We start from the raw sequence: 144,179 nt of genomic DNA, 5'->3' as shown, positions 1-144,179 counted from the left end.
ATAAATATGGTTAAGCAAATTATTCTGAGGGGAGAGGGAATACTGATAAGATCATTACACCCAGAGACAGAGGTTTTCAGGAGAAAATGAAACACTTTAAATGGGAATCTTAGTCTTCGCTCCTCCGCACCCTTACCCTCAGGCCAGAGTGCAGGAGGAAAGAGAAGGGGGAGGGAGTAAACCTATCACCCTCAGGGAAGGAGAGATAAAGAGCCACACCTAGAAAAGCAGAAGGTATATCAGATACTTTAAAAAATGGCTTCATGTCGGTAAGGTACTCGGGATCAAGTCCCGCGAGGGAGTGGTTGGCTGAGCTTGGTGACACACAAGCCCATACAACTGCTGTATGGAGCAGAGTGAGGAAGGATCTGATGTAAGGAGGCTCCAGCGAGCTCACTGGCTTCCCTAGTGGTAAAGGAGGCTCTGAATTTACAATCCCCCCAAGCCACACAAAGCAGGGGAGTGGCAATTCCTCAACAGGAGATCAGTGTTATCTTAAAAAAGGGGAAATGGATTGCTGGGCAATCAATCCAAAAGGATCAAGGTCCAGTAAGGGTGGCAGAGGCAAGAACAGCAACCAACAGTACCTCACCCGACACTTAGTGAGTGTCTGTTATCTGCCAGGCACTGTTTGAAGTACTTTTACCTTACATTTGTTCATCTTCACAACCTCCCTATGAAGATGGGGTACTAATTTATAACTGTAATTTTAATAAATGAGTTGCCAAAGACACTCAGATGATCAGGGATAGTTCTAGGATTCAAACCCGACCTCTGGACTCATGTTCTTAATCCCTACGGACACCTTCAATAGCTGTTTTAAAATAGATGCAGAAACTGCTTTCATACAGCTTCTTCTCACAAAAATAAACGCAAAATCAGAGCTCCTTGAAAGCACTAAGTGTATAATCAAATATACTCAGAAAAATGTATGTCAAATATATTATTTAAAAACCCCCTCTAGGACACGGGTTTGAACCCTGGTCCGGGAAGATCCCACATGCCACGGAGCAACTAAGGCCGTGCGCCACAACTATTGAGCCTGCGCTCTAGAGCCTGCGAGCCACAACTACTGAGCCCATGTGCCACAACTACTGAAGCCTGCGTGCCTAGAGCCCGTGCTCCACAACAAGAGAAGCCACCGCAATGAGAAGCCCACGCACTGCTATGAACAGTAGCCCCAGCTTGCCGCAACTAGAGAAAGCCCGCGCGCAGCAACAAAGACCCAACACAGCCAAAAAAAAATAAAAATTAAATTAAAAAAAATAAACAAATAATTAATTTAAAAAAAAACAAAACCCCTCTAGTATCAAGTTCATACCAAAAATAAGGCTAAATAAATGAGGCCATAGGTGAAGGTCAATATTATTTTAGAAAAAATAAGAAGTTTTTTCTTTCCTAATGGTACAGAATTTAAAATTGCTTTCTCTGAAAACGTATCTGTCTATTCTAGACAAGGTATTTTAATTTCTTTTTCTACTTGCATAGTTTAAAAAACAAAAACAGTAAGGAATATGTTGCCAATAATTTTATAAAAATTCAGATATTCTCCAACTTCAAAGGAAAATTCCTTGTCACTGATGCCCATATCCTCTGCCAGTCCCATTCCCTAGATGAAAACAGTGTGAGGTGTCATTTTTTAAAACACCCCTGTTCACAAAAAACAGGCAGACTCCTTGACGGCTGTGGGATATTTCTATCAGAATTAGAGCCAAATAATAGAGAAAGCTATTAACTGAAATTTTATGTCACCAAATCTTATATGTCTCATATTTCTCTCCAAGAAAATGATAATCAAATTATTTGAGTGGCAAGGTAAGAAATTGAAGAAATATATATTCTACTATATCCCAACTTCTGTCACTGCTCTATAGTCTTAGTTTCAAAAAAAAGGAGTGGGGCTTCCCTGGTGGTGCAGTGGTTGAGAGTCTGCCTGCCGATGCAGGGGACACGGGTTCGTGCCCCGGTCCGGGAAGATCCTACATGCCACGGAGCGGCTGGGCCCGTGAGCCATGGCCGCTGAGCCTGCGCGTCCAGAGCCTGTGCTCTGCAACGGGAGAGGCCACAACAGTGAGAGGCCCGCGTATAGAAAAAAAAAAAAAAAAGGGAGTGATTTTTTTTAACTTTGTCAATGTTAAGATCCATGGGAGAATTTGATAACTGAATCTACTCCATCTCCTTCTTTTAGGAAAAAAAAAAAAAAAAAAATATATATATATATATACATGTTTATGTATGTATATATATACACACACCCATACAGACATATGTACTTCCCACAACACAAGTCTATAAATGATTTGGAGGGGGTTCATTGCACAATAAAGTCATTCAAGTGATAACAGTTTTATGGTAAGACCTCTCATTTTAATTTAGTATTCTTTCATTTGAGAATCGACTTATGGAAATGTGTACTAAGAGATTAAACCAGGAAATATGACTTTTATATGCAATGATGTCCATATATATTATACATGATATAATATGCTATAATATAGATTATAAATATATACTATATATGTTATATATGATATAAATAATAAAAGTTATATATTATTTTGCTACAAATTTAAATTGTGTTTCTATCACATAGATTGACATGGTACAGTGAATTTCCATTATTTTGAGTATATTCTGAGAAATATTATTGACTACTACAAAATTTCACTTTTGGGGTATTTTTCAAATTTTAAAATTAGCAACACTTTGAATATGAAATGGGTGAGAATAAGACAGGTTAAAATGAAACTTGAGTTTACTAATTTTTCTCAGCATTCCCAGGCTTTTCTGAACATTTCTAACCCTCCTCAATGCACCAGCTCTTTCTATAATTAAAAATATGCAGGATGAGGCACCACATATGTGTGTATGGGACACACAGGGTTTAACATTTTCTCATGTCCACAGTAAACATTAAAGAATCTTACCGTGAAGTTCCCTCAGTATCTTCTATACCTAAACCAACTTTCTTATAAAGAGGCTCCTTTAGTTACTCAAACAGCATTTCTTCCATTAAATCAACCTTATCATTTTCTATTGCTTAACTCTTGAAATGAGTCATTTGTTAGATGTTTGATGATAAGATTATGAGATCATCATAGAAGGTGGATTTTTCTAGGAAAATAATTTATATAGATGTATTCTGCTACATGTGGGGAGGATAAAGAGGGGTCTGTTTTCATTTGTATCTTGGAGTGACCCTAACTTGAAAGGTGATTGTATCAGTATTACATTTAATTAGAAATTTGTTCCATGAAGAAATTGAATGTCCCAAGAACAAGCTTTAAGTCCCTGCAGGAAGGGGAAGGCTCCTTGTCTGAGCAACTTAAGGCAAAGCCCTGTCTGTATACACAGAAAACCCAAGAGCATTTTTAATCACCTCACCTTAAAAAATGCATAGGCAGCCAAAGATGACTAAAGAGTTGTAGAAAAGAAGCAGAATGAGGCAAACAATGAGAAGAATAAAGAGAAGAAGAAAAAGCAGACTTAGGACCTGGGACAGCCATATAATTTGTGGTGCCCAGTGAAAAACAGTTGGGTCCCTTGTTCAAAAATTATTAAATATTCCAAGATGGCTACAGCAGAGCATGAAGCCAAGAGAGACGTTCTAAGCAGAGGGCCTTGTGAGACTGCACGATTGCACACCCATGAAGCAGGCCTTCCCCGTTTAGAACACAGAGCAAACTTGAATAAATCTTTATGGGTTACCCTCAGAGAGACTTGAAATGATAATCATTTCCACAAACCAAGAATAAGACAAAATAAAGAAAAAAACAAATAGAAAACAAGAAATAACTCATGAAGTTTAAATACATTTAAAGCTGCACCAAAGTTTTCCTTCAGCCTTTAAATTTGGCATAAATCTGCTAATTGGCTTTGGCTTCAACCTCGGCCTTTGGAAAGTCAAAAAGGTGAATGCTTCCATGTCATTTCTGGCATTTCTGAGCTTGTATATGAAAAGTAACTGGGTTCCCATGAACTCTAATTGCCTTATCAATGCCAGTAAAAGAAATAGACCATGCCATTCAGATTTATTTTTCATATCTGAATATTTACTTCCTTTGGAGTAAAAGATTCTTGGGTGTTTCATATGTTGAATCCTATTAGTAATTGAAGTATAAATATGTATGTATTATTACAAGTGTAAAATTCTGTATTATTTATATGATGACTCTATAAATTTGCATTTTTGTGAGAAAAGCAGTTATTTTCAAAGAGTTAAACTGAGAAATAAACCAGCAATCAATTTGAATATTGAACAAAAACTCAACGTGAATCTGTGGAAATTAGTGTCATAGTACAGAATGCGAATGTTATAAATATTACAAGCACTTTTATATATTTACCTTATTGGAAGCTCAAAACAGTTCTTTGAGATAAGTAGAGATCATCATGTACATTAGGTATTTCAGAACATGGAGGCTCAGAGAAGTTAGATTTGGCCAAGGTCACCCAGGTTGATAATGGAGGCAAGCAGAACCAAACCAGATTTTGTTGCTCAAAACCCACTGTTATTTACTTCATACCATTATGTCTTTTCAGAAGAACTGTGGATGACTCATGTCAAATATTTTTATAAATAAATGGAAGAGATAATTATTTTTCTTTGAATAATCAAAAAGGGAGATATATTCTTAAGGAATGTGTAGTCATTGTTCTTAATGAACCATTGGACCAAACGTTTTTTTTTAACTGTCAAAAGACTCCTGAAAAGATTGTTTCAAACTGCGCATGGTGCACTAAGATGGTAAGATGGTTGGGACGAGGGTATGTAGGCCACTCTGGAAGCTGGAAGAATGCCAGGGTACCATCTCTGCTTCAGTCAGAGAAGATGGAGTTTTATCTGTCTTAAATAGGAGGCATATGAGTAAGCTATCTTTTGAAGTAAGGATTTCATGACTAAACAAAAAAATTTTTAAATAAATAGAATAAAATTATAAAAAGCCAGTGACACACTGACCTAGCTTATTGTTAATAAAACAATGTGCCCAGTGTTTTAACTATGGTCCCACAGATAGCAAATGAATAACTGAAATTTTATCTCTTGCTTAATGATCCCCTCCATATAGATCTTTATGGACAGCACACTGCCTATGATTTAATCTTGAACTTCTTTTCGGTATTATTTTCTACAAAGTAAACCATGACCATGGGCTTGGGTATAATGGCATTTAAAAGAATTATTTTCTAGTATTTCAATCTTTTCCTGAAAGAAAAGTCATCATTTCCATAATTCCTATTGTTATGGGTTCTCAGTAATTTCACTTTCTTCTATGCACGAATACCATGATAACAAATCCCCTGGAAAAAAAGCCCCATTTTACACAGTCAACCATGTGTAAAGCCAGATTTACTTATAAGTGCATAAATCATGCATTTGCACCTGCATAAAAAATGCTGCATTGTACAAATTATTTGCTCTTGCCAAGATGATGTTTAATAGAGCCAAGCCTAGCAAAACTGGCGTTTTCTATTCCTTTCCTCTGTCTGAAGTTTCTCCCATGCTTTGCTGAACCTATGTCCTCCAATCACATCAGTAACACTGGCTATCATTTATTAAACTCCTCTTCTGCACCAGGCATTTTACATGTGTTATTTGTGAAACTCAGCACAACTCTGCAAGACATTTATTAGTTTCCATATTTTTCAGATGAGAAAAGTGTGGTTCAGGAAACTAAAGCGAGTCACACCAATAATCTCTACAGTTTCATAGCTACTTTATCACTTCACCTTCTGGAAGACTTTCTTTCCAGTCTTTGAAAGGAAACTCAAGATAAAATTTGATATATTCTCTTAATGGTGACTTTGTACCAAAAATAAAAGTAGCCTAGACCTATTCTGGAAATTAATTCGATCATACTTAGAGGAGTTGCTGAATATTGTTTTTATTCATGTTTGATATCTTTCCTGACTTTCTGATACTTTTCAAGATCAAATCTCCAGGAGTAAAATTTGTCAAGAGTGTGTCACAATTTCATGATCAGAAGGTAACATTTTCTAACATTTTTACTTTGTAAAATAATGTTTATTTTTCCTTTTTATTTCACTCTGTAAAAATATCAACTGTAGGTATTGCTGAGTTTGTTTGTATTATTAACCTTATTATCAGTGACATTGTTTCAAGTCTTTCAAATGCTCATTTCCTTCCCCATGTTGAAGATCTGCACTTCAGCCAAATTGTTGACATTTTTAGTGTCAATTTTGTTGTTCAATTTTGTATATTTTGAATAGATTATAAAAAACAAGAATGATTTTAGTGCAACGGTATTTAAAGTTTTAGGATTTAATGGTGTTATGACTTATGTTTCAGTATTTAATATTCACATGGAGGAAATAAATGAATGATCCACTTTGCCATACATAAACCAGCCAAGGAAAAAGAGAGCTGGAGGGCATGAGAGGGTGGTCACTGGGAAGAGGGTACTGCCGGGCTACAGGGAAAATGTAAATGACTAAAATAATCAATAACTTACTTATTCTCAGGATGACTATATAGTAATTTCTATTGTTTTATAGATGAATCTATTTTGTCATATAAATTAATATTCTGTGTCCATTTCAATTTTTATTTTATTTTGCTTTTTTTTTAGCTTGGTGTGTAGTTCTGTAACATGCTTTCTTAAGCAACAGAAGTAAAAAAGAAAATAACACAGGGATTTCTACTGATCTTATTACAAAGTAAGATGTGGATGGATAGCATCCTAATTCACAGGAAACACAGTAATATGTTCCTCCCTATTTCAGTTTATGGACTTTGTTCCAATTAGTCAGCATGAATCTAAAATAATTCTTTAAACTACAGGTAAGTCTTAAATGTTTCATGATCAAATTCTTTTATTTAAAAAGGATCAAATAAATAATTTATTCCCTTTTATTAGAAAATTCATGCTCTTGACCCACTTTACTAAAAAAAAATCTCTAAAATGGACTTTTATTTTTTTTATTATTTTTTTTTGCGGTACGCGGGCCTCTCACTGTTGTGGCCTCTCCCGTTGCGGAGCACAGGCTCCGGACGCGCAGGCTCAGCGGCCATGGCTCACGGGCCCAGCCGCTCTGCGGCATGTGGGATCTTCCCAGACCGGGCACGAACCCAAGTCCCCTGCATCGGCAGGCGGACTCTCAACCAACCACTGTGCCACCAGGGAAGCCCTAAAATGGAAACTTTTTATACAGGAATTTATTTAAATTTGTCACCTAGTTTTATATGCTTCCATTTAAACCTCTAGTTAAGTATGCCCACATTTTGTGAGTTACAGAGATACATGCAGAATATTTTATGAGAGACACTATGGAACTGTAAAAAAGTGTTCTGGACTTTGAATCAGGAAAACAGATCTCTAGCTCGTGTTTGCGAGTAACTGTCTGTGCGCACTGCAGCAAGTCACTTCAGTGATCTGGGCTTTAGTCTCCTAATCCCTGAAGTGCAGTGGTTAAATTACATAATTTCTAACTCTTTATGCTCCAATATTCTAATGAGTCTATTCTTTCTCCCCACCTCAGTGGAAAATCACAATGATGGAGAATGATGAGAAAGACTTTATAAAGTTTTATTTATTTCCTTTAAACATGTTTAAACACAAATAAAACAGATGTCATGGTCTTCAGAAGAAATCTCTCTCTCAGAGCTATCTATAAATTTTAGGCATTGAATAAATTCACTGTGTGTGTGTTCTTTGGTAGACTGGCAACTATTAACTTAATGTGACATTTCCTTCTTATTTTTCTTTTCAGAGAAAAGAAATCAAATTTAAAATTAAGCATTATAACCCTTATTATTTCATTCTCTGTAACTGCATAAAATGGTCTACAAATGAGATTAGTATGTATTTGAGAGAGAAATTTGCAGGTTAACCTTCTTGATATTAGTTAATTGCAACCTTCTGTGAGTCTATGGTAACCTTATTTCCAGGGTTAGAGCCAGTTTTTTGCATTAGTTCTTCCAAAGGGACCACATGTCAAATATCCTTGGAACAGGGCACAATTTAAATTACTGGTGGTCTACTAGTTATTTTCAGTCTAGGAGAACAAACACCAGATGTATTATAGACAGACTTTAAAGGGCATTATAAAGAAAAGCGGGTGGCGGTAGGGGGAATGGTCTATATCTCAAATTGTGGGATCCACCCATTGCTGCTCTGTGTAATAATCTCATTCCAGAAGAATTCAATTCATATTCGTCACCGTGTTCTTTGAAATGATTCCATGAATGAAGACTCTGTGCATAAAGCAACCTCATATAAGCAAGACAGAATTCACTACTGATCCCTAGCAAGTGACTTGGAATTTGCATGCCTGATTTAAAGAGACGAATTGATGATGTACAGTGTGTCAAATCTTAAGGTTACCTGATAGTGTCCTGTGGTTTTGTTTGACAATCAAAATGTTTACTAATTCAAGAAACTGTTTCAAACAAAAGCCTACAAAATGAAGCTGCTTATTAAAGGTGAAATAAGTGTTAAAGCCCAAATCATTTTTCTTCTCTGCAGGGCAAGGCTTTCCTGGGAATTTTCCCGATATTTCTCTTATAACCCCATCTCCATTTTCCTTCTCTGATCTCCAACCATACACTGCTTTCAGGGTGACACTGACACTCAGCATAGCTATTAAACATGACTTTGTTAACTGCTCAATGAGGCCTGGTGTGAACTGAGTGGCCACCGTTGCCAGCTGTGCAAAGCCTTTGATCTTTATTTACATTTTGATTTCATGTTTTGGTGCTGGTGGTGGAGATTTTCTAACCAGCACTGGTTAAATGGATTTAACATTCTATACAAATGTTTTTAGCCACTATCTAATTAGTTATAGTCTGTTAGTAACATTTTCAACATAGGGTTATAACACAGTGAAGAAAATAACGACCACTTACTTTTCCCAAACATAGAGAAATATACACACTATGTTTTAAGGTAAGCATATTTCCTATTGAGCCTTGACTATTTTCTACCCTACATCTACATTTACATCAGGAGTAATTTAAATAAAAGTTCTTATCATTTATACCATCTCATGAACTTCACTGAACAATGTGCATTATACAGTTCACCTGAAAATATTTGCATTTTATGTAACAAAGAAACACAATTCCTTAAGGTATTATTTAGAGAGATCAAGATCAATCAGGGAATTCTATTAAAGTATCTATGTATTTGTCAATACGTATACTTTAAAGTTCTTTTAAATCAGAAGTAGGGGTTATAGAAAGAATCTCTCAGGCGTGACTAAATATGTCAGCATTTAAATCTGGAAATTTTACATGTTCTCATGCGTTTTGATTTAGTAAAGCATATATATACTTGCAATCAATATTTATAGAACAATTTGTATTTCTATCTCTATCTTATATGGGATCAAACAATTATACGAAGCCAAAGAATATTTAGAAGCTAATGATATCATTCTCTTAGACATTTCAGAACACATAATCTATAATGTTTAACCTGTTTCTTAATGAAAAGATATTATTTTAGAAGATGAGGTATTTAATCTAGAATTATTTACTATAAATCTAGAACCAGCCAAATCTATAATAACCCTGTTGGTCACCTAAAGGGATATCTTGAATGATTAATCTGATGTAATTATTAGCCCGTAAAGATTCTGGAGGTATAAGTATTCCTTTTTGTCCTTTGAAAGAGTATCATATGGCATCTCCATTAGCATTTTAAGTAGATCACATTGTGTACTGAAATTTGGACTTAAAGCTTTCCCCAAAAAGAATGTTGTTCAAAGATAATTGACAAATCTTTCCTCCTGGGAATGGCTTTCCAATGGTCTCAACGGTCATTGCTTCTTCTTCCTTTTTTTTCTTTTTTTAAATTGTTTTTTTTTAATTTAATTTTTTTTTCATTGAGCAGTCTCAGCAATCTCAATGGTCATTACTTCTTCCTTTTTTTCAAATTTAATTAATTAATTAACTTATGGCTGCGTTGGGTCTTCATTGCTGTGTGCAGGCTTTTCTCTCGGTGTGGTGAGCGGGGGCTACTCTTCGTTGCGGTGTGCGGGATTCTCATTGCAGTGGCTTCTCTTGTTGCAGAGCACGGGCTCTAGGCACGCGGGCTTCAGTAGTTCTGACTCTCGGGGTCTAGAGCGCAGGCTCAGTAGTTGTGGAGCACGGGCTTTGTTGCTCCGCGGCATGTGGCATCTTCCCGGACCAGGGATCAAACCTGTGTCCCCTGCATTGGCAGGCGGATTCTTAACCACTGCGCCACCAGGGAAGTCCCTGGTCATTGTGTCTCTTGCTGTTACTCTTTAGTGCCAACAGTAACATCAGAATTTGTAAAAGCTGAGTAATGCCCTGAGTTTTTGTTGTTTGTTTTACATATTATATGTGAGATAGATATAATTATCCCCATTTGCAAACAAGGAAATGAAACCCAAAATATTGTGTCCAAGCCGATTGTGGATGAACCATTCATATTAGGGACGTTGGTTAATGGGCTTCCTGGAATTGGGATGGGGGTTGAACAAACTTCTGAATTCAAAAAAGTAACCTAGCAGTTCTATCAATCTACACTTCAGAATTAGTAGAAAACTTTTAAAAAATATATTCTTCTTTAGTCACAAAATATTTAGCATTTGTTTTTTCAACATTCACGTTTCGTTCCTCTAGTATGTGCCTCAAACTGAAAATACACGACATTAATAAAGTCCTTGCCCTCAAGGAGCTAAGAGCCTAAAGTGAGAGAGACAGCCACATGACAAATATTGTAACCAGTTCATTGTACAAATGAGGAGGGAGGAACTACTTTTGTCTGGTGAAGACAGAGAAGATAATTCAGTGAAGGTGTTGGATTATAAGATAGAATGATGAAGAAAGAGCCAGAAGGTAGATAACTGGGAAAAGTGTGTTCCAGGTGGAGGGGACACTCCATGGACACTTCTGAGTTAAGTGCATGGGACATTATAAAGTTTCCCAGTAGTTCTGATGAGCATTTCCTTGAGTGGAGGAATTTCCTTGAGTGGAGATGAAACTGGAGATTTTGATTAGAACTGGGTTGGGTTCACCACCAAGCTGTGTACATGTGGATCTAACAGCCGACTAGACTTTGAGAACTGAATTAAGAGACAGACCACCACCAAGATTGCAGACTGGCCCAGACTTTGAGAACTGAATTAAGAGACAGACCACCACCAAGATTGCAGACTGGCTCCTGGTGATACACACATGGGGCTGATACAAGTATCACCGGTAAAGTCTTTGAAAAAAAGAAACATTGAAGGCTGATCAGAACTTGTGGTCTGAACCAAACCAAGTTTTACCTGCTAAAACTAAAATATCAACATTCACATCAGTTCCTCAGGCAAAGAAATAACATGATCATATTTTGAGATCATTCTGGTGTAGAATAAATTTGAAGACAGATAATGGAGACAATGGAGAAATGCAGAACATTATTAGAGTAGTACAAGAAAGAAGTGATGAGAATGTAAGCTAAGTAGTAAAGAAGAGTAACAGAGGTTATTTGAAAAAAAATGCATGAACAGGTAGATATTGGGGATAGATTTAACATAAAAAGGTAAAAAAAGAAGAAAAAGTTAAAATGACTGCTGTTTCTTCCTTATAAAATTCCCACTAACAGAGATAAGGAGGAAAGGCAGTGAGGGTGTATGGAGAAGATACAGTCACTTTTGGATTTTAGGACTTTCAAAATATCCACATAGATGGTGCTCAGTAGTTAGCAACTCAAATCTAGATCTCAGGAAGAGGTAGAGATGTTATGTAATAGTATTGTAGTCATGGGACTGTACAGAAAGCAAAAAATTAATTATTATAACAATAATATTATTAATATTAATAAACAAATACCATCTGTCTTAGATTAAGTTCCAGAGAGGCAAACTCTGAGACAAGGATACAGCTATGAGTGATTTATTAAGGAGGAACCCCAGATAAAGTGGGAAAGGAGGGGAGAAGCAGGACAAGGTAGGGGAATAAGCCAAACCAAGGAGCATCTCAGGCAAAATCCTCCAGAGTGTAGCTTCAGCCTGATGCTGTAGAGGGACTCAGAAGTTTAGGATGTGCCTCAGGGTTACTGCCCCAGGCAAAAGGGAGCTTGAAAACCCTCAGGACTGCTTACCATTTAGAGATAAAATTCCTAAGCCCTTGCAGTCACCCTCAGAGGAAGAGGCACAGGTGCTGGATTTTGAAAGTGAAATCACACAGTGGATGGGTGGATGGGAAGGGCACACACTGGGGGGAAGGACAACAGCATCCACCACTATCTAAACACAGTGGTTAATTATAATTTGTTTTTAGAATATTAGGCACTCTTTGATGTGGCAAGGAAGCATGAAGTGGCTGGAAAATTGGAGTAGGAATGAAGAGATTTGGCCTTTAGACTATCTCAGTCCAATGTAGTGGGAAGTGGTTAGTTCCTTGACCTCTTTATACTACAGTTTTCTGATCTGTTAAATGGGCAAAATAACATTTGCCTTGCTGCTTGGGAAGTAATTTGGTGTAATTAAAAAAAAAAAAGGAAAGTAAAATTTCAAACTGGAGCTGAAGAATCTGTTTCAAAAGTTTCTTTTTTGGAATGTTACAACCATTAAATAATCTTTAATAAACTACATATAAATGCCAAGTGTTATGATCAAGACCTCTCTCTACTGTACTACCAATGCAAGAATGATTTAAGGACTGGGGAGAAATCAGCTTTATCAGTAATGATTAAAATGTTTCTCTTGAACATTAACTCCTATTGTTCAAATTCAGAAGAAAGGGAATTGTTGCCATCAACAGCTAAGAACTTTGAAAAAACAAATATTCTTCTTTTCCTGGTTAAAAGTTCTGTTCATGGTTAATATTCTCGTATTCATCCATCTTCTGTGGAGAGAGATGACCTAGATTTATAACCACTAATAGCTGTATGAGTATAGGACATTTGTTTAACATCTCTGTGTCTCAGTTTACTCATCTACAAAATGGGAGATAATACATATTTCATCAGTTGTTGGAAATATTAAATAGGTAAAGTGCTTTGAGCAATTTCCAGCACGTAAAAAGATTTCTGTAGTTGCCGGCTGATATATATATTTATTATATATCATATACATTTATTATATATAAATATCATATCCTATAGATCATATATGCATACATCTACTATATAGATATATATAATAAAACATAAATAATTTTTTGCATACCAGAGGATTATAACTGCTAAGGCCATAGAGAGAATTCAAAAAATATATGTTAAATGAGTGGCTGAATTCTGTCCTATGATTCTTCGGCTTCTAAAAATAGGGATAATAACTGAAATTATTAAAAATAAAAATTAAAAATATTCTCTCTTCTATTCTGCCCCCAATAATGTCCATGATACATTGAGCCTGGGGAAATTTACTTACTTTTGTGATCACAAATGTATTTAGTGGATTATGCAATTTATACAGTTTATATTCTTAAAAAGGGGGTTTAGTATTTTGCTTTTTATCTTGTATGTCACATATGGGATGAAATAGTTAAAATTTCAGTTATTTGTAAAGTAGCTTTTTTTTTTTTTTTTTTTTTTTGCGGTACGCGGGATTCTCACTGTCGTGGCCTCTGGCTCCGGACGCGCAGGCTCAGCGGCCATGGCTCACGGGCCCAGCTGCTCCGCGGCATGTGTGATCCTCCCGGACCGGGGCACGAATCCGTGTTCCCTGCATCGGCAGGCAGACCCTCAACCACTGCGCCACCAGGGAAGCCCTAAAACAGCTTCTTTTTACACATAAGATGGTGTTGGACTAATAGCCAAGATATTTACTTAACAAGATTGCTGAGAGAATGTCAACCAAATTAGAAAAATGTACAAGATTAAATAATTTACTTAAACATGATTAAAAAGAGAAATCCTTTTAAAGTGTTTCATTGTATATGCTATTTATGGAATATTTCATTTTGTAAATGTCATAATGTTTTCTGTTTGGTAGAATCTAAAGTTTTGCTCAGCATTAATGGTTCACAACTCTCTTACAGTTAAAAAGCACACAGCAGAACTGGTGGACCAGCTCCTATACCAAGAGTAGTTGGTTATCTGTGTCTCTAGAAACATCCAAGTTCCACATTTGTTTCTAGACCAATTAAATTCTGCCACCTATAATTAATTTACAAAATCCACAAAGGACCTTAGAGAATGATTAATCATTAAATGGAATGGAATACCTAGAGGTAGGATTAAATACTGTTGATATTATATCTATCATAAGAAAATGCTTGCAACATGGACAAAGCCATGGTGAGGAAGGCAGCTGGGCTGCATCACTTTCTACTCATCCAACTTGACCATGGGTTACCAGGGTTTTCAAAGCCAATGCTCTTTTTATTAATGCCTTATTCCCCTACATCACCAGGCTCGTTGTTTAGTCTAATATACTTTCTGCTTAGCCAGTTCCATTCAGGATTTTCTAGTTCCTTCCCATTTGGCTGTGGCAATGCATTCTTGTGAATGGGTGACATTCTGAAAAGTTTCCATTTTTCTCTTTGGGAAAGAGTGTGGAACATAGAGCTATTCTAATTTTTATTCAACAGAATTCCATTTAGTATGATTTTCCTGAGAAAATAATTATAGTACTGACAATAACAATAATAGCTGAAATGTACTGAGTATGTAATACATGCCAGGCGCTGTGCTAAACACTGTACATTTATTATTTTATTTAACACTTAAAACAACCGTAAAAAGTAAATGCTAGTATTGTCACCATTTTATAGATGAAGAGAATGAAGTGTAGGGATGGTAAGCAGCTTACTTCTAGGCCCTGGCAAAAAGTGGTAGAGCCAGGATTCTAGTCTTCACAAGCTGACTCCAAAGACTGGGCACTCATGATAAGTTTTTTAAAAGATGTAGATAATTATCTCATGAGCTTCTTGGGACTTATGAGAAACTCATACATTGAGTAAGTAATAAAAATGTATACAATTAAATACTGTACTTATAGTAGTTACCACAGACAACCGAGAGAAATCAAAAGATAAATGTGAATCTGGGAATCTTCAGGGAAGATGGTCAGGTTTTTGCTTTTTTAGAAAAAAAAAAAAAAAAGAAGAGAAGAAAAAATCAAGAATTGAAGGTAGGAGCATTGGAGTGTAAAAACAAGTTAGAGGGTAAAAAGGAGGAAGCATTTCAAAGACATCAAGAAAACAGCCTGGCTCCTTCTGAAAGGCCAAAGCACCAACAGCAGACAAAGATGCATGAATACTCCTCAAGCCCAGTGGCTTCCAAGGGCTCTCCTGAACTCTAAAATTCTTGGAGTCAAGTGACACCATGCCTGCTTCAACTGAAATTGCTCTGCATCTATCTGCACATATGTGGATACAGATGTACATTCTGGCAGACACACAGCAAGCTTAATCCAGCCTCATGGCTTGTTTCTTTGCCCTAATCACTTTTCTTGAAAAGTTAATATCCACAATGACAGCTTATGTCTTTTTTTAGGTTTACAGTTCACATGAATGTGTTTCATGACATGATATCCTTTAATCTTTCTTACAATCTGGAGCATAGTAGGTGTTCAGTAAATTAATTAAAAAGAAAAAAGGAAAAGGAAATCTGTCAAAGATATATCAGGGACTCCTACTTTCTTGTTCCCCAAGAACAAGATTTTAAACTTTCGAAAGTTTATTTTCCACTATTGTCTCTCTTCTGCCAGATTAGATCTGAAAATAAAGAAATGTAGAGTACTGGGTCTCTTTCTCCCTGCTTGTAATTATTTCCTCCAATCCGGATGTAGTTTCAAGGGTGGCCAACACTGTCAATCACCTCTACCCTCCTTTGAAACTCCTTGATTATGGGAAAGTGCTTTGCATGTAATCACTTCAGTTACTCAGTAAAACTTCTCGTGTTCCTTCTGCTGTTTTTTGAATTTGGGTATTTAAAGAGGCTTTGCTACCTTTTCCTTACATTCTTTAAAAAATATATTTGGAAGGAATACAACAAGATGGCTTTTAAGTATGATCACACATCTAGTTGTCCAAATTAGCTTACCCAGCCTGGAGGGTCCCTAGGATTAGAGCAGACTATTGGGATGGCAGAGGCATCAGAATGAGGGGCTTTTAGCTGAGGGTTAATCTGAAACTGCAGATTCCAGGGAGATCACAAGCTGGGAACTTGGTAGCAAGCTGTTGCATTTGAAACCATTCATTTTGTCAGAAATTCCCTGGCATGAAGTTCTGGGGTAACTTTATGGGCGATACACTTCTCTGGCCTTGAATTTGTTTTTTTTTTTTTTAAAAAAAAGCAAAAACAAAACAAAACCAAAAACAAATAAAGCGACCACAGCAAAAGACCCTCTTTGCTGGACCACCCAGTGCAGGGAATGATAGCTTCAGAAAGAGATTCTCTCTTGATCTTTGAGGGCTATGACCTGCTCTATGATATTATAGTCACTCTGCTGGCAAAATCTGCAGAGGAAGCTGCCAGGCTCCTGATCACAGGGGGTGTTGTGGGGTTTACAGGACTGGGCGAGGACTCCCTTCCCAATTGGCTCAGTGACTACAGTCCCTTCAGAATAACCAGTCACTCAAACCAAACGGTGCCAGGGTCACAGATTTCCCCAAGTGAACCTCTGCACCCTTAGAAACTCAATCATGGGAAGTATGATGAACTTTCAGATTCAGTAATACATCCTCCTCTTATTTGAAAACTTACTCAAGACTGTATCAGCATCACTTGAAAATAAATACATTTGTTAAGCACCTACAATGTTCTAGGAACTATGCTAGGCACTGGTGATACTGAGGTGAATGAGATGTGGCTTTGACCTTCAGGAGATCACAGTTAAATGGAGAAGTTTCTCCTTCTAATGGAGATTGGAATCCTCCTTCTAACTTGCACTGGGCTTAGGCCTTCATTCCCAAGGGATTATTTCTGGTGGAGCAAAATCAAATGATACTTGAACTGCCACAACTCTTCTCAATGACAGTTTCTGTCCCCTATAACCAATTCCAGTCAAAATCTCCAGGCTGTATGCTCCTGTGTCCCAATTTCCATTTGCTTGATGTAAGAGAGCTAAAGGCAGAAGGATTCTGAATTTTTCACTTAACAGCCAAAAATTAGAGAAAAATTCAAGTAAGAAGAGATGAGGATTTGAATCAGATGGTGACATTGGGGAGATAAGAGCAAAACAAAACAAAACAAAACAAAAAAGCCTGACAAAATATTTTACATCAACAGGAAAGTAGTTTCTATATTAATTCCTTCAGTTCCACAAGCAAAAGGACAAGGAAGGTTGCTTAACACTCATTAACTGTTTGTCAGGGTTTTTGGTGTAATATCTTCCCCTTATTCTTTTTTTTTTTTTTTGCAGTACACGGGCCTTTCCCTGTTGTGGCCTCCCCCGTTGCGGAGCACAGCCTCCAGACGCGCAGGCCCAGAGGCCATGGCCCACGGGCCCAGCCGCTCCGCTGCATGTGGGATCCTCCCGGACCAGGGCACGAACCCGCGTCTCCCGCATCGGCAGGCGGACTCCCAACCACTGCGCCACCAGGGAAGCCCCTCCCCTTATTCTTTATAAAACTCTTGTGAAGCAAGTACACCATTTCTATTTTATGAATTCTCTTTTTATAAGATAAGGAAACTGAGATTAAACTAAGTTGTCACATAGAGACGGTGTGGAGAAAAGGGAACCTTCCTACACTGTTGGTGGGAATGTAAACTGGTACAGCCACTATGGAGAACAGTATGGAGGATCCTTAAAAAAACTATTAAAAATAGAGCTACCATATGACCCAGCAATCCCACTCCTGGGCATATATTCAGAGAAAACCATAATTAGAAAAAATACATGCACCCCAATGTTCATTGCAGCACTATTTACAAGAGCCAGGACATGGAAGCAACCTAAATGTCCATCAACAGAGGAATGGATAAAGAAGATGTGGTACAGGGCTTCCCTGGTGGCGCAGTGGTTGAGAGTCCACCTGCCGATGCAGGGGACACGGGTTCGTGCCCCGGTCCGGGAAGATCCCACATGCCGCAGAGCAGCTGGGCCTGTGAGCCATGGCCGCTGAGCCTGCGCGTCCGGATCCTGAGCCTGTGCTCCGCAGTGGGAGAGGCCACAACAGTGAGAGGCCCGTGTACCGCAAAAAAAAAAAAAAAAAGAAGAAGATGTGGTATACACATACAATGGAATATTACTCAGCCATAAAAACGGATAAAATAATGCCATTTGCAGCAACATGGATGAACCTAGAGATTGTCCTACCGAGTGAAGTAAGTCAGATGGAAAAAGACAAATATGATATTGCTTATATGTGGAACTTTAAAAAAAGGCTACAAATGAACTTATCTACAAAACAGAAATAGAGTTACAGATGTAGAAAATAAACTTATGGTTACGGGGTGGGGGTTAAATTGAAAGATTGTGATTGACACATACACACTACTATATATATAAGAGATAACTAATAAGGACCTACTGTATAGAACAAGGAAATCTCCTCAGTACTCTGTAATAGCCTATATGTGAAAAGAATCTAAAAAAGAGTGGATATGTGTATATGTATAACAGATTCACTTTTCTGTATACCTGAAACTAACACAACATTGTAAATCAACTATACCCCAATTAAAAAAAAAAAAAAGGAAAACAGACTTGTAGTTGCCAAGGGGGATAGGGGGAGGGAGAGGGATGGATTGGGAGTTTGGGATTAGCAGATGCAAACTATTATATATAAAATGGATAAATAGCAAGGTCCTACTGTATAACACAGGGAACTATATTCAATATCTTATGATAATCCATAATGGAAAAGAATATGAAAAAGAATATATGTATATTCTATATATATCTCAATCACTTTGCTGTACACCAGAAACTAACATAACATTGTAAATCAACTATACTTCAGTAGGGGCTTCCCTGGTGGCACAGTGGTTAAGAATCCGCCTGCCAATGCAGGGGACACAGGTTCGAACCCTGGTCCAGGAAGATCCCACATGCCACAAAGCAACTAAGCCCGTGTGCCACAACGACTGAGCCTGCTCCCTAGAGCCCCTGAGCCACAACTACTGAAGCCCATGCACCTAGAGCCCATGCTTCGCAACAAGAGAAGCCACCGCAATGAGAAGCCCGCACACCACAACGAAGAGTAGCCCCCGCTCACTGCAATTAGAGAAAGCGGGCGCACAGCAACGACGACCCAACTCAGCCATAAATAAATAAATAAATTTATTTAAAAAAACCTATACTTCAATTAAAAATTTTTAAGAAGTAAAATAAGTTGGCACAAAAAAAAGCCAAAAAAAAAAAAGTAAAAACAAGTTGTCACATTTCTGAGGCCATAGCTAATAAGTGGTGAGCTACATATTAAATTTGTTTACTTCTTTCCAAAAGCCTTGTTATTTCCTCTAGAAGTGTATACAATCATTACTTCTGTTTTACAGATGAAAAATTGTTTTAAGGAAGTCATGGAACTGGTCTAGGCTGACATATTCAGGGAAGTTAGAAGAGAGATAGGAGAGCATGGCAAAAGAATAGTGGCTGATGCTTCCTGAAAAGAAAGGATGTGGGTGTCAGCTAATTCAAGATTCTGAACCTGATATGAAAAATGGTAAAGTCACCAAAAACGTTTTAAAGGTAGAAGGGTTAGTAAGTTTAAAGAGGAAGTTAATATGGTGATTTGTTAAACTGACTCTGAGTTGATATACAAATATTTTATTGAGATGACCAGAAGGTAACTAAAGATAATTGAGAGGGTAGGTTATGTGACAGGCTTATTCTGGACATACAGCTTTGAAATTATACCTGCTATTTCCTTTTGATATTCTGGTCTTAACTCTCTTGTTAGCTCTTCCACTTAGTCTTCCCTAGTCCAATCTAAATTTTCCATTCCTACCTACCCATCACCATCTTTTTATGTTCTCATAGCACTTATTATTTCTGAAATAACCTTAATCATTATTTATTTACTTGTATGCTGTCTTTTCCCACTAAAATATAATCTCCAGGTGACCAGGGGCCTTTGCTTATCTTGTTTACCAGTGTATCTTCAGAGCCTAGAACTAAGAAAGGCACTCAATAAATTTTTATAGAAAAAATAAGTGAAAGAAAGAAGGAATAAATGTAAATAATTAAACCAAAATATATGTGCGTCTCTGAATTAAATACTGAGGATTCATAATTTAGTGAAGCTTATTACTTGGTGTTAAGGAGTTAAGGCATGACTATAAAGCAGTTTTCTATGAGAAGGTATTTAGGTATAAGAAAAAAATGAAAGACTAAACTCTGGGGAGCAGCCAAAGACATGGTGTGTGGGACAAAACTAATGCAATGAAAAAGAAAAAGAAAAGTATGATAGAATAATATAAAAACTAAGTGAGAAAATTGCATTGTGGTGAACATTTGTGATACAGGATAAAAAATTAAATTGCATTCACTGATTAATTTCAGAGATAACAAAATTATGTAGGGCCTAGTTAGATGCTAAGTTATTAACTCTATCTTCAGACTTTCTTATTCAAAAATAAGTAATACGTTAAAAATTTATAGTAATTTGTTTTTGGTCCCTAACATTCCTGAAATGTTTCAATGGTAATGTGTGAAATACAAATTTGCATGTGCTTTTTGGATATTTACATAGTATAATAAATATATAATAACAATAGAAAAAATATAATAATCTATGCTACATCTGAACAGTTAAATGGAATTATCCTTTTCTACAGCAGAACACATTATTTGGCCTGTTACATATTATCATTTTCCTCTGAAATCAGTGGCCCTATGTGGAGATATGTGTAACATTAGTGGTAGTTCAATAGCTGGAAAAGATTAGCAAGAATGAAAACAATATTTCTCTTGGCAGAAAATTAAAATTACATTTTAATTACTACCACTAAAATTTTATTTTAGTGAAAGTTATACTCAGTTTGTAACTCATGGGGCCACTGTGTACTTTATAGTTAGTTTAGTCTCCAAATTTGTTTGAGTTTTGACTATTTTATCTTGAATGTCTTTGTTGTTATGATATATTCAATGGGAGGTAAAAAACTGACTTCTCTGTTTTTATTTCAAGAATTAAAATAAAGAACTTACAATTCTATTTCTTTCAGAAGTCATTTTCCTTTCTGTCATTAACAACAATAACTTTAAATTATAGATCCATCTAGAAAATTCATATCCTCTTTTTACATGACTAGATCCTATGCACATTTTTAACCATAGTAGCAGAAAATTAGGTTAATCATGAACACAATTAATGTACCACATTAGTAAGGCCTTGGGTAATTTTTATTCTATTGAAAACAATTATTTTTCATTCTTAAATATATTGAGTCATTAAATTTTAAAATGGACTTATCTTTTTAAAATATTACACTTCCAGAAATCTTTAATGAATAGTTATCAAAATCTTGGTAAATAAAAGCAACACAGTAATTTCTCTGCACACATTCTGAGTAAATATTTATACATGTGCATTCATTTTTCATTAATATTTTCTTAATTTATTAATAAAGAATGGTGATTTAAATGCATTTTATTTCTATAAATGTTACAAAAGACTTCTTATCCATTGCTTTATTGTTTATTTTGAAACAGCTGCAGTCTAACGTTCCATGCCTAAGGTCCAGTAATACAGGCGTGATTCACCAAGTTCTATATAGATTCAAGTTTTAGGTGAAAACAAATTTTAAGAATCAGTGTAGGTGACAGAATCATCTAGTTAAGATGCTTATCTTCATCTTTCTCCCTCATTTTCATGACACAGATTTACTTCAGTAAGATTTTGATTACATCTGCCAGAATGAACAGAACTCAGGTTGCAGTAAATCTGCTTTAGAACTTTGTTTCAAAAAAAAAAAAAAAAAAGAATGGTAAGCACATGATAGATAAATACTAAAGGAACTCATTATTTCACCAGTTAGCTGCAACCTGCTTTGCTCTGCTGCTCGACTTTCAAGAGGTTATTTTTCTTACTCATTTTAAACTTTATTCTGAAATATGATTTTTTCTCCCACAGGCATTTTGCCAAACCTTAATAAATTTAGTGAGGTCTGACAAGTCTGTTTATATTTTTGTGAACTATGAAGATCAGGGGTTCCTGGAGTAGATGTGAAAGAGTGTAAGGTGTCATTTTGTTAATTTAAAACACATTACTGGACAGTTATTCCTGATCCTAACGGTATCATAATTAAATTTTATTCCAGTTAAAAAACAGGATCTTTAGTTTTAGATGTGGGTGAATATTTCAAAGGCTTTTCTTTGTGATTTATGAATGCTTTTTGCATAGTTGTTTTAATTTTTGTGTTCCAAACAGCATTTACTTAATGATATGCATTTTCCCTAATTATGGTGGATTTCAATTTTGAACAAAAGATAAAAATTCTAACACCAAATATTTATCTGTAAATATTACATAAATCATATGTAAATATACGAGCTGATATAACCTTAGAAGCATGAGTTAAAGCATGGATTACATGGGAAAATAACCGTTTAAAATTACTGCATTTATGAGGATTTATTATGTGGGAATAGTTTTACTACGTCGTTTTAATACTCCTATAAAATATATTTATGTACATTTTATATTTTATTGTCCCTAAATATCCATGAAGTATGTGAATATTCACAAGGCTGCTTGAAGAAGTGATACTGAGTGGGCACTGAGAGAACACAGTGAACAAAACGTGGAGAAGGAAAATTTGCATCTGGATAGAATTGGTATGCTTTGATCCCCACAGTATCCATCTCCTGGGGTTGTTAGGAGGGTTAAATGGTACGGTGTTATACAAAATTCTTTCCCAGTTCTGGGCACATAATAGTTTGTCAATAGATGGCAGAGGCTACATTATAAGAATTGAATCCAATTGACATCTCTTTAGTTTTTAATTCGTGAATAGAGTTAATCTGAGTTTCACTCTGTGTGGATTGGTTCATGTTTATGGCATTCCCTTCTCCTCTGGACTTGGTGATTTACGAGGGCAGCTGAACTTAAGAAAAAGCTGAAGTGAGTGTTTGAAAGGATTGGAATAAGGTGCACTGCTTAAAGAAGCAGTACACATCTTTATGTGTTTGAATGGGAGTAGTTTTAATTTTCTGGCTCCGGGAGGCAGAATCAGGACCAAATACATGAAAGTTATAAATGGTAGACTTCAGATCAAGATGAAAGAGAATAATCTAATGGTATAAATGCTCAACAACAGAAAGAGCTACCTAAAATGATGGTGGAGTTCTTGTCTTTGAAGAAATAAGAGGGGATGAATGACTACTAGTTGAAGGTGTCGCTTGCAACAATGGGTAATTGGGATTTTGGAATCAATATTTTATTTCAATATCGAAGAAGCCTGTAACCACTAATAGGGTTCAGAAAAAATGGAAAGTTATATAGACGTACACAGGAATGGGGCAGTCCTGAGTAATGATTACGAGAAATGACTAATCCCACTGCCACCCACCAGATGGAGAAATCAGTTATATTAATGGACAGGTTTCTCCCCATTTTCCACATTTAATTCAAGTTCAAATTAGAGGAAACCCTTTATCCCTTGTCCTTAGACAACCGTGCAGTATATTACTCTTTTTGTTTTGTTTTGCTTTGTTTTGATAGAGGCTAGTAATGTAGCCTTCAGAAGCAGAATGCTTGGGTACCAATCCTATATCTGCCATATACTAGATGTACGTAGTAAAACTCAGACCCTCATCTGTAAAGTGGAGATAATAATAGTACCTATCCAGATGTCTGTTGTGATTTTTTAAAAAATATCTTCTATAGTTTTCATACTATTTCACATAACTCTGTGCCTTATACTTTTTTTTAAAAAATTAATTAATTTACTTTGGCTGCCTTGGGTCTTCGTTGCTGCAGGCAGGCGTTCTCTAGGTTTGGCGAGCGGGGGCTACTCTTCGTTGTAGTGCGCAGGCTTCTCATTGTGGTGGCTTCCCTTGTTGCTGAGCACGGGCTCTAAGCACGCGGGCTTCAGTAGTTGTGGCTCGCGGGCTCTAGAGCGCAGGCTCAGTAGTTGTGGCGCCCCGGCTTGGTTGCTCCGTGGCATGTGGGATCTTCCCATACCAGGGCTCGAACCCGTGTCCCCTGGATTGGCAGGCAGATCCTAAACCACTGCGCCACCAGGGAAGTCCCTGTTGTGGTGATTTTTAAAATTATTTTGTCTCATATTATTTTTTCCACATCTTTATTTGAGTATAATTGCTTTACAATGTTGTGTTAGTTTCTGCTGTACAACAAAGTGAATCAGCTGTGTTTTGAATAGTGCTCCCATAAATGCTTATTATTATTTATGATCTGGAGTTAATGCGTTTAACTTACGGCAAAATTAATAAGGGAGATAACCTGGTGATTTCCCATGCACATTTCTTAAATTAATGAAAATGGCATGTCTAGTTATTTTTAAATTAGAAAATACAGTGAAAATATTAAGGCTGCAGAAACTGGAAATGGATGGATAGTACTGACTAGCCATCATCATGACCAAAAACTATGATAAGTGAGGAAGAAAGGAAGAGAATAAACCCAGTTCTACTTGCTTACTCAACAGTTTAAAAATCACAGGAAATATAATACAAAGAATGGAAACACAAAATGAAATGTAAAAATACATGAAATAATGTAATATATCTCTAGTGGCTCTCTAAGGTTATCATTGTTAGGCTTATTGGTAGAAGATAATTCATCCTTTGGATGGGGATCATATCTCCTTTCCTTTGTATGGTCTCATATCTATTAGCACATTGGGCAGTCAAAGATTATTAACGTTATTTCCCAGCAGGTGCAAGAATTGGAGTAGGTTTTGACATATGATTTTATGTTTGTAATAAGATGTGTAAATACAACAGTCATCCAAGAAACTGTAAATGGGTTGGAGGGGATAAAAATACTTTCAATTACCCACTTTACACCCATAGGTCCTAGAGTATGTGGCCAGGCTTTTTAGCAAAATCCATCTGTGTTTGACAGACTTTGTGTAATTCCTAGAACTATTTTTCTGCTCCTTTTTAATAAATTATTTGGCTTTTTCTTTGCACTGCTAAGTCAATTTTTCAGTTACTTTTGCACAAGAACTTTGGATTTACATCCCAGAGGAGGCTATGGGAAGTTTTAGGGTATCAGATAAACTTGGACTGGAGGAGTGCCAGACATATAAAAGAATCTCCAACAAGGATAATACTAGTTGTAAAATCCTCCTTCCTTAGGAATCTGAATAGATAAAGGAAAAGATAGTTTTGCAACTTCCCCTTTCAAACATACAGATCTCTGTCTTTCAAAACAGCAGTATTGTTTGCTAATCTTCCTGCACTGTCAAGTGTGATTTTTTGGGGCTTTCTCCTGATTACTTGAATAGACAGCACATTGCAAAACGTCTCTCTCAGAGAGTAGTTAGTGCATTATTGCACAGGGCAAGGCAGAAACCACTATGAGGTTAAGATTGCCATCACAGACTGGTTAGTACAGACGTTTTTTTTTTTTTTTTAAAACTTCCATATTATATCATTCAATCAAGACTTCTTGAATACTTACTAAGTGAAAATACATATGAAGTGAAAGCATCTTTCCAAATTACCTTTCCAAAACTAATTTGGAAAGATACAAGGAAACATAAGGCTTAACTCCTACCTTTAAAGAGTTTACAAACTACTCAGGGAGGTTAGACATACACATATGTATTAGTTTTTATTGTTGTTGTAACCACTTACTACAAACCTGGTGGCTTAAACAATAAAATTAATTACCTTAGTTGGTGTAAGTCTGAAGTCTGACATGGGTTTCGCTAGGATAAAATCAAGATAACAACAGGGTAATGTTCTTTCTGGGGGTTCTAGGGGAGAATCTGTTTCCTTGCCTTTTTCAGCTTCAAGAGGCTACCCCAATTCCTTAGCTTGTGTCCCCTTTCCTTCATCTTCAAAGTCAGCAATTTGCACTTCTCTGACTCTTTATCAGTCATCATGGCTCTCTCTCTGAAATAGCTGGGAAAGTTTTTCTGATTTAAAGGACATTTGTGATGAGATAGCACCCACTTTGATAACCAAACATAATCTCCCATCAAAAGATCCTTAACCTTAATCACATATGCAAAGTTTCTTTTTCTCTTTTGCTATGTATATTCATTGGGTTGATGGGTTAGGACACAGACATCTTTGGGAGCAATTCTTCTGCCTACCACAACATGTGTAATCACTGTGGCATCTTTAGCACCTAGCAGAGTGCTCCATAAATGTTTTGAATCAATGAATGGAAAGATTTATAAAGCAATATATTAAAGATACAAGGAAAGTGTGTTTTGGGTTTTGGAAACAGATATCACTTGTACGTAAATTTACAAGACCTGGCTATGGCTACAGAAATATATAGTTGTGTGAAGGAAAGGATTTCAAGTCAAAAGATTCAAAGATATCTATTTAGAATTTATTATAAGTACATGCTTATAGATATGTCACTGGATGTTGTTAAATTATCAAAAATAAATCTAATTTGATGCATGTAAATAGTTCCTAAGTTTTGCTATTACAAATCATGTACTATTAAGGTAGTATTTATTAGAGCTGAAATCAATCTCAATAGAGCATCAATGGACATAGACCTTGGGTTTTGCCTTAAATCAATGTCTAAAGATGTATGTCAGAGAACAGGGGATATTTGAGTGTTCTACAAAAGTAGAACTTTGCTTTCACTTTAAATTTCTTTTTTGTAAAGAGCAGACTTTGGGTCACTTAAAAATCTAGCGGTCTACTAAACGGTAAACTGGCTTTCCTTAGAGGAGTTTATGGTAGTTTTGACCAATAGATTTTATTTATGCACTCATGTGTGTATCTGTAAGCCTATGTGCATAAAATTAAATGGTGAATTTACTACTATTTTGTCATGCTGTTTGAAGACAAACATCAAAAATTTTGGATACGTTACGTGAAAATTCATAAAGCTTATTCAGAATCTAAATAGTTTTTGGTAGTCACTAAGATGTTCCAGACAGTGCTGTAGGCTCTAACTGGCAAGGTGGACAATATCTATTCAACCATTGCCTCTGCAGACTTGAATGTAAAATGAGTGGGTAGCTTGAGTTACTTGGAAATAGGAAAAAAGCAGTGAACGTTTTAGCATTGAGAAAGGGAGTTGATAAGAATCTTTTGGATAAAACATGCTGGCATTTAATACCTTTTTTACTGATTTAATGGAACAGAACACAAATACTGTTAGTTTCTTGATGCTGTATTTCCTTTAAGTAACTTCAAGGAATTTATTTTAATGACATTTATCCAAGCAAGATGCCAATGCAAAGCTGAGCATGCCCAAAACTTTTTACATTTTAAATTACCAAATTATTTTACTTATATTTAATTTTCACTCACATTACTTTATAATATGGAATTCTGAGGCTCTTTCTACTTCCCTAGATTAGTTAATACATGGATACATATGGAAAACTTAAATTCATATTTAGTGCCACTTAAAATTTATCACAAAATATTAACAGACACTTCGGATTAAATAACTGTTAAATACTAGGGGTTTTCCTAACATCATCATGCCAAGAACATGTCTTACCGCTGAATTTTAATTTAGGTATTTTCTGTTTGAAATATTAAATGACAAGAGCGTCTAAAAGGACAATAATAATTAAAATTGTATTTCATTCCTAAATATTTCCCATGTGCTTTGTATGACTATTCGCTAATCACTATGTTACCAAGGCTACTGCCCCAGCATCATACCCCTGCCTCTCCCTTGAATGGAAACCAATCACTCTTACCTAAATTTCAAGAGGAAGCTGCAAAGAGAAAACAACAAGAACTGGTTAGAACCAACTAGGCCCAAGATGGTGGAAGACTTGACTTCCAGCAGTCCTTGAGCCTCATACACTCATTGTAACACATTAGCATGCTAAATGACACATCCGCCAGTGCCATGACAGTTGACAATTGCTATGACAACAACCAGAAAAGCCCAAGCAAGGACTGAAAAGGAGGGTTGCATCAGTTCCGGGTCCAAACCACACCCATGTGAATAAATCATGACTATTCCTTCCAATTTTTCCTTTTCCCCACCCTTTACCTCAACCCTCCTATAAATTTGGTGTCTCTGCCCAAATTGGGTTGAGAAGTTGATTTGTGAACTAAGTTCTTGCTTTTCAATTCTTTGGGCATCGAATAAAGCTTGTGCTGTTTTAGTCTCAGCATCAGTTTCATTATTGGCTATGCAAATCCAATTGGAAAAAGAACCTCCCTGGCTGAGACAAGGAGGTCTAGGCTGGGGCTAGGGCCCCGGGCGTGGGGGCCAGTCAACCAATTCAGCAACAATTACTATAATTAATAATTATAAAATAAATATAATTATAAATAATTGTTACAAGAAGCTGTCCTCTCCCTGGACCCACAGATCAGGCATCGAGAGATTTTTACTCTCTGACAGGCAGAGTCGATGTTCCTACTCAGCCCTAAAACAGCTACAGAAGACAGACCGTTGCCCCTCTGCTTCCCATAAGATTATGGGAGTAAAATCTCTGAGCTGGGAATGAGACAGGAGGGAAGGGGGCAGGGCACAACTATTAGCCATTGAGGATAAGACAAAAACTGGTTAGAACAAACTAGGCCCAAGATGGCAGAAGATATGACTTCCAGTAGACCTTGAGCATCATTATATGCTCATTGTAATATATTAGCATGCTAAATGACACACCAACAGGCGCCAGGACAGTTCTGAGGCCGACCATAAAAGGCGAAAAATTGAGGGGACTTCCCTGGTGGTCCAGTGGGTAAGACTCCGCGTTGCCAATGCAGAGGGCCCGGGTTCCATCCCCGGTCAGGGAACTAGATCCCACACACATGCCGCAACTAAAGATCCCACATGCTGCAAATGAGACCTGGCACAGCCTAAATACATAAATAAATATTTAAAAAATTAAAAAAAAAAAAAAAAAAGGAGGTGGAGAGGAACATGGGTTAAAGGCCTATGAAGCACCTCAGGGTCTTGTAAAACTGAGCAATGACCCAATTCCTGGAAATCTCCTCCCCTTCCCCAAAATGGCTGGAATAATCCTCTCTCTCATTAGCCTATGAAATTACCCAGCCTGTAAAAACTAACCACCCCATATTTCGGGGACTCTTGCCTTCTGAGATGGCCCACCCACTATCTATGAAGTGTGTATCTCCTTGAATAAACTTGCTTTCACTTAAAAAAATTATTACAACCCTAATTTTAATCAGTTTGCCAATGAATACAGTGAGTTAATTTTTCCAGGTTTGCTCAGTAAGTGAAATAATTAGGACTTGAACCAGCTAGTCTTGACTTTGCACTCTTTGCATACATTAAGAAAGAATTAAATAAATCCATAATAAGGAATGTTAAATTGTAGGGCCTTAAGGTTATATATTGTATAGAAATCCTGAACTAAAAATTAAGCAAGACACTGTTTTTTTTCTGATAATTAACTTGTCAGATGACGCAGAGTAACCATAACATGAAATAGCACTTCGGAGAGTTAGGAAGTTGTTTCTGAACAAAAAGTTAGGGAGAAAAAAACCAAAACAAAACCTAAAACCTGGAAAAAATATTAGTATACCTTTAAACACAAGAAATGTTACAATAAATATATTGTTTTGGGGTTGGATAGAACAGCTAAAGAAATTATTTTATTTACTTTTAAAAGGAGGTTATAACCTCTCTTATTCATAAAAATAAAAAATAAAAGTTTAAGATAGCTATAATCGAGTGTTCTCCATTGTGGGTGTCCTGCTAAATGTCATCACCTATTCAATAAATGAGGTGGAATTCTGTTTTAGAGTTTCAGGGTGAGAACACTTGGTTCATTCTAGAGTTATTTTTCTCCCATCATTCAGGATTATATTAAAGCATCCAGCAACATACTTCATCTGTCCTTTAAGGCTGGCATTTTACATAAGTTTGTTATTTTCCCCTAATATTGTGAATTGAAATAGCATATAAATTTAGCAATTAAAAAAAAAAGTTTCAGGAACCATGAATTTGCCCCCTCATATTCAATGCTTCATTGCCAGTAAAAAGTGATGTTTCTGATGCATTTGGCTCTATAAAGTCTCCAGGGGTCCAGTGAGTACAAATACTACCAAACTTGAAAGGGGCAAGAAGTCAGCCAAGGACCCTACCATTTAGAGTAAGGAGTCCCAGACTCACAGATTAGGAATTTAAGGGTAAGCTTGCTTAACAACCTAAACCCCATTGCCTTACGAACAAACTAGATAGAAATTCAGTCATTTAAAAAAATTACCAAGGTTATTATGTTATATGGGACCATGCTATCATAGCATTAGTTAAATAGCTCTTTAAGTAACTCATAAGTAGGGCCAATAGACCAGATGAGCTATGTACAGTATAGAATATTATAAGGAAAAAACACACATACGTCCACATTCATGTGAAAGCAGTAGTCAACCAGGTGAAGCCTTTTTCTCTCAAGTTTGAAATATAATTCCTGGTATTGAGTGCCATCTGGTAAACGGAGTTGCCCTCAGATATCCCCAAGACCACAATAAACATGCAACATGTATGTATAATAAAAAGGTAACCTCAATTTTATTGTGTGGCTTTTTAGATGTAAAAAATAAATGGATCAAACAGTCGCTTTGAAAAATTCCTTATTGTGAATATTTGTTTTCTTACACTAATGATTTTATCACTGTGGGATTCTAAACTCAGAAAAAAGACATGATTCCCTAAATTCATACATTTTACTAATATGTCAGTGTCCAATGTACCAGGTGTGGAATACTTAGGCGTTATAAGTTTGGGGGCACTCCACATTTAACAAAGCAGCCAACACCTGGAAATACATAAAAGCTGGCCTCTAAATGCAAGGTGATAAGTGTTAGTTAACTAGGCCCCCTGGATTCAAAGAATGGCCCCTCGTGGCTCAGAAAAGAAAACTGAAAATGCAGCATCATAGTTTAGTTTTAGCTCAGATTTCCTGGTGTTCTCAATGCCTATCTTCTCTTTACTCCCCAAAGGCAAGGAATAGCTCTAATCATGACTGTCCTTTTTGTTTTAGAAGAATTTTTTCTAACATACCTTGCTATTGCTTTATAGACATTAATGAACTGCATGAAGAAAAATGAAGATTTCTGCTTAAGTATGTATGATACATTTCTACAGAAAAAATAACCCTGCTTTTTTACACACTTGACCATTCCTACCTTGTGATGATGTTACTGTCATTTTCCTGGATGTTGCCTTGTGGTCTTACCACAAATTCTGCAGCAGATTTCCAGGGAGTGTGGCAAAAGTCAGGGGTAAGGGTTGAGCCTATGATTTGATTGAGTAAACATTAACCTTTTTAGTGGTAAATCAATGTTGAATTAACTTTAAAAACCTTACGTTACATCTATAATGCATCCTAAAGTCCTGCCAGGGGTTTTCAATTAGGTCATTTTTTAAAAAAATGTAATAGACAAAGACCTACCACTTTCCCAGAGACCCTATACTTGAAAGTATGGGTTGTATCACATTCCTTAGTAGACAGGTGTTTTGTTAAAAATACCTATTTTAAAAACTTTTTCTCATGACAAATTTTTCTGTGCTTGGTCTGTCCTGTGCGCCTGACATATCCTCCGAACAATGACCTGTCTTCTGTTCAAAAGACAAAGTAATTTGGAGTCCTGTTATACTTGTTCAAACTATGTAAAATACTAATAGAAAGAAAGTTGGGGGATTTCAAAGTAAACGTCACCAACGTACAGATTAATTTTTAGTATTCTTTTTCTTTCATCTTTAACAGCCATTGTTTTGCTCTACCCCTCTGCTTGAGCCTACAATCACATTAAAAGGACATTTAAATGACATCTTAGACTAGATAAACATTATCTAATAGAACTTTCTGCAATGATGGAAATATTCCATATCTGCATTGTTCATGATGGGAGTGACATACATTTGACGGTTAAGTATTTGAAACATTGATAGTGCAACTTTGATAGTTTTAATTTTACTTAAGTTTTTACATAGCCACATATGGCTTGTGGCTAGCATGCTGACAGCACAGGGTGAGGTTTTTACGTGGCCATTGTACCCCGTCTTGAAGAAATTTTCAAATAAACATGCTATCATGCCTACTTTTATCATATTGTTTTCTGATTCTGCTTCACTTATTTATAAATGTTTTCTATCTGCTCCAAAGTTTTAGTTGAACTAGTACTCAGTGTTAGACATTAGACACTTTTAAATTTTGTTTTCTGAACAGCAATTACCCAATAACCATTTTCTATCCCTAGAACATATACTCCTTCACTAGGAGCTACTGTTAAAGGTACCTGTGTCTTAGTCTTTTTGAGCAGCTACAACAAAACACCGTAGAGTGGGTGGGTGATAAAGAGCAGAAATTTATTTCCCACAGTTCTGGAGGCTGGAATTTCAAGATCACGGCACCAGCAGATTTGGTGTCTAGTGAAGGCCTACTTTCTGGTTCATAGATGGTGCCTTCTTGCTGTGTCCTCACATGGTGGAAGAGGCAAGGAATCTCTCTGGAGTCTCTTTTATAAAGGCACTAATCCCTTCCCCAAAGCACCTCCCAAAGACTCTACCTCCTAATACTATCATCTTTGGGGGTTAAGATTTCAATAGTTGAATTTTTGGGGGGACACAAACATTCAGATGGTAGCACCTTGGATATAAGTCAAGGCAAATTAATGTGTCGACCAACACTTTATGTACATGCTCTGAAATGAGCTGTATTATCTAAAGGAAATCAATACAAATCATAATGAATTTTGCAATATTTCCTACATTAAAGGTAATCAACACGATTGTTTAGTGGTGAGGCCTACAGATGAAAAATTACAATTTAGAGGATGGAACAAATAAGTAGGGAAAGAATGAGAAGATATGGTTGCATGGGAAAGATAAGCCATCTCAAAGATGACACAAGTACTTTTTTTCTTACATTGAAGGCAAGAATCGCATAAAAGTATAGTGACCACTAAAGAATTCATATAAGTAGAATAATGAAATTTTAAAGCTAGGAAGAAGGTTGGAAATCGTTCAGTCTGGATCTGTCAGTGTAGCATAGTATTTGATAGCAGTGACTTGACACCTGGATAGCTGTGGCTTAGAATCGCATGCTATTGGCAATTTAACCTAAAGCGAGTTACTTACGATCTCTAAATCTCAGTTTTTTTTAATCTGTAAATCAGAGACAATAATACTACTTACTTCTTATACTTATATAGCTTCTGTTCAGGGGTGGGTGGGTAAGTGAGATAACACATTTGAAATGTTGAGCCAAGTTATCAATACCTGCTACAGAGTGTCCCACTTTAGTGGTAGGAAAACTGAGTTTTAAGGAGATTAATTAACTTTCTCAATTGTAACTGGGATTTGAAACCAGGCATACGACTAAACTGAGTCTACAGGAGTAGCAGTAGCAAACAGAATGGTACCACGTATGTGCCAATCACTTAATAAATGAAATGACTAGTCCAAGAGCGCAGAACTCATTAGTGGTCTGCAGAGCACAAAGTCCTATCAGTTTCACTCTGATGTAAATGCAAACATCACTGGTGCTTGAGAAACAGGAGGCTTTTGACGACAAGGACCTTTTTTTTCTTTCTGGGGGGGAACCAAGTGCAGGCTTTAAAAAAAACTACAGTGGCGTACATTTTTCCATTCAATCAGTCCAGTTTACGTGGAATACTAGAGACCTTAAACTTATGAAAGATTTAAAATGATATTATATGGGCAATGAGTATCCATCCTGTATTTAAGCAATTACACAAATTATAGCATTTAAAGTATTCTCCTTATATTTTCTGTTTCATCAAAAATTTTTCAGAAACAGTTTTGGGGATTTACACAGTTTAACACCTAAGGAGTATAAAGGTAAGAGCAGGGCATGGGGAAAACATCATTATTGTAATTTAGAAAGAAAAAGTATTATCAAGACAAAGTAAAATAACAGCACAATTCATTATTTTATTTGTGTATTTTATCATAGTTTTGGGAAATTTTAAATTGTTTATATTTTGGTTTGATTTGTAAATTATTATTAAGCATCTCCTATGTTTGGTCTTAGGCCAATTTTAGTGATTATAATCTTGTACAAAAGACATGTGGTTCTTTTTATGAGGTTTACAGAAGTTAACCCCATCCTATGGGTTGTGACCAACAATGTTCAACTCTCCCACCTGAATCTTTATTCCTTTGGGATCTTGAACAAGTTATTTAATGATAATAATAATTTACTTAAGTTTCCTCAACTATAAAGTGGGAATTATAATAATTCTTTTTAATGTAGGTTTATTGTAAGGATTAAATAAGAATCTTTTTAAGAGTACTTGGTACAATGCTTAGCATACACTAAAAACTCAATGCATATTAGCTGTCATTTCAATATAGATAAACCAAATAACCTGTCAAAATAGAAATATAAGTAAATAATTCTAAATAAGGTTAAGCATTTATTATATTTAATGTGCCAATAAAAAATTGTGAAAATATGTGACCTGTTAAATAAGTTTATTCAATTTCTTTTCAGTGCCCTGAATCTCTTATCCAGGATAGATTTTGCCCCAAGCTATAATGATAATTGCAATTATGCTTATGGCCCTGATTCTGTTTTCTCTGAGAAAGAGAAAACAAATAGAAAGACTGGTCTTCATTCTTTACTTATAAGAATTTACTTACAGAAAAATCTAGCTTCTTTAAAAGGCATCTGAATCCCTAGTAAAGCACAGGAGATACCATGGGGCAATTCAGAATCATGGTCACGCAATATACTGAAATTGAGCATTGTAATAGAAAGTGAAAAGGAAAGTAAAATAGGCTGACAAATGATTTTTAAGTTTGCTTGGTTTTGTTTCTATAAGGAGAAAATGATCAAAGAGAAGGATTAACAATAGGAAAAGGTAAGATGAAGTGGATTCCTCAAAACTAGTTCTCTAGCTTCTCTAGCTCTCCCCCAACCTTAGGTTCTTTCTGGAGGTGGGGGTGGACTGAACTGGAGGATGAGTGAGCACTGTGCAGGGAAGGCTGTCTGTGGATGGTTTTAATTTCGCCCACTACCATCTCTGTACAGCTGCACACTGCTCCAGAGACATTCCACATTATGCCCACTTTCCTTTCTTCTGTGGACAGAGACACTGTTCCTACCTGTACCCATTTCAGAGATACACAGGGGCAACTATCCTCCCAAATCCATTAAAAATAAAGCAAGCTCTTACCTAAAGTAATCAAAGCATCACCTCAAGGTGCAAAGACAAATCTCTAGATAACAAGTGTCTGTCCCTTATCTCCACTGCCACCCCAGTGCAAGCTCCTCTTCTCTCCGCTTAGATTTAGGGAGGCTGCTGAGCGCATGCAGGTGGGATGGAGCTAGAGAAGAGAGGGGTATGAATTATTTATGAATTCAGCCCCCTTAAGAGATTTCCAGTGAAAGTCAGTCTTAGAAGTTACCCACATGTGTGAGTGTGTATGTGTGTGTGTGCACAAGGACATCTAATCCATGCCACATTTATCTGTCAGGGAGAGGCAGTGGGTAATCCCAATGTCTTAGACGTTTTAAGAAGAGTACATGACCAGATTTTATCACAGACCCCAAATCAGACACATTTCTTCTATGTGCTTTTGGTACCTTTGTGGTGACTGGGGAGCTTAGCTCAGCTTCTGAAAAAAGCTACATGCTTTGAGCCCGTTGGGCAGGGGCAATTTTCCTGCCTGACACTGTGGGTGCTTTTGTTTTGCTTGTTTATTTATTTTTACCCCACAATAACATACCCTTTTCTCACCGGACCTCCTGCTACCTGGGCTGGACCTGTCTGCGCTCTGCCTGCCAGCCTGCCTCCCCGCTCCTTCCCGGGCTCTGACCACCTGGGGAGCCTGTGTCCGTGTTTGGAATCCCTGGATTGCTCCAGTAGTGAAACGAAGATTAGGAGCTGACGCACATTTGACAGAAAGGCAGTGCTTTGCTTTCTTCTTATGCTGCTTCCCCTTCCTCTTTTCCCAAATAGAGATGTAAACACGTGTATTTTCCTGTTTTAAATTTAGCGAATTGGTCCTCTGCCTGTGCCTTGATTTAGCTACTGGGCTGAGCCTTGCAGCTCCCTTCCCTGCTCGGATAGGAGCCACTGGGATCTGGAGCTCCAACTTCCAAATTGAAGTTGGCCTCAGGCCAGGTGACCTTCTCTTTGTAAGTTTCTTTCCTCAGCAGAGTGGGGGTGGGGTCGTGGGGAGCTGGGATCTGTTTGGTGCTGTTGGGGGGTGGGGGGTGGTGAGGAAAGGAGGGGGGTGGAAGAGAGTAAAGGGCTGTTGTTAAACAGTTTCTTACCGTAAGAGGGAGTTCAGACCTAGATCTTTCCAGTTAATCACACAACAAACTTAGCTCATCGCAATAAAAAGCAGCTCAGAGCCGACGGGCTCTTCTAGGCACTGAGTCGGAACAGGATTCTTTCACGCAGGCATCGCCAGTGGGATCCGCCAGCACATCCAGCAGCACCATGTGGGTGACCAAACTTCTGCCAGTCTTACTGCTGCAGCACGTCCTCCTCCACCTCCTGTTTCCCATTGCCATCCCCTATGCAGGTTAGTTTTCTCTTTTCTTCCTTCTTCTTCTTCTTCTTTAACTCTCTCTTGCTAACATTCCCTTTTCCTAATGCTCTCTCTTTACCCGATTCCCAGCATCCTTCCTTAACTCTGTATGTGGTATGGGTTTTTAAAATCTCTCATTCAGCTTTCTTTTGACATTCTCTTTCTGTTTGAAAAGCATTTAAAAAGATACTTAGCATCCCCTCTGTTGTTTCCGTCCCCCTCCCCATTGATCCAGCCCCCTCTCACTTAGCCTGATAGTCAGGGATGGTGGGATGGGAGCGAGATGCTAACACTGGCTGAACTTTGCTGGTTTGGATAAATTTAAAGCTGAAGAGAGGAGGGGAAAGTGATGGTCAGTACAGCAGGGACATGTTTTTTTTTTTTTCCCAGAGGAGAATTTTCCATGACAATCCACTACCCCACATCACTCAGTCAACATTCAGGGCCAAATTATGACTTAATAATTTTCATTTGGAGAAGGCAGATTAAAGTCTGAGTATATGCATGTTATAAAAATGAAAGAGAAAGCCTCTCTCCTAAGGTCTCATTCTTTCTGGGTATGGATGCCTGCCCTTTTGAAACTGCAGGGCCAAGGAGGCAAAAATTGTGTGACTCTGATTATAGCTGTAGAAATGCTCCTTTCAGTCTCCCATTTTCTCCCCAGAATTTACAGGTTGGGAAGGAGTTGCTTGGGAGTTCATATTGCCTGGAAGTTTAGAGGTTTCATTTGCTGCTTTGGGAAGTTTTCTGTTGTTATCAGGGCAAGAGGAAACATCTGTATTTGGTTGTGTTATCATTGTCGTGGCTGGGATGCCAACGGGAGAAGGTAGTGAGCATCATAGGTGGGCACAGGGGAATAAAAGAATGGAATAAATGCCCAGACAGTAGACATAGTTTTTTTAAATAAGACAGAGAACTGAGATATATCTCAGTTATATCTTTTGAGATAAGTTAAATATGACATTTATCAGACCTCCAATCTAGTTTCCAATGTAATACAAAGGTTGAAAACACCAAGAATTTGCAAACTGACGAGGAAAATCAGTCCCACCTGGCTTTCTTCGATTTTGTGATGTGTCCCTTTTGGAAAACAACGCTGTGTGGGAAGTGTCAGTTCGAGAACATTTATATTAGATTTCTGAAGAGGTGAAAAAAAAAAAAGTTCAATCTAGCAGGTTATCACCTTTGAGATGGGTCATGTTAAAATTGATTCTTATATGACATTGCTGGTTTGTGGGATTTTGAGTATAAATTGAAATGACAGCTAATATTTTGAGGAGTTTCATTTTCAAAGATCAAAATGTTGATGGGCTGAAGTAGAATATGGTTACCTGGAATCATCTGTGCTTATGCATGGGGAACACAGTGTGGAAAACCCAAACAGTAGATCAACCATAGACAATGTCTATTTGTTTTTGGCATGCATTGCGAAGTTTTGGCAGGAGATAAACATTTGTAATTATATTTCATTTTGGCTAATGTTGAAATGACTGCATTTCCTGAGGATAGGGGGAATGCAGCCCAAGAGTATGCCGCAGGCAAGGAGAGGCCAGTTGGGAATTACAAGTAATAGAATAATTCCTAAAGTGGATAATGCTAAAATTGTTAACAAAAAAGGGTCTGCCTTTGTCTGGGTGGCAACTTTATTTTGATAGTTTTTTAAAAAAATTACATTCCTCAAAGTGGAAAACATGGATAGTCCTCTTAGAACATATAAAGAAAGTCTGTTCTTTTTTATATCATCTAACATTGAACATTTAGAATTTTGTTGTTACTTGCTTCGGTTATACTTTTTGATTTAGCTTATGAGTCTGCTTTTTTACCTATTGTGAAATAAGACAATATTTGAAAAGAAGCGGATACTATAATGAGGTGACAACCAGTTATGAGCAGAATATATTATGGAGATATTTTTAGAAAAGTTTCAAAAAACTTAAAGAAATGTTCAATATAATAGACCCAAGCCATCTTTATAGGAATTGGTTTACATAGGATTATCCTCTATTCACTCGCAACTACACTGGATACAAATATCCAGTCCGCTCTAACAACAACAACAAAACATTAAGTGAGCACCTACTATCAAGGAGCCTGTGGGAGATGTACAGATGAACAAGTGAGAAAGAAACCTACATTTGTTTTTTTTGTTTTGTTTTGTTTCTTTTACTGACTCTGCACCCCAATACCTTCATTTTTCTTTTAACATTTTATTGGCGCATAATTGCTTTACAATGGTGTGTTAGTTTCTGCTTTATAACAAAGTGAATCAGCTATACATATACATATATCTCCATATCTCCTCCCTCTTGCGTCTCCCTCCTACCCTCCCTATCCCACCCTTCTAGGTGGACACAAAGCACGGAGCTAATCTCCCTGGGCTATGCGGCTGCTTCCCACTAGCTATCTATTTTACATTTGGTACTGTATATATGTCCATGCCACTCTCTCACTTTATCCCAGCTTACCCTTCCCCCTCCCTGTGTCCTCAAGTCCATTCTCTACGTCTGCGTCTTTATTCCTGTCCTGCCCCTAGGTTCTTCAGGACCATTTTTTTTTTTCTAGATTCCATATATATGTGTTAGCATACGGTATTTGTTTTTCTCTTTCTGACTTACTTCATTCTGTACGGCAGACTCTAGGTCCATCTACCTCACTACAAATAACTCAATTTCATTTCTTTTTATGGCTGAGTAATATTCCATTGTATATATGTGCCACATCTTCTTTATCCATTCATCTGTCAATGGACACTTAGCTTGCTTCCATGTCCTGGCTATGGTAAATAGTGCTGCAATGAACATTTTGGTACATGACTCTTTTTGAATTATGGTCTTCTTAGGGTATATGCCCAGTAGTGGGATTTCTGGGTCATATGATAGCTCTATTTTTAGTTTTTTGAGGAACCTGCATACTGTTCTCCATAGTAGCTGCATCAATTAACATTCCCACCAGCAGTGCAAAAGGGTTCCCTGTTCACCACACCCTCTCCAGCATTTATTGTTTGTAGATTTTTTGATGATGAAACCTACATTTGTTGAGTGACTGTTATTTAGGACCAAGTTCTAAAACAAAGCTTATTTAATTCTAATAAGATTGGCATTATTGGATTGACTCATCTTACATGAGGAAACTGAAGTTAAAGATCTTAATTTTTTTCTTATTATCCTACATATTGGATAGAGCTGAGATTCCTACCCAAATCTATGTGAATGAAATATGCAATGTGCATTTTTCCCTTTTATTTATATTGAATACAGCAGCGGTGAAATCAACTGAAACTCGCTCTAAAAAATCCATTTTGCTAAGTAATATAAGAACAATTCAGTGTTAGAAGTATTATTATGTTACGGTTGAGAGTTCATTTCTAGTTCAGAAGATCAAACCAGGTTTAGGGGGTATGCAATACTCAAGTAGAGTGTGAAAATACAGGTAGTAGTACGGTCATTACTTAAGTCAGGGGAACACAAAGTGGCTGAAGGTACTGAAGTGAGAAAGTACAAGGACAGGCAATCATGTAGGGCTGGTGTACCGAGTACCTGAGGAGGAGTATGGCCTGGGTTTGGAAAAGTAAGAGAGACTAGCACGTATGCTTGAATATCATGCTAAATTACACTATTTTAAACATTATGGGTCACAGCTGGAAGGTTCTGAGTTGACAAGATACCTGACTGAAGTGTGGTTGTTTTAGTTGGTGTGTGGAGGAGAGCTGCAGGCAGAAACAGACAGTGAAGGAAGAGACCAGGAGGAGGATGAATGAGGAAGTGGCATGGAAGTAGAAGGAGGGAAATATCTAGGGAGGTCCCTATTCTCACACTGAACATCATTTCATTTGTAAATCTTTTTGGAAGAGATACTTATGCTGCTTCTCAAATACCAACATTTGATTTAAATCTGACTTGATCCCTTCCTGACATCTTTATTTATGATATTGTTCCCTTCTCTAAAGAAGGGATGAAAATTGTCCACTTGTGAAACCCAAGTCCTAGATAATAGAAATGAAGATTTGGACTTGTATTTATGATTTTTGCCTTTGGGAAGTAAATCTCCAGTCACCACCATTCCCTTCCATTAATTATTTGTGTACTTTCATCTTAACATCTTGCCACTTCAAGCTGTTAATCACTAATCATGTGGGTAGATTTCTCAGAATATGTGGAGCCAGATTCCTGCTTCTTTCCACACCCTGCAAATCCTTCCCTTTGCATGATTTTTCTTTGAAGTCAATGGTTAGTCCATACAGAGAAGAAAATATATGAGGTACTGAGAGAAATAAGTGTGAGGCCCAGGGACCAGAGGGAGAAATGTGTCTTTCTTCAAGCACCTTGATACATTTGACCCTACTTTCTGTTTGTAGCTTTTCACTAAGAGCCTAATGATTTCAGTTTTAAAATAGGGACTTTGGTTTCTTCAGGAAATATAGCTACAGAATGTTTTCCCATACTGAGGGAAGAGGGAAAAGGAGTTGCAATTTAAAATATAAGAAAGCATGACAAAGTTGCAGTGATCTCTTACCCTTTGATTTCATTTCAATGTTTTGTTTATAAACTTCAACTAGCAGTCATGCACAAAAAATAGTAGGGAAAAATCTGATCCAAAGATATTTTTGAGTTTCTTCCCAAATTAAGCTTGTTTTTTAACTGTTGTTAAAACAAGCATCAGTTGTTAATACATATGGAAGAGAAAGTTAAAAGTATTTTCAGCAAAGGAATTTTATTTTCAGATGCTGTTTTTTGAATGACTTCTGTTTTGAATTTTTCTTTTATTGAAGAAGGAATTAATTTTATTGATGTGTGGATTACATGACGTACAACTAGCTTGAACTTCGCCTTTTTGAATAATTAGTTACTGACCTAATGATATGACTGAATTATAAGGGAAAGCTTCTAAGTCATGAGAAATAGAGAGTGAGAAGGGAATCTTAGTATCTGGTTCTGATTGCCCCTGATTAGATTTGTAGCCCCAGACAAGCTTTTCTCTCCTATTTATTATCTAGTAAAGGGAAATCATAGATTTATTTGCTTTTCAGGATACTTTTTGATCTTTAGATGAAAGGTAGTGATTGAAAGTTTATCAGCAAGGAAGAGTAGACTATTTTTATGAGGTACAGCCAGGCATTAACACATTTCAATAGGACAGCTGAGGATCTGCAGAATTAAATATAATCAACGATCCCACAGAAACCACTTTTCTCTAGTCATCCTCAGTGCCTTCCTTCATGTTGTATGGTTCTGAGAGAAGAAACCAGAGCATTGACCAGGTATTCTATTTTATTTGGTAATTGGTAAAATACATGTCTGAACTAAATGTTTGTCTTAGACTTTTAAAATTTAGTTTTATGTTCTTCTCTCACACTTAAACATAGGTAATAAATACATAATACATTAGGCCAATTTTAATTCTATACTTTTAGTTAATTGAATTTATTTTATATGTATGTGCATATATACACACATATATATATGTATATATATACACACATATATATACATATTTTATATATATATATATATACACCACAATTTTTCCACTTTGGCAGATAGTTTTTTGAATAGATTTTCTGCGTCCATTAACCACTATTTGTATCTGAGAAGTATTCCAATTTATACAGGAATTCAGATGATTTTTATGCTGTGAAACATTTCACAGCACCTAAGAACGAGTGCACTAATGTCAAAAGAAGTGGAAACTCTTAGTGGAGAAACGTATCTCCCATTAACAGGGTCCTGTGGCAGAAACCAAAATTTGAAAAGACTAATACCACTTCTTCGCTTGGGAGAATAACGGTTTCTTCTCTTATGCCAGAAATTAAAGGATGAAATTTCAAAAACAAAACGAAAACTTTGCATATTCATAACATTTTTAACCCAAATTGATTTCCAAATGATTGTAGTTTAAATAGCTCCTTTTAGTTCACATATAATATAACTTTCATTTTGTAAATTGAGTAATAGGATATTAGCATTTAAGGTAATTAAACAAAGTCACTTGGCAAGTCAATAAGAATGCCAGAATTATCATCAGTCTGCCAACGTTATGCAAGGCATTTGGTTCACACTCAATAAATAACATGTTGATGGATTATTTGGTTGACTGAATTTCTATGTTAAGATGTCTTTTAAATTATACCTGTTCTACCATAGCCATTCCATCTTATAGGGCAAAGAAAAGTTGAAGAAAAGAAAAGAAAAGAAAATGAAAGCATTATTACAGAAATTAGTACCAGTCTTTTGGGGATTGTGTTCTGGAGTTTTATAGAGAACCAAAATTTAGAGGAATTCATGTTTTCTCTTATTTACTGTGGACTTCAGGTTAGGATAGATATTAATGGGTAGCATCTCCATGTTTAATAAAACAACTGAAGCCAGTGGTTGCTGGCAGACTTAAGAGTATGATGGCATTCTTGGTACCTCACTCTGTTAAGCCATATTTCCAAATTTTCTACAGAAAAATTTTCACCCTCTTTTCTTGGCACATTTCATCACGTTTAAAGACAAGAAGTGATTTCCTGTTCTGCCATCCAAGTTACTTCTCTACTGATAGCTTTAAGCAAATCTTCAGAAACTGTTTACAAGCCGTTATTTCCACATGCTTTCTTAGCAAGTCTTAGAGAGAGATGGCATCATACGTGTTTAAGAGTGGGGGCTCTGAAGCCAGGCAGCTGGATTTTCAATCAGATCTTGTAAGTCATCAACTTTCCCGTGTCTTGGTTTCGTATCTTAAAAATGTACGTATTATTACTGCCTTTGTTATAAGGGTATTCAAATGAATTGACAGGCAGGGGAGGGGCACAATTATATCCATCCTTGTTCTACAACAGCTGCAGTCTCTTAGACAATTTGATCCTCATTGTGAAGAGATGATTATCATTAGAAACCAGGTAACTTTGGGCAAATTGAGAATGAAGAAGCAAGTTCTTCATATTCTAAAGTTATCCATAAGATTAAGTCTCTTGGGATGTTTTAGCTTTGCTCTTCAGCTTTTTAATAGGAGGCTTCACGCTATCTAGGGGCCTGGTACAATACTTTGATGAAGAAAAATGATATTGCTACATTAAAGGATGAAGTTTTACATACATTTGATTTACAACATTTGGCTTGATTTCAAAACAAACACTTCAGTGATACTGAGAAATAGTGCCCAAAAGCACAGAAAACACTTATGTAGGAAATGAAAGGGCTAGAATATGAATAGTATGAAATACTTTAAAGACCAAGTCAGAAGAATTTACCCAGTGCACCATTTTTAGTGAGAAGTTTCTCACCTGTCATTGACTTGGCTTATCTAATTAGTACTATAATTTACATAAGGACCAATTGTAGAAGGAAATGACAGATTTAATTATAGAGCATGATATGATATGTCCTGGCACTTCCTTTCATACTGTTTGGAGAATACCATGTTATTTATTTCTTAAGAGTGAACTCTGTCCTAATTTTTAAAAGCATCCTTCATTTGAAAGAATGTAGATGAATGACTCTGTATGTGAAGTTATTTTTTCTTCACTGATTAACTATTCCTCTCTTGCTCTTAAGTATCTGAGAGTATCATTACCCACATTACTCCACCCCCCAACCCCTGGAGGTCTGGTATGTTGTCAGATAAAATCATTACCTCGTAGATGATTCTTAGGGATATTTTTTTCTATATGAGCCTTAAAAGCTTTTCCCCTATGTTTTAAAAAAATATTATTATTAATAGAAGGACAGAAGAAAAGAAGAAACACACTTCATGAATTCAAAAAGTCAGCAAAGACTACTCTAATTAAAGAAGACCCATTACTGAAGATAAAAACAAAAAAAATGAACACTGCAGACCAATGTGCCAATAGATGTATTAGGAATAAAGGACTTCCATTCACTTGCAAGTAAGTTGCTTCATTTCGTTCTTAGAATAATTTTCCAAATATAGCATGGACTCATTATCATCATCTTTTTTGTATTCAATGCAATGTACTCTTAAAATTGTAAGCTCGATTTTAGTTTTAACTCATTGCAACAGCAGACTTAGCTCTCATTTGATGGAAATATGAGTAAGGGAGAACACATAAACTGAGATCTTTTAGAATCCACAGTGGCTTTAGTTATGGAATTTATATTTTCTCATCTTATGAACAGTTGAACTTTAGGAACTAAAATTCAATTAGATTAACTTTTTATCTCTCTAATATTTCACAATATTCAGAGTAAACTTTTTTTTTTTCTTACAAGAGGAGTGGAGGAATTTTCAGAACAGAAGTTGGCCAACAACCAAAACTTACTGCAACTTGTATCATTGTCTTTAGGGATGTAAATAAAAAACATTGAGATAATTAGTTTAAAAAAACTAGAGGGACTGTTTAAAAGAAGTTAGCGGGTAGTGATGATGAAGTTTTAGGTGAAAAGTGTTGGGGCAATTCAAAGAGGCATGAGGGGACTCAAATGGAGAGTTTTCTTATCTTTTCAAAGTTTCTCTGTGACCTCCCAGGGAAAAATTCCTTACAACTTTGCCAGTATGCCAAAGGATAAAACTTGGAGTTTTGGGCCATGAAGGTGACAGTTTCATCTGAATAGTTTTCCAAATTGCCAGAAGAAAATGCATTTCCTAGTTCTTCATAAATATTCCCTCCCCACACTTACTTTCCACCTTTTTATTCCATATTTCATCCCACTTTAACAGGAGTGCACATGGTATCCTGTCACTTTTGAATTCTACTCTATTACATTTGGGTAGTTAACACATAATGTGAACACAGATTTTAGTAATGTCATGGCAAGAGGTCCTAAATTCGTCTTGCCTTTCTCAGAGAAGTAAGTGTTATGGGCCCGAGGAGAAAGGACATGGTTAGAGGAGCTCTTCAATAGATTTAGCAGGAGGAAAGACTATCTCTTTTCTATTCATTTAGATCTCCTCTGGAAGTATTTTTATAGCCAAACTGCCACTTTCAGGGAGATATTTCCTGGCACTGGGAGTGGGGAATTAACTTTGCAAGTAATTCTTATGATAACTCCTTCTTTCCCTGACTTTCCTAGAAAAGCCTTGAGATTAAAAAAAATAAATTAGAGAAAACTACTCTCAATCAACAACTCAGCTGTGTAGATTTATGGAGATGTTCTTCTGGCAATTGAGGAGGTTGGATTTATTGTATTTTCCCCTTTCAGGGTTAGAAGGGCAGGGCAAAGGGAATGGGAGAACCACATCTCATTGTTGATTTTTAACTTTGAATTTGAAAATACACTCTCCTGGATCCACAAGTAAGGAAAGTATTGCTAAGCCTCGATTTTCACATTAGTCAGCCTTATGCCTAGAAAAAACCCAAAACAAAACAGCTTTCCCTTTGTTTTATTTAGGAGAAACTAAAATGATTTTGCTGCATTGGAGAACATATGTGACCAGATTAATAAAACTTTACGTATCCCATATATACGAGGTTTCATGCTTTTCAACCATATTCTGGTTGAGTTATATTTAGTCTCCAAATTTATGGCCACCTGTGCAGAAAACCACATGTAGTAATACCAATGTACAGCTAAAGTTCTCTGCTCAGACATGGTGTCATCCTTCACGCTTGTGTATCCTAAATATATATACATACTTATCTGGAATCACTAAATACATTACTTATTCAGAATTGAATGGACATACTTGTGATATGCTGAAAGTAGGTTCTTAATGAATTAAAGATCTTTTTGAGGACTTGTTACATGAACTAGAATCATTGAAAAACAATGGCGAACACACTAAAATGTTTGGAAAATACCAACAATGCTGTGTGAAAGCATCTGTGATTCAGTGGGCATGAGGTGGAGGTCTCAAATTTTGTTTCCTCTTGAGAAGGTATCAACAATATTGACTTTATAGAGACTGAAGTTGTTTTTTGCTGGATGAGAAAGATGACCAGAATGCCTGATTCTAAGCGTTTCAAAAAATTACTGTACATGAACTGACTCAAGAGATGAAAATTTCTAACCATGACTGAGTAACTGGTACTGGAATTGCCCTTCTGCCATAAACAACTCAAGAAAATAAATTATTGAAAGGAAGATGATAGTTAAAATAAGGCTAAGAGAAAGATTCCTAAAGTCAAACTTCAAAGAAGATATGCAACTCATGGAATTTGTCAGCTTGGATCCAGTCCATATGGAGGTGTAAAATGATACAAGCAAATACAATTTTCTGAGGGTATATGGAATTGTAATGGAATGAGAGAAAAGGGTGAATGAAATCAGCAAACTGGAAACCCTGTCACCCACTTTCCAGATGGAATCACCTTTGTATTCACAGAAGCAAATCTCACATGTTCCTGATGGGGCTTATGAGTCACTTGCAAGGCAATCTCATGTCAAAGCCATATTACTGAAAAAAAAGTAGTAGTTTATATATGTGTGGTACATTTTTATTTTAATGTTAACTAGTAGGCATTTGAGTCTGTAATTTTAAAATTTCTTTTTAGATGTTCATTTAGTTATCTTCATATGTATTCTTTATGTAATTACCGTGCTTTCAAGGTTATTTAACTCTCCCCCCAACACCCTACAATAGGGATATAGGACATTTTACATGTATTGCATAAGTTTACTATCTACCAGATCAAAATTCAAATATATTATCAGCCAGTTTTTCTCTTTTCAAGTTATTCTGCCACAGTTGCAAAAACAGACTTTTATGTTTGTTCTTTAATACTATTTCAGCTGTAAAATGTTCTTGTAGGTGGACATTTCAAAATGTCTACGTGTAAATCAAAGCACAAAGTTTATACATATAATTTTTGAAGTTAGTTAGATATAGAATAAAATGCACTATGTAAAAATATAAAATAATAGTTAAAATACTTTAATTTTATAACATCTTTTTAATATTTGTTTTATAAAAGTTATTTCCCCTTATTTAAAATTACTTAAAAGCTGTTACAACGTTACGAAATAAATGACTAATTTGAACTACATAAAATTATAAGAAAATTATGTGCTTTCAAAAGTATATGATCTGGGGCTTCCCTGGTGGCGCAGTGGTTGAGAGTCCGCCTGATGATGCAGGGGACACGGGTTCGTGCCCCGGTCCGGGAGGATCCCACATGCCGCGGAGCGGCTGGGCCCGTGAGCCATGGCCACTGAGCCTGCGCATCCGGAGCCTGTGCTCCGCAGTGGGAGAGGCCACAAGAGTGAGAGGCCCGTGTACCAAAAAAAAAAAAAATATATATATATATATATATATGATCTGGAGGAGGACCTTCAAGATGGCAGAGGAGTAAGACGCAGAGATCACCTTCCTCCCCATAGATACATCAAAAATACATCTACACGTGGAACAACTCCTACAGAACACCTACTGAATGCTGGCAGAAGACCTCAGACCTCCCAAAAGGCAGGACACTCCCCACGTACCAAAAGAATAGGGACGGGACCTGCACCTCGGGGAGGGAGCCGTGAAGGAGGAAAGGTTTCCACGCACTAGAAGCCCCTTCGCGGGCAGAGACTGTGGGTGATGGAGGGGGAAAGCTTTGGAGCCGTGGAGGAGAGCGCAGCAACAGGGGTGCGGAGGGCAAAGTGGAGAGATTCCTGCACAGAGGATCAGGGCCGACCGACACTCACCAGCCCAGAGAGGTTTGTCTACTAACCCGCCAGAATGGGTGGGGGCTGGGAGCTGAGGCTCGGGCTTCGGAGGTCAGATCAAAGGGAGAGGACTGGGGTTGGCTGCGGGAACACAGCCTGAAGGGGGCTAGTGCGCCACAGCTAGACGGGAGGGAGTCCGGGGAAAGGTCTGGACCTGCCGAAGAGGCAAGAGACCATTGTTTCATGGTGTGCAAGGAGAGCGGATTCAGAGCACCGCCTAAATGAGCTCCAGAGACGGGCGCGAGCCGTGGCTATCAGCATGGACACCAGAGATGGGCATGAAACGCTAAGGCTTCTGCTGCCGCCACCAAGAAGCCTGTGTGTGAGCACAGGTCACTATCCACACCTCCCATCCCAGGAACCTGTGCAGCCCGCCACTGCCAGGGGCCTGAGATCCAGGGACAACTCCCCCCAGGAGAACACACAGTGCGCTTCAGGCTGTTGCAACTTCACACTGGCCTCTGCCACCGCAGACCCGCCCCTAATTCCATACCCCTCCATACCCCCCAGCCTGAGTGAGCCAGAGCCCCCTAATCTTAAAGCTGCTCCTTTAAGCCCCTCCTCTCTGGGCGACAAACAGACGCCAGAGGGCATCCTACATGCAGCAGCAGGGCCAAATCCAAAGCTGAACCCCAGGAGCTGTGTGAACAAAGAAGAGAAAGGGAAATTTCTCTGTGCAGCCTCAGGAGCAGAGGATTAAATCTCCACAATCAACCTGATGTACCCTGCATCTGTGGAATACATGAATAGACAACGAATCACCCCAAAACTGAGGCGGTGGACTTTGGGAGCAACTGTAGACTTGGGGTTTGTCTTCTGCATCTAATTTGTTTCTAGTTTTATGTTTATCTTAGTTTAGTATTTAGAGCTTATTATCACTGGTAGATTTGTTTATTGATTTGGTTGCTCTTTTCCTTTATATATATATATTTTTTTTTTTTTCCCTTTTCCTCTTTTTGTGAGTGTGTATGTGTATGCTTCTTTGTGTGATTTTGTCTGTATAGGTTTGCTTTTACCATTTGTCCTAGGGTTCTGTCTGTCCATTTTTTTTAGTATAGTTTTTAGTGCTTGTTATCATTGGTGGATTTGTTTATTGGTTTGGTTGCTCTCTTCTTTTTTTTTTTTACTTACTTTTTTATTTTAATAATATTTTTAATTTTTTATTTTAATAACTTCACTTATTTTATTTATTTTCTTTCTTTCTTCTTTTTTTTCTCCCTTTTCTTCTGAGCCGTTTGGCTGACAGGGTCTTGGTGCTCCAGCCGGGTGTCAGGGCTGAGCCTTTGAGGTGGGAGAGCCAAGTTCAGGACATTGGTCCATCAGAGACCTCCAGGCCACTCGTAATATCATTCGGTGAGAGCTCTCCCAGATATCTCTGTCTCAATGTTCAGACCCAGCTCCACTCAACGACCAGCAAGCTACAGTGCTGGACGCCCCATGCCAAATGACTAGCAAGACAGGAACACCACCCCAACCATTATCAGAGAGACTGCCTAAAATCATAGTAAGTCCACAGACACCCCAAAACACACCACCGGATGCAGTCCTGCCCACCAGAAAGACAAGATCCAGCCTCATCCATCAGAACACAGGCACCAGTCCCCTCCACCAGTAAGCCTACACAACCCACTGAACCAACCTTAACCACTGGGGGCAGATACCAAAAACAATTGGAACTACGAACCTGAAGCTGGTGAAAAGGAAACCCCAAACACAGTAAGTTAAGCAAAATGAGAAGACAGAGAAATACACAGCAGATGAAGGAGCAAGGTAAAAACACACCAGACCAAACAAACGAAGAGGAAGTAGGCAGTCTACCTGAAAAAGAATTCAGAGTAATGACAGTAAAGATGATCCAAAATCTTGGAAATAGAATTTAGAAGATATAAGAAACATTTAACAAGGACCCAGAAAAACTAAAGAGCAAACAAACAATGATGAACAACACGATAAATGAAATTAAAAATTCTCTAGAAGGAATCAATAGCAGAATAACTGAGGCAGAAGAACAGATAAGTGACCTGAAAGATGAAATAGTGGAAATAACTACCACAGAGCAGAATAAAGAAAGAAGAATAAAAAGAATTGAGGACAGTCGCAGAGACCTCTGGGACAACATTAAATACACCAACATTCGAATTACAGGGGTCCCAGAAAAAGAAGAGAAAAAAGAAAGGGTCTGAGAAAATATTTGAAGAGATTATAGTTGAAAACTTCCCTAATATGGGAAAGGAAATAGTCAATCAAGTCCAGGAAGGGCAGAGACCCATACAGGATAAATCCAAGGAGACACATGCCAAGACACATATTAATCAAACTATCAAAAATTAAATACAAAGAAAAAATATTAAAAGCAGCAAGGGAAAAGCAACAAATAACATACAAGGGCATCCCCATAAGGTTAACAGCTGATCTTTCAGCAGAAACTCTGCAAGCCAGAAGGGAGTGGCAGGACATATTTGAAGTGATGAAAGGGAAAAACCTACAACCAAGATTACTCTACCCAACAAGGACCTCATTCATAGTTGATGGAGAAATTAAAACCTTTACAGACAAGCAAAAGCTAAGAGAATTCAGCACCACCAAACCGGCTTTACAACACGTGCTAAAGGAACTTCTCTAGGCAGGAAACACAAGAGAAGGAGAAGCCCTACAATAACAAACCCAAAACAATGAAGAAAATTGTAATAGGAACATACATATCGATAATTACCTTAAATATAAATGGATTAAATGCTCCAACCAAAAGACATAGACTGGCCGAATGGATACAAAAACAAGACCTGTATATATGCTGTCTACAAGAGACCCACTTCAGTCCTAGCGACACATACAGACTGAAAGTAAGGGGATGGAAAAAGATATTCCATGCAAATGGAAATCAAAATAAAGCCGGAGTAGCAATTCTCATATCAGACAAAATAGACTTTAAATAAAGACTTTTACAAGAGACAAAGAAGGACACTACATCATGATCAAGGGATCACTCCAAGAGGAAGATATAACAATTGTAAATACTTATGCACCCAACATAGGAGTACCTCAATACATAAAGCAAATACTAACAGCCACAAAAGGGGAAATCGACAGTAACACAATCATAGTAGGGGACTTTAACACCCCACTTTCACCAATGGACAGATCATCCATAATGAAAATAAATAAGGAAACACAAGCTTTAAATGACACATTAAACATGATGAACTTAATTGATATTTATAGGACATTCCATCCAAAACCAACAGAATACACTTTCTTCTCAAGTACTCATGGAACATTCTATGGATAGATAACACCTCAGATCACAAATCAAGCCGTGGTAAATTTAAGAAGATTGAAATTGTATCCAGTATCTTTTCCGACCATACTGCTATGAGACTAGATATCAATTACAGAAAAAAAAACTGTAAAAAATACAGTCACATGGAGTCTAAACAATACACTACTAAATAACCAAGAGATCACAGAAGAAATCAAAGAGGAAATCAAAAAATACCTAGAAACAAATGACAATGAAAACACTATGACCCAAAACCTATGGGATGAAGCAAAAGCAGTTCTAAGAGGGAAGTTTATAGCAATACAATCCTACCTGAGGGAACAAGAAAAATCTCAAATAAACAACCTGCGCTTACACCTAAAGCAATTACAGAAAGAAGAACAAAAACAACCCAAAGTTAGTATAAGCAAATAAATCATAAACATCAGATCAGAAATGAAGGAAAAAGAAATGAAGGAAATGATTGCAAAGATCAATAAAACTAAAAGCTGGTTCTTTAAGAAGATAAACAAAATTGATAAACCATTAGCCAGACTCATCAAGAAAAAAAGGGAAAAGACTCAAACCAATAGAAATGAAAAAGGAGAAGTAACAACTGACACTGCAGAAATACAAGGATCATGAGGGATTACTACAAGCAACTGTATGCCAATACAATGGACAACCTGGAATAAATGGAAAAATTCTTAGAAAATCACAACCCTCCGAGACTGAACCAGGAAGAAATAGAAAATATAAACAGACCAGTCACAAGCATTGAAATTGAAACTGTGATTAAAATCTTCCAGCAAACAATAGCCTAGGACCAGATGGCTTCACAGGCAAATTCTATCAAACATTTAGAGAAGAGCTAACACCTATCCTTCTCAAATGCTTCCAAAATATAGCTGAGGGAGGAACACTCCCAAACTCATTCTATGAGGCCTCCATCACCCTGATACCAAAACCAGACAAAGATGTCACAAAAAAAGAAAACTACAGTCCAGTAACACAGATGAACATAGATGCAAAAATCCTCAACAAAATACTAGCAAACAGAATCCAACAGCACAATAAAAGTATCCTACACCATGTTCAAATGGGGTTTATCCCAGGAATGCAAGGATTCTTCAATATACACAAATCAATCAATGTGATACACCATATTAACAAACTGAAGGAGAAAAACCATATGATCGTCTCAATAGATGCAGAGAAAGCTTTTGACAAAATTCAACACCCATTTATGATAAAAACCCTCCAGAAAGTAGGCATAGAGGGAACTTAGCTCCACATAATAAAGGCCATATATGACAAACCCACAGCCAACATTGTTCTCAATGGTGAAAAACTGAAACCACTTCCACTAAGATCAGGAAAAAGACAAGGTTGCCCAATCTCACCACTCTTATTCAGCATAGTTTTGGAAGTTTTAGCCACAGCAATCAGAGAAGAAAAGGAAATAAAAGGAATCCAAATCAGAAAGAAGAAGTAAATCTGTCCCTGTTTGCAGATGACATGATACTATACATACAGAATCCTAAAGATGCTACCAGAAAACTACTAGAGCTAATCAATGAATTTGGTTAAGTAGCAGGATACAAAATTAATGCACAGAAATCTCTTGCATTCCTATACACTAATGATGAAAAATCTGAAAGAGAAATTAAGGAAATACTCCCACTTACCATTGCAACAAAAAGAATAAAATACCTAGGAATAAACCTACCTACAGTGACAAAAACCTGTATGCAGAAAACTATAAGAAACTGATGAGAGAAATTAAAGATGTACAAACAGATGAAGAGATATACCATGTTCTTGGATTGGAAGAATCAACATTGTGAAAATGACTATACTACCCAAAGCAATCTACAGATTCAGTGAATCTGAATCTTTATCAAACTACCAATGGCATTTTTCATAGAACTAGAACAAAAAAATTCACAATTTGTATGGAAACACAAAAGACCCTGAATAGCCAAAGCAATCTTGAGAAAGAATAATGGAGCTGGAAGAATAAGACTTCTGGACTTCAGACTATACTACAAAGCTACAGTAATCAAGACAGTATGGTACTGGCACAAAAACAGAAATATAGATCAATGGAACAGGATAGAAAGCCTAGAGATAAACCCACGCACATATGGTCACCTAATCTTTGATAAAGGAGGCAAGAATATACAATGGAGAAAAAACAACCTCTTCAATAAGTGGTGCTGGGAAAACTGGACAGCTACATGGAAAAGAATGAAATTAGAATACTCCCTAACACCATACACAAAAATAAACTCAAAATGGATTAAAGACCTAAATGAAAGGCTAGACACTACAAAACTCTTAGAGGAAAACATAGGCAGAACACTCTATGACATAAATCACAGCAAGATCCTTTTTGACCCACCTCCTAGAGAAAGGGAAATAAAAACAAAAATAAACAACTCAGACCTAATGAAACTTAAAAGCTTTTGCACAGCAAAGGAAACCATAAACAAGACGGAAAGACAACCCTCAGACTGGGAGAAAATATTTGCAAATGAAGCAATGGACAAAGGATTAATCTCCAAAATATACAAGCAGCTCAATATCAGAAAGACAAACAACCCAATCCAAAAATGGGCAGAAGACCTAAACAGACATTTCTCCAAAGAAGATACACAGATTGCCAACAAACACATGAAAGAATGCTCAACATCACTAATCGTTAGAGTAATGCAAATCAAAACTATAATGAAGTATCACCTCACACTAGTCAGAATGGCCATCATCAAAAAGTCTGCAAACAATACATGCTAGAGAGGGTGTGGAGAAAGGGAACAGTCTTGCACTGTTTGTGGTAATGTAAATTGATACAGCCACTATGGAGAACAGTATTGAGGTTCCTTAAGAAACTAAAACTAGAACTACCATACGACTCAGCATTCCCACTACTGGGCGTATACCTTGAGAAAACCATAATTCAAAAAGAGTCATGTTCCACAATGTTCTTTGCAGCTCTATTTACAATAGCCAGGACATGGAAGCAACCTAAGTGTCCACCAACAGATGAATGGATAAAGAAGATGTGGCACATATATACAATGCAATATTACTCAGCCATAAAAAGAAACGAGATTGAGTTATTTGTAGTGAGGTGGATGGACCTAGGGTCTATCATACAGAGTGAAGTAAGTCAGAAAGAGAAAAACAGATACTGTATGCTAACACATATATATGGAATCTTAAAAAAAAAAATTATGAAGGACCTAGAGGTAGGACAGGAATAAAGGCGCAGTCATAGAGAATGGACTTGAAGACATGGGAGAAGGGGAAGCTGGGACGAAGTGAGAGAGTGGCATGCACATATACATGCTACCAAATGTCAAATAGATAGCTAGTGGGAAGCAGCCGCACAGCACAGGGAGATCAGCTTGTGCTTTGTGACCACCTGGCGGGGTGGGATAGGAAGGATGGGAGGGAGTCGCAAGAGGCAGGGGATATGGGGATATATGTGTACATGTAGCTGATTCACTTTGTTATACAGCAGAAACTAACACACCATTGTAAAGCAATTATACTCCAATAAAGATGTTAAAATATTTTATATATATATATATATATATATATATATATATATATAGTCTGGAAGCAAAAAATCTTTATTCTTTGAAAATCTATGTGTTTTTCTTAAGTAGATGCTTATACATGGTGACATTATAATTAGCATGAACATGGTTAAGAGTTTTAATACTATTTCTTAATGGAAAGAAAATAGTTCAGAATTCGAACTTTATTTCCTGTATTTTTAGAAATGGTAACACTTAATGTGTTGAAAATTTTAAGTACTTTACTATTCTCAGTTAAGGGATTTTTGTATTTATCATTTTTCTTTAGAAATACTTTTTTTAGTGAGCAAGAAAATACCAATATAATACTTAGCTATAGGAATGATAATTTTAGGAGTTAACACATTTCAGCAATTTTTGTCAAGATGATATATCAAAAGTGTATTCTCTCTGATATTAGTTTTTTATTTAAATTAAACATGCTTATGCAAGCAAATCCATTTAGGAAACATTGACTTATGCAAAGTTACCTAAGAGAAGGATTTTCATCGCCTTTAATAAGCTTAAATGCTTTATAACTCACCAAGAAGGGATATTATATGCAAAATTTCCCAAACATTTGATTTTAGATCCTTCTTTGCTGGGGAATCTCCTGGGGTGGTGATTTGTCTAATGCATTTTAGGACATGTTACTTTAGAATGTGCTTTATACAATTACAACCTTTAGAAGTTAATCATGATATTTCAAATATAATAATTTGTATATAACTGCAAAAATATCTTCCAACTTGCTGTGTACTTACAAAAAAAAATAAAGTCTTCAGAAATATTCCAAGTAGTTGTGCTATATATTGATTTTGCTTGTTGAAGCCCTCATTCTTCTATGTGGCATTGAGAATAACATGAGAACATTTCAAATTTTATTCTATCTGATATTTAAATCTACACCTATAAAAATTTAATTTTGTTCTGTCTTATTTGGCTAGCAAAATGGTAGGTTCAAATATCCCTCATGTTTCTGTATATGTAATAATGCGTCTGTTTTTATATTGCCTTCCTTGTTTAAACCAGGTGCCTATTCTTTAAAAACTGTATAAATAGTAGTATTCCTTCTTTTCATTCAGATATTTTTTTCAGGGCCTTTGTTTTTGACAAAGCAAGAAAGCGATGCCTCTGGTTCCCTTTCAATAGCATGTCAAGTGGAGTGAAAAAAGAGTTTGGCCATGAATTTGACCTCTATGAAAACAAAGGTAACTTGCTTCTCCCTAAATATTTCGTAATGAAACAAAGTATAAAATATATGTAATTGCCCGCCACAGTGCACTTTCGAACTGATTTTTCCATTATATCATGGATCTATTATGCAGTCAATTCATCTATTAAGACAGATGACACTACTGCCTTGACTATTTTCAGTATGGTACTTTAAAGAGAGCTTTTCCCAAATTTTCCATAGTTAGATTATCCCCCCCCCTTTGTTTATTTCTAGTAACATCTCCCAGAACTGATATTCTCCACAGTCATTTTAGAAAGTGCCACCTTAAGTTATTAGTTTAAGACATTTTATATAACAGCAAATTTTGAGTTTACTAAAGTATTCTAAATTTTAATAACTTTGGATAATTAATCTAAGTTATAGTGATGATTGCTGATAACAACAAAACGTGGAGGTTTTGAAAAATTAGTTGGATCTATTTCTAGTTACATACTTTAAAAAAATCTTTGAAAGAATTGAGACCATATTATTAATTTGTTTACTTCGGTAGTTTGATACTATATTCACAAGGTGTTTATTTTGTTCAACAGTGGATTTATAATAATAAAATAATTGAAGAATGTTTACTAAATGTGTATTTTACAGAATAAATCTCTCATTACACAAAATAATAATCATGAATTATGTTTATGATAATACTATTTATTTCAATTTTAATGTTTTCTTAAATCATACTGTGTTTTTTATTAAACTTAGGTATTTAGTAATATACACAGACATTTCTTTGTTAATGGGGAAAATGTTTAAATGAAATTAAAATTAATTCATGTTAGAAAATAAGATGATCTCTATACACCCCAATAATTCTGTAAATCCTAAACATAATTCATAATCTAGTATAAAACCATCTTTAATCTTCTAGGTTGCTAACAACTGTATATACTATTATTGGATAGAAATATACAGCTTGTTTCAATTTGATTGTCCTATAATTTAGCAGCTGATCTGTTAGCAAAAATATGAAAATAATAATCAGCATAATGTAATTATCACATACACACACATACACAAAACCCCACACAATTTTACTGATATAAAGACAAATCAGTTATTTCCATTATCTTAAAGTAACTTTTTGAAGTCAATATAGGTTTACAAATTTTTGTTTTTAATATGTTCTTAAAATGGTCTGTGAATTTGAGCAAATCATTATGCTAAATTAAATTTGCCTGTCCAGTTAAGTATATAGAATAATCTACATTAAGTAGGTAGACTAATCTCTACAGTTATCCAGGTGTACACTCACAAAATTAAAACTCCTCAATGGTCTTTTTTGTTTGTTTTGGATTACTCTGAAATGTATTATTTTGAAAATATTAGTAGAACTTTTAGGCAAGAAATTTCAATATGATTTGTGATGGTTTATAAGCATTACTGAAAGATTTGAATGGAATTTTATCATTTTTATTTTTAATATACACAGCAGATATGTTACACATAGTGATAACATTTTTCTCTGCTTTCTTCTGATAGACTACATTAGAAACTGCATCATCGGTAAAGGAGGTAGCTATAAGGGAACGGTATCTATCACTAAAAGTGGCATCAAATGCCAGCCCTGGGATTCCATGATACCACACGAACACAGGTAAGAATAGCATGAAGAAAAGAGGATAGAGCCTCTCTTTTATAGGTGTGTTACCAATCCCAGGTTAGTGCTTCAGAATAATCCTACACTTCTATAATAATTTAGCCAACTTTGCAGAAGCGTATTAGGCCAAAGCTTATCTGAATTTGTAACTGATGTTTAGCCAAAGAATAAAAAAATTATCATTAAGATGTAGCCTAACATTTTTTCACCTCAAAACCTCAATTTATAGATCTTGGTGTTTGGGAAGAGATAATAAAAAAATAATAAAAAAAAAATTTTCCCTCTCTTTGCCTGTGAAGAGGCACAGCACTCTGCAGCTGGAGTGGAGAGGTTGCCTGTGATAAGTTGGAGATGGAACAGATTCTGATCTTACATAACCAGGGCCCAAATGTTCTTTAACCATGGTGGTTCTCAAACCTGACTGCACATTAAAATCACCTGCTACAAGCCCTTAACAAATCCTACCACCCGGTCGTCAACACAGACCAATTAAATCAGAATCACTTGGCACCAGTATTTTTTTAACAGTTCCCCAGGTGATTCTAAATCACAGTCAAAATTGAGAACCTCTGCTAAAAATTCATGCCTCAGATTGACCAACTTTCCCATTTCACCTAGTGCCTAATGACTAGAGAAAACTTCTTACTCCTTGGAAATTAAATGTCTATAGTGAAGAGAAGAATTGTGTTCATTATAACAGATGAATGCTATTTAAAGATGAGTAAACATAATATCCATAGGCTCATTAGTCTGAGAATTTTAATCATCATGGAGGAGAAACATAGATATCTACTCACTAGAGAGGCATATATAGCCAGAGTTTTTCAAGATTTATTTCACAAAGAATTTTAACAGGAACTAAAGTAGTTTAAAACAGCTCTCCCTGGTTATTAGATGAATTGGAAGACTTAGTTTACCATGTGCCAAGTACCTTGTTGAGCAGTATACCTGGTTTATCTCATTTAATCCTCTCAAGAACCACAAAGTAGGTGATTTTATTAGTTCTATTTTTTATATGGTGAAACTGAAGAGCAAAGATGCTTAGTAACTTTTCAAGGTCATGCACAACTAGCAAGTGGTATGGCCAGAATCTGAGGCCAGCCAGTGTCACTCTGTATCCTATGTTTTAACAACCCCAGGGCCTTAAACACCCAGCAAATCAGTAGGATACATGCTGTGACCTGTTTTTGCAATAGAGGTAGTAACTTGCTTGATGAATCCACTTTTTATTCCATTTCATTCATTTGGTGGGGGGCAAAACTATGCAAGATGATTTTACTTCAGTAAACAGAAACGGAGTTCACTGGCCCACATAAAAAGAAAAAGAGTTGGTTGCTCTACACTGGGATCAAACCTGTGATTTTGGCCTTGTTAACAACAGCTAGTAAGTGTCCAAGCAGATCAGCTTTACAGTGTTTCAATAACAGAAAACAACTAATTTTTCCAAATTCACTACTTATGAATTACATGAATACCTCCAAAACGTAGTTTTATCTTTACATTACAAAACAAACAATGTAATTGGTTTTGTCCTCTCATAAGGATTTGCATGGTGTCACTCCCTGCATAGTGAGGAAAACATTTTGCTTAAATAGATGGATCTAAGTTTTTCATGAACAAAGGAATGGCGTTTGAAATCAATCCTACCCTAGTTGAGGAGAGTGCACTGGATGACCTACTAGAGGTCTTATTTCAACCCAAATTCTCTATGATTGTCATTCTCTGCTACAGGAGTACATGTGAAATAGATCTCCCTGGGAACTGGCTTCCCAGTCCAATCAGCTGTTTTACCAACAAACATTTCCTTGTGATATAAAGCTTTAGGGCTGAGAGGACCTTGTACATTAATCAATTTTTTTTTATTCAATGGGAGAAACACATTTTCATCAATTAGCAACTTATTGGAATATCTACATGCTAGGTTAACACTTTTAAGTGTTAACTAAAGATTAACTCTATGGAAAATTGAAAGAGAAATATATATCTATATACATCTGTCTAGAGGAGTGATTTATTGTCAACTCCCTAAATTGGAATATTTTACAAATGGCTTAATGGGAAGATGATGATAGATGATGAAATTAGTACAGAAGCTTAACTAGAAAATCAGGTGACCTGATATCTACATCTATATCCTTCACTGGCCACCCAGCATTCATTAAAGAAGCAGATGATGGAATGGATCAAGTTTCCTATGAACACAGTTCATATTAAAAGAAAAGAAAAGGTGGCCAGCACCCAGAAGATCTAATTTATGTTTCAAAGTATATTTGGATATAACTCAATTTTAAATATTCCTTCACTTATCTCTCTAAAAATAAAGCCTTGCTCACAAGGACAGAGAACCAAAAGTAGTATATATGTGAGTAAAAGTTTATTACAAAGCCTACTGACTGGCACAGGGTGTGTGTGTGTGTAATAGGTTCTCATAAACATGTGCTGAATGAACACATAGAGTGCAAAGAGCGGGGCTAGGCTTCATCGCTTGGTCAAGTATGGGATACTAAAGAAAAGCAGACTGAAAACTTCAGAATACAAAAGAAAACCAGTTAATCGGGGTAAAAAGTCATATACACCAAAGACTGAAGAGAAGAGATGACCCAGACTGCTCTTTACCCTGCATGTCCTAAAGAGGAATGTGATATGCATTGATATAGAATTGTGGAAAGCAGCACACATTTTTCTCTTCATTTTTCATTTTTATTAACTCCAGTGGGAAAACTTTATTCATCTTTTAACCATAGCTAGTTTTGATTTCTACTTTATCTCTTTCCCTTCCTACTTGCATTTTTCCTACTAAACTGTTGACTTATTCATTCACTACTTCATTTTTTAAAAATTAATTAATTATTGTCTGTGTTGGGTCTTTGTTGCTGTGCGTGGCCTTTCACTAGTTGTGACGACTGGGGGCTACTCTTCATTGCGGTGCACGGGCTTCTCATAGTAGTGTCTTCTCTTGTTGCAGAGCACGGGCTTTAGGTGTGCAGGCTCAGTAGTTGTGGCTCATGGGTTTAGTTGCTCCACAGCATGTGGGGATCTTCCCGGACTGGGGCTCGAACCTATGTACCCTGCATTGGCAGGTGGATCCTTAACCACTGCGCCACCAGGGAAGTCCCATTCGCTACTTCTTCACAGCTTCTTTGCTTTACAAATCCCCTGGAAAGGTATATGTGTGTATATGTATATGTGTGTGTGTGTCTGTGTGTGTAACAAAATCTCTAAAACTGTAGATATTTTATATGTGTGCATTTAACATGTGTTAAATCATTATTTAGTTTTTAAACTTAATACATAAAATGATATAAAATGAAGGAGCTTATAATAATCTAATTGATTCCATTCATCTCGTAAGTGAAATTGAAAACCCAAAGAATAAGTAAATTATCTAAGGGCTAGTGTCATATACTAGTCGAGTGATACATATGGGGCAACAATGTAGATTTTTGTGATCAACAATAACTTATTTTCAGTACTATACTATACCAAGCTTTTTCAGAAAATAGAGTTATAGGGGGATTTTCTTAGGTAAATTTGATTAATGCGGTACTTTATGAAAAAAATATAAAGTAAAAGTCAGTTTTCATTCTATCAGAAAAATGAGCATTTCATTATAAATTTACTATGAAAAATTGAGGAACTGGCAAAGTGAAAGGAAATAATTTTCACACAATGGCACAAAGATTATCTTAAATTATTCTGGAATAATGGGGCTAAAACTAAGACAAAAGATGACTTATTTTTCCTTTGAAAATTACTGTTAGGAACTGTAAAGTCATGATAAGTTTTCATTATATTATAATTTTTGTCAGTCATAAGATGTAATGTCTAATTTTTGTTCCCCAATATTTAAAATGCTAGTGAAGTAGGGATATAAACTCTTTATGTAAAGACATTTTGGCATTTCATGTTTATAATACTTAATAGATATCTTGAAAATGTTTGGTTAGTAGTAAGTCTCTTGGACTCTTTATTTTTGACCAATAATTTACATTTTCTGAGCAATTAACTCTGGTGTATTTCCTGTCCAAATTAAATAATTTCATTGCAAAATGTTGCTTGGTACCCAAGGCATGTCCATATTTATTTTATGCCACAGCATAACAAAAATGATTATTTCTTAACTAGAGGTTTCAATGGGTAGGAAACATATTTGAATGGTATTTACTGAGAGACTAAGATCTTTGGACTTCACTGTAATTTAAGTACCATTTAGATCTCAGAGGTCAGTAAAAGTAGAAATTAAGCTTTATAGCAAAAATTGAACTGAACATTGAAAATGTAACTGGATTTTCAAAAAGAAATGCTTACTAATGTTACCTATAGATATATATTGTTTACTTATGCTTTTTTTGTGTGCAGTTTAGCAGACACTTGCAGCATCATTGAGGCCAAGGTCACAAGCAGTACAAAAGAATAAAAAGGGCTTTGAACTCTTCTGCTCTTATGTTGAAGTACTGTGTGCTGGTAACAAAATTATAACCAGGGCATTAGACATTTTAAATGAAGGTAATATATTGCAGTCTGCATGCAATGGCCAACTATTACGAACTAAACCTGAAAGCACCAAGCCCCAGTCACAGGGAAAACTTTTAAAATGTTTAAAGAGAATAAGCATTTCTGTTTTTTACTATGACAGTCTAAAGACTACTAAGTGGAGTGTGCTTAATAACAGATGGAGTTTATTAAGTGTCAATTACTCTCTCATCTCTTTGAACTTCTCAAAACAACCACATAGGTGTAAGACGTTATAAGTTATGGTTATACTCAGTGTATAGGTAAGCTAGTAGGCTGAAAGAGGCTAAATTGCCTGCTGGGGTTTCCAGTTAGTAAGACAGAGCTGAAATTTGAGTCCAGATTCAATTTGTTTCTAGGCCTTTTGTTCCTGTTACTTTATCAATCTATTTCTCAATTGTGCAGAAAAAAGGGGGGCTATCATTCATAAGAAAAGCAATAAACAAACAAATAATTATCTCAGATAAGCAGTATAATAGTGAGATTTCAAGGTCTAGGGCAGTGTTTCTGCTGTCCTCTCCTAAGTGGCTTTCCTCAATCATTTGCTGCCTTTGAGTGGAACTTTGAAATTGTGGTTCAAACAATGTCAATTAGGCTCTAGAATGATTGGCTCTCAGTGAATCCAGAGATGAATCATTCTTAAGGCTGCTGAATACGAGAATTCAGTTAGGTAAATGTCTATAAAATTTAAGTATCTTAAGAATAGATGGAAATGACAGAATTCAAGTTAATATCTATGGAGGTCTGAGATAGAATAAAGGATTTCTCCACTTTTGGGAAAACATACCCACTAGTTAGTAAAATTAATAGCCCCCCCCAAAAGTTGCATGCTCTTATACTGTAATGATTATCATTTTAAAACTAGCTTTTTGCCTTCGAGCTATCGGGGTAAAGACCTACAGGAAAACTACTGTCGAAATCCTCGAGGGGAAGAAGGGGGACCTTGGTGTTTCACAAGCAATCCAGAGGTACGCTACGAAGTCTGTGACATTCCTCAGTGTTCAGAAGGTAAATGAACCTGAATGCCATGTGGGGCAATCTGCTCTCCCTTTGTGTAAAACTGCAACTCACATTAAAGGTTAACAGAATTGAATCAAATCACAATGAATATGATGTTCATTCAATTGCAACTATAGATCATAATTTGAGCATTTTTATAGGATGTTTAAAAAACTGATTATCATCAGATTAATGCAAAATAATGGAGCAAGTTATCAGTTTGAATTTCAAAAGAGCCTCAGGTATCTCTTCGGGGAGAGTAAAAGTTTGGGCTTCCTCATCTGCTGTTTTGAGCTCATAATAGCTCAAAATCTGCTCCCATACATCACCTGAAAGGAGCAGAATGACACTTAGCCCTTTATGAGTAACGCTAATTCTACTCATCCAGAACCCGCTTCTGCAGAAGTTTTGTCAAAGCTATTCTGAAGTGGTGTGGCAAGGGTATACGGACCCAGAAGAGAATAAAGGAAGGGGGTCACTGAAAGTCCGAGTGCCCTGTGTGTGTTTTGGTGAACCAAATTTGATACATAGTCTGGAACTGAATACCATTCAGAATGGTATCTGAAGAGATCAAAACAGTAGATCACAGGCTGTCTGGAAGGCAGGCACTCTAAACCCATGTCTGTGTCTTCACCTCCTCTCACAGCATGAAAGGGCACTGTCCTTACTTTTACAGTGGAAACTGAATGACGGGCAAGAAGGAAGAGTAACCATTTCAGCATTGTATATGGTTTCATTTTTCTTGGTTATCTGGCTACTGAATAGCTGGCTTTTTAGTTCTGTCAGAAACTAAAATACTGAAAATCAAAATGAAACATGGATTTGAATTCTGATCAAAATTTAGTAGCATTTTGAAGTACCTGGGGTGGGGATTACGGCTGGAATGCTGTCCAATTTTTATAGTAAGATATTTTACCTGTTTGTTATTAACCAAATATTTTTTGAACTATTTCTTCCATAATATTCATTAAGTATTAGGTTGATATTTATCACATAAAAAGGCCATTGTTAGCTAACTGTCACAGAGAAGGTGAATTTGTTTTCTGTTGTTAGTTAACATTCTTGAATTCATGTGCTAGAGCCAGTTCCATCTGTTTGTAAATTCTTACTTTCCATTCCATATCATATTCTGTTCACTATAACTTCTTCATTGTTTTTCTTTTCTTTTAAAAATAATAAACTGATCTGTGATAACGTTATGAATGTCTGTTTTGTATGAATAAGTCTGTAATGTTTGTCTTAAATTTACACATGGAAGAAAACCCTACTTTTAGGGAACTCTCCGCTGTCACAGTTTTCTCAGGTTGAAAGTTATTGGCAAGGAGTTTTCTTTATTGGTTTTGTTTGATCTGGGACAGTGTTTTCAAGGGAAGGTAAATTGGTCAAACTTTAAACAGTTTAGCATTTACCTTGCCTGCCTAGTCTGTGGGAATGTGATTTTTCAACCCCTGATTTAAAAGAAGAACCTTCATCAAACTATATTGGCATATATCTAAAATGACAGGCAATGTAGAATAAATGTGATAAAAAAATAAATGCTTGGAAAAATTTCTGGTATTCCTTAGCTCATTAGGGTATACGTCCCTAATATTTTATAATGATTTGAGGTCATCGCACCTCCCTTAGAAAAGGGCATTGATCATTAGTATGAAGGACACACGATGCTATTGGTCACGGTGGCATTAAAGGTGGCAGATATGCTTTTTCTGGAAACAGCTAGAAGTCTGAAAGAGTAGAATAACCCTCCTGTGAGAGAAGTAAACCAACACCTGTCCTATAGGCTAAACATATTTCAGGGACTGTGAATTGAGCTGTGATATTTAAATTCATGCTAACATAAACAATGTTTTAGCAGGATTTTAATGAAGAGGATCTAAAATAAGAAGAAGCATTGTCAATACATTAATGAAGAAAAATAGCTATTTATAAAATGGGTAATACAAAATATACAAAGTAATGTTGACATGATGTAAATTTCTATTAAAATACATATATGAGGAAAAAGCCTCAAAATCCACAATGCTTAAATAGTATGATGGGTGAGACATTTTAATCTATGGATATTGTAAATGTCAAGTTCCACAGGTTATATTATTATGGATGAAATATTAATGATCACATCATTTTGTATATTTTAAAATTAAATAAGAAAAGTATGTGGTCAACTTTGGACTGTTCTTTGGAAAAGGACCAGTAGAACAGTATATATTTTTTGAAAATTTTTTAACTATATTAAAATATTTGCTAAATAATCACCTGAAATTTGTCTGCAATTTTGGTTCATAAAAATATATCTGGTATTTAAAGATTAAAATTATTTTCTTTTAATTTAAACCTTTGAAATACATAAAGCATTCCAAAATGAATACTCGTTTATCACATTTAGAACCTTACATAATTATGTAAAGAAAATATTACCATTAATGTTTAATTCAAAGATTATGGAAAACAGAGGTATATAAAATTTGACTTCTTGCTTTAACATTTGCTTGGGATTTAAAAGAAAGCAATCACTAATCATTGAAACAGATTTTTTAAATGATAAATATTCAAGTAAATGCATTTTATTAAGCCATAATCATTATTTTTAAATACCTTACACTTAAAATACCAAATAATACTGCCATAACTTTAAATGTGTAATTCCATACTCTGTGTGGCAAAAGACTTTTAAAAACAAAGATTTAAATAAAACTATTATTTATAAATGTGGATTTGTGAGACTATTCATATTTTAAACATTCAGTTTTGCTGAAGTAATCACTAGAGTGGATTTGTCTGAGAGGTATTTTCAAAATAGCTGTTTTAGTCTGTAAACTCAGATCACTTGTGGTTTTATGATTGATAAAAATGGAACACAGTAATTTCTGAGTTTAGTTAGTATATGAGAAAGGTGTTAAATTAATCCTAGTTATGTTACAATTAATGTGTAGTTTTGGGGGTTTTCTATTAACAATTAGAGCAGAACTATAATTAGAAAAAGGTATTCATTTACTTATGAATATAAACATTTATTTAGTTTGAGCTTTTGTGAACTGGGACAGTATTTTGCTTTTGTTTGTTTTCTTTTAAGGGAAGAACTTGCTGGAATGGTTAAATAATACCCTGGCAACAACAGAGAGAGTCAAAAGGAAATACAGCAGGAGGTGCAGTCCTCACCCTCTTGCACTCCTATATAGATAATGCTTTCACCTGAGTCCTTGGTAGGTAGGTGGACTTGGTTTCCACCTATACGGCTTGACTTTGAGCTGGGAAAACTTAAAAGAGTCTTAGAATTCTTGAAGTTTGAGAAGTAAATATGAGTTCAAAATTTGCCTTTCTCGAAGTAATTTTTATGACTAACCTGATGGTTTGATGCAATGGAGAAACCACAAATTTTTCATCCTTGAATAAGATGGCCAGTCTCGTTTCTCCTAGCCCCCAATAGGTGAGAATCCAACAGGCGGGCAACCTACTGCTATAGACAGGAGCGAAGAGGGTAATGAGGACAATACTGAGCAAAAGCAGGGAGACTGACTTTCTAAAAGTTTTGCTTTCAACCTATCTTAAAGTATGACCAGTAAGAATGTGTAGGAAACAAGTTAAAATATGTAGGACAAAGAGGCAATTAGGGAGAATGGAAAGAGCGCTGGACTGTGGGTCAGAGGACCTATGTTCCAGGCACAGATCTGGCATTTTCTGTTTTAGGTAAGTCCCTTAAAACTTTTGTGAGCCTTGTTTTCCTCACTGCAAGGGTCAAATGATTTCTTATATGTTAAAAGTACTGAATAATCAAAGAATATGTAACTATAATATACTTAGCATCTCAGTCCTATCACAGGATTCACTTAATTCCCACCCCAACAGCAACTTTCATTGCCTTCAAAATTCTAACATTCTTTGGGTTAACTTTTATTATTTTTCAATCTCATTAGTTCTGCACCTGCATTCATAACTCTCTCTTCACTTCACTATAAACAGCATACTAATTTATGTTTCTGTACCGTTTATGTTATTTTGCCCCTTTATAGTTTATCCACATCTTATCCATCCTTCAAGGTCTAAGTAAAATCCATTCTCTCCTAAAAGCCAAACACTAAGAACTTTCAGAATTGAATAAATTATCTACAAACTTGCTACTCAATGTGAGGTCCAAGGACCAGCATCATCATCACCCTCTGGGAGCTTGTTATTAATGCCCCAGTCCTGACTCACTGAATCAGAACTTGCCCTTTATTTAACAAGATCTCAAAGTAACTTTTATGCACATTAAAGTTTGGAGTAGCACTGATCTACTGCTCATGCTGGAAAGCAGTCACCTTATAGAATCACCTGTTTCATTTGTGTAGCTATGTTTCCTTAAGAAAATTAAAAATTCTAAAGTTTCAGGAGAAGTGTTTTTAAATAATGCCCCAACACAGTTTCCCAGAAAATACTTTTATTCACTCTAATTAGAAAAGGATATACTCTTATAAACTGCATTTTCTGACTGAGCAAAATAGGTGTATTTTGATTCCTGAGTACTATACAAGATTAGAAATTGTACGTGTGGATATTTTATCCCCTTATTTGTGATCACAGGATTCTATTCTACTCTTTCATTCAATACAAAAGCGCAAACAACAATGATCAATGTTGTATCATTTTCTGTGAACATTATCAAACCTTGCATTCTTTTTAAAATGGGAACTAAGTTTGTACCCCCGTTCAGATGGAAAGCTGAAATGTGATACTACATAACCTATGTGGGATTGACCTTGGCCAACCAGAGCACCTTTATCAGTATGCTCTTGGATCCCTGTCATTTATATTTCAGGAGCTTACTGACTGTTGTCTGGGGGATCTCAGTATCAAATGAGAGGAAGCTGAATTGGTCCCTTGTCTTAGTTCATAGATCAACCTGCACGAAAAGAAGCAGATGGATCAGGCCAAATGGTTTCATGTTTTAGGGACTTAAGTTATTAACGGCCTATTAGGTTATAAAAATCAAAGTTGAAAAGTGACGATTCTAATAATATATCCCGAACTTCTACAAATACTCATTAGGCTAGATCCCGGTGGATAAAACTAAACACTGATATCTTTTCCCACTTCAGCTAATGTTAGACAATCAGTAATCACAAGATACAAATGATGTGTTTGGGGAAGTTTGCCGGATCTGTAGGAAAGCCAAGCAATGATTTATTCCACAGGATGCCTGCCGTGCTACAAATCAACCTGTCCATTTGAGAAGGCTTATTTTCAGCTAGTTGATGTGATTCAGAGTTTTCAGTGTGGTATAAGAGGCCAGCCAGAAGAGAACTATTAATTAACTTCACAGAGTCATCAACAATACCCAGCATAATTAGATCAACTTACACATTTTAAAAACAGTGAGTACAAGAAGTTCAATAGCAGGTCATGTTCTATCCTAAGCTAGATAAGTATGCAAGTCTGCTCAGTTATTCGATGTGGATACTCACTGATAGAAAGGAACCGTGATTTCGTCCTGTAAAATATTCACATTCTCAGATCTGTCTGGTCCTGATCTTGGCATTAACTGTAGAAGTATGATGTGTATTCATTTTAAATTGTGTATTTTCTGTGTATGTGTTGCAGGGTAAGTTGAGAGAAGAGCACTATCGTGTTGACAGTATAGATATTGAGACCCCTGGCATTTTAGAACAACAAAGGGAAAACCTCCAAGGATTTTCAGTTTCTAGGTACCTTTTGGACAGTTATGAAAAAATTAGAAAGGCAGCATCTTGGCCCTATGGTAAATCTGTATGACACTAACTACAAAAATCCCATTTAAACTGTATGAAAAGTTCAGTAGGGAGTATTTTATACCACTATTAATGGATATTAAGCCCTAATTTAAAGTTAAAAGGGTATATAAGTTTTTCTAAAAATATCCTTGCTAAATAGGTGATTTACTGTTCTTTAAATGGAACAGTGGTGTTCTTGATTTTGCTGTCAGAAGCAATTAACATGCCATGCTTTAATTTTATTAGTTGAATGCATGACCTGCAATGGGGAAAGTTATCGAGGTCCCATGGATCATACAGAATCAGGCAAGATTTGTCAGCGCTGGGATCATCAGACGCCACATCGGCATAAATTCTTGCCAGAAAGGTAAAATACCACCAAATCCTGCGTCCAGTGATTCTATTTACAAACTGTTATTTGCCCCATGGCAAATTACCATGGAAATTCTCTTGATATAATGTTTTCCTGATAGTCTTGGGGCACAGGGATTTATGATGAGGTATATGAGAGTGCTGGCTTCACCTCCAACTGGGCTTGGCTGATTAGGTTAAGAGTCCCTGAAATCAGGATGGTCCTGAAACACAGAAGCATCAGTGGCTGGAGAAGGAAAACAGTAATAGAAGCTTCCTCTTTCCCTTCCACAGCAGCAAAAAGAGAAAAGCTCATTCAATAATAAGCACTTTGACAGGCCCAAGCTGGGGAGGGCGGCATTATTGTTAAATAAAAGTGAATGTGAATCTCCTTCTAATGCCACACCTTCCGTGACTTAGGTAAAGTGGGGTCAATGTGTGACACCGTGATGCAGGTCATGCCCATAGAGAGGGAATGAAAGGTGGAGCAAACAATTCTTTGGCTGCTTTCTTGTGGTGGATTTTGGCTGCTTTCTTGTGAGGATTTTTCTCCTCAGGAGTAGGTTTTGAGCTTAAATGGTTTAAAAATTATGTGTATTTTGGCCCATTCATTTCACAGGAAACATTTTAGTTGAAAAAAATTTTTCCTTCTTTTTATTATAAAGAATAAAAATACAAATAACTACAGAAGAAGGTCTATCCCCACCTTTCTTCTGAAATTGCTGAAAGGTGTTTTTTCTTTCTTCTTTCTCTTTTTGTCTTGCTCTTCTAGATGAAATTAAAACTGCTTTGTTTTTTAGTGCATCTCTTGTCTTTTAAGTGAGAGCAGAAGGAATATGGTAGCAATTAAAAACAACTCACCAATTCAGGACCCTGTTAATTTAAAGGGAGGTGGGTATAGAGAAAGTGGTGTGATGGAGTTTGTCTCTAGCTCTGCTGGAGGTGAGGGCATGACCTAGGAAGACTCTAGCTCTAAAACTGAGCTATCATTAGTAACATAGCTATTGAAACCTAACTTTCAGTTTGAACTTTAAGTCTGCCCTAGAAGAGGACCTGTTTTCTTAATGAGCATTCTACACGAGGTCATGTTTATGTAATCTGTCCTTAATTGGGCTTTGTAAGAAGGGGATTCAGTTTGGGACCTCAACCAGTGGACCGGTACCAAGTGGACCTAACTTATTAGCAAAGAGGATGGTACTCTGGCCTTAGTAGAATATGCACAGTAATAGATTCAGCAGTTAATGATTAGCAGTCCTTGTAGGGCAAAACACAGAAAATCTCTTCTTCCCTCAGCTAACAGTATCCGAGCTAAGTCAAAAGTTATTTTGTGAGCTGAGAGCTGGGTGGTGTTCCAGGCAGATTTACATGACACTTTTCTTGGTGTGGTTTGCAGATATCCCGACAAGGGCTTTGATGATAATTATTGCCGCAATCCTGATGGCAAGCCGAGGCCATGGTGCTATACTCTTGACCCTGACACCCCCTGGGAGTACTGTGCAATTAAAATGTGCGGTAAGTTAGGGTCAAATTTATTGCTTCCTTTTCCTCTCACAGACTGGATCTAAGCAGGCGATTATTAGTGAGACAGGTTAACAACTATTTTACTTGATACTTTAACATGTATAGGTTTTAACATTTTTAGAATGTGTTACATAATCCTACCCAATCTTTTGCATTTTCAGAGAGCCATTATTTTGAAAGAGATACACACACAAGTGCACACGTACACACAAAACATTTATACTTATGGTAAAGACAAACATTCTCATGTTACCAAGAAAAAGGGAAAAAAAATCTACAGAGGGAGGAAAATGATCAGGGATTATGTGCAGTATCGTAATGTCATTAGGGCCATAAGAGCTAGGACCTCGGATTCTTACCTTCCAATCCTGTATCCTTTTCCTACCTATCCTCCCAGACATAACATGAGCTGTCAACTGACTATGCACATCTTCTGGTGAATGACAGAGGCTGCAATGTAGAAAACTAAGTCTAACAGGAGCTTCTCACAGACATCTTTAATCTCTAGTAGCTGATCCTCACCTCTCTGGCTGTCCTTATACACAGCCTGCATTCTCTTTCAACCTGTTTTTTTTTTTTGCGGTACGCGGGCCTCTCACTGCTGTGGCCTCTCCCGTTGCGGAGCACAGGCTCCGGATGCGCAGGCTCAGCGGCCATGGCTCACGGGCCCAGCCGCTCCACGGCATGTGGGATCTCCCCGGACTGGGGCACGAACCTGTGTCCCCTGCATCGGCAGGCGGACTCTCAACCACTGCACCACCAGGGAAGCCCTCAACCTGTTTTTTAGCAGTCCTACTATCCTTCTACATACTGGCCTTTACCCAACTTTCCTGAGTTTATGATAAAAGCTTCTTTTCTTACTTGCTTTGCGATATCCCTTTAAATCTTGGTCCTCTCCTCCACAGTTAACTCACACACTTTTATTCTTCTCTGAAATAATCCTGGATAATAATTAGACATAAACATGCTTTTATTTCTATGTGTACAGTCTTATTTTTTGAACTGGATCCTAAAATGCTTTCAAATCAGAATTGCATAAATTTAGTAAGGTGGAATCATGTTATAAATTGGCTGGCTAATATAAAGATATATATATATCTAGAGAGAAAAATGTAAAGACATACAATCAGGTACCAGCACCCAGAATGATAAATATACAATTATGAGGCTATGGATAGGGATTTGCATATTTCCCTAGATTGGCATGATGAGGCTCTTTCTTTGAACAGACTTATTCAGTATTATCTACACTATGATACTGCCAAGGTAAATATCTCTCCACTTAGACCTGCTAATAAAAGGAAATGTTTTGGACGACTCAAATAAAACCCACAGAAAGGAGATGTGTCTGGCATATGTGAAATAACTTCAGAATCTGGAAGGCTCTCAATGTGAACACAGTGTTCCAAGGAAATTGAACCATCTGTTTGGTCCTTTAAAATAAGGGATGACTCTTGTGACAGTGTTTCTCTGTATAGATTGGTTAGTTCAACTCAATGAGTTTTTAAATCTTGTTAATCTGTCCATAATTCTAGACCAGCTAGGTACAAGAAACCAATAGTTTCCCCTCCATTTTTCTTTTTGTGTGTGTTTTAGGCACTCAAAAATCGTCTCTGGAATAAGACCAGTATAAACAGACACACACGCACACACACACACACTCACATGCCTATTCACTGGCACGTTCACCTTTCAACTGGCATGCATAAGACTGGCTATTTTTAAAAGACATTGGGAGAGGAAAATATAGAATGAATATGACACTTCTAACTATTAGATAAATTTCTTTTTCTTTTCTGTCCACATTTAGCTATTTATACAACTAATGTGCAACAATTCTGATGGCTTTTTTAAACAGAGGGTGATGTTTATAGGATGCTAATTCTGAGAAAATGGTGGCAGAATTTGTGACCCAAACCTATATACAGTATATAGTATATACAACCTATATAGTACATACAACCTATATAGTATTAATATATACAACCTATATACAGTATATAGTATATACAACATGATGATTAGGGGGTGCTGAACCTCCTGGGTTCCTCTGTATCCGTGAGTTCATCCAACCTTGGGATCATGTAGTACTATAGCATTTACTATAGAAAAAAACAGCATATAAGTGGACCCATGCAGTTCAAACCCACGCTGTTAAAGGGTCAATTGTAGTTAAGATAAAAATATTTTCAGCTTTTGGAATATTTTAAAAATGTTTTATTACAGGACAGATTTTAGTTTCTAATTTATATATAGAGACTATATTTTTATTAAAATTAATGAAATAAAGTGACATTCAGGAATTTTGGAAAGCATAAGAGAGAATGTCTTCCAGATATTTTGGCTTATACATATAGTAAAGGCTACAATGCAAAACTAAGGAATTTGGTGATGGTTTCAATTGTGTATTAATTTTCGATTGCTGCATAACAAATTATCAAAAACTTGGTAGCTTAAAATAACACATATTTCTTATCTCATGGTTTCTGTGGGTCAGGAGTCAAGGCATGAGTCAGGTGTGTCCTCTGCTTAGGATCTTACAAGGCCACAGTCCTGGTGCCCACCAGACCTACTGTCTCATCTAAGACTTGGTGTCCCATTCCAATATTCTAATTCAGTTTCTTGTGGTTGTAGTGCTGAGATCCTGAACTCCTGGATACTGCCTGATGTTTCCTACCACATGACCCTCTCCACAATATGGCAGTTTAATTCTTCAAGGCCAACAGGATAGCTTTCTGTTACTTTCAACCTCTGACCTCTGCACCCTCTTCCATTTATTTATTAAGAATATTTTTCAAAGGTATTAAAATTTTATAAGCCAACTTTACCCAAGATTCTGCACTGGGGATGAATGTCAAAAGGACTTGTTCAGAAATCATATCCTTTAGAACTTCCATATAATTTCTTTCCCCTTAACACAGAGTTGTGAAAGGTAAAAATAACAGTGTTTTGTTTTCCTGGGAAAATAGTATATCTTTATTAGGGAAAATGATTGAAAAATAACTGGTCAGTTTTTGCCTCCACACTGTGATTCAATGCAGAAGGCTCTGCACCTGCTTTTAAAGAGCTCACCTGATTAGGTCAGGCCCACCCAAGGAAGTCTTCCTTTAATTAATTTCAAGTCAACTGACTGGGAACTTTAACTACATCTACAAAGTCTCTTCACTTTTGTTGTACAACATAAGCTAATTACAGGAGTGGCTCTCCCATTATATTCACAAGTTCTACCCGCGCTCAAGGGGAGGGGATTACAGAGTGTACATCAGTGGATAGGAATCTTAGGGGTGTATTAGAATTCTGTATACCACACACATATTTACATGCACTAGTTGTAAGAGAATATTGATTGTCACTTTTTATTGGTATCATTTGATTCTTCGGTGAGCTTTCTGGTTTTCTCTCAGTCCCAATTGCTTGAATTCATTCTGAGTTTTCAATATGTTTGAAGAAAAGAATAGAGTTTATGATTGTGTCACTTGTCTCCTCTAAAGCTGAAGGGGAATTTTAAAACTCTTTTTTTAAATTATATAATAACTGTATAAGAAGGTTATAATTGCTACCATTTATTTAACATCTACAGAAGGGTGCTTTCCATCTACTGTCAATAATCCTTATTTCAATTCTACAAAATGTGATTAGGTAGGCCAGTGAGAAAGGTGTGCAAAGACATGATGGGTGAAGCAGAACGGCAATATTCAAGACATGGTAATTAGGTTGATATGGGTAGGGATGGGGTAAAGACAGAGAAATGGAAGAAGATAAGAAAAATAAGATTGATGTGAGGCAGATGAAGTAGGATCCAAGAGTAGCCCATCCAGTTGCCATGAGAAACACTGAAAAATTAAGCAGGGAGAGTGGTCTTACCTGATTTGTCATCTAGAACAGTAGCTTCCAAATCGGTATCTATGAAACCCCAGGGAACACAAAGACTGTCCTAGGGGTTTATGGGCATGGATAGGTTAAAGGGCTCAAATTCCAGCTCCTAGTTTTCTATATGAATTCTTTCCCAAAGTCTTCTGCTTGAGATGCATGTGTTCCCAAGGAGTCAGTCAAGTTCAACTTCCTCCCTGCCCACTGACAACTGCCCTTTGCTACTTTATTGAAAAAAGGCAAACTGCTAATCCTTCCTGAATATTAATGTGGTGCACTGTCCTGGGGACACTAAACAAAGAGACCTTTGAAAATACTATATATTAATGCTGTTTATCATTTATGTTCTGCTAATAATTGTATAACTCTATCCATAACATGTATACATATATATGTATATTTGTGTGTTTGTGGCTGTGTGTGTGTTTAGTATAGTGTGCATTTATCTCTTAGAATTTTGTGGTCACAAGAAATTTTTTAAAAATTTAAGTATATAAAAATCTTTCAGGAAAGTATGATAGGTGAGGAATAAAAGATTCTCCAACATAAAATAAAATACATTACACTAAAATAACATTCTGTGGGTAAAGTGGAATGGAAAAATGATTCAAGGAGAAAAAGAACTTGATAATGTACATTTTATCCAGAAAAAGGTATAGGTATCAAATCACTGTGGTATTTAGAGTCCATTAAATCCATTTAGAAGAGTGATACAAAAATTTTCAATTTAAAACTATCGATAGTTAAAACATGCTAGAAACCACATCTTTTGCAGCTATTTAAACTTAGCACAAAAAATGTAGATGTCAACTTTAAAAGCAAGAGAGGGAATATAAATATTTTTTCAAAATTATTTTAGTAACAGGAGCAAAAACAAAAACAAATTAAAGAAACCAACAACATTTGAAGACTACTGGTCCAGAAGAATTACTACGTATTCTGGGTAATTAGCATGGAGGCCGATAAGAGTTGATTTTAACAGGCAAGTAAGAAAGAGAATGTGAACTAAGGCAGTAAGCAGTGACAAAACAATGTGGAGGAGGATGTGAGCAATATTAAAGAGTTAGAATGTCCCATATATAATGATGAATTGGATAACGTGGGAAATGAGAGGGAAAAGGTAAAGTCTAATATTCTTCCTAAGTTATTGGGTAGATGATACATATTTAAGAGAGGTATAAATTTGAGGAGAAAGATAATAAGTTTGGTTCTGCTTATATTGAGATGCAGGTGCTTCATGTCTGTGCTCAAAGTACATCTAAGTTCAGTCTTCCCTGAAGGTCATGCAGAGTCATAAGTGAATGTGATAGCAGAAGCCTTGGACATAGCAGCAATCCCAGGAAGCATAGAGAGAGCATAATGAGTTTTTGCCCCTTTTCTATAGAATTCATTAAATAAATATTTGTTGAATAGCTCTTAATACGTCACATGCTTTCCTAGTTGCTGGGAACTTTCCTAGAAGTGAACAAAACAGACCAAGATCTATGATAAAATTAAAATTTCAGAATTTTAGCATGAACTAGTAAAGTAAAAGCTGACATTGCCTTGACACTGGGCTGTTTACACCAGATCCAAGGTTTTGAATACTGCTCTCAATTCCTTTTATTTGTTAAAAAGCTGAATGAACTACAAATTTATTCTTGTCACTTTGCTTCCAACTTTCAATCTTACAATTAGTATAACACTGAAAGTGAAGGATGAACATTGCTCATCCCCTGACAAATGTGTAGCAGGGTATTCTGGGACAGGCCTTCTCAGTCCTCCTTCACACCATGTTCTTCAGAAGGTGATGTCTACCTAAATGGCAGCAGCCCACACATATTCTGGCTGTGTAACTTTTAACAGACTTCCAAGAATATGAAATTTTAAGACACTGCAAACATATAGCAAGATTGGAAGTCCCATGCAGCGCTTAAATGAAGTACTGATATTTTTATGGTTTTCCCCTATAATAATAACTTCATATTCTGAATAAGAGTTTGTTCTATACATTAGTTTGCTGCTTTTCAGAGAGAAATAATATTTGTTGGGACTAATCGTGTTTTTCTGAAGTGAACTTTAGTAGCTCTTTGGCAACTGAAAAGCTAACTTGTGGTTAATGTCCCTTATCTTGTGGTTGATGTCCCTTAAATATCCCATTGAGTATTTAAATCAGTTGGACTGAAGATATCTTTACACATTATTGAGAACCCCAAATTGTCTCCGTGGGTTACATGAATCAATATCTACTGTATTGGAAATTAAAACATAAACTAAAAACATTTAATTCATTAAAAATAATAAGCTCATTGGATGTTAATAAATATAACATTTTAAAAGAAAAATAACTATTTTTTTCAGAAAAATAGGGAGGACAATGACTTTGCTTTAGATTTTTTGTAAATTTCTTTAATGTTACCTTAATTAGAAGACGATAGCTGAGTGTCTCATATTTGCTTCTGCATTCAGTCTTTTGGGATATCATACATCAAGTGCAACTGGAAATTCCACTGTAAAAAGGACAAGTGACATCTTAGCATTGTTATGAAAACAGTTTTGACCTCCTAGATCCCTGAAAAGATCTCTGGAACCCCAGGTATCCCTCTGAGAAGAGCTTTCTTGCTACATGTCATATGTGTAAGGCTGATGTCCCATTAAAGTACACCTGCTAGGATATACCTGTCGGCTGTTCCAATTGTTCCCCACCTTTTACCACCAGCAACTTGCCTGGTTGGAGACTTTTATCGTTTATTATCTTTTTCTCTGATTTTCTTCATTTATCCTATAGGATGGTCTAATCTGCTTTTTTTAAGCTCTCTTTTGCATGATTGGTACCACCATTTACACAGTTTAAAATCCAAAAGCCTAGAACAATCCTAAACATGCTCTTTCCTTCACTCCTCACATTTGATCCATCATTAAGTCCTGTCAATTTTATTTTCTATGTATCTATCAAATCTCCATTTCACTTCATCACTGTCTCCTTTATCCAAGACAGCATTATTTTCATCTTGAATATCTGGGTGGCCTTCTGAGTGGAGCTATATCCACGTTCACCAGCTTTCCCCTCCAATCCCTTCTCCACACTGCAAACAGGATGACATTTAAAAAAAAATCTGAATATATCATTCCCTATGCCTAGCATACCACACACATACACAACAGTTTAAAACTCTTTAATCATTTTCTTTGATCTTAGGACACAGACAAAACAAAACCATCCTTTACTCCTCCACCCCTATCTTTAGCCTCATATACATTTCTCTCCATGCTCTCTGTTCCAGCCAGAATAGTTTTCTCCCTATACCTCATATTTTCCATATTCTCATTATAGTTCCTTCACCCCTGCCATCTCCTCTCCCCTGAAAAATTTTCTCTACCTTCCTCACCTAGTTGACAGCTACCCATTGTTCAAATTTCAAGTCAGTTATCATTTCTTCATTTGACTTCCCCTGACTCGGTCAAATTCCTTATTGTATATTTATAGCAACATAAACCTCTCCTTCCATGTACTTCTCAGAATTTGGTTTTTACATTTATTTCTGAAGTTATTTGGTTAATAACTGTCTCTATCAAAATTTGTAAGCTCCAAAAGAGTAAGGACCAGGTCGTTTTTGTATTCCACAGAGTTACCACATTGCCTTGCATGTGACAGGAGTTCAATAAGTCTTTGTTGAATGAACCGCGGTTACCTTCCTGCTCAGTGGTAGTTTTCATTTTCTTTTAGTGTCTCCTGGAATTTCTTCTATGCTTCTTGATTTTCATATGAAAACTTGGCTTTTCCCAAACATTGCCAACCAGGAAGATTTGCTTCATACCTTCTTCCCATCACCTCAACTCATTGTCAGTTTTCATGCTTCCATGAGCTAGTTTTGTTCCTTCATTGCTTGATGTCTTGATGTCTTTTCATTCAACAAAATAAACAAATCTTGTCATATTTTACCTTATTTTTCACTTCCTCTTTCTTTTCCTTCTTATTTTTTAAACTTCTAGATATGTAAGTGTCCACAGCCATTTTATATTTTTAAGAGCCTTACTGAGGTATAATTGATATGTTAAAGCATCACATATTTAATGTACACAGTTTGATAGGTTTGAACATATGCATACACCCATGAATCCATCTCCACAATCAAAGATTATAACCATATTCATCACCTGCAAACATTTCCTCCTGCCCCCTCTTGCCTTTGTGTGTGTGTGTGGTAAGAATACAACTCTCTTAACAACTGTTTGGTATACAACAAAGTATTGCTAACTATAGGTACTATGTACAACATAGTATAGTAGATCTACTATACATAGTAGATCTCTAAAACTTACTCATCTTGCATAACTGAAACTTTATTTCCTGTTGAACAACTCTCCACTGCAGAAGTGTGGCCAAGGCAGATCTTTGATAGTTAAGATTTCTATCAAAATTATCATTGTGGACTGAACTGTGCTCCCTAGCACCCACAATTCATATATTGAATTCTAAGCCCTGAATGCATTTGGAGATAGGGCTTTTAGTAGATAATAAAGGATAATGAAGTATAATGGCGGGATCCTAATCCAATGGGATTTGTGGTCTTACAAGTAGAGGATGAGCGTGATCTCTCTCTCCATACCATATGAGGACATAGCAAAAAGGTATGTCTATACCTACATCTACAAGCCAGGAAGAGAACTCTCACCAGGAACCATTGGCTGCCACCTTAATCTTGGACTTTACAGCTCCCAGAATTATGAGAAAATATATTACTGTTGTTTAAGTCACCCAGTCTTTGTTACAGTAGCTTAAGAAGATACGTTGCCATTGGTACTACATAAAAAGAATCCTTCCTCCTAGTAACTAGTGTACGCTGGCATCATGTTAAAGGAATATGTAACGTTTTAAACTTCAGTGTCTTTGTGTGTTGGGAAAATAATTTTAGCAAATTATTTTCTTTCTTAAAGAAAGCTGATTATTTCTCTAAATTTTATTAATTCATCCAAGGCCAGAACAGAGATTCATAGAAATATAATCCTCTTATTGTATTCTGTGTCAGGAAAAAACAATGCTATCAATATCCTTTCTCAAGGGAAAGATCTTGTATTGGAGGTCTTTTCCAAGTCATCTTCTAAGGAGTAAGAGTATAGGATTGAAGACCTTTCATGAAAGTCTTGTCTTTTGAGTATTTTATACCAGAAACGTCTTGGATAAAGTCCAGAGAAAAGTTTCAGACAGGAATCCCAGGTCCACATGGAAAGAAAACGTGCAAGCAATTTGAGGTTTGTGCTTTGGAGGTCTTTATACTATTTTCCCACGTCAATTTTAAAACAAGAAGCTCTTTAAATTTACACTGAGCCTGATCCTGCCCTCTGTGGCCCAAAGAGCACAAGTCTGTTGATGGGAGAGTAGCTTTACACACTGTTCTAAATATCCAGGGACCATCATAAAGTAAATCCTATATTTCAGTTGCTCTTCAGTAGCTGGGAATAAGAAGTGGGTTGGGTTGAATTACTCCAAGAATAATCAGGTATTTGTCCAATGGCCTAAGAAGAAACTTGTTCTTAACTACAGGCAAAAGAATAGCAATAGCTTGTCACCACTAAGAAATCCAGGTTTTTTGGAGGGTTAAGGGGACAGTAAACATAAGGATTTACTTACTGTCCATGTAAAGCTTATGGATCCCTAGGTGTGGTTTTCTGTAATATACATTTGCACTCACATTCTCCAGTTGCCATTCACGGACCTCTGTCAGGGCCTTGTGGCCTCTCCGCAAGGATTTGGCTAGTCTTTCACAGAGAAAAAGGTTCGATTTATTCTATGTTGTCTTGTTGTGTTGATCTCTTTCTGTTGGGGGCCAAAAGGGTCTTCCCAACAATTACATAACAGTTAATGTTCATTCTCTCAACAAATGTATTCAAACCTTAAAGCTCTCTACCAAATAGTAGAGCAATCAGATCATAGCAGGTCCACACCAGCAAAGTGAAATTAGTGTTCCAAGAGGCAACCGTTATATTTGATCATGTTCTAACAGGACAGTGAAAAATTTCAAGAGCAAATGTTGTTTTCTTTAAAGCATTTCCAAATAGAAAACTGCGTGTCAGTCATGAAAGAAAAACATTCCTTCACTCACAGGCCACTGAGGATCATATAAATATCTTTGCATCTGCTTCCAAAGGGTGACCACCACTGACACCCCTGGCAAAATGTTTTGTGAGGAACTCTCAGAAGAGTTCCTGGTATTTTCAGTGTGAGCTTGGTAGACATACTTGCAAAAACATTTGTGGATGCGGGGATGCAGTATTTTAAAAACATGTTGCTTTGGCTAAACTTGATAATCTTCAGCTGATATTGGGGATGTTTCTGTGTTTCTTTAACTCTTCACTAGGCCACTGGAGACTCTTCAGAGCCTTCCCTTTTTCAGGTCTCATGTTTAAGTATTAAGTCCAAAGGAATAGCTTTCCCAACATTTAATAGCCCTTTCCCAATCAATTGGCATGAAGCATTTGTTTTGTTTTTGCACCAAATTTTGATGTTTATATAGTGGGACAGCTGAAGGAGTCTATTTTATTGCGGTTCAGGAATAATTCCTTTTGTTCGAATCATAAGTATTCAAGCAGGCAACAAAGATCACACATTTATATCACAGTTAAATGGTCTATGGACAAATCATTCATCATGGTCCCCATCAGATAATATTTATTAAACAGCTGCATGAAGTCGCAAAATAACTCTTACTAATTCATGAAAACTGTAGTTACCTTGTTGTACTAATATATCTTTTTTTGCCTATATTATTTATTCTATACATTACCACCAGAATTATGTAGCTTTTGTTTATGGGGTTACTTTTAGCAGCTGAATGTGAAATGGGATAAATACAGATGCACTAACTTCAGAGGGTACTTTTTAAATAAAGAAAAATACTATGTGAATACTGCTAGTTTGTAGTTAAAATCAAAATAAATATTTCCACTGAATTAAAACACAACAATAAGTAACACTGTCAAGTTGTTTTAGTTATATATTTCAAAGTTACAGATGCTTATTAAAATGAGACAAAAATAATAATATTATTTAGATTCTTTACATCTTGATAGGGCCTGACTTAGTCAGCTCAGGCTACTATAACAGAATACCATAGACAGGGTGGATTCTAAACAACAGAAATGTATTTCACATAGATCTGGAGGCTGAGAAGTCCAAGATCAAGGTGACAGCAGGTTTGGTATCTGGAGAGAGCCTGATTCCTGGTTCACAGATGGTTCACACTTTGCCCTGTGTCCTCATATGGTAGAAGGAGCAAGGAAGCTCTGCAGGGTCTCTTTTATAAGGGTACTAATCCCATTTATGAAGGCTTTGCCCTTACAACCTAAACATTTACCAAAGGGACCAACTCCTAATACCATAACATGGGGATTAGGATTTCAACATATGAATTTGAGGAAGACACAAACATTCAGTTTATAGCAAGGCCTAATGAAAATTTGTATTTATTCTGTACAATATTGTATTTTATTAATGTGCAGTAATTCTTTGTATTCTGTAATTTTTGTAATTTCAAAAGGTTCTAGTTTCCACCTCCAAATTAGAATCTGTTAAATAATCCAAATTATTTAATCCAAATCCAAAATTTTGGTTTTCAATCTAACCATTTTAACTTACACTGTCTTTTAGTGAATAGTTAGTGACCCCCTTAAAATAAGTTTATATCATAAGTTTTAAAATATAATAATGAAAGTTTAGAAAAAAATCTTTGACATAATTGTTCAAATGAGGATTTTATGATAGCTACTTTTAAAGTGAAAGATTCTTTCATTAAATCTTGCTGGGAACCTCTGCAGTTGAGGTGCAAAGTTAGTACAACAATTCAGATCTCTGAACTTGACACTGAAGTTCTAGTGTATCAATCAGCAGTGAACTATTTTCCTCAGTATTCTTATATAGGTACTCTTTTCTCTGACCTAGGGTTTTTGTAATATAGATATTTCTTTTCACAGGGACTCCTAAAATTTGAAAACTTTACCCTCAAATTAGAAAAATTTTAATCTTCTACTAGCTTTTAAATTGTATCATTCCTCTTTTTTCATTGTTTAGGTTGATGTCTGGAAAATCATACTAGAGTCCAAGGAGCTCAGTGTGTTAATCTCTGATGGGCTTAGCCTTGAACTAGATACTTAGTGAGATGTGATAGGCCCATATCTAGCCAAAGGTGGCCCTGGTTGACTCATCAAGACTGGATCCTTTGGTTACAAGTTCACAGTGCTAAAATAGTACTGAGAGGAATGGATCAGTAATACACGAATAAAACAAAACACACACAAATAGCTAAGAAAGTAAGAGAGCTGTAGTACCCAAGTCAGGCAATGAAATCTGTGATTAGTAGAAGTGCTTTTGCTCTGGCTGCCCTAACTCTGACCTTCCTCCCATTGTCAGTATTCTGAGTCCTAACTGAGGTCACAAATTTGCTGCCCAGGAGCTTGTACCCAAGAAGTGGGGGAATCAAAACTTTTCTTCTTAAAATGTTAAGCTAATGAATTGATAGATTCCTGGGGACATTCGTTTTGTCTTCTTTCACATCATAGTTTTATAATTAGAATGATATATGTCAGTACAAGCTTGAACTTTTACCTGTTTTAGAGTTGTCACCCTTTAAAGACTTCCCACACATACTCATTTTCCTCAAATCATGTAACAATCAACTCAAATCATCAGAAAAATAGCTTAGTAGCATTTGTTTTAATGAAATATAGTTCTAACCCTCAGAACCTATGAAATCCATCTTATTTTCTATTTCATCAAAGAACTTCAGGTAATATTAAAATCATAATGAACTTGGTTAAACAGCACCAACTTCTTCTACAGAAGTCATTTCTCTCAGTCCAAAATTTTTGTTCTTCCTAAATCAATATATATTACCAATATCAATACATATAAATTCTCGAAGCCATCAACTCTCAATGACCATTCTATAGGTCAGTCTCTGGACATTTTCTCATGTCCATTTGAATTTCCTTTTAATTTAGGATATTTCTGAGCTGCATTTCTATTCCCTAAAGTAGATACATAAGAAATAAAAACACATTTTAAGATGAGCTGAAGAAGAGATTTGTTTTTAAAAAGAAGAGTTATTAAAAGGGCAATTTTTGGAAATCTGTACATAAAACATTCTAGTGATTGGGATGGTCATTAATTAATCCTCCTTTTTTTTCCACAAAACTTCACAGAATAACTCCAAACTTAGGCTCTACTTAGTTTGCATGGAACTCAATGAAATAAAGCATTCAGCCACATAAGGTAGTAATTATTTGTAAGAAAGAAAGAAATTTAAAATAAAGTTAAAGAGCCACTTTAAAAGAAGTTATGCCATTAAATATGGAACACTATTATAGACATCCCTAGACTCTGAAGGCATGTCTAATTCTAACCTCTCCTTTGGAGAAATGATGCACCGAATTCCAGAATGGGTGAATCAAAGATATTTATTTATTCACTTCTTAAACTAACCTAGAGGCTGTCAACTTGAGTTTTATGCAGAGGCACCTTGAATAACCACTTAGGTTATAAAGGTAATTGGGGAGTTTACATGGAAACAAACATTTTCATGAATGTTTTGAGAAGGTATATGAATTTTAGTTGCTCCAGAATATTTTGAGTTATATTTTATGCAAGTGAGTAAACCTTAAGACAAAAGACAAGAGTTCAAGTTGTGGTATATTTAATTTTGTACTTCAAAATTTTTCTTACTGAGATTTTCAGGATCTTCATGAAGTATGGTAAAGCACTGCAGCTGGACTAGGAAAAAGGCAACAAATAAATCTGCCTAGAAGCAAGTAATATTTCTTAAATGCCAACAAGTTGATTAAGAAGAAAAATGTAACATATCAGCTTAGAATATATTTATTATTTTAGAGGAAAACCACGGTTAATACCATTGCCAATTTTTTAACTATTTAAATAAACTAATTTTAGGAGTAATTATATAGTCATTTCAGAAATACTGTATATTTGGCATGTATAAGTTATAGTGACATATGGAAGTAAAATGCCTTTAAAGAATTTTTCAAGAATAAACTAATTTAGTGTTTGAATGAAAAGAATTGGAATGGAGATAGTAATAGTGACAAACTGATTTTTAAAAAATAACTCTGTTCTCTAGACTAGCATTAATTTTCTTTTTCGTACTTTTTTTAATGGCCAAACTTACGGCACAGTGCTAAAATTTCCCCACTTGGTCACTATATTATTTGTAGATGTTTTCCAATTTCAAAAGTAAGAAAAGTGATTTTTAAAAAACATATATGCAATACTTAAGCATTAATAAATAGAGAGATTTTACACCTATTGTTAATAATGAGTAGATAGATCCAGGGAATTTAAATATTATTAAATGATGCTTTTTAAAACAGGTCTAGATAAAGTCAAGCCAGAATGTTCTTTTTATAAGCAGAGAAATTCCATGGTTGAGTCCACCATGTTAATTCCTCCTTTCATTTGAGTGAGACAGTAGTGATAAATTGAATTTTTTATTCCATTCAATTATTATAAAAATTATGTGACAGAAAACCCTGCTAATAAAATGCAAGTGAACTCTAAGAGGTAGATGACAGATTGAAATATTTTATTTAAATTTATATTTCTTTTTACCAATAGCTCACAGTACTATGAATGACACGGATGTCCCTATGGAAACAACTGAATGCATTCAAGGTCAAGGAGAAGGTTACCGGGGCATCATCAATACCATTTGGAATGGAATTCCCTGTCAGCGTTGGGATTCCCAGTATCCTCACCAGCATGACATAACTCCTGAAAATTTCAAGTGCAAGTGAGTAAATTAGAGAAATATAAATTTCAGTAGGCCCTGTGGGAAATGAGGCAGAGTGGTTGCTTTTTACTAATTTCTGTGTGAGTGATCCTTAAACTTTAGTGTGCCTAGGGAAAATTCAGCAATGAAAAGGCAGATACATCCCCCCAGAGACTTTGATTGCTCAGGTCTGAAATTTGGACTTGAAATAATACATTTTAACAAGCACTCTTGGTGATTCTGAATCAGATGGTTGATGTACCATCCATGCTTTGGGAAACACATCCCTAGGTTTCTGATCACAGCTTTGCTCTTGCAGGTCTATTTAATAAACCTATTAGTGGTAATGATAACCAGGCAAGTTTCAAACTAGTGCCTTCTTAAATTTTCATATTAACTTTAGGGGAGATTACAAGGCACACCTTGATTTCAACCAACATTGTAAACTGATGAATTTTCAGCCTTGAAAAAAATTATTTTTAAAATTTTGAATGAGTGATTTTTATTGTTTCTAAATTTTCTTTAAAAAGTGGGGAAATACAACAGCTGTTTAGATGAACCAAGCCGAAGAAACTGACCTTGAATATCAGTTACAGAGCTGTTATGTTCTTCTCCATGGCTGCTTTTCTTCACCACTTGACTTCTGTTAGACAGACAGCCACAGTGCCATGTGTTTTTAAATTGCCCACCTTGTTATTAGGAACATAAAATGATTGCTTTTAAAATTTATAACACACGTGTCATTCATAGTGGCTTTGCTGAAATAGCACCTATAAATAACATATATTGCCTTTATGTAACTGGCTTTTAATAAGAGAGCTTAACATTTCAAGATGGAGAACTATGAACATTAGTTGGCCCATCCACTGGAGAGGGGATATAGTCTACGGTTTTTTATTTTATTTTTAGATTTTAAAAGCCAATTCAGAGTTCTTTGCTTAGACAGTAAATATTCATCTGTTATGTTTTTAAAATTATTTTATAATAACAAATTTATAGTTGCCACTCTGGGGTTTATTTCCTTCATTTTCTTCACAGCAATTCACTCTCTATTTCTGACCCATGTGTTTCATACCTCAGAAATAAACATAAAAGCAGAGAGAGAAAAGAAAATGAGAAACGAATAGCTAAGGGAGACAAAGGAGACAGTGTCAGTGCCATGCACACTTTTTGTCAACTTCTAATGACTGGTAATACTCAAGTTAGAGATTGTGTATGTGTAAGTACCCAAACGAACCTCATCTGTAAGAAAAACAGATAATAATTATAGAAATTGAATCCACACATTTCACAATTAAAAATGATCAAAAGTTTAGCTTACATGTTATTGGAATTTAAGCCATTCTTTCTTAATTGGTTATTTAGTCAAGGTAACCAAACATAAATGTCAAACAACCAAAAAGTGAGCTGTGTTATAAAACTGATAAAATCTGACTCAACATTTTACTCAGAGTATTGATGCCTTTACTGTTTGTGGGCTAGCAGAGAATGGAATACTGGTCGGGTATCTCTGGTTGTACTAAACACGATATGCCCCAAAACTGAGACTCTTTACAAATGACGATCTTTAAAACACTATTTGTAGGGCAGGAATAGAGACGTAGACATAGAGAACGGACATGTGGACACAGGGTGGGAAGGGGAGGGTGGGACAAATTGGGAGATTAGGTTTGACATAAATACACTATCATGTATCAAAGAGATAGCTAGTGGGAATCTGCTGTATAGCACAGGGAGCTCAGCTCCGTGCTCTGTGATGAACTAGATGTGGGGCGGGGGGAGGGAGGGAGGGAGGGAGGTCCAAGGGGGAGGGGATACAGGTATACATATAGATGATTCACTTCATTATACAGCAGAAACTAACACAACATTGTAAAGCAATTTTACTCCAGTCAAAACAAAACAAAACAAAACAAAAACACTATAACTGAACAATACTGCCTGTGGTGAATGTACATGAATCATATAATCATTAATTCGCTTTAATAATTATAAACACTTCTCTCTTCAAGTGAAGGAAAAGAACTTAGAAAAAATATTTGAGCAAACCTTGACTCTCATTCTTGCTTAATCTAGATTAATGAGGTGCTTCTAGATATAGATTATAAAAGCAGGCCTAAACTAAGATTTTTGATAGCCTCAGATCTCTGTTTAATTATCTTGCCTTAAATTAACAACTTGAAATAATTTAACTAAGCAATTATTCATCTAAAATTGCAAATTTGCGTACACTTTATGTAAAATTCAATGCACGTATTTTGTACTGACAGTTTTTTTAAACATGAGTATAAATTGGTCAGAAGAAAGAAAAGGTTTTCTTCATCTTTCCAGTTAATAATTTTATAAGAAGGGTAAAGGCTTGAATATAGGTTATAAATAAGAATATTTGCTATACAATGGCCTTAGCTACTGGCATTCACTGTTCTTACAACCTTAAATAACAGTTGTGTCAGGACCTATTTTGGCTAGATAAACTATTACCTGTTGATTTTGTAACCAAACTCAAGCTTCTTCTTTAAAAACTTTTCAGTTTCTAATGGTCAATTTGGATAGTAATAAAAGTGTAGTATTTTTAATTGGGCCTAAATGAAATAAATAATGTACCTTCCAATAGACTGAATATTAAATTTGTTAAATTATTAGCAGGGATTTACGAAAAGAAAGTACATGCTTTCTTCAAATTAGAGAGCATTATCAGGAGAGCAAATCATAAATTCCACATTTTATTTAACATGAACCTTGCATTAAGGTAAAATCCTTTTATATACAGATGATATTAGTTTAGACTTTTTCCTTATTGTGAACTCTAAATGTCTAACTATATCACTGGTAAAATAAAGGAAGTACATGTATTACATGGACAACTTTTTCTATAGTTAGGTTATCTATATTATAATTAGGATTTAATTTTACAGAAATATAAAATTGCATGTTGTAATCTCTAAATCAAGAAAGAACTACGTTGGAATTAAAAGAAATCTATGTAGTGAATTAAATAAATCAAAGAAATACAGAATTTAAAGAAGAAATATCTGTCATGTGTTTTGTGGCAAATGTTTGAATAGGTGGAACTTCATTTTTAAACAAGAGAAATTAAAGACTACTAATTATAATAGCCTTTCTTCTGTAAAGAGAATGTGTTTCTACATTATATACAGTCCATGAAAAAGTAATAACAGACCAGTTTTTAAAAATTGTAACAGTTGAGAGTCCACGTCTTGAAAATGAGTGAGAAGAATGAAGTGGTACTATTTCTCTCTTTCAAGAAGCAGTAGTGTTTGTGTGAAACTCCAGGTCTGTGGAAGAAAAAGAATTCTGACATCTGACAGCATTTTATTTCAGTAATGTGGGCAGTGTCAGTTGTGTATGCTGAATTCTAAACTGTTATAACTATCCTAAATCTAAAACGTAGGGCTCTATTTATAGAATGCATACATTCTAGGATTCTAGAAATGTAATAACACTGACTTCACCAACGTAAGAAACCCTGGCAATTTACATTAACATGTTTATTCTCAATAGGGACCTAAGAGAAAACTATTGCCGAAATCCGGATGGGGCTGAGTCACCGTGGTGTTTTACCACTGATCCAAACATCCGAGTTGGCTACTGCTCCCAAATTCCAAAATGTGATGTGTCAAGTGGACAAGGTAATAGCTGACATTTTGCAGTGTGGGCATGATTAAATTCAGTGGAAATGCCTAAATGGAGTACACATTACAGCAGAAGACTTATTTTCGGTTGCACTGTTAGCAAACAAAGTCACCAAGCCTGAAGTTGGATTTCTTTTATATATTAATTTGTTCAATATCCCTTTATTTATTTGAATGTATACTAGTGCCAGGGACAGTTTTAGGCACTGTGGATATACCAGTAAACAAAACAAAATTCTCTGACCCCATTGAACTAATGTCCAGCAAACAAAAACAAGCAAAATTAAAATGTAGGTGGGGGGCTTCCCTGATGGCGCTGTGGTTGACAGTCCGCTTGCCGATGCAGGGGACACAGGTTCGTGCCCTGGGCCGGGAAGATCCCACATGCCGCGGAGCAGCTAGGCCCGTGAGCCATGGCCGCTGAGCCTGTGCATCCGGAGCCTGTGCTCCGCAACGGGAGAGGCCACAACAGTGAGAGGCCCGTGTAAAGCAAAAAAAAAAAAAATAATAATGTAGGTGGGGATAGTAAGTTAGCTTGTGTAAGTGCTAGAGAGATAAATGTCCCAGAGTTAGAGGGAGGAGGATGTTGCTATTTTATCTTTTAATGGTCTGAGAAGATCTTACATATTAAGGTAACATTTAGGGAGAACCTGAAGTAAGTCAGGGAGCAGCATGTGCCACGTGCACATACTTGTAAAGAGCATTCTAGGTAGAGGAAACTGCAAATGAAAATGGCATGAGATGGGAGAGTGCTTGAAAAGTTAAAAGAAAGAAACAGCGCATCATTGTGTCTGGTACAGAATGAGCAAGGTTAGAGAGCAACTGGGCTAAAATTCCATAGGCCTAGTAGAAATTGGAAGGATTTACACTTCTATTCTGAAAGGGGAGAGACTCTGTTGTAGGATTCTAAGATGGGAACTAAATGATCTGTCTGACTTAAATTTTAACTGGATGACTCTGGCCGCATTATGAAAAATAGCCAGAACTCCTGACAAAGGGCCAAAACAGGGGAATCAACTGAATGATTGCTTCAGTAATTTAGGCAAGAGACGAGAGTGATGTGGACTGGGGTGTTAGTAGTAGAGATGATATGTAACAGTGGGATTTGGGATAAATCACCATTGTGCTTGGAAACATAGACACCATTGAAAATAATTGTTTCAGGGAGCAGTGGTTGAGAAAAGTCACATTGAAATAGGTTTAAAAAATCATTTGTCAAAAATTAATAATAATGGGCTCTGGGCATTTATTGGTATATAATGAATTAGGAGTTACGATTTTTAAATATCACATTCTTTCACATAAATTTAATTATGATGGTCATGGCCATGGTCAGTCCTAAATCATTCTAAAAAGTCCAAGCCAAATTTAAAACTCTATTTCATGGATTTATTGCCCTGTACATACTTCTTCCATCCCCTGACTTTCCTCAGTGCCATTTTTTGTGAACAACTCGGAAAACAGTTGTAGAGGGAAGAAGAGATGAGTCCCTTTTCAATCAATTTCACTCTTCTTGGGCAGACTTTAAAGGTCCGTTGGAAATAAAGTTGAAACCAATGATTAAGGAAGGTTTGGTACCAGCTGGATCTGCTTTGTCCCTGCCTTAGTCATTTAAACAATTATTGATAATTTCTGAGTGATAGAGGCAAGTGAGAACAATTGTTTTATAAGCTTCTGATGTGTATTAAGATGCTTTTATGTACATAAATATCACTTATCAAAGATCAGGTAATAGAATATGAGGATTTGGGGTTTTGAAAGTTAAGCTGATGTTATTGCTTACATAATAGAGCTGCACATTAACAGGTGAAGAAATTAGCTTTAGGGAATTTAAATAACTTGCCTGAACTCTCAAATTAGCACAACTGTGAGTCACTCAAATTCTCCTTAAAATGACCTTTCCATTACTCCATGCTTTCTCCTTTTCATTAATACTTTAACAATATATTATATTCCTTTTCTTTAACAATATATTATACCTGATTTATGCAACAATGTGCTAGGCTCTGTGGGGCAATTTGAAAATGAATAAGTCCTACTTAAGAGACACTGTTAGCCAATTCAACATACAGCTGTGAAATTTTAACAGAGAGTTATGTCATTGTATAATACTGCCAAGCTAGTAGTATGGATTGTTACATATTTGATATGTATGCATGCAGGCACACACACACACACACAAAAGGATGTTGCTCTTATCCTTCTCTATATAGAAGGAAATGTAAATTCCACATATAGGTTGATGAGTTAAAAACTTTTGCTCAAATCTTGCAACATATGATTTAACATATATATAAAAGCTCTTCCAGTTGGATATTAAATAACTCTGTTAAAAAAAAGAAAACTGAAATTGAAGAATTTCTTTAAAAATACTGATAAAACACAGTGTATTATACTATATAAGGTACATTTAAGGCAGAAAACAAAACACAATTCACAGCTTTAAATATTTATATCAATAATATACATAATGAAGACAGGGAAATGAAATTTCCCACTCAAAGAGGTAGAGGAAAAAGTAAAACAAAAGCAACACACGAAAGAAAACAACTAAGATAAAAGCAGACATTAATAAGGTAAAGAAAAGAAAACAGTAGAACTAATGAATAAAGCCAAATGATGATTCTTTGAAAAAATTAACAAAATAGACAACCACCAGATAACTGACTCAAGAGAGGAAAAATATATGAAATAATAATTATGAAGGCAGAAATAACCAGTGAAACAGGAAAACATGAGATTATTTTATACAACCTCATGTAAAAACTGAAAATGAAAGTTAAATGGGTAATATACTAGGATAATTCAAGTTATTTGAATGACCCTGATAGAGAAAGAAAACTTAGACTCATTCCTACAGAAGAGACATGGAAATTTACTAATAAAGTATTCCACCACAAACACATCATGCCTAGATGAATTCATAGACCAGGTGATCTCAATGCTACGTAAATTGCCCTGTAGCTTAACCAATGCAGTAAAATTTCCAAATTATTTTTATGATGGAATTATAATATTGAAACCTAAACATGATAAAGGTATCACAGAAGAAAACTATAGACTTATCTCATTTGTAAATATTAATAGAAAAATTTTAATGAAATTTGAGTGAACAGTTCAATAAAGAAATTAAGTAAATAATACATAATGATTGAGTGGAGTTTAGGCTGAGAACAAAAATGGTTCACTTTTAGAAAACCGTTAATATAATTCATCTTAGATGTAAGAAAAACAACCATATAACAAATCTTAATAGATTTTGAAATTACTGTGACAAAATTCATGCATTTTTCATAAAAGTACTCAAGAATCTGTGGAATACACACATACTTACACACACACCCATATATCCACTCATATATATATATATGTGTGTATATATATATATATATATATATACATATAGATATATAGATGTAGATGTAATCTCAGTCATAAAACCACCACTTACTTGATGCGAAAACATTAGAGGTATTCTTACTAAGGTCAAAAAGAAAACAAGAATGTCTAGCATTTCCTTTACTATTTAATATTGTAAATATAATTTAACATTATATTTCTCTTTAACATTACATTGTTGATATTATTTTTTACAATAAGATAAGAAGGCATATTTATTGATTGGGTAAAAAGGCAAAAGATTTTTGTGAAAATGATATAGTAATATACTTGGAAATCTGAATTCAAATAATAAAAAAAATCACTAAGGTAGCAGGATACACAATTAATATACAAATATTAATAGCATTCATATATGGTTTTGAAAATCTAATTAAAGAGAAAACTACATCTATAATAGGAAACAAAACTGAGAAAAACTTAGGAATAAACTTAGAAAAGTTGTTGAAATCTATGTAATTAAATTTTAAATTACTACTGAAAGCCCCAAATTGTACTTTAACATGTAGAAAAACATCCCTTGTTCTTGATATGAGAACTCAACATCATAAATACATCAATTCCACCTAAGCTAATTTGTAAATTTAATGTGATATTTTCTGATATCAAAAACTTCATTCTAAATTTTTCCTAGGAGAATAAACATGTAACTATACTAAGAAAAAACTTGAGAAAGAAGAGTGATGAGAGGTAAATAACCCTATCAGATGTTAAAATATTTTATAAAGAGTTTATAATTAAAAGAATGTAGTTCTAGCACATGAATAAATTGACAGAACACAGAATCCAAAAATAGACTCCTTACTGAGATTATATTTAAAATGTGGCACTATATGTCACTGGGTAAAAATAAACTTTTAAAATATAATAATGGATCAATAAAGTACCGTTTGGAAAAATAATAAAATTAAATCCATGCCTTACACCATACCTGAAAATAAACTCCAAATGGATAAGAGATGTAGTGTAAAAAGGGATACCATATATATACTAGAAGTAAACTTGGAAAAATGCCTTTATAACTTAGATGTGGTGATATGCTTTTAATTAACACTAAAAATCTAAAGGCAATAAAAGAAAAAAATAATAAGCTACATCAAAAACTTGCCATGGCAAAAAACATAAACAAACCCATCATATTTAAATTCAAAAGACAAATTTGGAAATAAGTCTTAAAATGTATATCACAGATAAAGATAAATATTTTTAATATATAAAAACTGTGAAAGTGAAAAGTATGGACCAAAAAATTAAATAATGGACAAAATACATGAACAGAAAGATTTCTTTAGAGAAAAATATAAAAATTCCCTTAAATACATGAAAATTATGCTTAAATTCACATGTAACAAGAAAAAACTAAAATATAAGTGTTGAGATTTTTCATAATATGAGACTTTTATTTCTCACATATAAATTCACAAAAATTCAAAAGCTTGACAACACTATCTTGGCAAAGCTGTATGGGGAAATTAACTCTCATGCTTTGCTCTTGGGAGTGCAAAATGATAAAACTCCTTATGGAACAGACTATTACAATAATTAAATTACATATACATTCACCTTTTGGACCAATAATGCACTATTTGAATATACAGCTCCAATAATATGCAAAAACATATGCACGAGTTTTTTATTGCAGCATTTTCTGTACTAGCAAAACAACCCAAATCTACTCTGGCGAAATCACACAATGGAATACTGCAAATTTGCAGAAAGAATGATAAAACTTTTCATGAACTAATATGAAGTGATTTTCAGGTATATTATTAATTTTAAAAAAAACAAAGCGCTAAAATATATATTTGGTATTCTATTAGTAATAAATAAAGGGATTTACTACTAGTAATAAAGAATGGGATATAATAATACATATATAGAATATATATTCATATAATTATATATTTATATTACATATGTATATGTGTGTGTGTGTGTGTATACATCTTTGCCAAAAAAGTTAAAAAAAAAAAAAAAGAAAGAAATATAAGAGCCATAAACAAGAAACGAATGAAATTGGTTACTTGTAACGGTGGGTAGTAGTGGGTAGAAATATGACACAGAAGCAAGAGGGAAAATGAGAACACTCTGAATACACAATTTCATATAGTTTTGACTATCAACCAATATTAATGTTTTAATAATGTTTTAAATGTTCAAAAAGTAATCTCAAGAAAGATGGAAAAAAACACAGAAATGTGCCTATCTGTGTATCAAATAGATACCATTACTACAGAATTTAGAAAAAAATTCCAAATAATTTTTAAACACAATTTTCTGACTATATATAGCCTCACTGGAATACATTTAAAGTTAGATAACTTTAAATACCTTTTGAACTTTAAAGTGTAATTTTGCTATATTAGGATGTAGCAGCTTTAACATTATTTTGTGTGCATTGGAGAATTCAGAAAATGAGGAAAGATACTGATGTTACCTAGAATCATGGTTCTCACTATGGGAGAAGAAATACACAAATGAAGAGGAGACAAGGAAGAACTCTGGTGCTAGACTGGAGTCAGAGGGATCAGTTACTCATGAAGACATACACACACACACACACACATGCACACACTTCCCAGCTCTATCAAATGAAAGGGACTAGAAACAATGGTACCAAATAGCAATGAGCACACATAGCACCCACGTCTTCTCCTTACCTTTCATCACTAACATAAACAATGGCTCCTTGGTGAAATTGAAGATTCCAGGCCTGGGGCAAGAAAAACATAAAGTGAAGCTGGAATATCTTATGCCAGCAAGTTAATAAGTGCTCAAAATTTATGTCTTCCTCTCAAAAACCCATAACCCAGATCTAATCATGAGGAAAATATCAGACAAACCCAACTGATGGACATTTTACAAAATACTAGTTCTCCTTAAAACTGTCAGGATCATCAAAAAACAAAGTCTGAGAAAACTGTTACATCTAGAAGAGCCTTAAAAATCATGACAGTTAAATGTAAGGTGGTGTCATGTGGGATCCTAGGACACAAAAAAGTACACTAGGAAAAAACTAAGAATTTAAACAAAATATAGGTTTCTGTTAGTAATAATGCATCAGTATGGTAAATAGTTGTGAGAAATCTATCATACTAATATAAGATAGTAAAAGTAGGGGAAACTATGTGGTATATTAGAATTTTCTGTACCAACTTACAACTTTTCTGTAAATTAGAAACTATTCTAAAAAAAAGTTTGCTAAGAAAAGAAACACCTAGCTCATATTCAAATAAAATGGTGGTAGTGGTAAGGAGGATCTCTTTCTCTAATACAGAAAACACAGGTGTAAAATCAAAAATGTATCAAAGAGCAGTACCAATATATCACATTGCACAACTGCTTTCTTCAGTAAGAAATTATCTGAAGAATTTACTACCTAACAGCCAAAAGTTTAACCTTTCCTAATGTAGAAAAAAATAGCACTGTCAGAGGAAAATATTTTAACTGATATATTCTGCATATGTACAAGAATTGGATTTTACAAATTTATGCTTTCTGAAAACAATTTTATTGTATATGGTAATGACTGATATATTATCTGTATCAAATCCTATCCTATTTGAGTTTTTCTATCTAAGTTCAAATTTATGGATATCAAAACATGACTATTGAATATATTATTATATTTCCTTTTTACTAAATTAAATAACTCCTGGACAAATTATTATTCATTTAAAAATTTTATTAGAATTTGTACCTATTATTTATTCTAATCACATAGCATATTTAAAACCAATGATAATACACTATGGCTTACCAACTTTAAACCAGAGAATAATCTTAATGTTAATGTACGTTTGTAGATAATATTTTATAGTTAAAACTACAGTTTTTATTCATATAAAAATCAGAATTCTTAAATAATTACTATTAAAATATGCAGGATTATTTCAAAATATGGAATAGTGTTTCTTTTCAAATGTAGAACTGCAACTTACATATTTGGAAGAACTTAACTTCTTTTTATTATTTTTTAAAATTCCAAATACGGACACTTCTATAAATGTTTAATAGAACGCAAACTGCTCAGTTGAGAAAAAGTGAAAAATAAAACCACATGGGAAATGATAAAAGACACAGGAACCATTTTAACATGGCTTCCATTGGCTAAAGATGGAACAATTTGAGCATCAAAATGAACAAAAGGAATGATAATGTATCATGCTGAATAAAAAGAGAATCCATGAGTCCATATTTACATTACTACTTCTACTAGTAGACTACTACTACCACTGCTACTACTACTAGTAGTAGTAATACTACTTAAATGGAAGGAGTAGAGGAGAAGGAAAAACTTTCATTTACAGAAGAATAACAAGAAAGAAAGAAAAGTAGGAAATAAAAAAATCATTTTAAAACCAGCAGAGTAATAAATGATTCATGCAAAATTAATCAAAGTATGCCTAAGCCATTTTGTGAAAATTTGTTTGGGAATAGGATGTAGTCAGCCTCAAAGGGCTCAAAATTTTTTTGTTTGTTTATCTTATATATGAAGAGAAGTTTTTCCTTTTTACCACTTAACCAAGTTATCAAACTCATCAACGATAATTGAACAAACTGACATCATGTGTCACATGAAATAATCCTGAAAAAAGGACAAAATATCACCTAGGCAATATTTCTGTATTTAACTTGATTTCATTCATGAGAAACTAATCAGGCAAAATGAAATTAAAGAGCATTTGTGAAACAGCTGGCTTGGATGACTCAGAATGTCAATCTCACGAAAGACAAAAATCAAAACACAACAAATGTGACTGGTATACGAGTGCTCATTATATCATTCTTGTGACTTTCCTGTGGAGTAAAATTTTTCAGTAGAAACTATTGGAAAATATATGTCACTCACAAAATTCTCATTTCTTTGGTGTCCCTAAGAGCCACTCACTTAATTTTTTTTGAATTTGTAATTTGATACATAAACTTTCATTTTAATGAAGAAGAAATTTGACTAAAAATAAAGATATTTTATGAGAGATAGTTAAGTGTCTTTGCTTTGTACAGATTTTAGTGCTTTAATTTTTATGTTGATTTTCATGAATTCATATGCTTGTAAAAGAAGTCTTTGTCCTATGCTCCCTAGTATTCATTAGTCTTTCCATATATTTTATGTTTAGATTGTTATCGTGGGAATGGCAAAAACTATATGGGCAATTTATCCAAAACACGATCTGGACTAACATGTTCGATGTGGGACAAGAACATGGAAGATTTACATCGGTATGTAAATTTCTTTCTTTCAATATATAGTATGTAGTGATAACAGCAGATAGGTATATTGAGGTACATTGGTATTTCTTTCTATTCATTTATATATTATAGTAAGCTAATAAAAACATTAGATTGATCGTTCTGTGCAACTCAATTTAACATTTTCTCTCTACATGGCAAACTTAAATAAACAATTCAAAGCAGTACATATGTATTGAGGATTTACTATGCGTTCTGCTGTGTAACAGGTGCCTCGGGAACATTAACAAAAAGAACATTAACATACATTTGGGCTTCACCTTTAAGCATGATATGGTCATACGGAGAAAACAATTACACAACTGGATAAGACATTGTATAATGAAACGCCAAATCTAGTGTTTCAAATAGTACATTATAGGATTATATTCTCATAATTATTTAATTATTAATATTAGTTTATAAAATTGATAAGTGACCATCTTCATGTATATATACACCTTAAAATTCCACTTAACTACTAAAAACATATTGAGACATGTTTCCTTGTATAGCTTTATTCTGATACACATGATTTTTCTATAATTAAAGAAATGGATATGTAATTGAAAAAAATCTATATATTTCAGAGAATTAGAGATTTTGACATTGGACATATTCACAACAAAAGCAGTTATCTTCCACTTGACCCCAGCAGCAGTGCTTGTGTGTTTGAAATTACAAAAGACGTATGAGACATAGTTGCAACATAGAACAGAGTTTTATTAAATATCCTGGAATATATACAGCAGGATTAAAAGAAAAATGGTAGTGTCATTTTTTTTTTTGCGGTACGTGGGCCTCTGACTGTTGTGGCGTCTCCCGTTGCGGAGCACAGGCTCCGGACGCGCAGGCTCAGCGGCCATGGCTCACGGGCCCAGCCGCTCCGTGGCATGTGGGATCTTCCCAGACCGGGGCACGAACCCGTGTCCCCTGCATCAGCAGGCGGACTCTGAACCACTGCGCCACCAGGGAAGCCCGGTAGTGTCCTTTAATAAAGTATCTACAACATGGTTGCTTTCTGTGAGTTGTTATCTCATTTGACCATCATAATCCTATATGGAAGATATTTCTGTATGTGTGAATAAAAATTTAAGGATCCAGAGAAGTTGAGTCATTTTGCTCCTGGTTCCACTTTAGTTTTAAAGTTCTTATTCTCTTTCAAAATCTACTCACTAGTGGATGATATTTTTTCGACTAATATACTTCACAAATAGTGATAGTTATAAAGCAGTGTTCTCTAACATAAATATGCAACTGACATATGTAATCGCACTTGTACTTTTTAAGTTTTCCAGTAGCCATACTTACAGAAGTAAAATTAAACAGGCAAATTTTTAAAATAATGTTTTTATTAATCCAATATTTCTAAAGCTTTTCATTTCAATATGTATCTAACATAAAAATTATTAATGAGCTATTTTACATTTTTATATTAAAGCTACAAAATCTGTTGTATATTTATAATTATAGCACCTTTCAATTTGGACGAGCCACATACTAGCTTTTCTGTGGTTACTCTGGCTAGTAGCTACTGTATTGGACACTGTAGCTCTAGGACTTCAAAGTTAAGCAGAATTCTGCCATCATGGATCTCACTCTAGTATGGAATGGCAGAAAACAGCAAATGCCAATGTCATATTAGAAAATCCATGAAAAAAGCATATTTTATGTTATGGGGCTGCAAACAAGTGACACCCACACTTAAATGGTCAGGAAGTTTTCCTACAGGAAGGGATGTTAGTTGGGACATACGTAATAAGAAGGAGCTAGTCAAAGGAAGTGTAGGAGGAAAAGTACATCACGCAGAAGAAATAACTTGTTCAAAAGCCCCAAAATGGAAGTGTATAAAAATCAGAAATAACTTTAATAAGGTTGAAACAGTATAATTTGGTTAATGTCCAGAGAAGAAATTCTCCAGTGGCAAAACCATACAGGACTCTGTAAGCTGTGTTAAGAAATTTGAAGAAAAAAGAAACAAAATTGAGTTATTTGTATTGAGGTGGATGGACCTAGAATCTGTCATAGAGCGTGAAGTAAGTCAGAAAGAGAAAAACAAATACCGTATGCTAACACACACATATGGAATCTAAGGGAAAAAAAAAAAAAAGGTCATGAAGAACCTAGGGGTAAGACGGGAATAAAGACACAGACCTACTAGAGCATGGACTTGAGGATATGGGGAGGGGGAAGGGTAAGCTGTGAAAAAATGAGAGAGTGGCATGGACATATATACAATACGAAACATAAAATAGATAGCTAGTGGGAAGCAGCCGCATAGCACAGGGAGATCAGCTCGGTGCTTTGTGACCACCTAGAGGGGTGGGATAGGGAGGGTGGGAGGGAGGGAGGTGCAAGAGGGAAGAGATATGGGAACATATGTATATGTATAACTGATTAACTTTGTTATAAATCAGAAACTAACACACCATTGTAAAGCAATTATACTCCAATAAAGATGTTAAAAAAAAAAAAGAAATTTGAGTTTTATCCTAAGCATTAAAGGAATTCATTCAAGAATTTTAAGCAAGAATTGGCATGATTAAAATTAATGCTGATTTCAACACTGATATTTTTAAAAGCATTTTTAGAAATATTGTGGGGTGGATCTAGCTCTTCACAGACTTGTGAAAGACAACTGTAACCAACTCTGCCTTCAGTGATTCCATATTAGAAGTCTGACAGTTTTATGGTGGAAGTAGTTACAGTTACACTACAGAAATATGCAAGAACAACAAATAAAGACCCTCTGCCCCCATACACACTTCAGAGTGCTAGTTGTTAAACATTTACCAGCGTACCACTGGAAACACGTCGCATATTTATTCAGGGATGCAATGGTTATAACTCAATTCATTGAGTTTAGGTTTGCCTTTGGAAATAGTTAAAAGTCATCTGGAACCAACTTGTAGGATACTGATGAATGATTAAGTTGCATGGTACCATTTTGGTTTAAGAACAAACTATGACTGAGTAAAGAGGTAACACTGTGTGGTGGTTTTGAACACTGACTCTGGAAAGAGCTGTGTGTTCAAACATTTGTTCTACAGCTTAAAAACCATGTGACCCTAGAAAAATTAATTGTCCTCTGTGGATTTCAATTTTGTCAAATACAAAATTGCATAATCTTCGAGCCTGTCTCATCAGGTTGGTCTAAGGGCATATATGTAAGTCATCTGTAATAGAATATGTCACATGGTAAGTATTGTATGTCTTTACTGTCATATTGGTCCAAAAAGTAAATCCAAGTTTAATAAGATAGCTCAAGTTTCTATGTTGAAGCTCTTCCCAATTTTTTAAAATGACACATTAATTATGTTCAAGCATGGTAGTAATTAGTAATCCAAAACAAATTAAGTTAGGATGTATAGTTTTCATGACATGGTCAGGATGGCCATGTGGAATTTGACTTCATTAATGTTACTGAGGTAAATGTAAATATTGATGTTATATGAGTGGGCATGGTCTTATAACATACAGTATTTTTGCTTTACTTTTGTAATAAATTTAGTTAAGATGTAAAATGAGAAAGGCTGAAGTGTTACTCAATTATCTGTCAAAAAATCATATTTTGTAACTATATGACCAATGAAATTTTAGAATTTAATAATTTTATTAGCACATTATTATTGTTTTCAGTGTATCTTCCAGTACGTTGTCATAGTAATGTTGCTAGTGATGCTTCTTTACATGTTTCTGAAACATGAAAAAAATACTTTTGCAATAGCTTGCATTTTCTATGCATTTTCTAACTTAGATCTTTGTCACAGGGGTATTGTTACCTTGCCAGTATAGTTATTAAATAGAAGCAAAGTCATAAAATCTTTTATCACTTTATCTATGCTGATTATTCAGCCTTATTCCTGAGTTAAAGAACATCCTTCCAAACTGCAAGAACAACAACAAAATAAGTCTCAAAAAAAAAAACCCCAAAATTCACAGCAGGTAGCTTGTGTTGTATCTGTAATGAAAGTTATGCACTAGGATTATATCTTCTTCGTGACATTTTGTTTCTCTTGGACAAGATGTGCATTTTGTGATGTTCAGAGTTTGTTGTTTATGCAGGCATATCTTTTGGGAACCAGATGCTAGTAAGCTGAATAAGAATTACTGCCGCAATCCTGATGATGATGCCCATGGTCCCTGGTGTTACACGGGGAATCCTCTCATTCCTTGGGATTACTGCCCTATTTCTCGTTGTAAGTATATTTTGTGATCTTTTTCAGGTGAACCATTTTAAATATACTGCATGCCCTCTAAAATGATACCTTAACCAGAGGTGGAAACAGTATAGGAGGGCTAGAGTTGATCCCAAAATAAGGATGCATTCCAGACAGCAACACACATACACACAACTTCATCTCTCCTCTAGACAAGGGGACAATCTGCTGACCTTTTAAAAGAGATTTTCCTCCCTCAGAAGATTTCTATTTGGAATTCAGAAGTAATACATGGCCATTGTTCTGACTGGGCTAGAAAGACCTCTCCACCCCCCACCCCACCAATAAATACTAACTGTTCAGCCTCTGAAACTAGCAGAGCTCTTAGCAAAGTCCCCAGCCCACTAACAGGTCCATAAACACATCAGAGATAGTTGTGCTTCCATTTTCTTCTCAGCTGTTTAGGCCAAGACTAAGAAGCCTGAAACATTCCATCTACTTCTCTGAGCCCAAGATGATTTTGTTTAAAAAGTATTAGCACATAAAGTAAAAGATATACGTAAAATGTATAATATATGTCTGATACACTTCATGTAAAAGAGCACCTATATAGCAATAAGTAAAAGATGAGATGATTCGAGAAAACTGAAGATGAATCTTCAAGAATAAACTTAATAAACAAATGAAAAGATATTAAAACTTAATAGTAAGAAAATATAATAATTATAATGAAAAGATAAAAGCATAAGAAATCATTTCCACCTATCAGGTTGGCAAATAAGAAGATGATTGCTAATGCCTAGTATTAGTGAGAACCTGGGTAATCAGACTCTCTCAATACTGTGCTGCTCTGTATACTGGGAAGCCTGTATTGAAGTCAGTTTGGGGAAACGTATCAGGATTTTCAACCTCTGCACGACTGACATTTTGTGCTGGAAAAACCTTTGTTACGGGAGGCTGTCCTATGCATTATAAGATGTTTGGTAGTGTCCCTGGCCTCTACCCACTAGATGTCAATAGCATCACCTCCACTGAGAACTGCTAAAGGAGAGTAATGTATATTGAGATGAAAATATATCCTCAATGTGTTATTGATTGAGTGAAAAAGACTTATAAAGCTCTCTTAGTAGCAAGAGACCATTTTACTGTAGTACATGTCTCACAGCTCTGTTTATAGCAGATATCTATTTTTTTTTTTTTTTGCGGTACGAGGGCCTCTCACTGTTGTGGCCTCTCCTGTTGTGGAGCACAGGCTCCGGACGCGCAGGCTCAGCGGCCATGGCTCACGGGCCTAGCCGCTCTGCAGCATGTGGGATCTTTCCGGACCGAGGCACGAACCCATGTCCCCTGCATCGGCAGGCGGACTCTCAACTGCTGCGCCACCAGGGAAGCCCTACAGCAGATATCTTTAAACACTATGTTAAACTGCCTTCTTGTTTAAAAAAGACTCGTTTTATATGTTCAATAAGAGTCCTGTTTTAAGAATATTTTTCACATGAGACAAGGCAGTAGCAAGTACCTTGAAAATAGCAGCAAAAATACTCACTTTAAAAGAGATTAGATTAAGAAATGATGTTTGCTTTAAAACATAAAACACAAACACAAGTCTATATTTTCCATAATATACATCAAATTAAAGAGATAATTTCTCACCATAAATTGTAACACTAGTCACGTTTCATGAAATTTTAGCATAAAAGCAAACTTTTAAAATATGATGTTAATCAATTTTATCTATAGTTAAAACTTGGAACTTCCCAATCTATTTTTAATAAAGAAATTTTCTATAATAGTAAGTAAATATATGTTCACAAAGAAATAGTATTTCATATTGTGATATTTCATTTCATCAGCTTTAATCATAGCCTTTCAAATTAATTAGTGTTCTCCTAATGTTCCTAACTTATCCCAGATTAGGGTTTGCATAGGTCCTGAAAATGTTCTTTTATAGAAGATGTCTTTCTGGTTTTAACATTAAAATAAACAAGCAAACAGACCAACCTTTCCAACCTCTCTGGTGTACAAAAAAATTTTTTTAATGGTGAAAGTTGTTATTTTTTTCTAAGTATTAGCTTTATTTCATGGTACCTCTTTGTGAAGTTTCTACGATTAAGAATAATGGAGGCTAACAGACTCTTCAATGACCTAGGAAGAAGGATAAAAGTCAATGACCTGGCTTCTAAAACAAGTTCTATTGCTTTCCCTATAGAATTCCAGATTTCTAAAAATCACAGTAGCCTAATTTTAGTACGTAGATATAGTTAAGAGTAAAATGTTCCCATAGAGAACTGTGATTTGGCTTATAAATTTGAGACAAGACTCTAATAACTTTAAAGTTTTTAAAGCATATTTTCAACTAACATTTTTAAACTAAAAGTAATGTGCTATTGAAAGACTTCAGGGTGTTGCTAGTATTTGATTAAATGCTACTGCAGATAACTCATTTATTTCAATGTATTCTGAACATTAATTAATTTCAACAAATATTTCTACACTGTCATTTTTCTAACTAATATTTATAGCCAGGATTTATTTACAGTTTTCTTGCTGGTGAAAGGCTAATAAAATTTACCTTTAGAAGATTTGAGTTCTTATTTATTTAACTTCAGAGACTATATATCATTTTCATAGTGCACATTTGTATTACAAACATGTAAAGGTTTGTATTCCTTTTAAAAAAATGCTTACAAAATAATATTTAACATATATTTTTAAGGTTCTCAAGATGCAAAAATAAAACTGTAGAAATGTCTATATTTGTCTATACACATATACACAGTATATCTTAGAAAATTCTTAAGTATTAAGAGAGCATAGTGGTTTAGAGTTTCAACTCTGATTTCCTGGGTAAGGATTTCAGTTCTATCACTTTAAGTGCCTTGGGTAAATTACCTCCACCTCAGTTTCTATTTATTTATTCATTTGTTAATAATTTTAAATTGTGCTCCTATTGTGTGCAAAGCCCTATATATCATTCTAGGTATAGAAAATATAAACAATGTTTCCTACGCTCAAATCGTTTTCAGTGTACAGAGGAGACATTTTACATACATAATCGCAAATAAAGTCATTTAAATACATACATATTAATATTAAAATATATAATAAGAATGGGAATACAAATGTCAGCGTGGAAAAAGGTGTGCTGTTCATAAAGTTTCGAATTTGAGTTGAAACTTTAAGGATCTATTAAAAGAAAGTTTTATTTATGTTTTCAGTAAGAGCACATGTTTGGTTTTGAGGCCATATAAACACACACACACACACACACACACACACACACACACACTCGTACACTTCCATAGGAAAAACTTTTATCATTGACATGTTTTCCTTCTTCAAATTTAAGGTGAATCAATATAAAGTAAGATTTGTATCATATATAGTTGTTCAGATTTGAGTACTATGGTGGAGACGTAAGGGAAAAGTAAAAGAGAAGTGAAAATAGTATTTTAAGGTAAAATGGAAAAGGCCTAGAAAGCAGAAGAAACTAGGATGCTTTCAAAAAATTCATAATCTAACCAGCAACCCAGAATCTCTAGAAATCTGATTTTAAGTGGTAATGCAGCTTCTTCTAAATTGTGAGAAATATTGGCTTAGAGGAAAATCTATATATATACTCTTAATTATTAAAGCCCCTAAATGATAAGATCTACACATTTAAAAAAATTTAAATATTTTAGTAAGGTACAATAATGAACGAAATACTTTGTTGACGTATTAACTTGATGCATAGAAATCGGAAACTTGATATGCAATTAAGAATACAATGAATAGTGTAGTCTTTCTCACCACAAACGATACACAGAACAGATATCTAGTTTTTTATTTTAGAATTTTTATGTAAATAACTTGAGCGGAAAAAGCAATATCCTTGATGTTTTAATGACCACAGTCGGCCTCCATTCTAATTTGTACTGTGAACTAAAACAATGACCTCAGGTGACTCTAAGACAAAACCATCCCCAAGAATAATCTAAAGGGAAAGGGAAATGATGAAATTTGTATGTTCACCTTTACGTTTATTCACTTAAAATATCTAGATCTGGAAAATGGACATAAATAAAAACGCTTTAGCATGTATTAATTTTCTCAAGATTTCCCATAAATAAAAATCAGATTTGCGTCTATTACAAAGGAATCCATATGCCATTTTTGTTTTGTTGCCGGTTTATTTGAGCTCAGGGCACTTCCAGAGACTAACAACCAGCTGGGTCTAAACAATGCCTGACTAAACTCTATGTCATCAGTTCTGGACAGTCACACACTAAATTCCAGGAAACGTACCTCATTCATTACTACTTAAGTATTTTCAAATCCTAGCATCCTCCAAGCCTTTCTCTTGGCAGCAATTAAACCCCACTCAGTAGGGAGGTTGTAAAAAAGTAGTAAGTATGAAATTTTAGTTATAATTTATTGGCAGTTTCTGGTGTTCTTTTTTTAAATACTTTTCCCCTTACTACCTAGAAAAACCAGTCTGTGAAATATACTAACAAAGCATAATTATATTTGGCTATCCCTCTTTTTCCATGAGTGACCTTGATTTCTATCTTCTCGAATTCTTAAAAAAGTTTTCTGAAACATAGGAAGTTTTAATTATCCTTAACCATAAGTAAAAAAAGTAATTTTCAGAAAAAATATAAATGGGTCAAATTAAAGCTACGTAGTTTATCTATATGAATGGCCCAAATAAACAATAATAAGCATTAGTGCTGTTCGGTGGAATGTTCATTGTGTACGATGTTTGGCATCTTGGGAGAATGAGGCAGCTCCTTGGTGCTAGCAGTGTAATTCAAACTGCCAACATCCATCAAACCACATACCTGATAACCTTCACAGTCATAAAACAGGGCTTTCCTCACATGACCCACTACCAGTAGGTGCATGCTTTCAACTTTGTCTAAAAGTGATACATAATTACTCAAAAGAGTATTACTGCATTTTATTTTTGAATAAAATGTAAAGAATTGTAGTAAATTATCCATTTATGGATATTTGGATTTCAATACACAATTCTGGTTCTATATAACAGAAATATGTATGTAAAAATTATGTATATACATATATATTTGTTTTTACAGGTGAAGGTGATACCACACCTACAATAGTCAATTTAGACCGTAAGTAATCTTTCAAAATAATATATGTGAGTCTCTATGTGTCAGAAGTGATGTCATTATTTTCTTCATAGAAAAATAACTTATCATTATATAAACTTCCATCATAAAAATAAAATAATCTATTTTATTTTATTTGAACATTTTTTTTCTGTGTGCATGTGTAAAGGTGTTACAAAGGCAACTGCATACTGAATATCAAAATTCAATGCTCTGTCACAAAGTATGTTATATTTAACTTTGAAAAAAGCATGTATATTGCTTTTACCTAATTGGGGGCAGAAGGTATCCATTGGACTTTCACCATCCTTTAAATTAAATCAGGATGCTACAGTCAGAAAGAATGAAACCAGAAGGTTGGAAAGTTATGCAGTGTCTTTATCTTGCTCTATCTTTAAAGCTCTTTGCATGCTCTACGAGGCAAAAGATGACACAATCTGAGAGGTTCAGTTAATCCTCAGCTTAAGGAAATCTGTTGGGAGCTGCTTGTATCCGATTTTCACACATTTCTTGGGCTGAAGGAAGTTACTCAAATGTTTTGATTTAAGAGACCACCTGCTGTGTCCCAGGCTGAAGAGCAAATGGAAATCTATTTTAGACCATGGACAAGAGTGGAAAGGATAAGGCAAGGAACACCAAGGAGGGTCAGGAAAAAGTTTACTTCAAAGAATTCTAAATTATATCTTTTGGATATAATGATTTAGACATAATTATGTCATTTGGATAAAATTTCAATTAATATAACTTTGGTAACATGTTGCAAAATGGTTCTACATTCTTACTATACAAATTCATGAGTAATAAACCAAATATAGTTTTTTTATTTTCACTTAGGCTATTGCTTTTCATTGACATTTAGAAACAAGCACTGTAAATAACATTGTTCCATTTTATGTTGAGGTTGTTAAGGGAAATACAATTAATGTTAGACCTGAAGAACTTGTACCTAGTGAGCAAAGCCACTGTCACTATCATGGTAATGCTATTGACCTTGAGTTGATAAGTTTTTCTGTGCTACCCATCTACTTAGATGAGGATAGCAAACATTTTGGGCCTGATTTGGCACTGTAGTTACGCTATTTACCTTCTTTTGTCCAAAATGTTCTTCTGACACAATTACAGTAATTACATTTGTGTAGTTACCATTGCACTAAAGAAAGCTGAGAGGCACGGATTATTTCAAAATATTTTATCAAAATGTTATGTTTGGTCCTCTTTTTAGATCCTGTAATATCTTGCGCCAAAACAAAACAACTGCGAGTTGTAAATGGGATTCCAACACGAACAAATGTAGGATGGATGGTTAGTTTGAAATACAGGTAATTATTAATAGACACAAATCATATCTGGATTATTTGCAAAAGTTATATTCCCAGCAGTATGGCCACGTGTAGTCGTGCAGGTTGTGCCCTCCACAAGGCACCTGTATGAGGGGGGGCACAAGAGGGGACTAATCACATTCTGCTTGCCAAAAGCCATGGGTTTTGCAATTTGTGCCTCCAGAGATGGTGCCATTTTAAATGCTTACAAAGGTCCTATATGTGTTTGCATTGTCCCTGATATGGCACTTCAATTCTCGTAAAGCAAAAGACAACTACACAGAGAACCTACCTATACCTTGATATCACCATATAGTTATAATACTTATGTTATTAATTTCCCAATCTAGTATATTATGAGATTATTTTTTAACTTGTCTATGCACAATCATATCAAAAATTTTATATTTGTTTTAAATTTCTGACTTTTTAATTGTCATTCTAATGAAAAATAGCAATAATTTAAAATTCTAGAACATTTCATCATTAAGGAAAAGATTAACAAATTATACTGATAGTTGAACAGTCTTGAAATTATAATATTCAGTGTGGATAAAAAAATTCTTGACATGTCTATTTCTCAATGTTGTAAGGATCAATGCCATGTTCTATGTAAAATTTTTCAAAATATACTGTTATACAAAATTAAGATTAGTAGTTATGTTGTAAGAATTAAATATTGAAAACAGGAGTTAGCTTAAAACCTGATCATACAACTTTCTATGTACTACACATATTGTACTGTATGGTCAGAATGTTAAAATATCTTTGTCTATATCTATCTGTATTGGAGCCTCATCATGCAACATACACCACAGTGCACCTGAATTCTAGCCACATTTTCCCTTGTTTTCAAGACACCCCATGTTTCTCTCTCCGAGCCTTTGTGCTGTGGTTCCCACTGTATGTTGTAGCTTTCTTCCTCTGTATTTTATGCCTGGAAAATCTTTCATTCTTTAAATACCAACTGTAATATCTCCTCTTTTTGGAAACCCTCCCTGTTCCTTTACCTCTAGCCTCCTAGAATAGCGGAAGAATATCCATTTTTTTTAACCATAACCAAATCACAGTGGCATTAAATTAGAATAGAGACAACTTGAAACTGAAGTGTTTTTTAAATAAGTCAATTCTTAACAAGCATGAAGTTTAAATACTTTGATATATATATGACTTTAGATACCAGGTAGAAGATGGCCTAAAGTTCTCTTTTAGTGTATCTTTCTTCCAAGGAGTAACTCATCAATTTTTATAAATATTTATGTTGATAATTGTAGGGTAGCTGTCCTGGGTGTGTAGTACCAAAATAGATTTATGAAACTCACCATATTAAAGCTGCTGTGCAATGAAGACTTAATGAAGGCTGTAAAACTGGGGGGGGGGGTTATTTTCTTTATTATAGAAAATGTTCCAAGAATCTACATCTTTGAACTAATTAGAGGATCTCTGCAAATCTCATTACTCGAGAAAAAAAAAAGGCAAATACTTTTCAATTTATTCTTATTCAAAGGAGACTTCCTTTGGAAGTCACCATCCTTGGAGAAGCAGGTGAAACTGTTTTTCATCATATCAGAGTAGTATAAACTTTTTTTAAAAAGTACTTTTCCTTTTAAATGCAAGTTCTTAGTAACAACAGCTGCTTAGCTATTCTTCCAAAACTCACAGAGAGGAATAGAAATTCAAACTCGATATATATTCTTAACCTCCTGTGTGGTACAGGCCATAAATAACTGTGGTCTTAGTCTGGCAATCTTATTCTATTACCCTCTGAAGTACTGAACATCTGTACTCTTTGGAAATGTAAATTGTGAATAGTTGTACTTTTTTCCATGTGTCTGCCAAAAAGTAATGGATTTACAGATTTTGGATACATCAAATAAATGTTCTAGTATTTATTATTCTCTACAAATATTTTATAATTTCCTAGATCTCTCTTGCAAAATTGTTTTGATTTTATAAATAAATGTTATATTGTTGGTCTTAAGCTGAACAAACAAATTACTCAAACTCAGTTATACTCTAAGTTAATATATCAGAACTACATAATGGTAATGGAAGAAGGGAATAGCACATAAATATTATATATGGTTACCACCAGATGGTTTTTAGGTTTTAAATAAAAACTCAAATTTGCAGTTTTCATAATCAAACACTGAATTTAAAATAGGTCTAATTATCCTATATTTGTAGCACATACTTTCTCACACAAGAATAGACACACACACACGTGAACGTATGTGTTGGGAATGGATCTTCGTGTGTAATGACAGGGTTCCTCATACAAAAATAAAGTTGCTTTCATAAAATTGTAATCACATTATGAAAAAAGTTCTAATGCTATAATCATCAAATATCATCCTTCTGATAAAAGGATTACTCGTTTTATTCTAGTTGGGTTAATGTCTACATTTTTCTCTCAATGTGTTTAACAAATGGAGCCATAGGTTTTGCATTAATTGGCAGGCACCCTTTCTGCACAGACGTTACTTGTTTCTCTTTCCTCTTTCTCTTAGAAATAAACATATCTGTGGAGGATCATTGATAAAGGAAAGTTGGATTCTTACTGCAAGACAGTGTTTCCCTTCTCGGTAAAGTATTTCTGAAACCAATATTTGTTTTGAGCATTTAAAAATATGTATGGCTTCCATTTAGCTTTTAGGCTTAAGAATGTGTATTCATTTAACAGAGATTCACCAGCATAGCGTGAACAAATTAATTTATTTTTTTAGATTTAGCTTATAAAATTTACCTTGACTTAATTGATACTTACTTATGGGTACTACTTCTGTTCACCTCTTTCCACGACTGGCACTACTTTCATTTGAGGAAAAATTTGGTAGAATTATGTTAATAATTTTTATCCCAACCTCCTTCTTGCACTGTATATTTCTAGATATTCTTTTTCTGAATTATCAACAAACTTCTCTCAATCCTCACTTCTTTCTTATGTAGAACAAGCCTCAGAATAATACTGAGAATAATTTTCAATGGAAATTAGCCTAAGGAAAAAATAAGGAGGTAGCATTTGTAAGCTTACTCTTTGATTCCCATTAAGGTCACATTGATTTTGTTAGTATAAATATTCAATCCCTATTAACAAACCAAACATACACATTTGAGATAAAAAGGAAAATCTGCAATAAATTATAACTCATGTAATGTGCTTTACCTGAGAATGTTTCATAAATGACCTACTCTCTAGCAAAAATAAGCAAGTTTTCGAAAAAAAAAAGCCATTTAGAATTTCAGCAATTTAAAGGTTCTTCCTGCTTATATGTTCTTGTAGTATTCAGAATCTCCCATAACAAATGTGTTGCTCTTTATTATATTTTAAAGTTTAAATTTAGGTTATTTATCTGCCCTTATAAGCTAATATAACAATATATGTGATTAATATTACATATTTTAAAGTTATTTTTTATATTTTAATTTTTTACTTAGAAACAAAGACTTGAAAGATTATGAAGCTTGGCTTGGAATTCATGATGTCCATGGAAGAGGAGATGAGAAACGCAAACAGGTTCTAAATGTTACCCAACTGGTATATGGGCCGGAAGGATCAGATCTGGTATTACTGAAGCTTGCTAGGTGAGTTCCTTTAGATAGTTTCATATTTTTAATATAGAATGGAATTGTTGAAGCTTTTTCTTCAACTATGTTCTTATTCTTTCTCTCTCATGTAGATGTATTATAAAAGCATATGTCACATGGTGTGTGTGTGTGTGTGTGTATATATGTGTGTGTGTGTGTGTATGTGTGTGTGTGTGTGTGTGTGTGTGTTCAGAGGCAGAGAGAGGGGCATTTTCAAATTTTTCAAAAGTGAATAAATGAAATTGGACCAACAGTATGATCAGCCTGCTCTAAAACCAAAGGTTAGTGAGCAATTATATGATAACTTCAACAGGTAAAATAATGATTAAAAAAATAGCAGTGACCATTTGTTCTTAAATATTTGTAAGTAAATATTCATTTCTCTACTACCTACTCTGAAGCACAATTGTTTATTCTCTCTAAATGAATCATATTAAACATTCACACTACATTTTAATATGTTAATTTTGTGTTGAATCCAATCAAGGTTACTTACCATTATATTTTCTCTTTTCAGGCCTGCTGTTCTGGATGATTTTGTTAGTACAATTGATTTACCTAATTATGGGTGCACAATTCCTGAAAAAACCACTTGCAGTGTTTATGGCTGGGGCTACACTGGATGTAAGCTATTTTTAGAAAGATAAGGCAATATCATATGTATTTTGTAAAAATATTTTGTATTTCTTTATTTTTCTCACCTTACCCTGCGCTCATTAACTGTACATATTTTGCGCCATTCTAGTGATCAACTCGGACGGTCTATTACGAGTAGCACATCTCTATATTATGGGGAATGAGAAATGCAGCCAATATCATCAAGGGAAGGTGACTCTGAATGAGTCTGAAATATGTGCTGGGGCTGAAAATATTGTATCAGGACCATGCGAGGTAAAAACAGAGATTTTTACGTAAGGAGTATGTGATGGATAGCATAGTTTCTTGTGTTTATATTTTCTATTTTTCTCAAATGAGAATCATTATAAACCAACCTGTTCTAAGAGAGAGGAATTGAAAAAGATAACCCTTATTATCCTTGTACTTTTTTTTAGCTAAATAGTGAAGCAATCCATGTTTCATTAGCAGCAAACTAAGATGACATTTGTCTCTCAAAAAACAAGAATACAGCCAAAACTCTAAGAGAAAGCTGTTCAAATTAGAAGTATCCAATATGCAGTTTGATACAATAGCTTGCATTTTTCTAATGTTTTTCTAAATGTATCTGATCTTCCCAAATTCTAACTTAACTCTATTAATTTTAATAAGAGATACATGCCTGCTTTTAAACTTTTAAATATGTTTTTGGTTAAGCCAGTGTGTGTGTATGTGTGTGTGTGTGTGTGTGTGTGTGTTTAAACAAATTCTATTTAAAAAACCAAAAGGTCAAAGTTTATGATTTTAAGAGCTTGGACTTTTTCATTTGTTAAGCAACTGTTCTTTCCACTTGGCAGTGTTCCTATCCCTGTTTGACATAGACAAGCTGTTAAACTTATTTTTGATGTTTTTAAGTTAAAGAATTTAAAAATTGCATTAAAATAATACGATTAAAAACTGATTATGTGTTTATAACCACTTTCAAATCTGGTGTTTTTTCCAGTAAATCAGTACCACTAAGATTTTCATCACAAATGAAAATCTGCTAGGAGAAAGAATTATTTATTTATCTGTTTGTTTACTTATTACTGAGTTCTGTAAACACCAAGTTTTGAGCTAGGCCAGATCTTTGAGATATTTAGAAAGCTTGCACTTATCCCAGCCCTACTGCCATTACTACTTTGACATCTGCTCTTCAGGAATAGCCTATAATCTGGTTTGTCATCTATACATTCTTAGATTCCTAACTTTATCACTGAAAAATTTATCACATAGTTATTTTTATCTATATTTATAATCAATCAAATTGATTCAGCCACTTCTCAAAAATGCACTCATCCTCCAGGATTTTTTTTTTTTTTGCATCACTGATATTTGAAACAGGGTAATATAATAATCAAACCAGGGAAATCTAGACACCTAAAAAAGAAATCTCCTAAACATTTGTATAATAGCAATAGCATCACATTTAGTGAAAGTCCCTCAAAATCAATTCTCAAAATGAATTGATTTGAAGAGTTCATATCAGTAATCACTGGTGCATTAATTTAAAAACCAGATTAACAGGGCTTCCCTGGTGGCGCAGTGGTTGAGAGTCCGCCTGCCGATGCAGGGGACATGGGTTCGTGCCCCAGTCCGGGAAGATCCCACATGCCGCGGAGCAGCTGGGCCCGTGAGCCACGGCCGTTGAGCCTGCGCGTCCTGAGCCTGTGCTCCGCAACAGGAGAGGCCACAACAGTGAGTAGGCCCGCGTACCGCAAAAAAAAAAAACAGATTAACACCTGTGGCAGAGTTTATATGAAGTCTCTTTGAATAAACTATTTTCCTTAGTGTTTTATCTTCTATTTCACCCCCACCTTGATTTTCTCTGTCACAGAATGTTAATAGCTCTCTTCTTTCCACCTGTATTACAGAACTAAATTTTGCAGTAGTTTAGTTTTATCTCATCACATCACTACTGGGGGAAAATTAAGATAGTCGGAAGCACTCTTCTAAATACAAAGATGCCAAAAATTAGTCAGTGCAATCCTAGGAAGGCTACATGGCACAAAAAAGTGATGCAGCATTTTTTAATGATTATAGATAACAATATGTATAAACATATATGTATATAAAAATATACACACGAATCATTTTATCAATCTATTCATCTTTCATCTATCACCTATCTATATATGATGATACAACAGGATTACCATACAAGAAATGCCATGAAATCACAGACTACCTTCCACAAAGGGGAAAAAAATATAAATATAACTATATTAACTACTAAGACTAAGTGGAGAAACATTCCTTTTTTCTGCCTGGAAAAGCAATTTCCACATAGTAAACAGAATTATTTTACCACCTACAAGTTTTTATTTAACTGTTAAAATCATTCTGGGGGCAGGATTGAGGGAAAGGAAAAAAATTAGAAATAAGAGAAAACTTAATGTGGGTTAATCCTTAAAACTGTACGATTACAGGTGAGTTTTTGATACGTGTATTTTTCTACATTTTCCAAATTTTCTATATTGAACACACTTTGAACATCAGAAGAAAGTCAAAATAAATATGAAATCTACCTTCTTAAAGAGCTATCAATGGTCACGTGTTAATTAGTCTGCATTCAACAAAGGCAAAAAACACTTTAAAACATGAGTGACTATTTTAGAAAAGACAAGTCATACTTAAATGATAACTACACATGATAGAACACTTTGAACTTTTGTACTTATCTCAGTCCAACAGAAAGACAACCAATGGCCTAGTACATCAATTTTATGTCTTCATATTTCAATTGAAGTTATTCTCTTGTTTTGCACATATGTATATTTGAGATATAAATCGATACAGGAAATGTTAATGAATTGTCAATTTTTATTTCTAAAATAATACTTTGTTGTTGTTATTGTTGCATGTCTTCTTCCTAGGGAGATTATGGTGGCCCACTGGTTTGTGAACAACATAAAATGAGAATGGTTCTTGGTGTCATCGTTCCTGGTCGTGGATGTGCCATTCCAAATCGTCCTGGTATTTTTGTCCGAGTGGCATATTATGCAAAATGGATACACAAAATTATATTAACGTATAAGGTACCACAGTCGTAGCTGATGTAACTGTGTCTGAAGCTTCCAATACAACTCTCCTTTACATGAAGATTTCAGAGAACATGGAATTAAAATGTAACTTAAAAAATCCCAAGACAACTACTTGAGTGTCATGTTTGTTAAGATACTCACTAATATTTATGGGTGTTTTCTGTTGTTTCGTTTGTCAGTGTTATTTTGTAAATGTTGAAGTGAATTAAGGTACATGCAAGTGTAGTAACATATCTCCTGAAGATACTTGAATGGATTAAAAAATGCAAAGGTATAACTGCTGGATGCTAAAGATATAATGGAAAAGATCAACTAATCTCTCTCCGCTGCTTTCCAAGGTTAGTTTCTCAATAATAAATAAGCCATAAGTTAAACATTATTTCAACCTCACAAAAACAATTTATATCTTGTGTCCTTAAATTGTAACTCTATATTAAATTATATTACCTTTAATACGCCATACATTATATTTCATTCATTTCTCCTCACCATGTATCCTGTAATACTGGTACATATACTCCTTTATAAATGCATATACCTATACACAAATGCCTGGGTACACATGTGCATGCACTACAGTTCAAATTGTAGTGTATCTAATATAGCCCCTAAATGTTCTGAAATTGTGTACTTATAGTTTTTCCTTAATAAAAATATAAAAAATTCTAAAGACCAGTAGAAATATTAAAGAAAGGTGCAAGATAGAAGTGACTAGATCATCCTCCATCCATAATCTGCAGATGACCTCTACTGGTTGTCATGTGAGGTGTGGTCATGACCTACGAAATTAAATAACACCTAACCTAGGTTCTTACATATATTTATTATCCAAGTTATTTTATGTAGTTTCTAATTCTTAAAGAGAAAAGGCTAATATGTGTAGTAGTATTATTTCTTTCCTTCAAATTTAGGGACAGTTATTTATGCAAGATGTTTTTAGATCTTTTTTCCTAAAGTATTTAAAAAATTCTGAGATGACTAATTGAAGTTTAAAAGTGTTTTGGTCTTTAAAATGTATGTAAATATGTTAAGTCTAAGACTTGCTACTGTGATTGGCTTCTATCTCACCTTCTTTAAATTAAAAACAATATTTAAGAGGAAAATTTCCATGTCTCCAAAATTTGTAAACAGCTTTTCATCAAATTATGCATTAAAATATATATTGAAGAAAGAAGTCAGAACACTTTTCTCTACCTGGAAATCTTTTAGCCTAATAAAACTTTAGTCAAGTAAAGGAAAAAAAATGTAAAAGGAAAGGAAAGGAACTAGCTTTTCTAAACTCTGTATTCAGTTATTTTTTAAAGTACAGTTAAATCTGCTGAATGAGATACTTTATCAAAAATATCTTCATTTTATCTTTATTTTACATAGATCTTTCCTAATGCATGGGAAATATTCAGATTTTGTATTCTGTATGATAACAACCAAATCATACTTATTGTTGTATTAGTCATGATTAGCTAAAGATGATGTATTTGCCAAGAAATGAAATAACAAAGAGTAATAGGATAGGTCTGAATTTTCACAAAATATTCCTGTATAAAAGTTCTCTAAAAATAATTATTTGAATATTTTGAATCTAGTATTTCCATTTCTCTAATTTGTTTCTTTTGGATGGTCTCAATTAAGGCCAGGGATTCAAATGATGCTCTAAAATCTCCATAAGACAATGTTCAATCTTGAGTAAAACGGTTTTAACTTTACTCAAGAGCTTAGTCCACAGAGTATAGGGCAGCAAATCCAGAAATGTTTTTCCAAATTGTGCCATTTTATTTATTTATTCTCTGTAATAAGATATGTGCTGGTATCAAGAAACAGTGAAAGCAAAGAGAGATCCAACAAGTTGCTAGTCCATACCAGCTTACCTGATTGTATTTCTCTCTCCCTTGTGTACTATACCATTATAATCAACATACAGAAATTTCAAAGGCATATTGTCTAAATATTAAAGTATTTTTCAGTTTCTTCTTGCTAACTGGCAAAATTTTATTGTCACATATTAATTATATTTGTAAAACATTTACTGAATTGTAATTCTTTTAAATACTCACATTTTAAAATATTTCTTTTATGTCTTTTCCTCTAAATTTCCACAGAGAGATAGGGATGACCTAGATACAAAATGAAGCTAACTTTATAGACATTTTGAACTCAGTGTTTTCCATTTTATTAAAGGGTAAAAACAAGACCACCAATAAACCATCAGACGTGTAAAATGCAGTTCTTTCTTTGAGAGTTTCCTTTTAATAGGAGGAGATTGATGGAATTGATAATAAAAGCAAGATGAACAAGACCCATGTTATTTTAGGTGGTACAACAGGGAATAATCATGTCATTTTTCTCTGGTGAAAGATACTATTTCCTGGGCATTCTTTTCTTAATAAACTACAAAAAAAATAAATAACCCAATTTATCTAAAAATCAATTTCGAGTCACGGAAAAAAGATCTTTTAAATTAGAAGTTTTCAACGTTATTTTTATTTTGGCTGTTTGAATAATGGTTATATGCTATTATAATTGTGGACATTTTCTTATGTCTACCAGGAATAGTAATGTAAAATTAAAATATTTGTCATAATGCCTCTGCCGTGCAGAAGGGATGATAATCCTTTTGTATACTTCTTTAATTTTATTGTAAAATGTGTAATGACTTTTACCTATCTGCTGTGGGCAGGTCCTCAGTACAATGGTTTATATTGAGTCAATCTCTAGTAATAACAGACTCTTGCTTGCTATCTAAGTGTTTCAAACTATGGGAAATGTGAGACACTGGAAGGCAAGAAAAATAACAATAATGACATGTGATAGCAAAATTGTATTTCACTTATTCCTGTGAATATTTCTTGTTGGTACCAATGGTACTGTACAAAGTGAATGTTATAGCCACAATATTCTCTTGAAAAAAACACTGTCAAGAAATAAGAAATTGCTGTCAGGAATTTTCTTGTTGTTTCTAAACATTTTTTTAAAAGAAATAATGGTTTTGCAATATAGGGATCATGAGGTAAAGAATTTTAGTAAACTCTCATACTAAAAAACTTTTAAATTGACTTGGTCCAAAAAAGAACTACTTTCAATCAATTATATCCCATATTTATAGACAAACTCATTTGAGAAATAAAATTATTTTAAATGAGATATAGTCTTTATGTGAATAAATTACTTTTCACAATAAAATCCAATAAGAATTTATCTTTCAACGTTCAACTGAATTTTCAGCTAAGAATTTACTAATACAAAAAAAGATGTTAAAATTCTCTGGACCCTGTAAATCTTGACAGTGTAATTTTAAGTAGGTTCATTTCCATTTGCACAGAAAGTTTCTGTCTTTAGGAAACTGAAAATGTAATACTGTGGATGTTATGACTGTCTTGTGTGTAAATAGGAAATAGATAATCTGCCTATTGAGTGGTATAGCTGGACGCTTACCCAAAAGGGGAACACTGTGGTTATGACGTGTATATACATTTTCTGTAGTTAATAAAGTTGTTATTTTTATAACCATGATTATATTATTATTAATAATAATAAAATATTTTATCAAAATGCTCTCTTTTTCTTATTTTAGTTATATACATGGATATATTTGAATCTGCTCTAGAGCCTAACGCAGAAAACAACAATGATCTCATTGACAGAAATTACATATACTTTGTTGCAAGAAATGTCATGTAACCTGTCTATAGAACTAAGACAAAAAAATATTATTCTATTCCAACTTGTATCTATGGTAATATCAGTGGTCTTCAGTAAACTATTAATCTCTATGCACTTCAATTTCTCCCATTGCAAAATATAATTATTCATTCTTCATATTTGCTAGAGTGGTGCTATGATATAATTTGCTTATATATATATATATATATATATATATATAGTGTCATCATGAATGATCATCTGAATTTCTTTACCATATCACTATATATTACAAAGGGAATTATAATTCAATTAATCAATTTGGAATATATCTTCAAAATATGCATTAAATTCAGAATAAATATGAATCAAATTCACTCATTTCATTCAAATTGGAAGCAAAATTGGAAGAACTAATTATAAACTGATCTAAACAAGAAGAATTCTGCAACACCATTGCCTGTTTCAAGTTACATTATACTGCCTCTCCCTCCAAAAGGTTGCTTGGGCTTCCCTGGTGGCGCAGCGGTTGAAAGTCCGCCTGCCGATGCAGGGGACAGGGTTCGTGCCGGTCCGGGAAGATCCCACAGGCCGCGGAGCTGCTAGGCCCGTGCGCTATGGCCAATAAGGCTGTGCGTCCGGAGCCTGTGCTCCCGCAACAGGAGAGGCCACAACAGTGAGAGTCCCGCGTACCGCAAAAGAAAAAAAAAAAACGTTGCTCTACTAATTTTTCTGGCATAGATACTTATCTCAAGTGATGATTAATGTATCTAATTCTAGAGCCCATTATAAAATACTTAATCTTCTTGATGATTATGGTCCAAGCAGAATATATGTACTCAATCTTTTTCAGTGTCAGTAAGAATATTTCAAATGTATACCCTGTTCGATTTTTCTAAATTTTGATTTTTTTACACTCTTTTCTAAAACTCCATTCTATCCTAAACCTATACTGTGCTATTTCCCCCATGATCCCTTACCCACCCCCACTAACCCAGCAGCAACATTAATTTTTTCTCTGTATTTATGACTGTTTCTGTTTTATTATGATCGCTCATTTATCTTTTTTTTAGAGTCAACATATAAGTGAAATCATACAGCATTTGTCTTTCTCTATCTGACTTATTTCACTTAGCATAATACCCTCAGGGTCTAACCATGTTGTTGCAAAAGGAAAGATTTCATTCCTCTTTTTACAGCTGAGTAATATTCAATGGTATATATTTACGATTTCTTCTTTATCCATTCATCTATCCATGGGCACTTAGGTGGCTTCCATATCTTGTCTATTGTGAATAATGCTATAATGAACATAGGGGTGCATATTTTTTTGAATTAATGTTTTCATTTTATTTGGATATATACCCAGGAGTGGAATTGCTGGATCGTATGTTAATTCTGTTTTTAATATTTTGAGGAACCTCCACACTGTTTTCCATGATGGCTGTAAAAACTTACATTCCCACCAACGGTGCATGGGTGTTCCCTTTTATTCACGTTCTTGGCAAGTCTTGTTATATATAATCATTTTGAAAATGGACATTTTGACAGGTGTGAGGTGCTATCTCAATGTAGTTTTAATTTGCATTTTCCTGATGATTAGTGATATTGAGCATCTTTTCATGTGCCTGTTGGACGTCTTCTTTGGAGAAATGTCTATTCAGGTCCTCTGCCATTTTTTAATCAGGTTGTTTGTTTTTCTGATGTTGAGTTGAATGAGTTCTCTATATAGTTTGGATTTTAACCCCTTATCAGATACATCTTTTCCAAATATCTTCTCCTATTCAGTTGGCCTTTTCATTTTGTTGATAGTTTACTTCACTGTGCCAAAGCCTTTTAGTTTGATGGAGTACCGTTTGTTTATTTTTGCTTCTGTTTCCCTTGAGGACATATCAAAAAATATTGCTAAGATCCATGTGAAAGACACACTGCCTATGTTTTCTTCTAGAAGTTTTATGGTTTCAGGCCTATGTTTAAGTCTTTAATCCATTTTCAGTTTATTTTTGTACATGATGTGAGAAAGTAGTCCAGTTTGATTCTTTGGCATATAGCTGTCCAGTTTACCCAACACCATTTATTGAAGGGGCTGTTCTTGCTTCCTTTGTCATTGATTAATTGACCATATAAGCGTGGGTTCATTTCTGGGGTCTCTGTTCTGAACCATTGGTCTATGTGTCTTTTTTTGTGCCAGTACCATACTTTTTTGATTACCATTACTTTGTAGTATAGTTTGAAATCAGGCAGGACTGTACCCCCAGCTTTGTTTTACTTTCTCAAGATTGTTTTGGCTATTTGGGGTCCTTTGTATTTCCATACAATTTTAGAATTATTTATTAATTTTATGTCCTGCAACTGTACTAAATTCATTTATTAGTTCAGATAGCTTTTTACTGGTGTCTAAGGGTTTTCGATATCTAGTATCATGTCATTGGCAAATAGTGACAGTTTTACTTCTTTCTGTCCAGTTTGGTTTCCTTTTACTTCTTTTCTTCTCTGATTGCTGTGGCTAGGACTTCCAATACTATGTTGAATAAAAGTGGCAGGAGTGGGCACCCTTGTTTTGTTCCTAATCTTAGAAAAAATGTTTTCAGTTTTTCACCATTGAGTGTGATGTTGGCTGTAGGTTTGTCATATATGGCCTTTATCATGTTGAGGTATCTCCCTCTCCCCATTTCGTTAAGAGTTTTTATCATAAATAAATGTTGAATTTTGGCAAAGCTTTTTCTTCATCTATTGAGATGATCATATGATTTTTATTATTTAGTTTGTTAATGTGGTATGTCACGTTGACCAATTTGTGGATATTGAACCATCCTTCTATCTCTGTGATAAATCTCACTTGATCATGGTATATAATCCTTTTAATATAGTGTTGAACTCAATTTGCTAATATTTTGTTGAGGATTTTTGCATCTATGTTGATCAGTGATAAGGCCTGTATTTTTTTTTTTCTTCATGGTGTCTTTGGTTTTGGTATCACAGTGGTGCTGGTCATAGAATGATTTCACAAGTATTCCTTCCTCTTCAATTTTTGGGAATAGTTTAAGGAGGATAAGTATTAATTGTTTAACTGTTTGGTAGACTTCACCTGTGAAGCCATCTGGTCCTGGACTTTTTTTGTTGGGGATTTGTTTTTTATTACTGATTCAAAGCCATTACTGGTAATTGGTCTGTTCATATTTTCTATTTCTTCTGATTCACTTTTAGGAGATTGTCTGTTTCTAGGAATTTATCCATCTTTTCGAGGTTGTCCATTTTATTGGCATATAATTGTTTGTAGTAATCTCTTATGATCTTTTGCATTTCTATGATGTTGATGGTAACTTTTCTTTTTTCATTTCTGACTTTATTGTTTTGTGTCCTCTCTCTGTTTTTCTTGATGAATGTGGCTAAAGGTTTATCAGTTTTATTTAACTTTTCAAAGAACCATTCTTAGCTTCATTGATATTTTCTATTGTTTTTAAAGTCTCTATTTCATTTATTTCTGCTCTATTCTTCAGGATTTCTTTCCTTCTACTAACTTTGGGTTTTGTTTGTTCTTTTTCTAGTTGCTTTAGGTGTAAGGTTAGGTTGCTTATTTGAGATTTTTCTTGTTTTCTGAGGTAGGCTTGTATCACTATAAACTTCCCCCTTAGAGTTGCTTTTGCTGTGTCTCACAGGTTTTGGATTGTTGTATTTTTGTTTTCATTTTCTCCAGGTATTTTAAAATTTCTTCTTTGATTTCTTTAGTGACCCATTGGTTATGTAGTAGCATATTGTATAGCGTCCACATGTTTTTGTGGATGCTAAACAATATTCATTATTTTCATCTTTCTAGTTTTGGTCTTTTCTTTTTCCCTTAGGGAAATTCCTTTAACATTGTGGTAGTCAGTGCTGCTGAATTCTTTTAGCATTTTATTGTCTGTAATCCTCTTTATTTCTCCTTCAAATCTGAATGATAGCTTTGCAGGTACAGTATTCTTGGTTTTAGGTTTATCCTTTCATCATTTTATATATATTTTGTCGCTCTCTTCTGGCTTGAAAAATTTCTGCATAAAGTCAGCTGACGTATTCTGCTTTGCTTTTAATGTGCAGTCACCTCCACTCAGTTTAAGCTCCTTGGAGACATCAGCAATGTTTTTTTTTTTTTTAAACATCTGTATTGGAGTATAATTGCTTTGCAATGGTGTGTTAGTTTCTGCTTTATAACAAAGTGAATCAGCTATACATATACATATATCCCCATATCCCCTCCCTCTTGCATCTCCCTACCACCTTCCCTATCCCACCCCTCTAGGTTGACACAAAGCACTGAGCTGATCTCCCTGTGCTATGCGGCTGCTTCCCACTAGCTATCTATTTTACATTTGGTAGTATATATATGTCCATGCCACTCTCTCACTTTGTCCCAGCTTACCCTTCCCCCTCCCCGTGTCCTCAAGTCCATTCTCTATGTCTGCGTCTTTATTCCTGTCCTGCCCCTAGGTTCTTCAGAACCTTTTTTTTTTTTTTTAGATTCCATATATGTGTTAGCATATGGTATTTGTTTTTCATCTAAAGCATTATTCTTTACTATCCCCTTTCCTTCTTAGTCACAATCATTTGTATTTCCTAAATCCACTTGTAAAAACTAAATATAATGAGTCAACCTAAACTTAACAAACACAGAGTATGAGTATAGATTGTCTACATTCACAGTCAATGTCCCATTTTCATTCTCTCATCTTCTCTATTCCTTTTTCACTTGCTGCCTCCCTCGATTGTATCTTACCTGTGACCCAACAGGGAAAAACAAAATTCTCAATTAATTAATGTTGCTCTGTAAAATATTACAACCCTCTTCTCACCTTCAAGGGCTTTAGCATCTTCTCCTCTGCCATAACATACAAGTGAACTTGGCTGGACCTTCAGCAAGACTGCACAACAGGAAAGAACTGAGGTATCAAATGGAGGCACAAAGGCAAAAGTTCAACTGTCCCCTTGACATCACTACTTGGATGTGCTCTCACCATCTGAATTGAATGCATCCAAAACTAAACACTACTCCCTCTTTTCCCCTCAATCTTCTTTTCAATAAAAGGCACATCAGTCTGGTTTGCACAAACTACAGTCCAGAAAGACACTTTTTACCTATTGGCCTACGAATGTCTATATGAACTGTCCTTGACTGTTTAACTCATCCATTACCTCTTTTCCTTTTGTCCACTGTATTTCAGCTATACCAGACTCTTTCCATTATGGGAGTAGGCTAAACTCTTTACTTCCTCAAAGCCTATGCATCTGCTATTCTTTCTGCCTGGGATTACCCCCCACCCACCAGTTTTTGCCAGACTAATGCCAACTTCATCCTTCAGCTTAAATGTCACAAATTATCCGCCCCCCACTCCTGACCCAGTTACACATCTTAAAGTATGATGCACTTCTATTTCAGAACACTTATCTCAGTTAATTAAATTGTTATTTGCATAGTCTCTCCTACTAGATTGTAAGCTCCATGAGAACGTGGGCCAGATTTAAATTCTTCACACGTTTACCTTCAGTACCAGCTAAGTACTACATAATAAGTATTTTTTAAGTCAATGTATCAGTAATTATCTGCTTGTAGGATATTTTATTTTTCATTCAACTCCAAAATACAATCTCTTTATAATTTCTAAATTTTGTTTGCTATTAAAATAGTAACATCTCCAAATTGCTTCAGTGGTAGTGTTGGGGAGGTTGTTTCTACTGGCCTCTGTCATACACTTCTGTTTCATGTCAGCACATATTTATTGATCACCTACTACGATAGGGCTAGGAGCTGGGAATACAATAGTGAATAAATAAAACTTGGTCTCTACCTTGATTCTAAATACAGGCACGTCTGGGAGATAAGCATAAAACAAGAACCTGAAAGTGTTAACTGAGAATTGTGAATAACTTCTGGAGCATATGGTAAGATTTCACTGAGCTTTTTGCTCATCTTCCTCTATACTGTTGTAGCTTTAAATCCTGCTAATTTGAATATTAGCTTTTTCTATTTTATGAACATTTCCATCATTGCATTACTAATTATTTTTTTTTGATGCAAAACTTCAGAAGAAGTTTATTGGATTTATAATTATACTCATTGAGCATAGGGGTGATATTGCAAATTTTATTCTAACTTTTTTTGGGGGGGCTGCGTTGGGTCTTCGTTGCTACGCATGGGCTTTCTCTAGTTGCAGCGAGCGGGGGCTACTCTTTGTTGTGGTATGTGTGGCTTCTCTTGCATTACTAATTATTTAACTAAGTTTACAGTTCCTTTTCTTTCATCTTTCCCCTTTTTATTCAGTTTTCCAGGTTCCTAATCTTTTAAATTCTGCCCCCTTTTCCTTACATTCCTTACTCTTATGACACTTTTGGTAGACTCAGAGAGGTTTATGCATTTATTATCAAGGAAATAATGTAAGTTCTCAAAGGGAGAGAACACTAACAATATTTAGAGATGAAATTATAAAGGTTTCTTTTGCTAGCGCAAGACTGATAAATGTTTTATCATGATAAGTGTTTAATTATATTTGAAGATGATCTAATAACAATAAATAATGTTTATTCTGTGCTTTCTATTTGCCAGACTCTGTTTTATCTCATTTAATCATCATTACAAAGTTATATAGGCAGGTTCTATATTCATTTTAGAGAAAAGGAAGTGTTCAAGTAACTTGTAATAAGAAGATACTTATGGGCAGATTTTCAATACTAATTCTGCTTGACTCTTTCACTCTAGCCTGTCTAATGTGTATTTAATTTAATTATTTTCCAGCAAAGGAGGGCAAAGGGGGAAACTCTTATTTAAACAAGAAAACGCTGCCATCATCTGGGAACTATATGAGCAAAAAGCTATTCAGGGGTCAAATTGCTTTTCAAGCAGGCCTTGCCCAAAGCTCTGTGAGGCATCAGCTAAAGGAGCATGGCCTCCTCACCTTCAAATATGAATGGCTAAAATATGAGTTGCTTGTAATGCTAATTACGATGGAGCTGAAGGTCAGTGGGGTAAGGAGCTAGTTCAGCAGGGGAGGTTTCTTTATCTTTGATGGGGGAGGTGGATATAGCTATTGATAAAAAAAGTACAACAGCCTTGTGAGATACAAATAGAAGGAGCCATAGAGAAACAGGTAGTGGTAAGAATTCAAAGGGGCCCCAATGGGGAAAAAGAACTCAGAATTTATTTTGAAGCAAAGAAAAGTAGTAATGGTGCTTGTCCTTTACTGCAGATACCAGAGGGTGTTATATGAAAGAGGGAAAAACCCTCAAAGGAAATTATAATCTTTTACAAAGGGCCACTGCTGTCCTGGGAAAAACTTGATTTAATATTTATTTTTTGCATTATACTCCATGAAACCATAGACTTTGATAGCTGCAAAGGCTGTCAATTTACTGAGAAAAAAAAAGAGAAAAGTGTAATTACTTATCTAGGGTCACATATCTAGAGGCAGAGCCTATCCCGGAAACAAAATCTACTCCTTTTTAAAATTCAAAACCTTGGTTTTATTATTTACGTATTTTGAACTGAGGTCATAAAATACGTAATACTGAAATTTAGTCAATACCTCAAAAGAATTACAGTACTTAAAAAGAATTTTAAAAGAAAGGTTAACAAAAACTTAAAATACTGCCCAAGTAAAAGTGACGTCCAATTTACTTTACAGCCTAAAGGGATCTGGCCTAATTCCTGGCAGAGAGGGCCATCCCAGGTAGAGATCTAGAAAACTCCACCACAAGGAGTAAGCCAAGGTGAATGTCATCTGGCTTCCTTCCCTAGCTCAGTTTGTGATCTGACCCGTTCTCTGACTGGGAAGAAGCCTTCTAAGGATAAGCTGGGGGACTTTTTTTTGGCAAAAGTGGAACTGAAATGCAGAAGAAGCAAAAACACATGCTAACAAGCAGTAGCATAAAATGAAATGATGTGCACAGGACTGTCCTTTCCAACCCCTGGGGAAATAAACCTACTGGGCTAACCAATTCAGAAATTGATAAGAGTTCCTCACCCAGAGATTTTACTTTTTAAAGCAGTTTTTAAAAGATTGGCTTTATTTGCAGATTAGAATTGCTTTCAGTTCCTCCTCTAGGGTCAGGGCTGTTCTGTGGTTGTGCAACCTGTTAAGGAGATGAGTTTGAAACTCTAGCTCTAAACTTCCCAAATACAAAGTTATACATTGGGATTAAAGGCTTATTAAAATAGTACTTATAATTCCCAATATTATACACATGATTTATATATTCCTCAGCTACCTTAATTCATCAGTTTGAATTTTCAAACTCTGCCTCTATGTACCTCATGAGCATTCTCAGGGCATTCACGTCTAAAAATATAACAAAGGCCTACTTTAGTGTAGTGATCTTGTCTCGGAAACGTGCAGTCTCTGCTTCAAGTAATAGTCCTGTTGGGGGAAGAGGTAGGGTTGGCAAATGTGGCCTCTGGATCATTTCAAGTTTTATCACTTCAGCATATGGTCAATGATGTCGAGTTGGATAAGCTTGAGTTTTGTGGAGTTTTTTTGGTAATAGTAATGACAAACTGAAAAATGTTTTTATTAACCTCACAATAATGTGCCACACATTTTAGTCAACTGAATTTTTTTGGATTTTTCTTACAGTGCTATGCACTGTAATGCATAGCATTACCTTTTTTTTCTGCAAATAAAAGAAACTATCGATAAAATGACTTAGAAATTTTGTTTCTCTCTTATGTGAAAGAGAGCTGAAGGTCTTCATACAAAGCTGCTATGAAGGCTCCTTGGTCATCAGGTTTCTTTTTATGTTTCTGAGTCACACTGTCTTGGCAGGTGCTTTCGTCTCAAATCATTTCAGTATCCATAGTGGTCTGTGGTTTTTGCCCGGGCCTGCAGTACCACACCACCTGTCCACACTCAGTCCCCACAGCTGATGTCGAATACTGCCAGTCCCAGGGCCATTTTATAATATGTTCCTCGGGGGGAAGATTCTGTGGTAAGGGCAAAAGTGAGTTATTGTCCTGACCTATAATTGGCAGTGGTCCTTTGGTGGTCAACAGTTGAACTCGGATGGTGTTCACTAGTTGTCTCTGGGTTAACGTGGCGTAGGCCCTGGGATGATTGCTGCTGGAATGTTCGGTTATAGATTTCCTGTCTCAATTGTTGCTTAAGTAGTCCTTTCATCCTTTCAATTAGCCCAGCAGCAGTGGGGTTGTAGGGCAGGTGGAAATGCCAGCATATGTCATTTTTAGAGGCCCATTCCTGAACTTTGTGGTGGGTAAAGTGGGTTCCTTGGTCACTATCAATGTCGATGGGGGTCCTGTATGTCGTGCACAGCTCTTCTAGAGCCTGCATAGTGGGTTTCTGCATTGCTCGATGACTCACACAGGCCTTTTATAATGTCTCCCACCTGTTGTAATGCATTATAGACTGCATATAGCTGTTGTTCTCTCACACTGTATTGTTGCTCTGACCCTTGCCATAGCTATGACCAAGAAAGGGTAGTCTTATCATTTTGCCATTGTCACAGGCCCCAGCCAAACCTGGGTAACTGGCCATTACATTGAGTTTAGTGTATCAAGAGTGCAAAATGCTCTCTTGAGGTTTACTCAGAAAGACAAAACTCCTGTGCCTCTTTCCACCTGGATGTCCAATAGGTACTTCAAACAGTATCTTCCAAACCTAGAACAGGTTCTTTCCCCCTAAACCTGATTTTCCTCCAATATTTTCTATTTTCTATTCCAGTTGGGGCAGTACCATCTGCAAACCCACCAAACTAGAGCCCTGGCTTCTTATAGTGAGAGCCCTGGTTCATACCATTCTTCTCTCCCTTCCCCACCGCTCAGATCTCCAGGTATGCTAATTTTAACACCTAATTATGCCTTGAAAAGGATCATTCCTCTTCCTTTTTACCTCTTCTTCCCTGGTTGAAGCCCTCATTATTTCCCTCCACTGCCTCCGTATCCTAAAAGGCTAAATCCAAATTGGTTCTCCCTTAAGCCATCCTCTTCCATCCTGATAGAGTGATCCATTTAAAAGGCACATATGACAAAGGCAGAACATACATATGACTCTCCATCTGCCAGGATGCAGACCCCAAGCTTCTGAGTGACCTCAGAGCTCACTCCATACCTCTTCCCTCCTAGTTAACTCTGCTTCAGGCAAACAGATATCATGGTAGCTGCTTTAAAGAAGTGATTTGTTTTGTTTTACTGTTTGTTTGTTTGTTTTTATTTGTTCCTTTGTTTTTTTCCTCAATAACTTTGTCATGGTCTGTCTTCTTGAAATAGTTCTGCCTACCATCTCTGTGGTTTGCTAACTTCTTAAGTTTTGAGGTTGACCCTAGGTGTAGCCTCCTCTTGCCCTTTATCCCAACCAGCTGACTGGCTGGGTCCAACTTTCTTGTTCAGTTTCTGCCAGCCCTGTTGTCTGGGAGCAAAACACTGCTCTAGATCAATTCCATCTGTTTTCAGATGGATATCCTTAAAGAACCTACTTTCCCGGAAGCAACAGAATCTCATTTCTGTAGTTGTTAGCTGGGCCTAGCCCCTTGGAGCTTGAACAACAGTCAAATGTAAAACTCCTGTGACATTATTCTCACAGTTGATCCCTCTTCCTTGGAGCTTCTGTTTCCACATCATGTCACCTAATATGCTCATAACTGCAGGGGGAAACAGGTGTTTATCAATGAACCATAGATTCTGATATTTTTGCTTTCCCTTCCATGAAATGGAATTTAGAAAACAGTACACATAAATGCTTTCTAAAATAATTATGACCTTGGGTTTGCTTTATTTTTAAATTTTTATTTAATCAGGAGTAGTTTGGATCACCCTAATTCTCCAGTTAAGTAATTAACTGTCTATACTTTTGATCCTTTTGTTGTTTTTTGTTGTTATAGTTTGCAAGTATTCTGATAGTAATATTTTTGTTTATTAATACAAAAGAAAACCCCATGGGTGTGGGTTTTTCAGTTAAAATTAGGTTTGGCTACAACTGACAAAAATTCAAAATAATAACTTTATTTCTCTTTCATATAAAAGCAATCTGGAGGTAGGAGTCCAGTGTTGGCATGGTAAATTAAGGAAATCATTAGGGATTCTATTTTATTGCTGCATTATTCTCACTACTCAGCTCTGTTTCAGGTCCAAAATAGCTGCTCAAAATTCTATCATCAAGTCTGTGTCCCAGACAGCAGAAGAGAGAAAGGAAGGATGGAAAGGCACCCTGCGTGTAAGGGCACTTCCCAGGAGTCCCCTGGCCATAATGTAGTCACATGGCCAAACTTGAGCTGAAACTGTGACTAGGATAATGTGGTCAGACTCCATGTGCCAAGCTAAATACTGCAGACGCTATTAATAAGGGAGAAGTGGAGAACAGATTTGGGGAATGCTAGCAAACTCTGTGATAGGGAGGATTTACTTTTTTAAGGAAAAATTTAAATTTTTTGAGGAGAATGCTTAACATATAGCTCTCTCTTCCTTGTGTAGTAGGGCTTAGAGGGGGAGGGTGGAAAGATAACAAATTAGCATTATTCTAACACTTAAGAGGACTACTGACATAATTATCTAACTCACTAATAATAGCATTTTCTTTAAATGACAGGATCAGGCTCTGAAAGGGACAATCAGGTATTCGTAAGGAGTTCAAATAAGTATTCCATGTTATTCAGACTGAGAATGGGAATATATGCTAAAGAAAATCGTAGCCCCCCACATTCTCCTTTTATATTCCTTTTTTTTTTATTGTTTTCATCTGATCGTAGTCTTGCAATTTCACTTTTTAATACAGTTTACTTCTTATTATGTGTACTTTCTGGGGAAAAATGTACTGTACAGTCAGTGTACAGTCACTGGTATTTTGATAGGGGTTGCATTGAACCTGCAGATTGTCTTGGGTAGTATGGTCATTTTAACAATATTGATTCTTCCAATCCATGAACACATTATACCTTTCTATCTGTTTGTGCTGTCTTCAATTTCTTTCATCAGCATCTTATAGTTTTCAAAGTACAGGTCGTTTGCCTCCTTAGGTAGGTTTATTCCTAGGTAGTTTATTCTCTATGATGTTATGGTAAATGGGAAGCTTTCCTTAATTTCTCTTTCTGATACTTCATTGCCAGTATACTGAAATGCAACAGATTTCTGTATATTAATTTTGTATCCTTCAACTTTATCAAATCCTTTGATGAGCTCTAGTAGTTTTCTGGTGGCGACTTTAGGATTTTCTGTGTGTAGTATCATGTCATCTGCAAACAGTGACAGTTTTACTTCTTCTTTTCCAATTTGGATTCCTATAATTATATTTCTTCTCTGATTGCTGTCTCTAGCACCCCCAAAACTATGTTGAATGAAAGTGGTGAGAGTGGGCATCCTTATCTTGTTCCTAATATCAGAGGAAATGCTTTCAGCTTTTCGCCATTGAATATGATGTTAGCTGTGGGTTTATCATATACGACCTTTATTTTATTTTTATTTTATTTATTTTTGCAGTACGCGGGCCTCTCACTGCTGTGGCCTCTCTCATTGCGGAGCACAGGCTCTGGACGCGCAGGCTCAGTGGCCGTGGCTCATGGGCCCAGCCTCTCCGCAACATGTGGGATCTTCCTGGACCGGGGCACGAACCCGTGTCCCCTGCATCGGCAGGCGGACTCTCACCCACTGCGCCACCAGGGAAGCCCAGCTGTTGCAATTTAAATCAAACATATTTATATTCTTGTGATAAAACATGTAGTAGATAAAAAAATATCACCAAAGCCTGACACTCTGTAGGAATTTCTTTTATGGAGTCTATGTACTTATGAGGAAGAAAGTTTTATTCTACAATGGTCAAATTCTTAAGTTAAAGTGTATATCTAATGTAATGCCTACTTTTTCATTATTAAATAGACATTTGATTTGGAAAATATGATTAGGTAACCTACTTCAAAATAGTGATGTGTTATATACCCAAAAATTTAAAGCATATTTATTAAAGATAATATAAAACAGCTAATATTTATTGAGTGCTTCCTATATGACAGACACTACAGTAAGAAATGAATACAGCTTTCTAGTTTAATCTTTAAAATAATCTGTATATCTTCATTTTACCTGCAAGTTAATGGAACATTAGAAAGTAGGCATGGTTGATAGCTATTAAGTGTTCACAACCAATTTGCACTTTTTACCACAGATTTTTTCATCTTGCTCTACCATGACATGAGCTTTATTCTCAGTCTTTTATAATATCAGGATGAAATAGCTAAAACATCTATTTTGACAGATATACTAGTGTTGTTGCTGTATTTATATGGTCTGCCTTCCTGGGTTTTAAGTATATGTTTCAAGGAGTTAAGTTATTTTCTGCTTGTTGATATTCATGAAAATTTCTTGCAGCAAGAAAACAAACAATTTATTCAAGAATGTGAACCTTGGTCCTGCTCTAAGTTACATTTGTTAATTAATTTAACCTGCACATATTTATTGAACAGATGTTATGTGTCAGGTACTTTTCTAAGCACTGGGAACCCAGCAGTGAGCTATCCAGGCAGTAAACCAGTAAACAGATTTTTAAAAATATAAAAACAATGGTTTTAGAACTGAGAAATAAAAGAGTAGGAAGATAAACAAGAAGAAAAGCCTGCAGTATTAGATCTATAATCAGGGAAGAACTCTCTCTTCATGAAGATAATATTTGAGTAGAGATAGAAAATATAGGGAGGAAAAAGATGTGCTCCTTGGGGAGGGAAGACAGAATAAAGGACATGAAATGTCAAGTACTTGGAGAATGAGAGCAGCAAGGAAGCCTGAGTGTCTGGAGGAGAGTTTGGAGAGTAGTGAAATGAGGTTTGGAGGTAGACAGGAGCCAGATCATATATAACTTTGTAGGCCATGGTTAGGAGTATGGGTTTATTCTAAACGTAATAGGAAGCTCTGCCTAGTCATCTTGATGGAAAAGCCTCAGTCTGGACCCCTGCCAGATATCACTGCAGAAAGGACTTAAAGCTGCTGCCCACAGGTAACACATTTCACTTCTCTGTAAAGTTCATTGATGAGAGCGTGTCACGTGGCTAAGCCTGCATCTGTGAGAGACGGTGTAATCCTTCCCCAGGGAGTGGGAGGGAACATTTATGAATAATAACATAATGTACCACAATAGCTGTTACTTTGAGGGTCCTCTGTGCCACCCAAACAAATTTCAAATATACATATAACAGAATTTAAATCACATGATTTTAAATAAATGTTCTCAATTTTGCAAAAATCCCCACCAAAGTTCCAGCTCTTTCGGTAACAGACATATCCGCCAGACAAACAGGTCAACATTTCTATTTAAAGCTCTAGAAAAAGAATCACTGGATTATTGAGATAATTATTTTTGAAGCTCTTCACACATATAATCAAGTTGCCTTCACATTGGGTTGGATGAATTTAAACGTCCATCAATAACATATGAAAACTTAAGTGTCACTGGAGCATTATGAGTAGTTTGTTTTCTGGCTTCATGTGTTTTGGTTTCTTCATATAGCACAATAGGAACACTTTTTCCAACTTTGATTTCCAAGAGGAGCTAGAGTTTCAATGCCCCCCAACCCCCACCAAGCCTCTCTCACTCCAAAGATGTCCCTTTCCATGCTCTTTCCACTAGCAATGGATATGTGAGGTGAAAAGAAACAAAGCTTTGTTTTGAAAACCACTAGAATATTCATTTTGTTTATTACTATGACATAACCTAGTCTATCTTGACTGACAGAATTACGCGTCAGAGGATTGCAACTAAGGTACACTAGGACCCCTACTTGAAAGGTCAGTCAGCAACAGCACACAATAAGCATTAAGATTCTATGACAATTTTGTCAATTATACCTCCGTAAGGCTGAAAAAAGAAAAAAGATTCTATGGAATGAGAAAACAAATGGTGGTTTCATGTATGAAGTCAAAATTAAATTTCAGCTAGGCAGATACTCCAAATAAAGAGGTGTTGACTTAGAGCTTACCTACCTCTCATAGGCAGCTCTGGTTTGGGCCAGGGTGAGTGGTGTCAGGGAGTTATTTACAAGTATTATTATTGATTCTTGATAGCATGGCCGAGAAGGCTAACTCATCTAGCCTAAGGAAACAATTACATATATAGAGAAAAAAAGCATGAAAATATATTTATCATATTTAAATATTTTGTAATATTTCAATACTGAAAAAACCCTAAATAGCCAGCTTTAGAATGATGTAATATATAGTACAAACTCATAGATATATTTTGCTGCTATTAAAATACATGTGCTGAGGTTACATGTAAAATGCTTGTGCTTATGAAGTCTATATATATAGCACAGTAAAAATAAAAGTGAAAAAGAAAACTGTGGGATGGCAAGAAACCAAAATGGTGACAACTATAGTCATAAGATGATGAACAAAGGAGTGATTTCAAATTATTCTTGCTACTTTTTACTAATTTTTATTACTCTATAGTGTATGCAAACACACACATTTGAAAAAGGAAGAAATAGGGGCTATAGGATTTGGCAGGTAGAGTGTTATAGTTGATCTTAGAAAGACAAGATTCAATTGAGGGTGAAAAGAAATTAAACATGATGTATTGGATTAGCAGGTAATTTTAGTTTGTATTTTTCCAGATGTTCCCTCTCAGCCTTCGGCTTTCTAATCAGAAAAACATACTATTACAAATGCAAAATGTTCATAAAGTGTTTAAAAGAGAAAATCATAGTGCTCATCTACATGAAAAATAGCATTTTCCCCTTTAACATTGCCAACATTCTTTTATGCAACTCATAACGAGACTCTCTGTAACTCCATATTAATCCATATCATAATCTTACACCATCAATTTATCATTTGAAAATGATGAAAACTTTATTAACTCTAGCTGGAGTCTCTGAAGATATTTCTTGTGTCACTGTAGGTGCCATATGCTGAAGTTTAATTTCATGCTATTTATCACCTCAGTCCCTGACCCCTTTTGCTTCTAATTCTGTGCTGAATAAAGGAGGAGATTTATCTTTCCTTACTTAATTGTAAGCCACACAGATTGCCTCTGCGGTCCTTACAAGGCAGCAGTGTTGGTAGTCAGTAACCAACCATAAACGAGTGGAAACATGGCTCTGTATGTCTCTTCAATTACCCTCCCCTGGACTTTCTCAATGTCAACCTTATCACTGAGGTAAAGCCACTACTTCCCCTTTACATTTTTGTGAGCTGGATCCCTTTGTAAAAGGAATTGGCGTTTTGATTTTTAATGCCATATTTTGTGTCTTATCTTAGTGTAAAATAAATTGTGTGTGTTTGTATTACCAAGTTTCGTATTTATAATAAAAATGTAAAACATGCCCACAACTATAAAAAATGAAAAAGATGCAGAACAATATAACAATATAAGGTATAATTGAAAGTGACCAATCATCACAGAAATTATATTAACAGTTTGGCATGTATCTTTCAAATTGTATCTTATGCATATAATACTATATACTTTTGTATGCTCAACACTATATCATGTGCATGTTTCCATGATCACATTTATGGATAAATTATCTCTCTTATATCTGAAATCATTCTATATTTTAGTTTTATACATAGATGTCAGCATTTCACTTGAAAACTATTCATTTTTTGTTTGAATGGATATCACATAACTTTATTATGTCACTTTTTTTAATCACACTGCTCAATCCCCAAGATTTCCTTATGGCACCTTCAAAATGAGTTATTATTTTTTGTTTTTTCTTGTAAACATAACCATCAAAAATTTCTTATTTCAGTTTAAAAAGAAAGAGAAAGGGAAATGAAACATTGTGCTTTATATGTGCCAGGGTTTATACTAGGAACTTGAAGTGTATAAATTATTTTTTATCTTCATAACAACCCTGTGAATAAAACCCATTGGTGATAAAATATTTACTGAACACCTGCCATGTACCTGATACTGTGTGAATTTTTTCCAGCTATCATGCAAGTTGATATATAATCACCATTTTACAAAAGGGAGGGAAAACTGGCTCTAAAGGTTAAAAAGTAAAGGTGATAAAATGGCTGTGATAGTATATGAACATGTCTGTATAAATACATAGCCTTTAATCTTTCCATTAAACCATTTAATGTCACTTATTTAAGTGTTTGTAATAAATAATAGTTGTTTTACACTGCTCCACATTTTATCTTCCTAAAATAAAATGTAATAATCCTACTTAAAAACCTTCAATGTCTTCAAATTCTCTAAAGGGTTTAGTCTTAAATTATCAACAATGTTTAAAAGCCATTCAAACATTTGTCCCCTGCTTCCCAATACCATCATCATACTGAACTAATTTTCATTTACCAAACATGACATATTGTTTTACAACTTTGCATATGCTTTCTCACATGCTATCTCATTTCACTTCTACAAATGGTGAACATATATTCATATTTCATGTACCACTGAATTGTCACCACCTCTGGGAAGTCTTCCTAGACTTCTTCAGAGAAAAAAATCACTTCCTACTAGGAGCTACTAAAACAATTTTTGCATGCCTTTACCATAGTACATATCATAATATAGCACAATTATGTTTTTATTTCCACTGGAACACAAACTTTTGGAAAGTAAGATCTGTGTTTGAGGCTTCTGTTTGTCTTCCCAACAGTCTAGCCTACTGGCTAGAATAGTCAGTGCTTAAGAAATGAGAGCTAAATAAATCCCATGAAATACTTATTTTAAGGTTATATATCAACTCTGACAACAGAATAAGAAATTACTAAATCTACAAGAAGAATATTGATTTAGTGTAAATCTGCATCTTTTGGGGGAGTGTATTTTTGTACCTTGTGGATGATACTGATCATGGTCTAAAATTTATCACTTTTGTGGCTTATTCTACTCCAGAGCTGATATGAAAAAGGTCAGAATGCTGGACAGACATGTCTTTCCACTATAGGACAATTCAAAGAAGCCAATAGATATTGCCAGAGTTTACTATGGTATTAGGTCCAAAACATGTATATTGTTTTGCTGGCCACAAGAAGAAGACCTGAGGGAAGACTCCCTTGGCCTCCTTTTAAAGGCACCAAACCGTTTCATGATAGTTATACCTTCTTCATTTATAATTTTCTAGTTCTGGTAAAGCCATATTGGAAAGCCAGACTAGCGTCTCTTTTATTGAAGTTTGCTGACATTTCAGCAGCTTTTGATTCATACTTATAATCACCCTCTTCTTACAATTTTAGAAACAGGGACTTTCCAGTGCAGATATAAGAAACTCATTTCAATAATATCCTATATTTGAAGGTTGTTTTCCTCTTATGAGCAACTTTACTGGTTGAACACATATTTATACTATCATAAAATTCTTTTCCAATGAGGTATTGATTTTTATAAACTGAAAGTCAATACTTTATTAAAAATAAGATTACATTTAAGTGAGAGAACTCTAACAAAATAGTGATTAATTGCATTATTATAGTGTTTAAACTTCTTACCTTCAATTATTCCATAATATACTAGAAAACAGCTATTGTATTTAAGCATAGGATTGGCTTTATTTTAGCGATGAATTAAGTCAAGTAGATGCATACATGATGATAACACAGGGAAGTTAATTTAGAAAAGCAATCCTTTGAACACAATCTGGCACACACTGAAGTTATTCAAAGACACTCTATTCATCTATCAATAATCTGAGATTGGCATTGGGAAGAATACATTTACACTTTTCTCATGTCATGCTTGCCTCTGTTAAACCCATTCTTAGTTTTTCCTCAGGGAAGAGCTAGTTGCTGGTCTCTGATCAGAGCTCAAGTACAAGATGTCATCAACCGCAATAACCAGCAAATGGGGTAACAATAACTTAAAGGGTGGTTGCCATTGTTCGGTTCTTTCTCTTCCACTTCCTCTTTGTAGGTGGTTGAACGGATAACACCCTAGCTAAGCCTTCCAGCCCTCACTCTCTACCTCTGCCTAGAATACTTTTACTTTGGTTATATCATGACTTACTTTCCTCAGGTCTTTGTCAAAGAGCACAGCTCTCAGTGAGACCTTTCCTCATCCACCCTCACTACAAACTGCATTCCTATCCCTCTGGCTCTCCCTATTGCTTTTCGCTGATTTATTCCCCCATGCCAGCTATGATCATCCAATATACTGAAAATGTAATTTGCTTGTTAATCGTCTCTCTTCTCTCAATGGAACATAAACTCCAGGAAGGTAGAGAGTTGTAGGTTTAATCTTATAATCCTAGTGCTTGACACAGTGTACCAGGTACCCAGTATTCATTTACCACATGAACGGGGGATTAAAAAAGATAGATCAGCAGAAGGTTGTATGCCCAAGTTATACATTTCAATTCAAGTTCACCAGAGTTCTCCCTTGGCATTATAGACACTGTCTCAATGGGGACTTTAATCTTTAACTTGCTGCCATTCTTTAAGAATAATTCTACAGGGAAATTAACATGGTAGTAGAAGACAAGTGGTTAGTTTTCATAAGCGGGGGAAATATGGTTATTTCTTTGTGTCTGGATGTAATTATCAACATATACCATCAAAATCTGATTATAATATCTAATAATAATAATAAACAAGTGCCCAATAAATGTTTGCTTATTCACAATAATGTTGAATTTTTCTTTATTTTACCCATCTGAATCTTTAGAGAAAATCAACAGGATGAGAAATCTGAACAGTATCCTACTAGACTCCATGCCTTACTTTTCATCTATAAAATGTGGATACCTCCATAAAATGGAGATAATAATGGTATTCTCACAGTGAAGTGCTTACAGTTGTGTTCAGCACATATTAAGTGTCTAATATAAAATTAGCTAATATTTCCACCATCATTCAATCAGTTACCAGGCCTTGGTGAATCTTTCTCTTGCTGTCTGTCAACTCTATCCTCTCCTTTTTGTAATCCAATGAATGATAATGCATTGTTTTCTAAATTGTACACACGCCACTAGTAGTACAGAAGATTATTTTAGATTGCATATAAGAATAAATTAAAAAATAGTTATTTATTTTATTTTAAGATAATATAAGTATTCTCTCTGAATGAATAGGTTTGAATTTTAAAGCAAGTTGATACGAAAGAAAGCAATAAGTAAAGACATATATAGGTAATACATTGATATGCAAAAAATCTTGATGACTTTTATGGAAATAACTGACGGTTGAAAAACATGTTACCTGGACTGTTTTTTTACCCCAGCCTCATCTTTACTTCTTTCTATCTCCATAGTAATTTGATTACTGTAGTTTTATAATCATTTTGAAATTGGGAGGTGACTGTTTTCCCACTTTGCTTTTTGGCAAATTCCTTTTTGCTATTCTTGGTCCTTTCTATTTCTATATAAATTTTAGGATTAGTTCATCAATTTCTGGGAAAGAAAGCCTGCTGGAAATTTGATAAAGTTGTACCGAATCTGTAGATCATGTGATTTTTCTTCTTTAGTCTATTAATATGGTAGATTACATTGACTGATTTTTGAATGTTGAAGTAGTCTTGCATCACAAGAATAAACCCCATTTGGTCATGATGTATAAACCTTTTATATGTCGCTGGATTCTATTTGCTAATATTTTGTTGAAAATTTTTACATCTATATTTATAAAGCATATTAGTCTATAGCTTTCTTTCCTTGTGGTATATTTTTATGGCTTCAGTATCAGGGTAGTACTGGCCTCACAGAGTGGAAAAGTGTTCCTTCTTCCTCTATTTTCTGAAAAATTTTGTGAAGTGTTGATGTTATATCTCCTGTAAATGCTTAATGCAATTAACCAATTAATCCATCAGACTTTAGGCTTTTCTTTGTGTGGGAAGATTTAAATTTACTAATTGCTTACTATTGCTAGTGGCATGTAAAATGGTGCAGTCATGTGAAGGGTGACCTGGGTCTCAGGTCTCAGATATCAGTCAACTGTCTTGGGAAGGCACTATGGTGGGAATGGAGGACAGGTAATAAAAATTAAAGTTGTACTGAGATATCACTATATACCCACCACAATGGTTACAGTAAAAAAGATGGTAAATATCAAGTGCTGGAAAGGATATAGAGTAACTAGAACTTGTATCTGTGCTGGGGGGAGTGTATACTGGTGTGGCCACTTTGGAAAACTAGTTTTATAAAATAAAGCTGAGCATCCTGATACCCTATAACCTGGCAGTTCAACTCCTAGATATATACCTAACAGAAATTCATAAACATGTTCACCAGTAGATAGGTACTAAAGTACTTATAGCAGCACTATTCCAAATGGACAAATACACTGTAGAATATTCACACAATGGAATATAACATAATAATGAGAATTATTTATCTACAACTACATTTAATATGGATGAATCTCACATTTATAATGTGAGTGAAAGAAGACAGACACTAAAGTATATTACTAAAATATGAAATATAACTTTGACTCAATTTATATAAAATACCAAGCAGGCAAAACTAATCCATGTTGTTAGACGTCAAGGTAGTGTTTACCTGGGGGGTAGGAGAGGTGGACAGTAAGGCCTAGAAGCAAGCACAGGGAGTGCTTCTGGGGTTCTGGTTATGTTCTGTTTCTTGAACTGAGTAAGTTCAGGTTGTGAGAATTCATTGAGCTATATGCTTATGATATACGCATTTTCTGTACGCATTATACTTTAATAAAAAAGCTTAAAAAACAAACAAAACAATCCCCCAAAACAAAACAAATGAACAAAAACACAAATGGAGAATTTACATGCACACTTTAAAACTTAATTAATTTGTTATCTTTTAGGAAGTCTTATGAAAGGTAGAGCTGGTTATTTTTACCTCTATGATAATCTGACATTTTATATTATTTAATATTTTCCTCTATCTTATTTTTAGTGTTTTTCAGGTGTATATGCACAAATTATCTCATCCATTAGACTATGGTCAGAGGCTCTATCTCCACCCCTAGCAATAAACATGGCACAGAGCAGGCAATAAATAAATGTTGAATGGATAAGTTAATGAGTAAATACATATGTATTCCTACCTTTCAAAAATATATATGTGTAGATATAGAGAATATAACAATCACTGTTAATGATTTACACAGACTGTACTTTCTACTACATTTTAACTGTATTTTTTTCACTGGAATTCCTCTCGAAAAGTTCCACCTTTCATGCGTTGCTAATTATCAAACACAATGCCTTCATTTCAGACTCCATCTGAACTCCATAAACATTTGAAACATTAAATGTTAACTCCACTCTTCTCCTCACTTCCCTTAGGACATCAGATGCAAAATACCTTTATTACACTTACTGTTTTCCTAGGGCACATTTATCTGGTCTGCTTCTTTTTTGTTTGTTTGTTTGCGGTACGCGGGCCTCTCACTGCTGTGGCCTCTCCCGTTGCGGAGCACAGGCTCCGGACGCGCAGGCTCAGCGGCCATGGCTCACGGGCGCAGCCGCTCCGTGGCATGTGGGATCTTCCCGGACCGGGGCACGAACCCGTGTCCCCTGCATCGGCAGGCGGACTCTCAACCACTGCGCCACCAGGGAAGCCCTGGTCTGCTTCTTTATTCTCCATTTTAATTATAAATCATCCAATTTTTCTAGATATAAATTTTAGCATCATTCATAATAATGCCCACTTTGTCCCAAACCATATACAATTGCATAAATGTTTTGTGCTTTACTCATTAGATTGGTTTTTAATGTTAATGACTTGTGCGTTCCACAGTATTTCTGGCTTGAACTCTCACCTAGATATCGAAATGCCTTCTTAACCTGTTGTGTCAGAACCTCAAATCCAAGTAACTTACTCAAAAAAGGGGAAATTTGTTGGCTTATTGTATCAACTATGTACTGCCACAATAATTTTGCATCAGAAAAAAACATAAAACCTCGGTAGAATATAACACTAAAATTTATTTTGCTCTGTAAGTCTGTGAGTTGGGTGAGCAATTCTGTTGACATGGACTGGGTTTGAATAACCTTGGCTGGGCTAGTTTATGTGTCTGAGGTAGACTGGCAGGTTGGCTGCCTAGTAGTTAGGCTAACTCAACTTTTTTCCATATGGTTTCTCAACCTTTAGCAGGTTGCCCTGAGTTTGTTCTTATGGCAATGGCAGGGTTTCAAGAGAACGTAGGCCTTCTGAGGCCAAGGCTCATAACTGGAACACAGTCACTTCTTCCTCATTCTATTGGTCAAAGCAAGTCACAGCCTATCCTAGATTTAAAGTGTAGGGAAATAGATGCTATTTTTGATGGAAGGAGATGAAAATTCACATTGCAAAGGGCATAGGTAAAGAGAGGAAGAGTTGGTGCCATTTTCACACTCAATATACTATACTCACATAAACAAAATTTAGAAATGGGATGAAGCTGTTTTCAGAGATTAGATATGGGGATAGAATTCTGTCAGGAATTAGTCTCTTTCTCTCTTCTCTTCACCTCTAATCTGTAACTGTCAGGCAGCTGGCATACATACTCTTCTCTGGTCCTTTAGCTGCAGCCATGGATAAATGATAAATTAACCCAGCCAAGGTAAGGTAGGATGCTCCTTCTTTCCAGATTCAGAAAAAAAGAAAAGGTGCATTTACTAAAAGGGGGAAGAAGAGTGATGGGAAGGAAAAATCGACATGACCCTGGTCTTATGCAATTCACTTCCTTCACATTCTTATACTACACAGCATTACTAGTAGTTTTCTCTATTAATATCTCATGACGTTATTTCTCAGCTTAAATTCAGTGATCCTTCACTGCCTGAAGTTAAATACAAACAACATGATGTGATGTGCTTGTCAATTTGCTACAAACATATCTCTCCAGGCTTTTATCTGCTTCTTTTTTCCTTGGTTACCCAAAAATATTTTAGCCATAGTGATGTATTTGCCATGACAAAAATGTACCATGCAATTTTGCCAGAGCTTCAATTACATTTTCTTCATTAAATCTATATTTCCTACGTGTTTCCTGCCAGACCATTTCAGCACCTGGTAATGTATGATCAAGTCATACTGTATTTCTGTCCCTAAACTCCTAATATTTTATGATTCAGTGCCTTTGCTTATGCCCCTTAAATAGTATGCCTTACCCTTTCTTATTCTCTATTTGGTATAATCCTGATTATCCTTCAAGTCCCAGGTCCAATATCCTCCTTTCCATGAATTTTGCTTTATCCATAAATTAATTATTCATTGCTCTCCCATAATCCCTCTCATACTATATTCTGATTATTTGTATTTTTCTTAGAGCTTCTCCCTCTGGAATTCTTTATTTGTTGTCTTTTAATTCTCTGTTAGCATCATGCCTAGACTGTACTACCTAAACAGTAATTGCTAATAATTATTTTGTTTGTGATAATTAGTAATCCTCAATAATTTATTTATTTAAGTACACACAAATACTGGAGGCTGAATTGAAAAAGGATACTATGTAGTCATTAAAAATATTTGCAAATCTTTGTGAATAGACAAACCACTATGTTTCAATCCTGATCATTAGCATAAAAATAAGTGACAATTTTAAACATTCACTCTTCTCCAAAAACCCTTAAAAACACCTGAATCTAGTGAAGTTCAAAACTAACTTATCAACTTTATCTTTAAAATTTCATTACTGTATTAGTTATGAACTATTCTCTCCTCTTGCACAAAAACTGTGTCACTATCTTTTGAAATTAAATATCTGATATTTCTTCCTTGGTCTAATACAAATGTATCCTTTTTCTAAGCAGAGATAGATGCATTTTTACTTTGTTCTGCAGAACCATACATGCTAGTGATAAATGAGCAGTGTCTGTGGTTACAGTTGTTCTTATCTCTTTTGAAGCAGAAAATCTGGCAGTCTCTTATCTAAACTTTAACAAGTGGAGATAAACCTTGATAGAAAAATGTTTCTGGACTGCCATCGCTTTTAGCAAGAATAAACTATTTAAACTAAAAGCAGCTGTTTGATTGTTTCCAAAAAAAAAAAAATCTAAAGTAGAATTCTCTCCAAAGAATGGCATATAATTCAATGTAGCTTTCAATCAAG

General features: G+C 35.2%; 1 protein-coding gene across 3 annotated transcripts; it reads left to right on the top strand.

Moving 5' to 3' along the window:
* Positions 1-36,228: 36,228 nt before the first annotated feature.
* HGF (hepatocyte growth factor) lies at positions 36,229-116,398 on the top strand. 3 transcript variants are annotated; one of them, XM_029234117.1, is made up of 19 exons: positions 36,229-36,475; positions 44,180-44,345; positions 56,011-56,123; positions 57,623-57,737; positions 63,133-63,260; positions 69,224-69,344; positions 70,722-70,844; positions 79,483-79,499; positions 85,323-85,497; positions 88,999-89,126; positions 97,649-97,751; positions 101,826-101,959; positions 107,002-107,040; positions 108,260-108,356; positions 110,867-110,941; positions 111,795-111,941; positions 112,462-112,568; positions 112,690-112,835; positions 115,454-116,398. In XM_029234117.1, the coding sequence occupies exons 1-19, from the start codon at positions 36,391-36,393 to the stop codon at positions 115,628-115,630; spliced, it is 2,196 nt and encodes a 731-aa protein (XP_029089950.1). In that variant the 5' UTR covers positions 36,229-36,390; the 3' UTR covers positions 115,631-116,398. The 3 variants fall into 3 exon arrangements, with proteins under 3 accessions (XP_029089950.1, XP_029089952.1, XP_029089951.1); XM_029234119.1 differs by lacking the exon at positions 79,483-79,499 and having other exon boundaries at positions 70,722-70,840; XM_029234118.1 differs by lacking the exon at positions 79,483-79,499 and having other exon boundaries at positions 36,376-36,475; positions 63,118-63,260; positions 70,722-70,840.
* Positions 116,399-144,179: the final 27,781 nt, after the last annotated feature.

This window comes from Monodon monoceros, unplaced genomic scaffold (genome assembly GCF_005190385.1).
Source record: "Monodon monoceros isolate NGI ecotype Baffin Bay Population unplaced genomic scaffold, NGI_Narwhal_1 Super_Scaffold_2, whole genome shotgun sequence".
NCBI lineage: Eukaryota > Metazoa > Chordata > Mammalia > Artiodactyla > Monodontidae > Monodon > Monodon monoceros.
This window is presented reverse-complemented; position numbering and strand designations above follow the sequence as displayed.

Bases quoted from the DNA above. Each gene is read 5' to 3' on its own strand.
- HGF (XM_029234117.1), top strand. From the start codon at position 36,391: ATGTGGGTGACCAAACTTCTGCCAGTCTTACTGCTGCAGCACGTCCTC. The intron at 85,498-88,998 runs GTGAGTAAATTA...TATTCTCAATAG, and splicing joins CCTGAAAATTTCAAGTGCAA to GGACCTAAGAGAAAACTATT. The intron at 107,041-108,259 runs GTAAGTAATCTT...TCCTCTTTTTAG, and splicing joins TACAATAGTCAATTTAGACC to ATCCTGTAATATCTTGCGCC.